This window comes from Pristiophorus japonicus, chromosome 8, assembly GCF_044704955.1.
Source record: "Pristiophorus japonicus isolate sPriJap1 chromosome 8, sPriJap1.hap1, whole genome shotgun sequence".
NCBI classification, from domain to species: domain Eukaryota; kingdom Metazoa; phylum Chordata; class Chondrichthyes; family Pristiophoridae; genus Pristiophorus; species Pristiophorus japonicus.
Genome location: NC_091984.1, coordinates 31,232,928 through 31,377,106, shown reverse-complemented (window position 1 = coordinate 31,377,106; position 144,179 = coordinate 31,232,928).

Genomic DNA, 144,179 nt, shown 5'->3' with positions numbered 1-144,179 from the left:
AGGTGACATAGCAAACATCTCACAGTTCGCCGCCCATTGCTGCATCCGGGAGGTCACACAAGCTCTGCATACGAGGAGAGGAGACTTCATTTTTTTCTTTTAAAGCAGGAGGAGCTTTGTGGCTTTGCCAGGAAAGTGGGCTTCCCTATGGTGCAGAGTGCCATCAATTGCACACACGTGGCTTTGCGAGCGCCGCATCTCAATGCTGAGATGTTCGTAACTGCAAAGGGTACCACTCACATAGTGTGCAGTTGGTGTGCGATCACACCCAGCACATCATGCTGATGAATGCCCGCTATCCTGGAAGAACTTTGGCAGAAAACATTAAAGAGAAAGTTATTATTCAAATGGAGAAAGATTGCAAAGTGCCACAGTACAGCGGGACCTGGGGGTACTTGTGCATGAAACACAAAAGGATAGTATGCAGGTACAGCAAGTGATCAGGAAGGCCAATGGTATCTTGGCTTTTATTGCAAAGGGGATGGAGTATAAAAGCAGGGAAGTCTTACTACAGCTATATAAGGTATTGGTGTGGGCACACCTGGAATACTGTGTGCAGTATTTTGGTTTCCATATTTATGAAAGGGTATACTTGCTTTGGAGGCAGTTCAGAGAAGGTTCACTCGGTTGATTCTGGAGATGAGGGGGTTGACTTATGAGGAAAGGTTGAGTAGGTTGGGCCTCTACTCATTGGAATTCAGAAGAATGAGAGGTGATCTTATCGAAACGTATAAGATTATGAGGGGGCTTGACAAGGTGAATGCAGAGAGGATGTTTCCACTGGTGGGGGAGACTCGAACTACAGGGCATGATCATAGAATAGGGGGCCGCCCATTTAAAACTTTTGGAAAGCAGTGACAGGATTGGTCTGAGACAGCATAGATTTATGAAAGGGAAATCATGCTTGACAAATCTTCTGGAATTTTTTGAGGATGTGGACAAGGGAGAACCAGTGGATGTGGTGTATTTGCACTTTCCAAAGGCTTTTGACAAGGTCCCATACAAGAGATTAGTATGCAAAATTAAGGCACATGGTATTGGGGGTAATGTATTGACGTGGAGAGAGAAATGGTTGGCAGACAGGAAGCAAAGAGCGGGAATAAACGGGTCCTTTTCAGAATGGCAGCCAGTGACTAGTGGGGTGCCGCAGGGTTCAGTACAGGGACCCCAGCTATTTACAATATACATTAATGATTTAGATGAAGGAATTGAATGTCATATCTCCAAGTTTGCAGATAACACTAAGCTAGGTGGCAGTGCGAACTGCGAGGAGGATGCTAAGAGGCTGCAGGGGGACTTGGACAGGTTAGGTAAATGGGCAAATGCATGGCAGATGCAGTATAATGTGGATAAATGTAAGGTTAACCACTTTGGTGGCAAAAACAGGAAGGCAGATTATTATCTGAATGGTGACAGATTAGTAAAAGGGGAGGTGCAACGAGACCTGGGTGTCATGGCACATCAGTCAATGAAAGCAGTCATGCAGGTACAGCAAATGACATGCTGGCCTTCAGAGCGTGGGTACTTGAGTATAGGAGCAGGAAGGTCTTGTTGCAGTTGTACAGGGCCTTGGTGAGACCACACCTTGAATATTGCGTGCAGTTTTGGTCTCCTAATCTGAGGAAGGACGTGCTTGCTATTGAGGGAGTGCAGTGAAGGTTCATCAGACTGATTCCCGGGATGGCAGGACTGACATATGAGGAAAGACTGGATCAGCTAGACTTATACTCACTGGAATTTAGAAGAATGAGAGGGGATCTCATAGAAACATATAAAATTCTGATAGGACTGGACAGGTTAGAATGTCCAGACAATACAGGCTAGAATGTTCCTGATGTTGGGAAAGTCCAGAACCAGGGGACACAGTCTAAGGATAAGGCGTAAGTCATATAGAACCGAGATGAGGAGAAAATTTTTCACCCAGAGAGTTTTGAACCTGTGGAATTCTCTGCCACAGAAATTTGTTGAGTCCAATTCGTTGGACATATTCAAAAGGGAGTTAGATGTGGCCCTTACGACTAAAGGAATCAGGGGGTATGGAGCGAAGGCTGGGGTGGGGTACTGAGGTTGAGTGATCAGCCATGATCATATTGAATGGCGGTGCAGGCTCGAAGGGCCGAATGGCTTGGTCCTGCATCTATTTTCTATGTTTCTAAGTTTCTATGTTTCAATGAGGAGAACTTTCTTCTCACAGAGGGTTGTAAAATCTGTGGAATTCGCTGATTCAGAGAGCTGTGGAAGCTAGGAAATTGAATAAATTTAAGACAGAAATAGACAGTTTCTTAAACAATAAGGGGAGAAGGGGTTATGGGGAGCGGGTGGTGAAGTGGAGCTGAATCCATGATCAGATCAGCCATGATCTTATTGAATAGCGGAGCAGGCTCGAGAGGCCAAATGGCCTACTCCTGTTCCTATTTCTTATGTTCTTATGTGATCACCACCGCCCTTATAATTCTACAAGGACAAGGAAGAAACTAATAGCCCATCATCCGCTCCAGAGGGAAGTACAAGTTGTGACAATCGTACAGGAGGGGGAACAATGTTCCTGTGTAAGAGGAGACCTCCAAGGTGCCCTCACGTAACAAAGGGGCCAAAGGGGGGTTAGTAATGAAATACACAAAATTAAACGTATACTTTGGAATACACCAGAAGATAATCATGATATTTCTAAATCTGACCGGTCTAACAATCCCCAGTTCCTGCGGCTCAAAAACAATAAGCATGTATAAAAATCTGACACTGCGGGCCTTAGATGGACCCGAGTCTAAAGACCCTGAGGTTTATCACATTAAAAGGGAAGGTTAGATGAAAAAGGGGGATATTAGAAATGATGGGCATGGGATACATGGCGGGCGTAGCAACGGTAAACACTATAGATCTCCCAATGGTAGGAGAGCAAGTTGACACACTCACCCTAACCCTAAGAGGGTTGCTGTAAAGGGGAAATGATAATGAGAAAATGCAGGCCCTATTGGGAGATGGGGCCGAATGAGAATTGTTACAAGTGGCCCACACACTAAGGGATCATGCCAAGACAATTAATTTAATAAACGCGAACCAAAAGTACAATAGCGAAAGCGGACGAAATGCAGCGAGTATGGAGCATGGATGATAATTACAGTAGAACATAACTTAGAACAGCTACAAAATGGGGAGGTCCCAGATTGGATAACCAATGATGTATTCAGGGAATGGACCTTGCGACAAAGGGAAACAGACGCCTGTGAAATCAGGCCAAACAGCCATGCATGGGTTCCTAAACCTAAATATGTAACTGGTCATCAGAATATAATTGGATTTGTACTGTCAATACCACAATATGATGTGACCAAGGGAAACCTCCTGTATAAAGTTGATAATATTGGAGAAATATGAAACCAAACATGGGTCAGATACCACAAACTGCATCGATACGTTATTACGAACGGAGATGATACCAAGATTAAAGATTGTTATAAGAATAACCAGATTGTTTGTGCCAGGAACATCCCAAATTTGATCAAGATGACTGTGGATAGAGTCGCACAGCTGCCCTGAGCATAACCCCACTGATGCTGGATTCCGAGACCAGAGAAGATGTTAATATTCAGGGACATATATATCCAGAATTAAAAGAAGAAACTGCCAATGGAACGGTGGTAGACACTATAAAGGCTGGTTACGAGGGCTTCGAAGAGCCTTAAGGAAACCCATTCCCAAACTAAGTGAGGAACAGATAGCGTTGGAGAAGAGTGTCCGTGAACAATGACAAAAATACATCATCCTGATGAAAAAGATTGTAAAGCTGCAAAAGGACACAAAGAAAGTGCTGGCCAATCAACCATGGTATATACGACTATGGAATTTTGGACTTAATGTTCATGTACACCCTTGGATAAGAATGATATCACATGTATTAGTGGTAGTGCAGATGTTCATTGTACTTATGTTATTGTTTGAATGGTGCTTTAGATGTAGGAGGAGAAGGATGAAAGTGCAGGTTAAAGCTGCTCGGAAATACAAAAGGAAGCCTTCGCTGAAAGTAAGCAATGGGGAGACGAACCAAACCAACAAGAATACCTGATATGAGCCGTGAGTATCCCAATCCTATTGCCTGATCAATGAAATCGGGGCGGGAGACACACGAGTCTAGTAAGGTAAAATAATTGGTCATGTTGGGTTAATAGAATAACCATATGACCAAAGAAAGGGATTGAAGGGTGAATTAAAGAGTTAAATATGTTTTATATGAGGAAGGCAAAAACACAATTTGCTTATGTGGCAAAATTATCAGGTGCAACCGCAAAACAATGGTGTAAGTTCCTGTTATTCAGAATGAAGGTCTTACGTCTAGGAAGTGAGTTCCTGTAATTGGCAGGATGTAAGTTGCATCTCTTCATACCCAAGGATGATACTGGAACAATTAACAAAGTTAAAATTAACATGCTGTAACAAAGCGAAAAATTGTCACGTGGTAGAAAGACTGACCAATGATAATGTAAATGATGATTTTGCAAAGAATTCTGTATAAAGGAGCAACTCCTAAAGTGTTCGTAGAGAATGGTTGGGTAGACACCCAGTTAAGGAACTGGTGTAAACCGTGTCTCCCTTGATCAAGCAATTAAAAATTATTTTCTCCACAACAGAAACATAGAAACATAGAAAATAGGTGCAGGAGTAGGCCATTCGGCCCTTCGAGCCTGCACCACCATTCAATAAGATCATGGCTGGTCATTCCCTCAGTACCTCTTTCCTGCTTTCTCTCCATAACCCCTTGATCCCTTTAGACGTAAAGGCCATATCTAACTCCCTCTTGAATATATCCAATGAACTGGCATCAACAACTCTCTGCGGTAGGGAATTCCACAGGTTAACAACTCTCTGAGTGAAGAAGTTTCTCCTCATCTCAGTCCTAAATGGCCTACCCCTTATCCTAAGACTGTGTCCCCTGGTTCTGGACTTGCCCAACATCGGGAACATACTTCCCACATCGAACTTGTCCAGCCCCGTCAGAATCTTATATGTTTTTATGAGATCCCCTCTCATCCTTCTAAACTCCAGTGTATAAAGGCCCAGTTGATCCAGTCTCTCCTCATAGGTCAGTCCAGCCATCCCGGGAATCAGTCTGGTGAACCTTTGCTGCACTCCCTCAATAGTAAGAACAGACCTGTGTTGAGTGTCTTTGTCATACTCCACATCAATGACAGCCATGCTGCCACGAGGAACCTCATCGAGCAGACCATCAGAGTGCTCAAGCAACGGTTCCGCTGCCTTGACCGCTCGGGAGGAGCCCTCCAGTACTCACCAGAACCGGTGTCCCATTTTGTGGTGGTCTGCTGCATCCTCCACAACTTGGCCATCATGAGGGCGCAGCCCTTGCCACCATGGATTTCGTGACCACCTCAGGGAGGCAGAAGAGTAAAAGGAAGATGAGGAGTTAGCCTGCACATCCACATTCTAAACGGGATGTCCGGGAGTGCATCATCAAACTCCAGTTCTCCTGAATGAAACTCCAGATCCCTGTTGCTCAATACTTCCCCACCTTATCATCCCTCTGACACGGAACAACACAGTGTCCTCTTGACCACAATGCTGAAATGTAAGCCACCACAAAAGTAACATTCCAAATCACATTTATAAATCATTCAATCCAATACTACATAAAGTCAACTAATCACCCCATGCATTCCCTTAGTGCCTGTCTTCTGTGTGCTTTTGCCTGTCCTAGTGCTCCTACGAAGTGCTACCCCAGCGGCTTGGCATGGATGGCAGTAGTCTGTGCTGGCTGACAGGCAGCAGCAAGGGCACTGTCCGAGTGATAGTGGTGGGAGCACAAATGTTGTCATCCTGAGAGAGGACAGCAGGTTTGAGCTCCAAGGAGCCACTGCCACTCCCCCGGGGTGGAACCTCAGCATTCCTAGTAATCTGTTGGAAGGCAGATTGCTGGACTGCCGCGACATCCTGCAATGCTGCCACGATGGCAGCAGTCTGAGCTTGCATGACAGCAGCGCTCTCAGCACAGGGCTGCATTAATGAGAATTAGCAGGCAGCATGAATGTCCGCACCTGTTTTCAGGCCTAATCAAATTATCAGCCCTATGGTAGAGTTATGGAACAGCAAAAGAATCTGGCAGGAGCTGTCTACAGACCTGCTGATAGTAGTGATGAATTCTTAAGGGTCTAGATAAGTAGATCATGATAAGCTATTTCACCTTGTCCAGAAATAAAGAACCAGAGGACATGACCCGCGTTTTAAGGGGAGTAAACTCGAAACAAATCTGCAAAACGCTGGCCTCAATATTTACAGGGAGGCGGGGAAGGAGCAGCGGAGCACAGTGTTTGCGGGGGGAGCCCAGAATTCCTGGGGACACGAAGGTCCTGCCGAGTTTAACGGCATGACCATATTATCATTTTAAATTCAGTTTCCTGCCCGGCAGCCAGCCACATTGAGAGACCTGGCGATAGGAGGCCAGAGCCAGGAACCATTGGGGACAGTTCCCGGTAATTGGGAAAGAACGGGGCTTGGTGGTGGGAGGGGGGGGTGCGTCAGAGGCCGGCAATCGGGAGGGAGGGAAAGCTTGGGGGTTGGAGGCCAAAGATAGGGGGTTGAAGGGTGGGATCGGATGATCATGGGGCAAGTGGTCAAAGGTCGGGAGTTAGGGTGGAGGGGTCAGCTGATTGCAGCAGTGAGAAGAGACCGCGATCAGCAGAAGGTTTGCTTGAGGGGCCAGGGAGCACTCCTGCTCCTCTTTACCCACAAATAGTGCTCTAAAAAGCACTTACCTATTGCAGCTGGCTGCTTCCATCTCCATTAAGCTGCTGGGTTTCGCACACCCTGGAGAACCCATCTGGCAACCTTTAAATTCAAATCATACTCCCAAATGCACTGAGGGAGCCTGATTTTAAAACTATAATGAAGTGTCCAGCCTCCCTAAGACAGGACCCACGTATGCCATGCAACCCACCAGCGTATGAATGGCGGCCTGTGTTTGTTGGGAGATGGGGGTCACGTTTCGCACTATCACCCCCGACCCTATATGTAAGTGAGACGGTGAATTAATTTATATAAAAATTAGATAGATTTCTTGCAGAAAACACCATTTTGGGAAATAGTACATGAGTAATTAGAGACATGATATGTGGTAAGTGTCGCATGCTCGGGGGGAACAGGTGATTATGGACCTAGGGTTCCCGAAAAGTTGCAGCACCTGGGTTTTCATCACGTGTTGTGTCTGTTGTGGACTGATTGCTAGAGATTGATTGCTATGATTAACCAACAACTTCATTATCATTGTATCAGGCAATTACCAGAATGGTAGAAGGCGAATCAGATGGACCTTGATCTTTATTCGTTCAACAATTCCTATGAATCTATGTAGCGGACCTTATAAAAATACAGAAACCTCCAGGATTTGGTGGTTTCCACCCCAGGGTACTAAAATAAACACGTGATCACTTTCTACAACATATAGAGAGACCTGGGGGTCCTTGTGCATGAAACACAAAAAGTTAGTATTCAGGTACAGCAAGTAATCAGGAAGGCAAATGGAATGTTGGCCTTTATTGCAAGGGGGATAGAGTATAAAAGCAGAGAAGTCCTGCTACAACTGTACAGGGTATTGGTGAGGCCACACCTAGAGTACTGCGCACAGTTTTGGTCTCCGTATTGAAGGAAGGATATACTTGCATTGGAGGCAGTTCAGAGAAGGTTCATTAGGTTGATTCCGGAGATGAGGAGGTTGACTTATGAGGATAGGTTGATTAGGTTGGGCCTATACACATTGGAGTTCAGAAGAATGAGAAATGTTATTAATTAAACTTATAAGATTATGAAGGGGCACGACAAGGTGGATGCAGAGAGGATATTTCCACTCGTAGGGGAAACTAAAGCTAGGGGACATAGTCTTAGAATAAGGGGTTGCCCATTTAAAACTGAGATGAGGAGAAATTTCTTCTCTCAGAGGGTTGTAAATCTATAGAATTCTCTGCCCCAGAGAGCTGTGGAGGCTGGGTCATTGAATATATTTAAGGTGGAAATAGACAGATTTTTGAGCGATAAGGGTGTAAAGGGTTATGGGGAGTGGGCAGGGAAGTGGAGCTCAATCCATGATCAGATTAACCATGATCTTATTGAATGGCGGAGTAGGCTCGAGGGGCCTTATGTCCTCATCCTGCTCCAATTTCTTAAGTTCTTATGTCTTACTAGAATTCTTTCCTCATTGCACAGATGCCAGAGCATAAACGGTGAGTCCTAGGCTGAACTCAGCATTCCTCTGCTTAAGCAACATAACTCTCTGCTACTTCATGAATTTGTATTCCTCTTGATGCTTTGCAGATCCACACTCCCCCACATCATGCATGATGCACACATCACTGGCCTAGCTCATGATCCCACCACTCCTATACTGTTAACTGTTGTACTACTCCAGAATTAATGAACTGGAACCTATTCTCACTGACACGTGGGATATTATAGGTTGAGGTCCACCAGGGGGGAAACTCGGTAGCACCCTGTTTGGGACGTTAACTTTTAAAATTTTGTAAAGTTTTACGCCAGGCGCATACGATTGCTAACTTCTGCTAAATTGGGCTTTACTGCCCCAGGAAGGAAAGAAGGTAAATAAGGCGCAAATGACCTCAGTGGGGCACTGCAAGGGCGCTTATGGTAGAGTGCTACCCAATTTCAGGTGACTTGTATTCAGCAATCATCCTTCAATCCTTCACACTGGCTCATTCCAGCTCTTAAAGGGGAGGTTTTATCAAGCTGCACCTGCTCATTTTCAGCAGTACTTCATTTGAAGGAGAGCTGAAACAACTTTCTGGGATGCCTGCTGGAAATCCTGCTGCAAGGGAGAGGGCAAGGCACTGTTCCCCACAGGTCTTCAGGGCCACGTGGAGAGAAGTGGCCGAGGAGGTGAACTCAGCATTCCTCTGCTAAAGCAACATAACTCTCTGCTACTTCATGAATTTGTATTCCTCCTGATGCTTTGCACATCCACACTCCCCTACATCGTGCCTGGTGCACACATCACTGGCCTAGCTCGTGATCCCACCACTCCTATACTGCTAACTGTTGTACTACTCCAGAATGAATGAACCGGAACCTATTCTCACTTACACATCGATAGAACCCTGACACAGTGCCACAAAAAGTCAGTCAGGTGGTCAAGGTGAGTACAAGCTTCCACACTCCTACGTACCAGCCTTTGAACCTCTGTCTGTGCACACTGCGCAAACCACCACTTCCCACCACTCACCCACCAAACGTGTGCAGCTACTCAGACCCACAAGCTGAGACCTCACATTTCCACCCCGGAGAAATTAATCCTACCATTTTAAAGATGCAGCACTGAACTTGTTAATCATTTTGGCTTGCTCCTAAATTCTTGAATCTAATAGAATGTCAAACAAATCTACTGCAGCCATTGTATACACTTACTGTCTGTCGTTCCTTGAACCACAACTAAATTATTTGCTGGGAGCCCAGCCAAGAGACATAGCTAAAATATAATGCATTTTTTTCCCCCCTAATCTTATGAATCCTCTACCTAATATCTGAAATTAAACAAAGTGAAATGTAATTGTGTAGCACTAATTTAACAGAATGCTAGCCAGCTGTCTGTTTTCAGCATTTTCATCCTATGATTGGTGTTTATCAAACCATTATGCTCCATGGAATAATAATGTGATTTAACATTATCCAGACAATGATGTAGTCTGACAAGAACTTAGTCCTGCAGTTAATAATACTTTAACAATTTCTGTTCACATTTAAATATTTAATCTAGATGTACACTACATCATCACTGCCACTCCATATAAAGACTCTTTCTAAAAATGATCATGGAAGGACTTTTGCAGACTGGATCTTGTTCCTAAAGCATGAACTCGTCATACTTAATATAGGATTAAAGATATTAAACATAATTAAATAATTGTTTAATCTTTCTTTGTAACTTTGTTATTTAGCTGTGTTATTTTTCTTTCAACCCAACAGCCCAAAATTGTTTTGAGTAGGGAGAAAGATAAGGACTATAATCTTTTGGGTGAGTTATCATTTCTATGAGATCAGAATTAATATATTTGTGGTTTAGTGTCGTGCAGTACAGTACTTGCTGTAATATAAACCTGCTTTACATTGGCAATCTCTTCTGTTTCCATGTTTCTTTTAATATTCAATTTATATAAGATGACCATATATATTATTAAAGGCATTGCACATGAGGCAACAGACCTTACTCTGGGGTGATGTATTGCCCGGGGTAAGGTAAAAAGCTTTCATAAAACACCCAAGGTAATAGCAGCAGCTTTGACAAGTGAAGTCTGTCATCTTTCTTCACAATGAGAACAGTGCAGTTTGCTTGTGATTATAGACCCTATTGAGTTCCAATTTTCACCAGACATGCTTCAGTCCCTATGGGCTTGCTGTGCCGTTGCATTTGTATCAGTCCCGCAGTGCAAGATCAATACAGCGATATAATGGCAAAGCACAGCTGCAATGCACTCTCCTTTCTATGTTCAATCTTGGATTTTATTGCAAAGTCCTGTCAGTGATTTCTTTTTAGCAGGATTTCTCGGACTTGGCGGCTCAAATATGCTTTCAGCTAAACCATGCTGTGTAATCCCCTCAGTTAATATCTGAACATAAATGTAATCTGGGTATGTTGGATAAGTCTGGACGACTGTTGCTGTGCCATACCCTGGGTCAGATTTGCATGCGCATTAAAAAAGTAAGCATTAAAGGAATAAATTGGGAATATGCAAATATATTTTTAAAAATCACATGTCCTTTTTTTTTCTCCTGACAATGGGCTCCTTGTTTGATGGAACCCTGAAACAGTCAGATTTGAAAGGAAACAGTGTTAGTGATTACTGTAATTTTCTTTCACGGTTCTTTGGCTGGTTTAAATTAAGCAGCTTTTCTGGAGGCTTTAGACAAGCAGAGAGTGCCAATAATTTCTACTTCACAGTCAATGCTGTATATATGGAACATATTGGCATTTGTTTCCATGGCTACAAAGCCACGAGGCAGAATTTTTCCAACTCAGTAGAAAGGACGCTTTTATTGTTAAATTTTCTTTGGGTCTGGTGTTTAATGAAAAGGACTCTGATTGTATTTAAAAATGACGTTTTCAAGAGATACTTACATATGTGAGTGATCAATGGCAGCAGCCTCACATGGCTGTTAGTATATTCAATATATAGGCTCTGCATTCATCCTGACGTGGTCCAGATGCTGATCATTCTGACTCAGTTGTAATACTGGGAATGAGTTGGCATGGAGACAATAAATTGCCGCAACATCTAAAATAGGTGCCAACAAATTATAGCCAGTCAGAAAATAAACTGAATTGTAACATTTCTTGTTTGCACTGCAGTATCACAAGCGAGGTATAGTCGTTAGCCCTTTTAAACTCTTTTATATTTCTGTTAGAGTATTATTGATATCATTTTCTACACAGTTTAATACAAAAATATTGGAGACACTTTAATAAATGATGAACTTTAAGAGCTACTGTCACACAGAGATATGGGCATGGTACATCCAGGAACCCATTTAGTTTAGTATTCCTTTAGAATTTTTCAAACAGCATCTGAGGAGTCTTGGGTCATAGATCAGTTTTGAAAAAAATCATGTGGTAGGTCAAAGGTTATAGAAGATGAATGAATTTAGTGATAAATGAAAGTGAAGACTGAGACTGATTTATATTTGATTAAAAAGGGTAATGGGCTGTAGCCCAGAATGAGAAACTGACACATCATCACCATCCATTTACTAAATGTACTTGAAAATCCTCAGACCTGTTTCCGTTCAGAAATAAAATGACCATTTTCTCTCCCCGTGTGCGAACTGCCAGACCATTAGGGATTTCTCTAACTCAGTTATTCATGCAGTAGTTCAGTTATGAATTGAGAACAAGTTAAAAAGAATAGAAAACGGAACCAAAAAATCTACTCTGTAAAGCCATTACCAACGTTCAATGATAAATAACTATTTGAAAGTATGACTTGCAATATGGGACCTAAATTCATTAGCTCCAGGAAAACGGGTGTGATCCGTGCAGTACGGTCAAGGTGTGCCAGAGCAGAGAGGCAATGAAGACCATCCTAAATTTGTCCTCCAGCCTCATCGCCATAAACGCAGCTCACCCAGGCCCTTCGAATTTCGTCCGGTGTTGAAGCCGGCTAAGGCGCACAGGCGAGTCCAGAGGGAGTGGGGGAAATTAGGAGGGGGAGCAATATTAATGAGGAGGCACAAGGAGCACTCTTGCTCCTTCTGGCTCGCATTAAGGTAAGTTGAAAAAATTACGCGCAGGCCTTTTCCGTAGCCTCTAGTGGTCGCTTTAAGGACCGCTGTAGAGCCTGAAAAAGTAGTCAGAGCTTGCAGCAATGCTCTCTCCGACTACTTTTAACCAATTATGGGAAATGGCCCAGAATCCCATAGTCTCTAAATATTGCCAACATTATGTGGTGTTATCTTATTGTCAGTTAACTGTTGAGGATGAGATAGTCATGGACATTTTGTAACCAATGTTAGTCTGAAGTTACATCCTACACTGAATTGGAAAATTGTTTCTACATTTTAAATAACAAGAGTTATTGTCATAGAATTTATGAAACCCAATAACCTTTGGCTTTAGTCCAGTTGTCAATTTTCCCATTTTGTCTCAAGTCATTAACTCTGGGACTTACATAAATGCAACCCTGCAAAGTGCTGACCTTTATGACCCAGAAATTACATTGTGTTGCAAGCAGTGTGATGCACTTAGCTGGAATTACAGATAACGTTTACACAGCAGTTTTAATCGGAACCTAAAATCACATTTAATATATCCTTTTTTTGGTATTATTAGCCTTGGTGCTTTATTTACAATTTAAAAAAAATTGAAATCTCACTCGAATGCCATCTAGAAAAAATAGAGGAAATAAACATGATACACTGATACAGATTTTATGAACTTGTTAAATCTGGAGGGAAATTATTACTTTTACCATCAGGTGGAAAACAGGTATTAGCAGATCAGCCACCTGTTTTACACACCACCCAATTCATTAAAGTCTGTTGTACACACCACCCAATTCATTAAAGTCATTTTACACATGGTGAAAATTCACCCCCTGATTCACCAATGATGTCTCGATATTACATCTGACCCATGTTATAGCTAATCAACGAGAGGCATCGATTTAATCCCACTTGTCCAACTGGAACAGGGAGGGCTGCGGTTAATCTGGTGAAAGTTGACTTACTGCCCGTTCCTGCCGGAAACTCGCCGATTACTTTTATTCTGCAGCTGACTGAGGTTGCAAACGCACCTGGAATGAGGTATGCAGATTGTCGTAAAAACCCATCTGGTTCACTAATGTCCTTTAGTCCCACCGGCCATCCTCTTAACTGCCCTCTGAAATAGCCGAGCAAGTAACAAAACCGCTACGAGAAACAATAAGAAGAATAAAACCACCGGCTACGGACTCGACAACGGTACACCCAGCCCAGTCGACCCTGCAAAGTCGTCCTCACCATCTTGTGCCAAAATTGGGAGAGCTGTCCCACAGACTAGTCAAACAACAGCCAGTCATACTCACAGAATCATCCCGTTCAGCCAATGTGTAAGATGTGCAGAAATAACCCCTCGCCCATCCAACAGTTTATAGAGTTCAAACCCATGGAACAGAACAACACAAAACAATAAATCTGTGAAAAACTTATTTTTACTCAAAAACAACAATAAATTACAAGCAAGTTCACACAAACCTATTGCGTATAATACCTCCTTGATTATACTTCAGCAAACACAGGATTATTCCCATACTTTAAAATCAAGCTATAATAAACAAACACTACATACGTACTAACAGCTATGAGTTGTTGGTTCGGTGATGACTAGACATATGACTTTAACTGGCAACTGACCAGATTGCCCTCTCCATTGTAGTCTCAAATGTCTTTTCACAGCACTGGTTATACCCCTAAACTTGGTAACTTGCCCACTGCGTGCGTGTTCCAAACTATATTAGTTGTTTTCTTCATTTCTTCTTATCAATCGTCAGTTAATTAAATGTATGGACTGGATTTTCGGCTTCGCTGATTTTGGGGCGGTAATGGCGGCGGGGCGGTAAAGTTTGCGCCTCAGTCATCAAAATTGGGCAGTTGGGCACTGAGTGTGGGGCGGAGCACGAAGGGAAGTGTTGTACACCTCACTTAGGGCGCTAGGCCAGCTGAGCAGAAATCCTGAGCTAAAGAGCTGGCCCGGGAGTGGGGAGAAAGAAAAACTTGAAAAAAAAACTGACCAAAATCATTCTCAATCCATATCCCACGTCACCACAACATAAATCGCAAAAAAAACCACTCACCTGAGATGGTCATTACTCACCTCACTGCAGCCAGTATAGGTTAGGGCCGCCCGTTCTTTCAGACGGTTCCAGCAGGGCGTGCTGTGGGTCGGGCGGGAGTCTAAAATTGAGCCAGTGATGCAAACGGGTGTTGTACATCGGCTCAACTCTTCCAGGTGGTACTGCTCTGCGGCCCTGAAAACCCCCGCAGGACGCTGAACGCCCGCCCAGTAGAGCTCACCGCTACCATTGCTGGCCCTCCGCGGCAAAAACAGAGGCAGACAGCGCCAAAAAATCCAGCCCATTGGACATTATTACATGAAAATTTCTTAAATTTCAATAGATATTTGCCCACGGAGCAGAAGAAATTCTATGATTTGACAAATTAACCCCTTGGGTTCTTAAGCAGAGCCACAATGGATTTTCTGTTTTCTTTTGTTTTAAGTAGGTGACCATTGGGAAGGCACAGCAATGCAACCAATTGTATCTGGTCCCGAGTAAACATCAAGAATGGGAGATGGGAAGTCAGGTAATGGTAGGAAACTACATGAGAGTGAATCCCTGTACAAAGCCAGTCCCATGGTGTACGTTGTAAGAACATAAGGAATAGGAGCAGGAATAGGCCATTTGGCCCCTCGAGCCTGCTCCGCCATTCAATAAAATCATGGCTGCAGATCAGGAAATCAGGTTACCTAAGAAAATCAAGTGTTTTCATATTAACCAGATGAAGCTTTTTCAGCCCACCAGCAGGTCAAGAAAACAACAAACTATGATCATGAGCATGTTGAGCTGGATTCATCCTTTTCAGTAGGATGATGAAGAAGGGGTGCCATATGGGACACCCCCATCCAATGAGGCGCTCCCACCTGAAATGGTGCCTCCTCATGTACAGTATGATTCAAGGGAAGGTGGACAGGACATGGGAGCTGTGGGAACCTCTCTAGCCCCAGATCCGGAACCACCTCCTGTCCACAGACAAGCCCTACAGACCCCTCCAACTCCACGACGTAGTAAAAGAAAGAAAAAGATATCTCTAAGATATCGTGAGTGGTAGGAGTAGGGACAACCGAGTGTATAGTGTGGGTGGGCATGGGATGCAAAGCCGGGAGTAGCACTTCAATTTTGTCCCTTGTCCCCCACAGCAAGAAGATGAATAGCATGAAGGAATTATTCTGGCCCATGATTGGGTTTCTGCTTCATCTAGAAGGTTCAACATCTGCCTATTCGGCATACTGGAATATTCTTAGTTATTCCCGTTATAACAGCTCGATCACAATAGTCCCAGCAATACCACCCCAAGGCGAGGCCCAAAATATTACCCTCCAGTACATCAATTGTGAAACCGTGTGCTCGGGTACAATATGGGTTACCACCTTTGAGATTCAAGAAGGTAGGGGGGCATGTGCATAAAATGCAAAAAATAGTACATCCTAATCAACTAAAGGTGTGGTTCATTCAGGCGAAAGTGGGTGACCACCCAAGGTATCACCAAGTAGGAGACCCTAGGGGAAATGTAGGTAACCCGACCCAATCCTGAGGCAATGGATATACCCAGTTGTGTCGGCACCGATGGTGGAAAACTTATGAGGAAATTTACGTATGTGTAAGCCCGAGGGTGATAATGTATGGGTTTAAGTCAGTTCTGGACAGTCCGGCTGCAGATCAGGAAATCAGGGAGGAGGTGACTAGCTGTACGATATTTGCTCAAAATAGGGCCAGGGAACTCTATCAATGGATAGTAACAATACCAATGTTGCCATCTATCATGTAAAAGGGTGTGGTGACGGGAGTGCAGTTATACATGCAGTGCATTAAAAGCTCATCCAAGAGTTCTTCCTCCTGTGAATAAAGCACAATTGTGGGAAAGACAACATGTCACCCAGGTTGTTTGCCCTAAGCACACCCCAGGGCCGACAAATGGGCTAGTGGTAATCCCGACTCGGATGATATTGTACATCACAAGGTGGTGCCTGTAATATTGAATCTGACTGAAGTGGGACAACCTGGTTTGAGACAGTGCGATTATATGGGAAAGGGCCAGTATAAATTTGGCGGAATCGGAATAGAACCATTATATTACATAGAATCCAAGCGGGGTAATAAGCTTAATGATACCCTTGAAAAGAATAATACCAAATCTATTAAAGAGAATCATAACAAGAGGCGGCGAGGCCTGATGAACGATGCCACAACTGTTTTTAATACCGGAACCTCCCTCGTTAACAGTCTTGATTTGGCTAACCTAGAACAGTCCATAAAGGTGGTCAGGAATTGTTTAATGAAAATTTTTGCATGAAATGAATAGTCTGGAACAAGAGGAACTGGAGGAGGGCCATATTATGACCATTCATCTGCAGGATGTGATTAAATATATGGGGCCCGAACTTGGTGGCCTTAAGGCCCGCTGCCACTGAGTTTTTTGGGCGGTCACCCCTCGATGCCACTTTCTACTCGGCCTCCCGCCGGCAAAAAGGGAGGACCGCTGGGGACCACCTGCTGATGGCCGCTAACGTGCAAGGAGTGTAAGTGGCCTCCCGCCCACCGAGCTGGCAAATTCGTCCAGGCAGGAGTCGGCGGCAGCAGGAGGAAGGACCGTTGTGTGGAGGCAGGTCTAACCCCAGCGGTAAGTATGAAGACTTCAAGAAAAGATTAGTGAACTTCTTTTATTATTTCTTTCAGCGATTTATGTGGATGGGGTCCCCTGAAGGTCTTCCAGTGTTTTTTGTTTGTATAAATTTTTATTTTTATGTGCTCCCCCCTCCCCGGGCCCGACTAAATCCTCGGCGGCACTTTAGCGAGGATCGCATTTGCCGCCGAGATTGAGAGCTCCCGCCTGCTGCCGCCCAGATTCATGGCGTTAATCCCTTTTTTGCCACCGGGCAATCTTTCAAAGAGTTTTTTCCGAAACTCCTGCCCAAAATACCATCGGCTATCTCAGCGGTCCTTTGGGCGGTACTTGGGCGGAACTTAGCTTCAATCAAGTTCAGGCCCTTAGAATCCCATGCTAAAAAGATAAATCAGATTATAGAGGAGAATGGGAAAAGCCTCTAATGAGGCCGTGCAAAACGATGAATGTGTAATGTATGGATCTTGGTTAGTGGAACAAGCCTGAGAAAACCTGCAGTGTATTTCTGAGGGGAAGCTCCCCTCTTGGGTGACTGATTGAGATCTGAGGGCAATTTCCACTTAACAACTTACCACAAATATATGCCAAGTCAGAGGGTTGGTACAGGTATACCCGGTGAAACACGAGTGCCATCTACAAATCAGAACAACATCACCCTGTTAGGGATGGTATTATGTTATCCCATCCTACCTAAAATGGTGACTCCAAATCCTCTGTTCCATGTGGAGAATGTAGGAATACGTCAGGGCGACTACTTAGTACAGCATAGTGAACCCCAGAAGTATGTGACCTGGATGGATGGGACTACATGGGTGTGCTCAAGCTTCGGACAGCTTCATTTTCCATTACGACGAGTAGAGCATGCAGCCCCTACATGCAAGTTTGATTGGGATGGGATAGCATGGAGCTGCACCATTAAGGTAATTGTAGGACAGCATTTCCCCATTTAATCGACATACAGAGGGAACGGTGAATACCATGCACCGCGAATACCAGTACGGTAACAACCTGATTTGCCCTATCATGACGGAAACTTTTTGCTTTACCCCAGTCCAACCTGTGAGGTTTGGGGTGCAGGTTTTATTAAGCATTTATTCACATAAGCAAGTAGATATCGCTGTAAAAGATGAGTTAAAAGAGCAATTACATCATTATGTGACTAGGTTTGTCAATAATATTCCACCTCTGCCAGAACACTTGGTAGAGTTGATGAGACGCATTAGTCGGTCGCCAAAATACTATTAGCTGTATATCTTGGCCCAGAAAAACCGTGAACTGCATGACTAAGTGTTTAATATCGGGGCCGATTTGTCCTGGTGGGACATCCGTATAAATATCAAGGTTCATCCCTGGATAAGAATTATCTCACACGTCTTGGTCATTGTTCAGTTGGTGATTGTGCTGTATCTATTGACAATAACCTGCCGTGTTAACAGGAGACGCGAGCAGTGTGAGTGTGTCGACTTGTTACAGAAGATGCCGAAGGAAGAAGACGACAATTACAAAGTTGAATTGCCTGTGAGCCAGGATTCAGGTGCATAGCCATTTGAGGGTCCACTGTAAGAATACACCATTTCTGCTGTAAATTTGCCATAAATTGCCCAAACTTAAAAGCATGACCAAATTTAATGACCCAACATGCTTCGGGAAGCCAAGAGACTGACTCCTGTGGGAGCTTGAGGCCAAGATCAGATCAGCCATGATCTTATTGAATGGCAGAGCAGGCTTGAGGGGCCAAATGGCCTACTCCGGCTCCTATTTCTTATGTTCTTATGTAACTTTGTGAAACTGTTGAAACTGTTTTTGCAGATAAAGGGAGTAACTGACCTTGGGCAGGAATGAACTATTGAAATATCACAAGGAAAAAAACAAGATCATCTGCAGACAATGATTTCTTTGAGGCTACGAAGTTAAACATTAATGGCTGGAAATTCAGTTTTGCCCAATTATGAGGCGTTATTCCTGGTGGGGCAGTAAGTATAGCGCCCTCTACAAGTTTGCACATCCTACCAGGAAATTTGGTTGAATTGCACCGAGGAAAAGGGGGCGCTAAATCAGGCGTTCCACACCTGTGCTCGGGCACTCCAACCGAATATCTCAGCGTTAAAATTGAGGGCAAAATGCACACGCTCTGAGGCCCTCGAAAGATCCCGGGCTCAGCTGAGTCTTTAAGGCGTGGCACTACAAGTATGCACATGCACTGTTCCAACTGTGCACTCTGAGCAGAACAGGAAATTGGAGGAGCAGGAAGGATGCTAGCGTGCACGCCACTTCTTAGCCACGGCCACTGAGACGTTGATAGAGGCTATAGACAGGAAGTGGCACGTGTTGCTGCTTCCTGGAGAAAGGAGGCCCATTCCATGAGTTTATCACAGGCTTTGGAGGGAGCTGGCCCAGGACATCTTAACCAAAGACACGGTGCTGCAAACTGCACCATACAGTTGGAAGATGTTCAATGACCTCAAGAGAGTCGCCATGGTGAGTACCCTTTATATTTCGCGAATTAGTAATGGGGAACATGAAGATGGCAGAAACTCTGAACAAATATTTTGTATCAGGTCTTTATGGTAGAGGACACTAACAATATTCCAACAGTGGATAGTCAAGGGGCTATGTGGGGGGAGGAACTTAACACAATCACTGTAAAGTCCTGTCCCCTCAGTACAGATTCACACGAGCCATGTAGTGAAGTCAAGGTCACTCTGGACCTGCACCTTTATTTCACAGCTCTGGAATGCCGCACTTGCCTGAGACCTGTCCTTATATACCTGTCTTTTGCAAGTGCACCCCTGATGGTAAGGTATGCTGGTGGTTACAGGTCATATCCTATTAAAGTCATGTATAGCATGTTAGGATACAGTTATATAAAATAATGTAAGATACATGACATCACCCTCCCCCACGGTCTTATTGTCTTTATAGGTTCAGTCTCTCAGGTGGTCTACGCTCTCGCGTGGAGCGTCTGAGATGTGGTTCAGTTGTTTGCCTTGGTGTCTGTTTTTCTTTGGGTGTGGTTGCTGGTATCTCACCTGGGCTGTCTGTTTCGATTGGTGTAATTGTTGTTGACTCGCCTGGGCTGTCTGTTGGGATTGCCCTTTCCTCAGGTTGTTCCCTCTGTCTGTCCACCAGGTGTGGTGCGAGTTCCACATTGTAGTCTGCCTCTGGTTCCACAGTGTTGTTGGTAAATCTGCTTTTGACTTGGTCTACATGCCTCCGGCAGATTTTGCCATTGTCCATTTGGACTACCAGTAGCCTGTTTCCTTCCTTGCCTGTTACTGTCCCTGCAAGCCATTTGGGACCCCTGCCATAGTTTAGTACAAACACTTTGTCCCCTATCTCATTCCATCTCCCCCTTGAATTTCTGTCATGGTACTCAGTCAGCTTACGGCGCTTTGCCTCAATGATTTCGTGCATGTCAGGGAGGATTAATGAGAGCCTTGTTTTTAAAGTCCTTTTCATCAACAGTTGCGCGGGGGGGATCCCAGTCAGTGAGTGCGGACGAGATCTGTATGCCAGCAGCAGTCGTGACAGGCGACCCTGCAGCGTGGGACCTTGGATTTTAAGCATGTCTTGTTTAATGATTTGCACTGCTCTCTCCACCTGGCCGTTGGAAGGTGGCTTGAACGGTGCCATCTTGATGTGATTTATGCCGTGGTCAATTATAAAGTCTTGGAATTCTGCGCTGGTGAAGCACAGACCATTGTCACTGACCAATATGTCAGGGATTCCGTGCGTTGCAAACATGGTTGCGAGGCTCTCCACAGTGGTGGAGGTTGTGCTCGAGTATAAAATGGTGCATTCGATCCACTTTGAAAATGCATCTACAACTACAAGGAACATTTTGCCCATGAATGGGCCCACATAGTCTACGTGCACCCGCGACCACGGTTTGGTAGGCCAGGGCCAGGGGCTCAGTGGAGCCTCCCTGGGGGCATTGCTGAGTTGGGCACAAATGTGCACTTTCGGACGCAGAGCTCCAGGTCCGCGTCAATACCAGGCCACCAGACGTGGGATCTGGCTATGGCCTTCATGAGAACGATCCCCAGGTGCTCGCGGTGGAGCTCCCGGACAAATGCCTCTCTGCCTCGCAGAGGCATGACTACTCGGCTGCCCCACATCAGGCAGTCTGCTTGTAGTGATAGCTCATGCATGCGCCCGTGAAAGGGTTTTAATTCCTCGGGGCAGGCATCGCGAGCCTCTGCCCAGTCACCGGTTAGGGCACATCTTTTTACCAAGGATAATGTAGGGTCGCTGGCCGTCCAGGCTCTGATTTGGCGAGCCGTCATGGGCGAACCTGTGGACTCAAAGGCATTGATTGCCATGATTATCTCACAGTCCTGTTCGTCAGACCCTTCCATGGTCGCCAGGGGTAGCCTGCTGAGTGCGTCGGCACAGTTGTCTGTGCCTGGTCTGTGCCTTATGGTATAGTCGTAGGACGCCAGCATGAGTGCCCACCGTTGAATTCGCGCCGAGGCGTTGGCGTTTGTTGCCTTGCTCTCGGATAGGAGGGACGTGAGGGGCTTGTGGTCAGTTTCTAATGCAAACCTGGCCCCGAAAAGGTATTGGTGCATCTTTTTGACACCGTACATGCACGCGAGTGCCTCCTTCTCTACCATTCCGTACCCGCGCTCCGCCCGCGAAAGTGACCTGAAGGCATAAGCTATGGGTTGTAATTTGCCCGCACTATTGACATGTTGCAAAACGCACCCGACCCCATACGCTGACGCATCGCATGTGAGAACTAGCTTTTTACCTGGGTCAAAGAAAGTCAAAACACTATTGGAACACAGAAGGTTGCGTGCCTTATTGAAGGCGCGTTCCTGGGCATCCCCCCAAAACCAATCGCACCCCTTTCTGAATAGCACGTGGAGAGGCTCCAGCAGTGTGCTTAAGTTCTGCATAAAGTTCCCAAAGTAATTGAGTAGCCTGAGAAAGACGCGCAGTTCTGAGACATTCCGGGGTGCCAGGAGAATTGCTTCTGTTTTGGACTCTGTTGGGCGGATTCTATCAGCGGCAATCCTTCTGCCCAAAAATTCAACCTCGGGTGCGAGAAACAGGCACTTGGATTTCTTGACTCGTAGGCCTACCCGATCCAACCGCTTTAGTACTTCCTCCAAATTACGGAGATGGGAGTCGGTGTCCCTGCCTGTGATAAGTATGTCGTCTTGAAATACAACCATCCCCGGGATGGACTTGAGCAGACTCTCCATGTTGCGCTGGAATATGGCAGCTGCCGACCTAATGCCGAATGGGCATCGATTGTACATGAAAAGGCCTTGATGTGTGTTGATGGTGGTGAGTAGCTTGGATTCCTCGGTCAATTCTTGCGTCATATACGCAGATGTGAGGTCTAGTTTTGAGAAAAGTTTACCTCCAGCCAATGTGGCAAATAAGTCCTCTGCTCTGGGCAGCGGGTGCTGGTCCTGTAGGGGGACTCTGTTTATGGTAGATTTGTAGTCCCCACAGATTCGTACGGATCCATCAGGCTTCATGACTGGGACGATGGGACTTGCCCAGTCGCTAAATTCCACAGGTGATATAATGCCTTCCCGCAGAAGCCTGTCTAGTTCATGTTCAATCTTTTCCCTCATCACATAGGATACAGCTCTGGCCTTGTGATGGACCGGTCTAGCATCCTGTGTGATGTAAATTTTGACTTTGGCCCCTTTGAAAGTGCCCACACCTGGCTGAAAGAGATGTTCAAATCGCTTTATAACTGTTGAGAAGGAGGTCTGTTCCTCTAATGACATGGCATGGACATCATCCCATTTCCAGTTTAGTTTTGCCAGCCAGCTTCTCCCCAGCAGTGCTGGGGGGTCTCCGGGGACAATCCACAGGGGAAGTCGGTTCACTGTCCCTTTGTGTGTGACAGAGAGCATGGCGCTGCCGAGGACTGGTATGATTTCTTTGGTATAGGTCCTTAGTGTGGTGTCGACCCTTGTGAGTTTTAGTCTGTCTCTTTTATGCGGCCACAGTTGTTCAAATTGTTGAGCGCCCATGAGAGATTGACTTGCTCCCGTATCCAGCTCCATGTTGACAGATATCCCATTGAGTAGGACCCTCATCATTACAGGAGGCGTCCTGTTGTAGGAGCAGCGGCCATTGATCGTGTTGACCCGCTGTACATCGGTGTCCCGGATACCGTCACCACCATCTTCTGGTCCGCTTTCCGACCCATCCGATTCGTATACCAGCCGAGCTGCCGTTTTTTTCCACATGCGGGCCAAATGCCCTGTATATTCACAATTTCTGCAAACAGCCTGCTGAAATCGACATCCCCTTGATGAGTGCCCACCGCCACACCTCCAGCACACACCTGTTCCATTGTTCAAAGAGTTTCCAAAGAATGAGCTGCGTCTGGCAGATCTCTCTTGAGCTTCTCTCAGTTTGTAGTTGATTGCTCGCATTGTGGGTTGATGAAGTGTGAATGGCCGTTCCTGTGGCTCTTGATGGCTCCTGCCTGCTGTCGAGAACCTGTTCTCCCGGTTTTATCTGTGTGTGGGGGTAGCAGCTTGTTTAGTGCTGTGAACTTTTTGTTCCAATATTTCATTAGTTGTCGTACCTGCATTGTAAATCAACCTCGTTTCTTCTTCCCTGACCAAGAATGTCTGTGCAACCAGTGCTGCTGCCTCTAAGGTCAGGTTCTTGGTCTCTATGAGCTTTCGGAGTATGCCTGCGTGGCCTATTCCTTCAATGAAAAAGTCTCTCAGCATTTCTCTCCTCAGTTCATCGGAGAACTCACATAAACTAGCCAACCTCCGAAGTTCTGCCACGAAGTCGGGTATGCTCTGGCCCACACAGCGTCTGTAGTTGTAGAACCTGTGTCTGGCCATGTGTAGGCTGCTCGCTGGCTTCAGGTGGTCTCTTATCAGTGTGCTCAATTCTTCAAACGACTTGCTTGCTGGTTTCTTGGGTGCCAACAGATCCTTCATTAAAGCATATGTTTTCGAGGTACAGCTGGTCAAGAGATGGGCTCTTCTCTTGTCTGCCTTATCGTCGCCTAACCAGTCTTTGGTTACAAAGCTTTGCTGGAGCCTTTCTATAAAGTCCTCCCAATTGTCTCCCGCATTGTACTTTTCATCTGATCCGTTGTTCACCATTCTGTAGATTCTGTAATCCCGTAACCCGTCGCCACTGTAAAGTCCTGTCCCCTCAGTACAGATTCACACGAGGCATGTAGTGAAGTCAAGGTCACTCTGGACCTGCACCTTTATTTCACAGCTCTGGAATGCTGCACTTGCCTGAGACCTGTCCTTATATACCTGTCTTTTGCAAGTGCACCCCTGGTGGTAAGGTATGCTGGTGGTTACAAGTCATATCTTATTACAGTCATGTATAGCATGTTAGGATACAGTTATATATAATAATGTAAGATACATGACAATCACAATCACTAAGGAGGTGGTACTCAGTAAGATAATGGGATTAAAGGCAGATAGATCTCCTGGACCTGATGGCTTGCATCCTAGGGTCTTAACAGAAGTAGCGGCAGGGATAGTGGATGCAGTGTTTGTGATGTGTATGGAGAAGGAGTCAGACTGAACACTGAGAGCTCAAAGTAAAGAGTGACCTTCGTCTTTTATTGCAGGTCTCCAGAGTGCCTCTCCAACCTGTGAAGCCTCCTTAAATACCTGTGCTCCCAAGGGATGATGGGATCTCTTGGGACTCCAAGGAATAACCCTCTGGTAGCTGTACAGAATAAATACAAGTCCACATATATAACAGTTTGTAATTTACCAAAATTCCCTGGATTCTGGGGAGGTCCCGGCAGATTGGAAAACTGCAAATGTAACGCCCCTATTTAAAAAATTGAGGCAGACAAAAAGCAGGAAACTATAGACCAGCTAGCCTAACATCTGTGGTTGGAAAAATGTTGGAGTCCATTATTAAAGAAGCAGTAGTAGGACATTTGGATAAGCAAAATTCAGTCAGGCAGATTCAGCATGGATTTATGAAGGAGAAGTCATGTTTGACAAATTTTCTGGAGTTCTTTGAGGATGTAAGGAACAGAGTGGATAAAGGAGAACCAGTGGATGTGGTGTATTTGGACTTCCAGAGGGCATTTGACAAGGTGCCACATAAAAGGTTACTGCACAAGATAAAATTGATGGGGTTGGGGGCAACATATTAGCATGGATAGAAAATTGGCTAACTAACAGACAACAGAGAGTCAGGATAAATGGTTTATTCTCTGGTTGGCAACCAGTAACAAGTGGGGTGTTGCAGGGATCAGTGCTGGTACCCCAACTATTTACAATCTACATTAACGACTTGGAAGAAGGGACTGAGTATAACGTAGCCAAGTTTGCTGACGATGCAAAGATGGGAGGAAAAGCAATGTGTGAGGAAGACACAAAAAATCTGCAAAAGGACATAGACAGGCTAAGTGAGTGGGCAAAAATTTGGCAGATGGAGTATAATGTTGGAAAGTGTGATATCATGCACTTTGACAGAAAAAAATCAAAGAGCAAGTTATTATTTAAATGGAGAAAGATTGCAAAGATTACAACGGGACCTGTAGGTATTTATGCATGAAACACAAAAGGATAGTATGCAGGTACAGCAAGTGATCAGGAAGGCCAATAGTATCTTGGCCTTTATTGCAAAGGGGATGGAGTATAAAATCAGGGGAGTCTTGCTACAGCTATATAAGGTATTGGTGAGCCCACACCTGGAATACTGCATGCAGTTTTGGTTTCCATATTTACGAAAGGATATACGTGTTTTGGAAGCAGTTCAGAGAAGGTTCACTGGGTTGATTCCGGGGATGAGGAGGGTTGACTTTTGAGGAAAGGTCTTTCAGAAGGCTTTTGACAAGGTCCCACACAAGAGATTGGTGTGAAAAATCAAAGCACATGGTACTGGGGGTAATGTACTGACGTGGATAGGGAACTGGTTGGCAGACAGGAAGCAGAGAGTCGGGATAAACAGGTCCTTTTCAGAATGGCAGGCAGTGACTAGTGGAGTGCCGCAGGGCTCAGTGCTGGGACCCCAGCTCTTTACAATGTACATTAACGATTTGGATGAAGGAATAGAGTGTAATATCTCCAAGTTTGCAGATGACACTAAACTGGGTGGCGGTGTGAGCTGTGAGGAGGATGCTAAGAGGCTGTAGGGTGACTTGGATAGGTTAGGTGAGTGGGCAAATGCATGGCAGATGCAGTATAATGTGGATAAATGTGAGGCTATCCATTTTGGGGGCAAAAACACAAAGGTAGAATATTATCTGAATGACGGCAGACTAGGAAAAGGGGAGGTGCAACGAGACCTGGGTGTCATGGTTCATCAGTCACTGAAAGTGGGCATGCAGGTACAGCAGGTGGTAAAGAAGGCAAATGGTATGTTGGCCTTCATAGCTAGGGGATTTGAATATAGAAGCAGGGAGGTCTTACTGCAGTTGTACAGGGCCTTAGTGAGGCCTCACCTGGAATATTGTGTTCAGCTTTGGTCTCCTAATCTGAGGAAGGACGTTCTTGATATTGAGGGAGTGCAGCGAAGGTTCACCACACTGATTCCCGGGATGGCTGGGCTGTCATATGAGGAGATACTGGATCAACTGGGCCTTTATTCACTGGAGTTTAGAAGGATGAGAGGGAATCTCATAGAAACATGTAAGATTCTGACGGGACGGGACAGGTTAGATGCGGGAAGAATGTTCCCGATGTTGGGAAAGTCCAGAACCAGTGGACATAGTCTTTGGATAAGGGGTCGGTCATTTAGGACTGAGATGAGGAGAAACTTCTTCACTCAGAGAGTTGTTAACCTGTGGAATTCCCTGCCGCAGAGAGTTGTTGATGCCAGTTCACTAGATATATTCAAGAGGGAGTTAGATATGGCTCTTACGGTTAAGGGGATCAAGGGGTATGGAGAGAAAGCAGGAAAGGGGTACTGAAGGAATGAGCAGACATGATCTTATTGAATGGCAGTGCAGGCTCGAAGGGCCGAATGGCCTACTCCTGCACCTATTTTTCTATGTTTCTATGTTTCTATGATTCCGGGGATGAGGGGATTGACTTATGAGGAAAGATTGAGTAGGTTGGGCCTCTACTCATTGGAATTCAGAAGCATGAGAGGTGATCTTATCGAAACGTATAAGATTATGAGGGGGCTTGACAGGGTGGATGCAGAGAGGATGTTTCCACTGATGAGGGAGACTAGAACTAGAGGGCATAATCTTAGAATAAGGGGACGCCCATTTAAAACAGAGATGAGGAGGAATTTCTTCTCTCAGAGGGTTGTAAATCTGTGGAATTCGCTGCCTCAGAGAGCTGTGGAAGCTGGGTCATTGAATAAATTTAAGACAGAAATAGACAGTTTCTTAAACGATAATGGGATAAGGGGTAATGGGGAGTGGGCAGGGAAGTGGAGCTGAGTCCATAATCAGATCAGCCATGATTTTATTGAATGGCGGAGCAGGCTCGAGGGGCTGTATGGCCTACTCCTGTTCCTATTTCTTATGTTCTATGTTCTTATGGCTCATAATCGTCGGGAGCAGCAGTGCACTGGAGCTTGTGAGCCTCATCTACAAGACCTCCTTCAGGTGAAGGAGTGAGTGTCTGCCCTCCTGGGCACACATGTTTGAGTTGTGGCGGGCGGCGAGGCAGAGCCCCCTGTGGATAATGACGGTATGTGAATGGTGTTTACGACTTATGTAAGTTCCTTGACCCTTGATATCAAGTGGCCTACCCCCCTTTACATATAAATGTACAATGCCACCTTCCTCTTATCTCCCTGCTACAGCCACCAACCACCCCACATCCTGCTGCTAACCACACGTCTGTTGCTTTGTGTTTACAGATGATGAGCCAGAAGCGCAGCTGTCTGCCCCTGATCCTTCTACATCGGCCGATGGGGGAGATGACGAGGGAGGGAAGGACAGTTTGGTCACTGAGCGGGACACTCCAGCAGTCCCACCGAGTGGGGACACCACATCGGTGGAGCAGCATGGATTCGTGGAGTTTGAAGAGTCTGAGGCTCCTGGCCCCAGCAGCCTACAGCAATGCACAGGGCGAGGGATAGTCTTGGAGGCCAGCTTCCCGGAGGGTGAGTTGGCCCAGGAGTTCTGCTGAGAGACAGGCAGATGTGGACCTGGAATTGGAGGCTATGTCCAGAGAGTCCATGCAAATGCACCGCGAGCTGATGGGTGCTTTGAAGAAGGTCCCGCAGAGCATGGATGCACTTGCTCTGAGTTTGGGGGGGACATTGCTCGTGCCTCTCAGGAGTTCAATGAGCCCATCCTTGCCCGCTTACAGAGGGAGATAGGATAGGCCCAGTGAGCGATAGTGGAGTCCTAGAAGGGATGCCGCTTGCCATGATTGACGTGGCAGCTGCTCACACATCACAGGCCCAAGCCAGGCAAGGACTCCAGGATGTGATGCTGTCAGTGATTGCTGGCATGAACTCGCAGACTGCTGCATTTCAGGCTCAGTGTGCTCTAAGTCAATCGCAAAGTGATGCCATGCACACACTGACTGATGCCATCCTCTCTGTTTCCCACAGTCCAATGGGGAACTGACAGAGCTGAAGCAGGCCAGCAATGTGTGCTCACACACCTTGTTCCAGATACTGATGCCCGGCTCTGGCTGAGTGGCATTGGGCTGCTGGAAATGGAAGGTGCTTTCCTTCTTCAAGATGACAGCATTCTGGCTCCCACCACTGCCATTCTGCCTTTGCACCTGCAACAGTCTACCCCTAAGCCATCCCAGACTGCTGCCACTGATGCTGAGACCGTGGAGTCCACAGTCAGACCTTCCAGACCCAGAGCTGATCCAGGGCATCCTGCTAGGCTGTCTGTACTGTCTGTCCCACACTCACAGCAGCCTTCAATCAGCCTTGCTGTAAGCACTGAGGGAACAATGAGGAGGAGCACTAGGCATGAGAGAGGGGTAAAGGTAAGGGGTGGCCAATGTCAGAGGGAGTCGGACTGAGGACATTGCCCACCTTGGATAGATGTCGTCATCGTGTAAATAACGGCTCTAAATATGTCGTTGCATTGTTTGATGCAATCTATTGTTATGAGTGTGTGCCTAATATGCCACCTGGATGCTGCTGTGGGATGATTAATGGAAGGAGCCTTTGTCTATACATTGTTGAAGTTCATGTATTTGATGGTTTTTCAATGGGACGTTGTGTTTTGTTTTGTTACTTGCTGGGGAGGGGGTTGGTTATGGTGTTTGAGGCACTACATTGGTGTCGTCAATAAAATTTTACTTTGAATGTTTTGCATTAGCGTCCTGTGTATGACGATGGACTTTAACGGAGATGTTCCATTATTGTGGCACATAGCGCGGTCAGTATTAGTTGCATTGCTCAGTTTCCTCCATTCAAGAGAATCGATGCATTATGAACCACTGACGTGTGGCTCTTGCACCGGCAGCACTGCCATGCTGCCTCCACCATGGATGGTGCTCCCCCTGGTGTGGCTCGCCATTCGGGGTCTCGCCAGGATCCTGTTCCTTGTTCTCCTCCTCCCGATGTGAGGCTGCAGCTCTGCCTGTAGGAAATGGCATATCTCTCTCAGCACTTCCTTTTGGAAGTGCATCCTTCTTACACACTGCTCCTCAGAGATGTGGAGGTATGAGCATTGCTGCCTGTAAACTCATGGGTGGTAAGGCCTCCTGTCCAGATGCCTGCGACCTCTCCTTATTCGTGGCCCTGCATGGCCAACAGCCCTGCTATCTTCACACCGCCTAACCAGAGTATGGAGTAGGCAACGCTGGCGAACTAGTAATGTACCCATTAAATTATTTAACTCAAGCTGTAAGGAACCTATAATGGCATATCATTTTTCCCATTTAAAGTCAGAGGTTCACACAGCATGCTATGTGGAAATGCTGCACTCAATGTACCTTATGCTCCTCCTCCCCCCATTTAAATAGGCTGCGGATAGTGCCAATAGAAGGTGGTACTGCCTGGTTTCTCGAGTGTGATTAGGGGCGGATGCTAAATGAGGCGAAAGTGCCTAATTTTGCAAACAAGCCACTAGCGGGATGTTGCACGACGATTGACGTTGTGATCTGAATGAAAGTACAGAGCGAGGTGGTAGCATTTTGTGCCGCCACAATGTCCGCACCAAATTTCCCGACGGGGCGCTGCAAGCTACGTGGCTGGACTGAAAGCAAATCAAGACGCATTACCATCCCTCCGGGTGCGAACAGAGGCCCTACACAACTGAATTTCTAGCCCTTTGTGTCTTTAAAATTTGCAAAGATCTCAATCAATTCAATTCAGCAGGTAAAAACATCAGACATCATCAGTAACACCACTACATATATTCTGTGGAACAACTCCCCACCCAACAATAGCATTCCCTTTTTCCCCCTGGTTACACATACTTGAAATTTGTTAGAATTAAAAAAAAAAATTATTGATGTGATTGCCTCATGTCTGGAACTAGAGGCTTTCACACAATTTACACTAACCAGAATTTCACTATGGCCACAGTAAAAGTCTGGTTTTAATAGTTTAGTTAACCTCAATAACTCCAATTTAATTCAGACAAATTGTATCAGTGAACTAAACACAATACTGATGAAACAAAATTGCACGTGCTTTCAGAAACCAAGTAAATTATGTCAACTTCCTCTTTTTTTCTACAGGCACCTTTTCAAATGACTAAAATTACTGCAAATATAACTGGAGAAAAATTAGTGTTCACATTTAAACAAAAATATCATTAACATGCTACACAAACGAAAAAGGGGCTGAGCTTCCCTCAGCTTGTAGCTTCAAAACATTCATTCAGGCCTTTTTTTTAAAGGCACACAACACTGAAAGTAGAAAAGGGATAAATTATTTTCCTCTTCTCCTTTCTTTATCTCAGAAACTCACAGTCCATGTCTTCAACCAAAACTGTTGCCTCCTGCACAGTTTTTTAACACTTTCTTCTGGTATATGGGATGTGTGTAACGACATAGAGAAAAGGGTGACGGAAAACGTTGAATATTCAGCCAATAGTCCCAGTCCTTCTCTCAGTTCACCCTTCGGAACTGTTGTAACTGCCTCTCTCAACATTTTCAACATTCTAACTTCCATTTCACATCCCTTTAGATCATGCTGATAACTCCCATATTTTAGCTTTTCACTGAACATTTCATCAGTTCTGAGACTGCCATTCCTACAGAAACTTTAAGTGCTTCTGAGCAAGCTTCTCCCACTGCTTTCATCTCTGACTGTTCACTAATTGCTCCTCATGCATCTTCAACTTAAAATATTTAAACAAACACATTCACACAACTTAGAAATATTGATCCCTGTAATGGGTTATGCACTCGAAGTTCAAAAATCCAAAACATGGCTCACGTATCTCTCAAATAATACCTGTGTTTACATACATAAGTCAAATAATAAACTTAAAGCAGCATCCGCTTGCCTAACATCCAAGACAAGAGTACAGCTTTTAACTATCTGCACAGAAAAGTGTGTGGGGCTAAAACAAACATACAGACACCTTTTTTTAAAGACAGACTTTCAGACAAAAAAAATGCTGTAACTTATTAAACATTCATAATCAGGAAAACTAGCACATTTTAGCACACACTGCTGTTCATACTTACCCAAACTGAAATTCCAGCATCCTTTAAGGTTCCTTTCACTCAGTAAATCTTATATTTTATTTTCCTTGGCAGCTTAAGTGTTGGTTTCAACTTTACGTTTCTTTTTCTTTCATTTTTTGATTAATCGTCTCAGCAGCTTGATTCTATTCTTTTCATCCCGCCCGGACCAGGAGGTCATGACACACACACTGCCTCTTGTAACCTGTCATTTATCCTCCAACTCCTTAATCCTTATTTTGCACTCTGTGTGATCCCCGCGAGCACGTCACTCCTCTAAAATCTGTTTCTGAGCGACCCTAAACACAGGTCCTCATTGGGCTTTTCTGCCTGTTCTGCTCAGGGCTTCTGATCTGCTTCCTTCATCGACCAAACATCACACTGATTATGATTATTAATGCACTTGCTCTCGAGGTATTATCCTTATTACACCATCTCTCCTTCTCCTCTTCAAACATTTCCTTGGCCTTCTCCTTCTCCTTTTCAAACTTTGCCTCTTCAAACTTTTCCTTGAGCTTCTCCTTTTCAAACTTTTCCTCTAACTTTTTCTTACCTTCCTTTACTTTCTTGAATTCCTTCTTACTCTTCTCTCTTTCTACCTGTCGTTCCTTCAGAAGTCAGTTTACCTTTGCTTCTCTGTCACTGGCTGTTCCTGCCTCTGTCTCCTTTTGTAACTTGTCCATTACACACTCATCATTCTTAACCTGCCTTTGATAGGCTAACAACCAAATGGCTTTCATCAACCACTGCCAACACATGGACCCTTGGGTCCAGTGGTCAGCCTCCACAGCAGGATCATCGTCATCCATAATGACGCGTATCCACCTCTCTCGAAGAGGCAACTTCACCTGCCACATTTTTGTGATTAACTTATCCATTGTTTTTGCCATTATCTGCTCTGAACAGGTCCCTGTTTCCTGGTGCCAGGTCTCTGTAAGATGTGCAGAAATAACCCCTCGTCCTGTCCAACCGTTTATAGAATTAAGACCCGTGGAACAGAACAACACTAAAAACAATGAATCTGTGAAAAACTTCTTATTACTTAAAATCATCAAGAAATTGCAAGCAAGTTCCCATAAAACTATTGCGTATAATACCTCCTTGATTATACTTCAGCAAACACAGGATTATTCCCTACTTTAAAATCAAGCTATGATAAGCAAACACCACATATATACTAACACCAATGAGTGGTCGGTTCGGTGATGACTAGACATATGACTTCAACTGGCAACTGACCAGGTTGCCCTCTCAACTGTAGCCACAAATGTCTTTGTGCAGCACTGTTTATACCCCTAAACTTGGTAACTTGCCCACTGTGTGCGTGTTCCAAACTATATTTGTTGCTTTCTTAATTTCTATTTATCAACAATCAGTTAATTAAATGTTTTATAGAAACATAGAAACATAGAAAATAGGTGCGGGAGCAGGCCATTCAGCCCTTCTAGCCTGCACTGCCATTCAATGAGTTCATGGCTGAACATGAAACTTCAGTACCCCCTTCCTGCTTTCTCGCCATACCCCTTGATCCCCCGAGTAGTAAGGACTTCATCTAACTCCCTTTTGAATATATTTAGTGAATTGGCCTCAACTACTTTCTGTGGTAGAGAATTCCACAGGTTCACCACTCTCTGGGTGAAGAAGTTTCTCCGCATCTCGGTCCTAAATGGCTTACCCCTTATCCTTAGACTGTGACCCCTGGTTCTGGACTTCCCCAACATTGGGAACATTCTTCCTGCATCTAACCTGTCTAAACCCGTCAGAATTTTAAACGTTTCTATGAGGTCCCCTCTCATTCTTCTGAACTCCAGTGAATACAAGCCCAGTTGATCCAGTCTTTCTTGATAGGTCAGTCCCACCATCCCGGGAATCAGTCTGGTGAATCTTCGCTGCACTCCCTCAATCGCAAGAATGTCCTTCCTCAAGTTAGGAGACCAAAACTGTACACAATGCTCCAGGTGTGGCCTCACCAAGGCCCTGTACAACTGTAGCAACACCTCCCTGCCCCTGTACTCAAATCCCCTCGCTATGAAGGCCAACATGCCATTTGCTTTCTTAACCGCCTGCTGTACCTGCATGCCAACCTTCAATGACTGATGTACCATGACACCCAGGTCTCGTTGCACCTTCCCTTTTCCTAATCTGTCACCAGTCAGATAATCGTCTGTCTCTCTGTTTTTACCACCAAAGTGGATAACCTCACATTTATCCACATTATACTTCATCTGCCATGCATTTGCCCACTCACCTAACCTATCCAAGTCACTCTGCAGCCTCATAGCATCCTCCTCGCAGCTCACACTGCCACCCAACTTAGTGTCATCCGCAAATTTGGAGATACTACATTTAATCCCCTCGTCTAAATCATTAATGTACAATGTAAACAGCTGGGGCCCCAGCACAGAACCTTGCGGTACCCCACTAGTCACTGCCTGCCATTCTGAAAAGTACCCATTTACTCCTACTCTTTGCTTCCTGTCTGACAACCAGTTATCAATCCACATCAGCACACTACCCCCAATCCCATGTGCTTTAACTTTGCACATTAATTTCTTGTGTGGGACCTTGTCGAAAGCCTTCTGAAAGTCCAAATATACCACATCAACTGGTTCTCCTTTGTCCACTTTACTGGAAACATCCTCAAAAATGTTTTACTTCAGTAGCTTCAAAGAAATTGTTGTCTGCAGATGGTCTTGTTTTTTCCTTGTGATAGCTCAACAGTTTGTACCTGCCCAGTCAGTTATTCCCCTTATCTGCAAAAACAGTTTTCTGCTTCAACAGTTTCACAAAGTTCCCATAGGAATCAGTCTCTTGACTTCCCGAAGCATGTTGGGTTATTAAAATTGGTCAAGCTTTTAAGTTTGGTCAAATTTACAGCAAAAATGGTATATTCTTACAATGTCTCCTCCATCACCATCCCTGGGTATGTCCTATCCCACCAGCAAGACAGACCCTACAAGGGTGGCGGCACAGTGGTGTACAGTTGGGAGGGAATGGCCCTAGGGGTCCTCAATATTGACTCCGGACCCCATGAAGTCTCATGGCTTCAGGTCAAGCATGGGCAAGGAAACCTCCTGCTGATTACCACCAACCGCCCTCCCTCAGCTGATGAATCAGTACTCCTCCATGTTGAACATCACTTGGGAGAAACACTGAGAGTAGCAAGGGCACAGAATGTACTCTGGGTGGTGGACTTCAATGTCGAACACCAAGAGTGGCTCGGTAGCACCACTACTGACCGAGCTGGCTGAGTCCTGAAGGACATAGCTGCCAGACTGGGCCTGAGGCAGGTGGTGAAAGAACCAACACGAGGGAAAAACCTACTTGACCTCGTCCTCACCAGACTACCTATCGCAGATAAATCTGTCCATGACAGCATTGGTAGCAGTGACCACGGTCATTGTGGAGATGAAGTCCCGTCTTCACACTGAGGACAACCTCCATCATGTTGTGTGGCACGACCACCGTGCTAAATGGATAGATTCAGAACAGATCTAGTAGCTCAAAACTGGGCATCCCATGAGGCATTGTGGGCCATCAGCAACAGCAGAATTGTATTCCACCACAATCTGTAACCTCATGGCCCCAATATCTCTCACTCTACCATTATCATCAAGCCAGCGGACCAATCCTGGTTCAATGAGGAGCTTAAAAGAGCATGCCAGGAGTAGCACCAGGCATACCTAAAAATGAGGTGCCAACCTGGGGAAGCTGCAACACAAGATTAATGCATGCTAAAAAGCAGGAGCAGCATGCTATAGACAAGGCTAAGCGATCCCACAATCAACGGATCATATCAAATCTCTGCAGTTCTGCCACATCCAGTCGTGAATGGTGGTGGACCATTAAACAACTAAAAGGAGGAGGAGGCTCCATGAATATGCCCATCCTCAATGATGGCAGAGATAACATATGAGTGCAAAAGAGAAGACTGAAGCATTTTCAACCATCTTCAGCCAGAGGTGCCGAGTGGATGATCCATCTCCATCTACAAGATGCACTGCAGCAACTCGCCAAGGCTTCTTCAGCAGCCCCTCCCAAACCCGTGACCTCTACTGCCTATAAGGACAAGGGCAGCAGGTGCATGTGAACACCACCACCTGCAATTTCCCCTCCAAGTCACACACCATCCTGACTTGGAAGTATATCGCCATTCCTTCATCGTCGCTTGGTCAAAATACTGGAAGTCGCTCCCTAACAGCACTGTGGGAGTACCTTCACCACACGGACTGCAGTGGTTCAAGAAGGCGGTTTACCACCACCTCCTCAAGGACAATTGGGGATGGACAATAAATACTGCCCTTGCCAGCGACAGCCACGTCCCATGAACAAATGTTTTAAAAACTTCGAAAGACATTGTCAGCGTACACAGAAAGGAACTCAGAACTCTATGTGGTGACAGAGGCCCAGCCGTTACCAACTCTCTCTTGTCACCCCACCCCAAGCCTTAGCATCTCCCACAACCTCTCCTGTCTATCTTCCAATTATCGGCACAGCGCCCTCTTCAATGAAGAGTCAAGATTTCCGGCAGTGTGCTCCTCCCGCAACTGCATTTCTCTGGTACTGGTTTTGTGCAAGCATTTCATTTCAGGGAGAGAATACAATATTGAAGAGATCTGATTGGCTTGGACAATTGTTTTCCCCCTGAATAGCCAAATCATGCCACGATGGGTAGACCTGCAGGTGCACTGTCCCGTTAAATCAACTATCGTTAAATTAACAGAATCCCCCGTGGTAGGCTATGTGAGCTTGCAAAGAGATTGTAAGTCAAGATGATGCTTCACTATTTTCAGAGGTTGTCCTTTGCATAAACAATTTCTCCGATACTCAGGTGATGACACAGAAAGAGTGTGAGAGGTAAGGGTCGGATGTGAAGAGAGGGGAGCGGGGAGGATGATGAATGAAATTTCTATCATTTGTACAGAATGTGCAATGAGAACTGTGCACTGCCTTAACTTGGTTACTTCACTGAACCACTTCCTGCACTCTGTGGCTGCTCCTGGTATGATGGAGGTTGCACTGACTGCGGCACAGCCTTGCCCACTGGTCTAGAACCACCCTCTTATCGGGGCTTGCTGCCCTAAGTTCCCTACAGACTTTCCCACTTCAGCCAGTAAAATTGACAGATATATCAGAGAACCTGGAAGTCCTGCTGAGGCTTCCCTCTATATTGAGGCTATTGTTCTCTCTGTCAGAATGAGGGACTTCAATTATGTGGATAGACTGAAGAAGCTGGGGTTGTTCTCCTTGGAGCAGGGAAGATTGAGAGGAGATTTGATTGGGGTGTTCAAAATCATGATGGATCTGGACAGAGTAGATAGAGAGAAACTGTTCCCATTGGCAGAAGGGTTGAGAACCAGAGGACACAGATTTCAGGTGATTGGCAAAAGAACCAAAGGCGATGTAAGAAACACTTTTTACGCAGCGAGTAGTTGGGTTCTGGAATGCACTGCCTGAGAGGGTGGTGGAGGCAGACTTAATCGCGGCTTTCAAAAGAGAGTTGGATAAGTATCTGAAGGAAACAATTTGCAGGGCTACGGAGAAAGGGTGGGGGAGTGGGACTCGCTGAAAGTCGGCATGGGCTCGATGGGCTGAATGGCCTTCATCCGTGCTGTAACCATTCTATGATTCTATGAAACCCAAAGTGAACCAATTGTATCAGCTCATGTTAATTTAATGAATTTGTCCCAATTAAAACATTTCTGGTTGAGTCACAGAAATAATTTATGAAATATCCCATGTTCCCCACCGCCCCCTCCGCCCCCCCCCCCCACCACGCCCTAAGCATCTCTGCTGTCACGTTGGCGATGGATGAATAACGGTTAGAGTTAACAATGAGAAAATGTAACACTTTTTCTGTACAGTACTGTTAGAGTTAAACATATCAAAATGGCTCTCAACCTTGTGAGAGCTGTTTGGTTTCCAGCAATGCCACATGTCCAAGCATCTAGGTTTATAAAAGTGAAAGAAGAACAAAGGTATTATTCTTGTAACCTAACAAGAAGGTCATCATCATCATAGGCAGTCCCTCGGAATCGAGGAAGACTTGCTTCCATTCTTAAAATGAGTCCTTAGGTGGCTGAACAGTTCAATACGAGAACCACAGTCCCTGTCACAGGTGGGAAAGGGTGGGTGGGACAGATTTGCCGCACGCTCTTCTGCTGCCTGCGCTTGATGTTCTCGGCGATGAGACTCGAGGTGCTCAGCGCCCTCCCGGATACACTTCCTTCACTGCAGAGCAGTGTCAATGAGTCAATTCAATTCCTGGTAGTTTGCAAGAGAAGAATAAGTGGTCTCGTGACGCTGATGTGTCCAATTTGTGATTGCACAATGGAGAAAGGATGCATCCTCATGATGGTTCAGCATTTGCTTGAACCTAGTTTGTTTGAAGTGTAAGTTTAAATGTGTCTATTTCACTTTTTTAGGTCCTGTTCCTCACCATCGGTGAAAGCAGTATAGGCCCTGAAATTACAGTCGGAGGCTTCCCGCGGGCGGATGCCTCCGACCACAAAAATATTTACGATTGTACTTGGTGATCCCAGAGGAACAAACACTTGCGCTACGAGGCCTCGATGCACAGCTGAGCGCAGAGGCCCACGTATTCCAAGAGTGTGTGTGCAGCCTGGGGTCATGTGGATCAGACCAACCAATGAAAATGGTGCATCCCCATTCACGGAGATCACCATTTCTATGAATGAGGATACCCCCAAATACACACAAACATTTTAATTAAATAAGAAAAACACTTCACATATATTCAAAATTAATTGAAATTGAATTTAATTAAATGTTTTAGAATTTTGTTTTAATATGTTTTAATGGGTAAAAATAAACTTACCTTAATGGACAGGGTTTTTAATATAAAAATGATTGATAACATTTTAATTTTCTATCTTTTAAAACTTTTACGCTGACAAATAGCCCAAATCTCGGCCCATGAAGGCCCTTCTCCTGGGGATGTGTACGATCTGTCAAAAGTAATTTTGACAGATTGCAAGTTAGAGGTTTAGGCGCATGCGGAGTGCATGCCTAAACCTGGAACTTGCCGAGTGTCTACAGGTGAGTGCGCTGTAAGTGGTTTCCCTTAGGTGTTTTAGACATATAGTTCTAGACCTGCGAGTGATTACTGTACTGAACTGTACTGAATGAGTCACGGACAAATGCCTCGGTCTCAACCATCAATGCTTTATTAAAGCTACCTCAACACAACAAAATTACAAGTAAATACAGTGACTGCACACAGGGAGGTTAAAGTAACAGTGACCTCAGTCTTTATTAAGACACTCCAGAGTGAGGAACAGGCCTTAGGGGCAGGCTTATATACAGTGCGCCCAAGGGATGCTGGGATCCCTTGGGACTTCAGGGTATGCGCTCCCTGGTGGCGGAATATGGGAGTGCATGCTTTACAGATACACAACATCACTCCCCCACAAAGTCAAAGTGAAAACTATTTACAAGGTGAGGCCGTCGAGAGCCTTTCTTTCCCTGGTGGACCGCCTCGGTACACATGTCTGTTCTGGTGTGTTGGCTGTGCCCTCGCTGGGCTGGCGTGTTGTTGGCCCTGCAGAGCTGCTGGGTGAGCCTGGCCTTGCTGGGCTGTTGGGCGTGATGGGTTCAATTTCCTGGTCTGGGGTGGTGTCGTTGATCCTTTGGGTGTGTGTTGTGGGCTCGAAAAAGGTGGTGTCTGCTGTGGGTTGTTCAGGGAAGTCTGTGAACCGCAGCCTCGTTTGGTCCAGGTGCTTTCTGCAAATTTGTCCATTGTCTAGTTTGACTACATACACCGTATTCCCTTCTTTAGCTATCACTGTGCCCGCAATCCACATGGGACCATGTCCATAGTTTAGCACATACACGGGGTCATTCAGATCAATTTCCCGTGACACAGTGGCACGACCATCGTTTACATTTTGTTGCTGCCGCCTGCTCTCTACCTGATCATGCAGGTTGGGGTGAACCAGCGAGAGTCTGGTTTTAAGTGTCCTTTTCATGAGTAGCTCAGCCGGGGGCACCCCTGTGAGCGAGTGGGGTCTCGTGCGGTAGCTGAGCAGTACTCAGGACAGGCGGGTTTGGAGTGAGCTTTCTGTGACTCGTTTAAGGCTCTGTTTGATTGTTTGTACTGCCCGCTCTGCCTGCCCATTGGAGGCTGGTTTAAACGGGGCCGAGGTGACATGTTTGATCACATTGCGTGTCATGAATTCTTTAAATTCGGCACTGGTGAAACATGGCCCGTTGTCACTGATCAGTATGTCAGGCAGGCCGTGGGTGGCAAACATGGCCCTCAGGCTTTCAATGGTGGTGGTGGCAGTGCTTCCCGACATTATTTCACATTCAATCCATTTTGAAAAAGCATCCACCATCACCAGGAACATTTTACCGAGAAATGGGCCCACATAGTCGACATGGATCCTTGACCATGGTCTGGAGGGCCAGGACCACAAACTTAGTGGTGCCTCTCTGGGCGCGTTGCTCAACTGAGCACACACGCAGCATTGCCGTACACAGGGCTCTAAGTCAGAGTCAATACCGGGCCACCACACGTGGGATCTGGCTATCGCTTTCATCATTACTATACCCGGGTGTGTGCTGTGGAGATCCGAGATGAACGTCTCCCTGCCCTTTTTGGGTAGCACTACGCAGTTACCCCACACCAGGCAGTCTGCCTGAATGGACAGCTTGTCCTTTCACCGCTGGAACGGCTTGATTAGCTCTTGCATCTCAACAGGGATGCTGGCCCAGCTCCCATGCAGTACATAGTTTTTTTTACTAGGGACAGCAGAGGATCTTGGCTGGTCCAAGTCCTAATCCGGCAGGCTGTGACAGGTGATTTATCATTTTCAAACGCTTCCATGACCATCAACAAGTCTGCGGGCTGTGCCAGCATCAACAAGTTTGCAGGCTGCGCCATTTCCACCCCCGTGGTGGGCAATGGTAGCCGACTGAGAGCACCCGCACAGTTCTCGGTGCCTGGCCTGTGGCGGATGGTATAGTTATACGCTGATAGCGCGAGTGCCCACCTTTATATGCAGGCTGAGGCATTAATATTTATCCCCTTGTTTTCAGCGAACATGGATATGAGGGGCTTGTGGTCGGTTTCCAGCTCAAATTTGAGGCCAAACAGGTACTGATGCATTTTCTTTACTCCGAACACACACACACGCTAATGCCTCTTTCTCAATCATGCTGTCGGCCCTCTCGGCCTTAGACAAGCTCCTGGAGGCATAGACGATAGTTTGCAACTTACCCGCAACGTTAGCTTGTCGTAATACACACCCGACTCTGTACAACGACGCATCACATGCTAGCACAAGTCTTTTATGCGGGTTATACAATACAAGCAGCTTGATGGAGCATAAAATGTTTCTGACTTTCTCACAAGCAATTACTTGTTTTTTTCCCCATACCCAGTTCTCACCTTTACGCAATCACACATGTAGGGGCTCTAAGAGGGTGCTTAACCCCGGTAGGAAGTTACCAAAATAGTTGAAGAGTCCCAGGAACGACCATAGCTCTGTGACGTTCTGTGGCCTGGGTGCATTCCTTATAGCCTATGTCTTGGCGTCTGTGGGCCGAATGCTGTCCGCCGCGATCTTTCTCCCCAAAAACTCCACTTCTGCGGCCATGAAGATGCATTTCGACCTCTTCAGCCGCAGCCCTACGCGATCCAGTCGCTGGAAGACCTCCTCCAGGTTTTGTAGGTGCTCGGCAGTGTCCCAACCCGTGACCAATATGTCGTCCTGAAAAACCACCGTGCATGGTACCAACTTGAGTAGGCTCTCCATGTTTCTCTGGAATATCGCTGCAGCCGACCGAATTCCAAACGGGCATCTGTTGTAGATGAACAGCCCCTTGTGCATGTTGATGCAGGTGAGGCCCTTCGAAGACTCCTCCAGCTCCTGCATCATGTAGGCCGAAGTAAGGTCAAGCTTGATGAACGTCTTGCATCCTGCCAGTGTCGCAAATAGGTCATCTGCCTTAGGTAGCGGGTATTGGTCCTGTAGCGAGAAACGATTAATAGTTACTTTATAATCGCCGTTAATCCTGACCGTGTCAGCATTTTTGAGTGCTGGAACAATCGGGCTGGCCCACTCACTGAATTCCACTGGGGAGATGATGCCCTCGCGTTGCAGCCTGTCCAGCTCGATTTCCACTCTCTCCCTCATCATGTGAGGTACCGCTCGCGCCTTGTGGTGAATGGGTCGTGCCTCTGGGACCAAGTGGATCCGCACCTTCGCCCTGCAACAGTTTCCAATGCCTGGCTCAAAAAGGGAAGGAAATTTGTTAAGAACCTGGGTACATGAGGCTTCATCGACATGTGATAGCGCTCGGATGTCATCCCAGTTCCAGCGGGTTTTGCCCAGCCAGCTCCTTCAAAGCAGTGTGGGACCATCGCCCGGGACAATCCAGAGTGGCAGTTCATGCATCGTGCCCTCATAGGTGACCTAGACCATGGTGCTGCCCAGGACAGTGATAAGCTCTTTGGTGTATTTTGTGTGGATGGGGCTCAGGGCTGGTCTGAGTGCCTTGTTGCACCACAGTCTCTCAAACATCTTTTTACTCATGATGGATTGGCTAGCGCCAGTGTCCAGTTCCATGGTTCTTGGTAAGCCATTCAATTTTACATTTAACATTATAGGTAGACATTTCGTCGAAAATGTGTGCACCCCATGTACTTCAGCATCTGCCTCCTCTCTCTGAGGCTCGAAATTGCTTTGATCCACCATGGACCAACTTCCTCTGCCACGTGGTGGTTAGCAGGTTTTGCAGAGCTTGCAGCTCGTCTGCAAGCTCGTTGGAGGTGCCTCATTGTTCCGCAGCTCTTGCAAATATACCCTTTGAAGCGGAATGAATAGGCTGAATGGAAGCCTCCACAACGCCAACAAGGTGTGAATTGCTTTGCATTCATCCTTTGTTGCCGACTCTGAGTCATCTGGGTCACCTGAGGCCTGCTGGCAGTTACAGACTTGTGGTTTCTGTCCTGTACATTTCGCAAACACAGTTCCAGTTATTTTATGAACATTGATGGCACTTGTGTGCTGAGAGATTTGTTTGGTGTTATCACTGGTGGACATAAACGCCTGTGCTATCGCAATGGCCTTACTGATGGTCGGTGTCTCGACATTCAAAGTTTTCGTAGGATGGTCTCGTGGCCAATGCCCAGTACAAAAAAGTCTCTGAGCATCTGCTCCAGGTAGCCATCAAACTCACATTGTGCTGCAAGTCGCCTTGGCTCGGCGACATAGCTCACCACTTCCTGACCTTCAGATCGCTGGCACGTGTAGAACCAATACCTCGCTATCAGCACGCTCTCCCTTGGGTTAAGATGCTCCCGAACCAGTGTACACAGCTCCTCATATGACTTATCTGTGGGTTTCACCGGAGCCAGAAGATTCTTCATGAGGCTGTAGGTCGGTGCCCCGCAGACCGTGAGGAGGACCGCTCTCCTTTTTGCAGCGCTTCCTTCTCCGTCCAGCTCGTTGGCTACAAAATACTGGTCTCGCCGTTCGACATAGGCTTCTCATTCCTCACCCTCAGAGCACTTCTCCAGAATGCCCACAGTTTGCTGCATCTTTGCGTTGGATTCGTATGCTCGTCGCCAGTTATTGCGTTCCTGACACAGATGAGACTGCACACAGGGAGGTTAAAGTAACAGTGACCTCAGTCTTTATTAAGACACTCCAGAGTGAGTAACAGGCCTTAGGGGCCGGCTTATATACAGTGCTCCCAAGGGATGCTGGGATCCCTTGGGACTTCAGGGGATGCAATCCCTGGTGGCGGAATATGGGAGTGCATGGTTTACAGATACACAACAGTGACGATGTAGTACAATCCAATACTCTGGCGTATCTAAACCGCCCCTATCGCGAAGTACCAAATGTCTAATCCCTCTGCTCGGATCCACAGTGTACCCCCGAATCTGTACTGACTGGCTGGGCATACCCCTATGGTCCTAGCAAAACGTCCCCACTAAAACCCTACTAAGGCTTTGTTTTGCGAGCGCACGACACCTCCTCACACAGTGGGCAGGGATGATGCTCACTGATTCGTTGGGTTACTCGCTGCTTGCCCTGGTGAAAACAATTCTCTTCTGTTTCCATCCTGTCTATGGTTTCTTCCCTCTGTCCCAGATGGAGTGCTCGGTCCTTGTAGAGGTGAAGCAAGCGAGACCAAAACAGGGAGAGCTATGGCCATGCGGCCATCTTTTATATCCAAAGGCCTTTTCTGGCCAAATAAAGTTTTCCTTGTTTCCAGGCTTCTGTCTGAGTGTTCCATGTGTATTCCAGTGATTGCTGGTTGATGGGGTTTCGCTTCCAACTGGTCTGAGACTTAATGGCTTTCTATTGTTCTGGTTTCCCGCCTCTCGGGGTTATCTAATTCCAGGTAATGGCTTGATCACTGACCAGTTCACATTGCTTAACAATGGACCCTCTGTCTTTGCCCATTACGTGTGATGAGTTGCCTGATCCTGGCCATTGTAAAGTCCCAGACCACACCCGCCTAGCAGATGTGGATTTCGAGTACAACATGGAAAAGTACCTGGGCCCCTCCCACAACAGGCTGCCTGCTTTTTCTGCAGTGAGAAATATTAAAACACAATGTCCAGGTATCCAACAATCCTTGGGGAGCTGATGCTTACAGTGCACATCTTACGCACCAGAAGAGGCCGCGATTTCAGGCCCTTTATATAGAATCATAGAATCGTTACAGCACAGTAGGAGACCACTTCAGCTGGTACCACTCACCTGTCCTTTTTCCCGTAGCCCTGCATTTTTTTTCCTTCAGGTACTTATCCAATGCCCTTTTGAAAGCCACGATTGAACTTGCCTCCACCACCCTCTCAGGCAGTGCATTGCAGATCCTAACCACTCGCTGCGTAAAACCTCATGTCACCTTTGGTCCTTCTGCCAATCGCCTTAAATCTGTGTCCTCTGGTTCTCGTGCTTCTGCAAATGGGAACAGTTTCTCTCTATCTACTCTGTTTAGACCTCTCATGATTTTGAGCACCTCTATCAAATCTCCTCTCAAACTTCTCTGCTCGAAGGAGAACAACCCCAGCTTCTCCTGTCTATCCACGTAACTGAAGTCCTTCATCCCTGGAAACATTCTTGTAAATCTTTTCTGCAACCTCTGCGAAGCCTTCATATCCTTTCTAAAGTGCAGTGCCCAGAATTGGACACAATATTCCAATTGTGGCTTGAACCAGTGTTTCATAAAGGTTCATCATAACTTGCTAAATATAGAATATTCCATAATAAGGAGCACACAAGAAAAAATGAAGATAATTCCTACCAACATAGATGGAACAAGTAGCAGGGTTATAGGGCCCGATTTTCAGCAAGGCCACCGCCCGCCCAATTGCCGCCCCAAGTGCTGCCGATGGCCGCTGAGGTACCGGACGGTACTTTGGACGGGATATTCATAGCCGAGGTTCCTCGAAGGTTGGCAGGCGGCAAATGAACGACGTACACCACCAATCTGGGCAGCAGCGGGCGGGAGGTCTCATTCTCGGCGGCAAAGGCGCTTGCCGCCCACATGCCGCCAAGGATGGAGTTGGGCCCTTGGAAGGTCGAAGACCTGAAAAAAAAATCACCAATAAAAAATAAAAAAACTATCCGAATACCTTCAGGGAACTCCATGCAGGTAAGTCACTGTTGAAAATGTTTTTTTTTAAATGTTCACTTACCTTTTCTTTAGGTCCTTCAGACTTACTGTCGGGGACAGACCTGCCTCCAGCCAGTGGTCCACACCCATTCTGGCACCGACTCTCACCGACTCCCGCCCTCAGGAATCTGGGAGCTCGGCGGGTGGGAGGTCAGTTGCACTACTCAGCCATCCGCTGATGTCAGCGGGCAGTTCCCGGTGGCTCTCTCCTCCTACTTGCTCCAGGCCACCTCCAAAGTGGCACTGGGCGAATCTTGATGAGGAATGTCAGCGGCAGTGGGTGGCAGTCGGTGGCAGCGGACGTTGAGATGATGAATTTCGGCCCCATAGAGTGGTTTAGTCCATTCAAAGGAGCATGCATAGGGACTGTAACTACTGAGCCTCCATTATCAGTACTGTAAAATTTGAATTTGTGTTAGGGTGTCCTCTAAATCCAAGCTACAGTTTCTCTGAAGAACCATCATGTATGGCAGAGGTAAAGAGGCAAAGGATTTGCCAGAGTGAAACAGCACTGCAAAGTGCTTTGTGATTAGATTCAAGGCATCATCAAACCAGCCATCTGCCCCAGGAACAAAATCTTTGATTCATATAATTGTGTAGTTCCTGGTCAGATGTCTTTCATACACTTTGAACACTATCTGTACTGTTGTATTTAATATGTGAAATAGCAACATCTAGTGGAAGAATGATTCCGCATTGTTTTCTATCATTTTCAGAGCAGTAAACCTGGGACAATCTATTCCGATTAGCTTTGATTTTGGCACACTACAGACTCTGAGACGCTATACTGCACAAAAATCACTCCAACAATTTTATATGCATTTGCTTTATTTTCTCTCTCTTGGCTTTTCTAATGTACAGGGTAAATCTTTGTCTCACTTGTTACTTCTCTTTATTACCATGACATCTGAAATATGTTGCTGTCACATCGCATGACATTCCAACTTCCACTACCCAGCACTTCATAAAATGGAGGTTGTTAACAGAAGAGAACACCGGGGGGTCTCGAAGGAAGCCTGCCACTTCCTAGAGATTAATTTAAAAAAAGAAAAAAAAAACAAGCAAGAACATCTGAGACATTCACAGATGGCTTATCTTGGCAAACACATTGGTGGATATTGGACATATGTACAAGGGTGGGATTTAACACCTAATTCTATGTTTATGAAAGTCAATTCCCCCTGCTCACACAATTAATTTTGAAACGTTTTTACAACTATTTATCAAGAAAATATATTATTTGGAGGGCAAATAATTTTTTATTTTGACATGGACATCGATTGCATGTTAAAATATATTAAACACTATGGTAGCGATGTGTACTGCAGTGGTGAGAAATGTTAACAGTTGTTCTGGTAAAATCCGATTAGTCATTTAGTCAGAAAACAAGTTAATTAAAACCAAGGATTTATTTTGTCCCTAATGATCAATTTGGAAGACTTGCGGGTTTAAAAAAAATTATGTAACACTTGTGCAATTGCACTCATGACTAAATTCTGGGTAAAGTCAACTGGAAGTAACAATGCGTAGTGTAGTTAGTCTAAGATATTGAACCTGGCAAGGGATTGCTGCTGGAGTTTTGAGGCTGTAATCTATGTAGTCCGAACTGGGGATGTTCTATAATAAAGGCACTCTCCATCAAAGTGTCCAAGCATTTTACCTGTGTACACAGCTTAGCTTCATACTATGAAGCCTCAGGAGCATCACATAAAAGTTTAACTCACCATTCCTATAAATTTACGTATTCCTCAAGTTGTGGATTTTATTGGTAGCTGAATCCCAAATTAACATACCTCTGAGGCAATAGAACCATTGACATTTACAGCACAGAGAGAAACCATTCAGCCCATTGTGCAGGCTCTATGCAAGATCAATCCCAAACTAATCCTATAGCCCTGCTCTCTCCCTACAGCTCTATATTTTCCTCTGCTTCAAAAGTTTATCTAATTTTTCTTTAAAAAGCTGCAATGGTATCTGCTTCAACCATTTCCTATGGCAAGACATTACATGCTCTATCAACTCTCTCTAAAATTTCTCATAACAGCTCTCCAGTCCTTATTTTCTTCCATTTTAACTTGATTACCTCTCATTGCTGACTCCCTGGAACATAAGAACATAAGAAATAGGAGCAGGCGTACGCCATTTGGCCCTTCGAGCCTGCTCCGCCATTCACTAAGATCATGGCTAATCTGATCTTGGCCTCAACTTCACTTCCCTGCCCCGCTCCCCATAATCCTTTGTTCCCTTATCGCTCAAAAATTTGTCTATCTCCACCTTAAATATACTCAATGACCCAGCCTCCACAGCTCTCTGGGGTAGAGAATTGCATGGATTTACAACCATCTGAGAAGAAATTCCTCCTCATCTCAGTTTTAAATGGGGGGGCCCCTTATTCTGAGGCTATCCCCCCTAATTTTAATTTCCCCTATGAATGGAAATATCCTCACTGCATCCACCTTGTCGAGCCCCCTCATTATCTTATATGTTTCGATAAGATAACTTCTCATTCTTCTGAACTCTAATGAATATAGGCCCAACCTACTCAACCTATCTTCATAAGTTAACCCCAAAAATTATAAGAACATAAGAATATAAGAAATAAGAGCAGGCGTACGCCATTTGGCCCCTTGAACCTGCTCCGCTATTCAGTAAGATCATGGCTAATCTGATCTTGGCCTCAACTCTACTTTCCTGCCTGCTCCCCATAACCCTTGACTCCCTTGTAGTTCAAAAATCTGTCTATCTCCACCTTAAATATATTCAATGACTCAGCCTCCACAGCTCTCTGGGGCAGAGAAATCCATAGATTTACAACCCTCTGAGAGAAGAAATTCCTCCTCATCTCCATTTTAAATGGGTGACCCCTTATTCTGAAACTATGCCCCCTAGTTCTAGATTCCCCCATAAGGGGAAACATCCTTTCTTCATCTACCCTGTCAAGCTCCCTCATAATCTTAGATGTTTCAATAAGATCACCCCTCATTCTTCTAAACTCCAATGAGTATAGGCCCAACCTGCTCAGCCTTTCTTCATAAGACAACTTCAGACTATTATCTGAATGGTGACAGATTAGGAAAAGGGGAGGTGCAACGAGACCTGGGTGTCATGGTACATCAGTCATTGAAGGTTGGCATGCAGGTACAGCAGGCGGTTAAGAAAGCAAATGGCATGTTGGCCTTCATAGCGAGGGGATTTGAGTACAGGGGCAGGGAGGTGTTGCTACAGTTGTAAGGGCCTTGGTGAGGCCACACCTGGAGTATTGTGTACAGTTTTGGTCTCCTAACCTGAGGAAGGACATTCTTGCTATTGAGGGAGTGCAGCGAAGGTTCACCAGACTGATTCCCGGGATGGCGGGACTGACATATCAAGAAAGACTGGATCAACTGGGCTTGTATTCACTGGAGTTCAGAAGAATGAGAGGGGACCTCATAGAAACGTTTAAAATTCTGACGGGTTTAGACAGGTTAGATGCAGGAAGAATGTTCCCAATGTTGGGCAAGTCCAGAACCAGGGGACACAGTCTAAGGATAAGGGGGAAGCCATTTAGGACCGAGATGAGGAGGAATTTCTTCACCCAGAGAGTGGTGAACCTGTGGAATTCTCTACCACAGAAAGTTGTTGAGGCCAATTCACTAAATATATTCAAAAAGGAGTTAGATGAAGTCCTTACTACTAGGGGAATCAAGGGGTATGGTGAGAAAGCAGGAATGGGGTACTGAAGTTGCATGTTCAGCCATGAACTCATTGAATGGCGGTGCAGGCTAGAAGGGCCGAATGGCCTACTCCTGCACCTATATTCTATGTTTCTATGTTTCTAACCCCTTCATCTCCGGAATCAACGTAAGGAACCTTCTCTGAACTGCCTCCAATGCAAGCATATCCCTCCTTAAATACAGAGACCAAAATTGTACGCAGTACTCCAGGTGCGGTCTCACCAATGCCCTGTGTAGTTGTAGCAGGACTTCCACACTTTTATACTCCATCCCCCTTGCAATACTTAGGGTTGAAATGTTATCAGCCTTCAGCCGCGTTTTTCGGTGGTATTTCTTCGTTTTGGGTGGAAAACCACCTGATGGGAATTTCATCAAAGTGTTCCACTGGCGGTTTTGAAATACTGCTGGGGAGTGAGCAACACTCGAAAAACCGCTTCCGCCCAAGTTTGGTCATAATGGTAATCCGTAGATGGGGAAAAAAAAATGCCGAGGAGAAACCAGTCAGAGCAGCCCTTGGAACGATGGTAGGTATGAAACCCTGCAAAAAAAGATAAGTTAAAGTTTAATTTTAAATTATTTTGTAGCGATTGACTGGAAAAGGATCAGGAATGTTTTGCGATTTTCTTTTTTTTGTTTTTTGGAAAAATATTTTTTGTGTTTTCCCCCCCTCCCTTGGCTCAACTCATAGCGGTAATTCGCCTCGGACTAAAGTTGACGAGGACCGTGTTTTCTGCCGCGAATCATCGTACAACGCTGATTTTTCCGGCCGAGCGGATTTTTTTCCATTTTTTCATGAATTTACCGCCGTTCTTATTAGCGTAATCATAGCAGTCTTTTGGGCGGCAAACCAGTGGTGTCGGTTTTTGATCAAATTCCAGAATATACAATATAGAAGCAGACCATTTGGCTTAACTAGTCTGTGCTGGTGTTTATACGCCATACGAGTCTCCTCCCATTTCATCTGCCTCATCTTAGCCTTTCAGCATATCTTTCTATTCCCTTTTTTCTCATGTACTCATCTAGTTTCCTTTTGAAAGCATCTAAGTTGTTTGTGCCACCACCTCCTGTGGTAGCAAGTTCCACATTCTAAACTCTCTCTGAGTAAAGACATTTCTCCTTATTACCCTATTGCATTTATTAGTAGTAGTCTTTCCCTATTCAGCCTATCAAAACTTTCATAATTTGGAAAAACCACTATTAAATCTCCTCTTAGGTTTCTTTGCTCCAGTGGAAATATTCGCAGTATCTCAAGTCTCTCCTCAAAACTAAATCTTCTTATCACTGGCATTATCTTGGTGAATCGACATTATATACATGACTTTAAAATCCTTTCCATAATGGAGTGAAAGAAAGAAAGACTAACATTTATATAGGGCCTTTCACAATCACCGGACGTCTCAGAGTGCTTTACAGCTAATTAAGTACTTTTGGAATGTAGTCACTGTTGTAATGTGGGAAAAGTGTGTTTGAATATTGGGATTGGTGAGGCCACACTTGGAATACTCCGTGCAGTTTTGGTTTCCATATTTACGAAAGGATATACTTGCTTTGGAGGCAGTTCAGAGAAGGTTCACTAGGTTGATTCCAGAGATGAGGGGGTTGACTTATGAGGAAAGGTTGAGTAGGTTGGGGCTCTACTCATTGGAATTAAGAAGAATGAGAGGTGATCTTATCGAAACGTGTAAGATCATGAGGCGGCTTGACAAAGTGGATGCAGAGAGAATGTTTCCACTGATGGGGGAGACTAAAACCAGGGGGCATAATCTTAGAATAAGGGGCCACCCATTTAAAACTGAGATGAGGAGAGATTTATTTTCTCAGAGGGTTGTGGATCTGTGGAATTCGCTGCCTCAGAGAGCTGTGGAAGCTGGGACATTGAATCAATTTAAGACAGAGTTAGACAGTTTCTTAACCGGTAAGGGAATAAGGGGTTATGGGGAGCGGGCAGGAAAGTGGACCTGAGTCCATGATCGGATCAGCCAAGATCGTATTAAATGGCGGAGCAGGCTCGAGGGGCCGTGTGGCCTACTCCTGCTCCTATTTCTTATGTTCTTATGTTAAGATCAGGCCCTAAAAACTGCCAGCAAGCTCATTCTCTACAGGACTGCAGTAATACAGCATCGAGGAGGAGGCGCGGGAGATCGAGGAGGCCTATAAAAGGCCCAACAGTCACAGTAGGGGAGCGGCAGCATCGCAGAGGAGGCCAGCTGGTGCAGCTGCAGCAGGGAGAGAAGGCCAAAAAGAACTAGAAAGAAATCGAAGGGTGACATCACAGCCAAGGGGATAAGAGATTGGCTGGTGATTGATGAGTAGTTTTTCTTCTTTTTCTTTTCCTTTATCAGTAGGTAACCTTTATCATTTTTGCCAAATTAAGTTAATTTAAGGGTTAAGTCATAGCAGGAGAGCTCAGACATGTGTCATGCTCCTCGTGTGCTATGTGAGAACTCAGGGACACTTGTCTGATGACTACATGTGCAGGAAGTGTATCCTGCTGCAGCTCCTGACAGACCGCATTGCGCACTGGAGCTGCGCATGGATTCACTCTGGAGCATCCACAATGCTGAGGACATCATGAATAGCACGTTTAGTGAGTTTGACACACCGCAGGCAAAGGTTCCAAAGGCAGAGAGGCAATGGGTGACCAGCAGGAAGAGCAGCGGACGGAAGGTAGTGCAGGGGTCCCCTGTGGTCATCGCTCTGCAAAACAGATACACCATTTTGTGTACTGTTGGGGGGATGACTCATCAGGGGAGGGCAGCAGCAGTCAAGTTTATGCCACCATGGGTGGCTCTGCTGCACAGGAGGGCAGGAAAAAGAGTGGGAGAGCTATAGTGGTAGGGGATTCTATTGTAAGGGGAATAGATAGGCATTTCTGCGGTCATAACCGAGACTCCAGGATGGTATGTTGCCTCCCTGGTGCAAAGGTCAAGGATGTCTCAGAGCGGCTGCAGGACATTCTAGAGGGGGAGGGTGAACAGCCAGTTGTCGTGGTGCATATAGGTACCAACGATATAGGTAAAAAACGGAATGAGGTCCTACAAGCTGAATTTAGGGAGCTAGGAGTTAAATTAAAAAGCAGGACCTTAAAGGTAGTAATCTCAGGATTGCTACCAGTGTCACGTGCTGGTCAGAGTAGGAATAGTAGGATAGCTAAGATGAATGTGTGGCTTGAGGAGTGGTGCAGCAGGGAGGGATTCAAATTCCTGGGACATTGGAACCGGTTCTGGGGGAGGTGGGACCAGTACAAACCGGACGGTCTGCACCTGAGCAGGACCGGAACCAATGTCCTTGGGGAAGTGTTTGCTAGTGCTGTTGGGGAGGGGTTAAACTAATATGGCAGGGGGATGGGAGCCTATGCAGGGAGACAGAGGGAAGTAAAATGGGGGCAGAAGCAAAAGATAGAAAGAAGAAAAGTAAAAGTGGAAGGCAAAAATCAAAAAGGGCCACATTACAGCAAAATTCTAAAGGGACAAAGTGTGTTAAAAAGATAAACCTGAAGGCTCTGTGCCTCAATGCGAGGAGTATTTGTAATAAGGTGGGCGAATTAACTGAGCAGGCAGCTATTAACAAATATTATATAAGTAGGATTACGGAGACATGGCTCCAGGTTGACCAAAGCTGGGAACTCAACATCCAGGGGTATTCAATATTCGGGCAGGATAGACAGAAAGGAAAAGGAGGTGGGGTAGCATTGCTGGTTAAAGAGGAAATTAACGCAATACTAAGGAAGGACATTAGCTTGGATGATGTGGAATCTGTATGGGTCGAGCTGCGGAATATCAAAGGGCAGAAAACGATAGCGGGAGTTGTGTACAGACCACCAAGCAGTAGTAGTGAGGTTGGGGACAGCATCAAACAAGAAATTAGGGATGCATGCAATAAAGGTACATCAGTTATCAAGGACGACTTTAATCTACATATTGATTGGGCGAACCAAACTGATTGAAATAAGGTGGAGGAAGATTTCCCGGAGTGTATTAGGGATGGTTTTCGCGACCAATATGTCGAGGAACCAACTAGAGCGCTGGCCATCCTAGACTGGGTGATGTCCAATGAGAAAGGACTAATGAGCAATCTTGTTGCGTGAGGCCGCTTGGGGAAGAGTGACCATAATATGGTAGAATTCTTTATTAAGATGGAGAGTGACACAGTTAATTCAGAGATTAGGGTCCTGAACTTAAGGAAAGGTAACTTCGATGGTATGAGACATGAATTGGCTAGAATAGACTGGCGAATGATACTTAATGGGTTGACGGTGGATAGGCAATGGCAGACATTTAAATATCACATGGATGAACTTCAACAATTGTATATCACTGTCTGGAGTAAAAATTAAACTGGGAAGGTGGCTCAACCGTGGCTAACAAGGGAAATTAGGGATAGTGTTAAATCCAAGGGAGAGGCATATAAATTGGCCAGAAAAAGCAGCAAACCTGAGGACTGGGAGAAATTTAGAATGCAGCAGAGGAGGACAACGTTTTTAATTCGGAGGGGGAAAATAGAGTATGAGAGGAAGCTTGCTGAGAACATAATAACTGATTGCAAAAGCTTCTATAGATATGTGAAGAGAAAGAGATTAGTGAAGACAAAAGTAGGTCCCTTGCAGTCAGAATCAGGTGAATTTATAATGGGGAACAGAGAAATGGCAGACCAATTGAAAAAATGCTTTGGTTCTGTCTTCACGAAGGAAGACACGAATAACCTTCCGGAAATACAAAGGGACAGAGGATCTAGCGAGAAGGAGGAACTGAAGGAAATCCTTATTAGTCAGGAAATTGTGTTAGGGAAAATGATGGGATTGAAGGCCGATAAATCCCCAGGGTCTGATAGTCTGCATCTCAGAGTACGTAAGGAAGTGGCCCTAGAAATAGTGGATGCATTGGTGGTCAGTTTCTAACAGTCTAGCAACTCTGGATCAGTTCCTATGGACTGGAGGGTAGCTAATGTAACATCACTTTTTAAAAAAGGAGGCGAGAGAAAACAGGGAATTATAGACCGGTTAGCCTGACATCGGTAGTGGGGAAAATGTTGGAATCAATTATTAAAGACGAAATAGCAGCGCATTTGGAAAGCAGTGACAGGATCGGTCCAAGTCAGCATGGATTTATGAAAGGGAAATCATGCTTGACAAATCTTCTAGAATTTTTTGAGGATGTAATTAGTAGAGTGGACAAGGGAGAACCAGTGTATGTGGTGTATTTGGACTTTCAGAAAGCTTTTAACAAGGTCCCACACAAGAGATTAGTATGCAAAATAAAAGCACATGGTATTTGGGGTAATATACTGACTGGTTGGCAGACAGGAAGCAGAGAGTCGGGATAAATGGGTCATTTTCAGAATGGCAGGCAGTGACTAGTGGGGTGCCGCAGGGCTCAGTGCTTGGACCCCAGCTATTGACAATATACATCAGTGATTTAGATAAAGGAATTGAGTGTAATATCTCCAAGTTTGCAGATGACACTAAGCTGGGTGGCAGTGTGAGCTGTGAGGAGGATGCTAAGAAAATAGAAACATCGAAACATAGAAAATAGGTGCAGGAGTAGGCCATTCGCCCCTTCGAGGCTGCACCACCATTCAATAAGATCATGGCTGATCATTCCCTCAGTACCCCTTTCCTGCTTTCTTTCCATACCTCTTTTAGCCATCAGGGTCATATCTAACTCCCTCTTGAATATATCCAATGAACTGACATCAACAACGCTCTGCTGTAGGGAATTTCACAGGTTAACGACTCTCCGAGTGAAGAAGTTTCTCCTCATCTCAGTCCTAAATGGCTGACCCCTTATCCTAAGACTGCGTCCCCTGGTTCTGGACCCGAGGAGGCTGCAGGGTGACTTAGACAGGTTAGGTGAGTGGGCAAATGCATGGCAGATGCAGTATAATGTGGATAAATGTGAGGTTAACCGCTTTGGTGGCAAAAGCGTGAAGGCGGAATATCATCTGAATGGCGGCAGATTAGGAAAAGGAACGGTGCAACGAGACCTGGGAGTCATGGTACATCAGTCATTGAAAGTCGGCATGCAGGTACAGCAGGCGGTAAAGAAGGCAAATGGCATGTTGGCCTTCATAGCTAGGGGATTTGAATATAGGAGCAGGGAGGTCTTACTTCAGTTGTACAGGGCCTTGGTGAGGCCTCACCTGGAATATTGTGTTCAGTTTTGGTCTCCTAATCTGAGGAAGGATGTTCTTGTTATTGACGGAGTGCAGCGAAGGTTAACCAGACTGATTCCTGGGCTGGCAGGACTGACATATGATGAGAGACTGGATCGACTGGGCCTGTATTCACTGGAGTTTAGAAGAATGAGAGGGGATCTCATAGAAACATATAAAATTCTGACCGGACTGGGCAGGTTGGATGCAGGAAGAATGTTCCCGATGTTGGGGAAGTCCAGAACCAGGGGTCACAGTCTAAGGATGGGGTTAAGCCATTAGGACTGAGATGAGGAGAAATTTCTTCACTCAGAGAGTTGTGAACCTGTGGAATTCTCTGCCACAGAGAGTTGTTGATGCCAGCTCGTTAGATATATTCAAGAGGGAGTTAGCTATGGCCCTTATGGCTAAAGGGATCAAGGGGTATGGAGAGAAAGCAGGAAAGGGGTACTGAGGTGAATGATCAGCCATGATCTTATTGAATGGTGGTGCAGGCTCGAAGGGCCAAATGGCCTAATCCAGCACCTATTTTCTATGTTTCTATGTTTCTAATACCCGCCCTCCTATATGGCTCAGAGACATGGACCATGTACAGTAGACACCTCAAGTCGCTGGAGAAATACCACCAATGATGCCTCCGCAAGAACGTACAAATCCCCTGGGAGGACAGATGTGCCAACATTAGCGTCCTTGAACAGGCCAACATCCCCAGGATTGAAGCACTGACCATGATGTAACCGCTGGGCAGGCCACATCGTTCGCATGCCAGTCACGAGACTGCCAAAGCAAGCTCTCTACTCGGAATTCCTTCATGGCAAACGAGCCAAAGGTGGGCAGAGGAATGTTACAGGACACCCTTAAAGCCTCCCTGAAAAAGTGCAACATCCCCACTGACACCTGGGAGTCCCTGGCCAAAGATCGCCCTAAGTGGAGGAAGTGCATCCGGGAGGGCGCTGAGCACCTCGAGTCTTGTCGCTAAGAGCATGCAGAAATCAAGTGCAGGCAGCGGAAAGAGCGTGCGGCAAACCCGTCCCACCCACCCTTTCCCTCAACGAATATCTCCCACCTGTGTCAGGGACTGTGACTCTTGTATTGGACTGTTCAGCCACCTAAGGACTCATTTTAAGAATGGAAGCAAGTCTTCCTCGATTCCGAGGGCCTCCCTAATGATGGGAAACACTGCAGCCAATTTGCGTACAGCAACTCTCACAAACTGCAATATGATAAAGACCCGATAATCTGTTTTGTTATGTTGATTGAGGGATAAATATTGGCCAAGACACCAGGAATACCTCCCCCACTCTTCTTCTAAATAGTGCTATGGAATCTTTTCGGTCCACTTGAGAGGGCAGACGGGGCCTTGGTTTAGCGTCTCATCCAAAAGAAGGCTTCTCCAACAGTGCAGCACTCCCTCAGCATTGCACTGGAGTGTCTGCCTGGATTTATGTGCCCCCTAGAGTGGGACTTAAACCCACAACCTTCTGACCCAGAGGCAAGTGTACTACCCACTGAGCCACAGCTGACACTATGCCCAACCCTGGACAAAGTACTCTAACTGAGGTATAGCCATTGTTTTGTACACATCTATCATAATTTTCTTGCTCTTGTATTCAATGCCCATGCTTTTTATTGTTTCATCTACCAACACTTTTAAGGAATAATATATTTACAACGTTAGGTCTTTTTTTCCCTCCAAACCTTTCAGAGTCTTTCTACTGAGTTTGTACGACACTTCTTGTCCCTTTTGCTTTCCTTTCTGCTTATTCTTCTATCCCCCCCATGGCTGCGCTGCATTAGTTTAAACCCTCTACCACAGTACTAGTTACTCTCCCTAATGAGGACACTGGTTCCAAATACCAGAAAGAAGGCTCTTTCCACACCTTCAAGCACACGAAATTCAAACAGAATAAATAAGTAACACACATAAGCACACTTAATGGGTCAGATTGCTAGGACTCACATGTTGAATATGGCCCATGCTGTAGTTTGTGCACTCCTGCTGTAGACAGTTTTATGTTAAAACAGTGTCAGCTGTGGCTCAGTGGGTCGCACTCTTGTCTCTGGGTCAGAAAGATTGTGGGCTCAAGTCCCACTTCAGCGACTTGAGCACAAAAATCTAGGCTGACACCCCAGTGCAGTGCTGCGGGAGCGCTGCACTGTCAGTGATGCCGTCTTTCGGATGAATCGTTAAACCAATGCCCTGTCTGCATTCTCAGGTGGACGTGGAAGATCCCATGGCACTAGTTTGAAGAAGAGTGGGGGAGTTATCCCTGGTGGCGTTGCCAATATTTATCCCTCAATCAACATCACTAAAACCGACAATTTGGTCATTTTCACATTGCTGTTTGTGGGAGCTTGCTGTGTGCAAATTAGCTGTCGCGTTTCAGTGACGACACTCCAAAAAGTACTTTGTTGGCTGTAAAACACTTTGGGACTTCCGGTGCTCGTGAAAGGCGTTATATAAATGCAAGTCTTTCTTTCTTTCTTTCATCGAAAGCAGACACACGGTACTCATTCCGTCGGCAGTAGTCTAATAGAAATGACCTGACCTCCAGATGGCATAACTGACATGCATTTTGTAGTTGGGTTTCCAGCTAAAACTAAAATGCACGGCCGGAGTCCCTCTCTTTTAGTGACAAGAATCATAGATGTTTGGCACTGATTTGCAGTGGTGATAGGAAGGAAAGTAAACTGGTTAGAGCAGCTAACGGAGGTAACGAGTGTCTGTTTGACTTCCGCTCAACCCTCACCACTCTTGTAATGTAAAAGTGCCATTTGTTTTGCAAGCATTGATACAGATTTAGATTCCTTGCAGCACCTCCTAAATTGAGGCCACTACTTGTATATATTTTTAATTCAAGAATAATCTGGACACTCATCAACCTCATAGTTGCATCCATAAGAAGAACATTTTGTTGATGACTATTTTGACGATGTATTTTTTTGTGTGTCATTCATTCTCCCCACCCATGATTGCCTTAAATCTAAAAAAAAATCTTCCAGTCCCTAATCAACCTCCTGGATGGTGAGGATCCAGGTTATTTTATCTGGAGACTAGTTTGTACAAAAAAATACTAAAATTCTTGGGTCATGCTGAACATTAATTTAATATTGCACTACACAGGGCAACAAAAAATAATGAAATACAATTTTAAACTACATAATCCCCCACAAACACATAAACACATTTATTTTATATTTTTTTAATTACAACAATAGGCCCCTGAAAGAAACAGCTTTGTTGAAAGATACAAGAGAAATATTCAGAGCGCTGGTACTTTTATTGTTCAATTAATACCAAGCAGAAAAAGAAACATTGGAGGGGAAGAGTATTTCAGAAGGATTGCTGCTAATCTGTATTTCCCAATGTGGACTGAATGCCGCAGTAAATGATTACCACTTGTCAACAAAGAGCAACGAAATCAGTTACTCGGGGGAGGATTCCATTAATCCAGTCTATCCATTTCAAGAACAGTCTATTCCTTCTAATTCAGTTGTTAAAGTCATTTCATTTGTATTATCTCTTTTTAACACCAAACTCCCACTTTGCTATGTTCGTCACCGTGCTTAATTCAAACATTGCTTTGCACACAAAACGACTACAAATTATCAGGTGTGCACCGTCCTTGAATCCGTTTACACCATAGTCACATTCCAGTCAGGTTTTCTTGCAGTCCAGAGTCCTAACAAGAACAACTTGAATTTCTACAGTGCCTTTAACATAGAAAATCAGTCCCAAGGCACTGCACATAGACGTAATCACTCTAGACAAAGAAAGAGCGATTAGAAGTGATAACCAAAAGCTTGGTCAAAGAGGTGGGTTTTTAAGAATCATAAAGGATTACAGCACAGAAGGAGACCATTCAGCCTGTCGAGCCTGTGCCGGCTCTCTGCAAGAGCAGTTCAGCTAGTCCCACTCCTCCGCCCTTTCCCCGTAGCCCTGCAATTTTTTTTCCTTCAGACACTTTTCCAATTCCCTTTTGAACACCACGATTGAATCTGCATCCATCACCCTTTCAAGCTGTGAATTTCAGATCCTAACCACTCGCTGCATAAAAAAGTTATCCTCATGTCGTCTTTGGTTCTTCTGTCAATCACCTTAAATCTGTATCCTCTGGTTCTCAATCCTTCTGTCTAGACCTCTCATCATTTTGAACACCTCTATCAAATCTCCTCTCAATATTCTCTGCTCTAAGGAGAACATAAGAACATAAGAACATAAGAAATAGGAACAGGAGTAGGCCACACGGCCCCTTGAGCCTGCTCCGCCATTCAATAAGATCATGGCTGATTTGATCATAGACTCAGCTCTACTTCCCCGCCCGCTCCCCATAACCCCTTATTCCCTTATCATTTAAAATACCCCAGCTTCTCCAGTCTATCCACATAGCTGAAGTCCCTCATCCCTGGAACCATTCTTGTAAATCTTTTCTGCACCCTTTCTAAGGCCTTCACATCCTCCCTAAAGTGCGTTACCCATCACAAATAGAGGCATGGAGTACAAAAGCTAGGAAGTTATGATGAACCTTTATAAAACAATTGTTCGGCCTCTAGAAAATTCTAGAGTGTGGGGCCGAGGTCGTTGAATGGCCACCTGTCAATGGTGGGGTGAAGGCAAGGGCCAGACAAGAGGCCAGATTCAGAAGAACGAAAAGTTCAGAAGAAGGGAGGGGAGATTGTAGGGCATAAGGAGATTATAGAGTTAGGGAGAGGCAAGGGATTTATACTCAAGGATGATCATTTTAAATTTGATGCATTGGAAGACCAGAAATCAGCGCGACTTGTCACGGGATAGTATAATGGTGGCAGATTTGGATAAGCTGAAATTATGGAGGGTACAGTAAGAAATTGCCTTTATATGGTGCCTTTCACATCCTTAGAACGTCACAACATTCTTCACAATTAATTATTTTTGAAGCATTACTGTTATGTTGGAAAATATGGCAGCCAATTTGCATACTGCAAAAGACCACAAATAGCAATGAATTTGTTTTTTTTGGTGGTGTTGTTTGGGGGATACATTCTGGCCCAGCAGGTCACTGGGGAACTCCTGAACTCTTCTCAAGTAGCTCGACTGAGATCTTTTACATCTACCAAACAGACAGATGAGGTCTCAGTTTAACATCTTATTTAAAAGAGGGTACCTGTGACGATGCAGCACTCCCTCAGTCTTGCGCTGAATGGTGAGCCTAGTTTATATGCTCAAGTCCCTGGAGTGGAGCTAGAACCCATGAAGATTCTCGGCTGAATTATAACCCCTAAATAAGGGTGGGGGTCTGGTTGGGTGAGCTGTTAAAATTTTAACTCTAACCCATCTCCAATCCACTCACTTCCGGGTTTAGGATGAGGAATGGCAGTCAACCTGCTCCCAGGAGGTGGGATGGCCAATTCAAAATTTGAATGAGGCTAGCAGCCTCTGGTTTAAGCTGCTTTGCAGGTTTAATCCTGGCCAGCCGGGTTTCCCAGGCCTCGGGAAACCCAGCAGCTGAAGAGAGACGGGGACAGATACAGGGCGAAGGTAAGTGTTTCCCCCAACCTCCAAGCTTCCATCCCACCATCCGACCCAACTCCCTCCCCATATTCATCCCCCACCGCCACCCCGGGTCAGGGATCAGACCCTCTCCCCACACCCTCCCAGGTTCGGGGATCGGAACCCCAACCCAGCCCCCACGCTCCCAATAGCAACAGCAGGCCTCCTCCGGAGAGCTCCCCGTATGACTGGAAGCCAAGCCTGTCAATCAGGCTGACTTCCGGGCATGGAACCTATCAAAGCCAAACTACCTGAACTTCTGGGTTTCCCGACAGAACCTTCGCGCACCTGCCTACGCAGCCCGTCCTTGTCAAGATTCAGCCCTCAGACTCGGAGGTGAAAATACCAAGCCGACAAAAGAGAATAGGGCCCTTAGGTAGTTATCACTGTCAGGCATGAAAACCCTTCTGATTCTTGAGCTGTTCAGAGACCACACACAATGTTTTTCTTTGAAGAGAATGAAAACATTTCAGTCACAGAGAAGCTGTTTTACTTATAGATGCACACATAGTATGAACACACACGTGGCTAATATTCGGGATCTTTATCAGTACAATTTATATATTTTAATGTATAGTTAATAAATATAAGTGTTCACTTCTCACATTTAGATAATGAGTGGCCTACTAGAAACATTCTACAGAACTCATCTTTAAATAAGGATTCACAATTAGTATTCTGTGTATTTTCCAGCTTGTTAGGTTTTTAGGCAATAAGTCTATTTATATCAACTATAAAGGAGGTGGCCTTGGAAATAGCGGATGCATTGACAGTCATTTTCCAACATTCCATTGACTCTGGATCAGTTCCTATCGAGTGGAGGGTAGCCAATGTAACCCCACTTTTTAAAAAAGGAGGGAGAGAGAAAACAGGGAATTATAGACCGGTCAGCCTGACCTCAGTAGTGGGTAAACTGATGGAATCAATTATTAAGGATGTCATAGCAGTGCATTTGGAAAATGGTGACATGATAGGTCCAAGTCAGCATGGATTTGTGAAAGGGAAATCATGCTTGACAAATCTTCTGGAATTTTTTGAGGATGTTTCCAGTAAAGTGGACAAGGGAGAACCAGTTGATGTGGTATATTTGGACTTTCAGAAGGCTTTCGACAAGGTCCCACACAAGAGATTAATGTGCAAAGTTAGAGCACATGGGATTGGGGGTAGTGTGCTGACGTGGATTGAGAACTGGTTGTCAGACAGGAAGCAAAGAGTAGGAGTAAATGGGTACTTTTCAGAATGGCAGGCAGTGACTAGTGGGGTACCGCAAGGTTCTGTGCTGGGGCCCCAGCTGTTTACATTGTACATTAATGATTTAGACGAGGGGATTAAATGTGGTATCTCCAAATTTGCGGATGACACTAATTTGGGTGGCAGTGTGAGCTGCGATGAGGATGCTATGAGGCTGCAGAGTGACTTGGATAGGTTAGGTGAGTGGGCAAATGCATGGCAGATGAAGTATAATGTGGATAAATGTGAGGTAATCCACTTTGGTGGTAAAAACAGAGAGACAGACTATTATCTGAATGGTGACAGATTAAGAAAAGGGGAGGTGCAACGAGACCTGGGTGTCATGGTACATCAGTCATTGAAGGTTGGCATGCAGGTACAGTAGGCGGTTAAGAAAACAAATGGCATGTTGGCCTTCATAGCGAGGGGATTTGAGTACAGGGGCAGGGAGGTGTTGCTACAGTTGTACAGGGCCTTGGTGAGGCCACACCTGGAGTATTGTGTACAGTTTTGGTCTCCTAACTTGAGGAAGGACATTCTTGCTATTGAGGGAGTGCAGCGAAGATTCACCAGACTGATTCCCGGGATGGTGGGACTGACCTATCAAGAAAGACTGGATCAACTGGGCTTGTATTCACTGGAGTTCAGAAGAATGAGAGGGGACCTCATAGAAACGTTTAAAATTCTGATGGGTTTAGACAGGTTAGATGCAGGAAGAATGTTCCCAATGTTGGGGAAGTCCAGAACCAGGGGTCACAGTCTAAGGATAAGGGGTAAGCCATTTAGGACCGAGATGAGGAGAAACTTCTTCACCCAGAGAGTGGTGAACCTGTGGAATTCTCTACCACAGAAAGTAGTTGAGGCCAATTCACTAAATATATTTAAAAGGGAGTTAGATGAAGTCCTTATTACTCGGGGGATCAAGGGGTATGGCGAGAAAGCAGGAAGGGGGTACTGAAGTTGCATGTTCAGCCATGAACTCATTGAATGGCGGTGCAGGCTAGAAGGGCTGAATGGCCTACTCCTGCACCTATTTTCTATGTTTCTATGTAACTAATAGGACAATAAAACCAGTCAATTCAGTTGTCTTTCGTCATTCAAGTTCCAATTTCCATGCTTTCATCCAAAGGCACACGATCTTGATTTACGAATAGCCTGGTCAAATGATCCGGAGACATGAGTTTAAATCCCACCAAGGCAGCTGAATTCAGTTAATTAAATAAATCTGGAATAAAAAGCTAGTATCAATACTGGTGACCATGAAACTACCGGATTGACATAAAAAAAACCATCTGGTTCACTTATGTCATTTAGGGATGGAAATAATCCGTCCTTCCCTGGTCTGGCCTATATGTGACTCCAAACTCACAGCAATGTGTGGGTGACTCTTAACTGTCCTACAAAATGGCCCAGCAAGCCACTCAGTTGTAACAAACTGCTGCAAAGATGTATCGCCACACGGACAACAGCGGTTCAAGAAGGCGGCTCACCACCACCTTCTCGAGGGCAATTAGGGATGGGCAATAAATGCTGGCCTTGCCAGTGACGCCACATCCCACGAATGAATAAATAATTTTTAAAAAAATTCTTCCCACCAGATTTTCAGATGTACAGGATCTCCATAAACAAGACAAAAGAGCAGAAACATGACCTTCGATCTAAACTGTCCTGGCCACTTAACTTTCTGTAATACACGTGTGACATTCTAGTCGACAGGAAAATGGATTGTATGGGGATGTTGGAAAAGGTTAAAATTACTCATGAAAAATAAGTACATGTACAGTAAATTAAATTACTTTTATATTTAATCATGTGAAAACAGCTGAGAATCAAATTTGTAACTGCAAAGTGTGATGTTATAGATTTGTTTATTTAATCAATGATGATTTATAAAATAACGTGATTTTTTTTTCTAAAAGTATTCAGTACCAAACGCTCACAATGAAGAGATTGGATTTTAGATTAGTACAGCTATTATTTAGAAAGAAAGGCTCAGCCATCAGGAAATAATTATGCACAAAGTATGAACAAAGACCCCTTAATTACAGAGAAAATACGAGGTTGCCCTAATTATAGCAGTGATTTTATTTGCTAGCCTTGTAGTGGAAGGTTTTAAAGGTATGAATGGATTCACTTCAGGGTGTCGAGTAAAAAAATAATGCGGTCATTAAGCCAGAAAATCTGTTTCCGAATGGTTAATATTATACATTGTATACAGGACTAACAATAACAAAATATCTGTTTAATCAAGACATGGGTGAAAAAAATGTTGAAATATTAAGATTTATCAGCCTAAGTTTCAAAAATATTCCTGAGCATGAAATATCTGCAATTCTACAGTAATCCTGTGTCAGGGTATGGCCACTTTCTACAATTCTACAGTAATACTGTGTCAGGATATGGCCACTTTTGATGTCTGTAAATGTAAAGTAGACCGCATTAAAGCAAACCTTTCTGAATGTGGGATATACACAAAGGCTTGGACTTATTGGTGTAGAAATTTATTTTGCCCCATTTTCAGGCCAGAAGTAGATAGCACACAGGGAGTGTACACCAGAGACCCGATGCTCTTGATGACATCATCCAAAAACAAAGTGTCACTTTTCACATGTACGCTGACGACACCCAGGACGACCTCACCACCACTTCTCTTGACCCCTCCACTGACTCTCAGTTGTCAGACTGCTTGTCCGACATCCAGTACTGGAGAAACAGAAATTTTCTCCAATTCAATATTGGGAAGATCGAAGCCAGTGTCTTCGGTCCCCACCACAAACTCCGTTCCCTAGCCACTGACTTCATCCGCTCGCGGGAGTTGTGTACAGACCACCAAACAGTAGTAGTGAGGTTGGGGATAGCATCAAACAAGAAATTAGGGATGCATGCAATAAAGGTACAGCAGTTATCATGGGCGACTTTAATCTACATATTGATTGGGCTAACCAAACTGGTAGCAATACGGTGGAAGATGATTTCCTGGTGTGTATTAGGGATGGTTTTCTAGACCAATATGTCGAGGAACCAACTAGAGGGCTGGCCATCCTAGACTGGGTGATGTGTAATGAGAAAGATCTAATTAGCAATCTTGTTGTGTGAGGCCCCTTGGGGAAAAGTGACCATAATATGGTAGAATTCTTTATTAAGCTGGAGAGTGACACAGTTAATTCAGAGACTAGGGTCCTGAACTTAAGGAAAGGTAACTTCGATGGTATGAGACGTGAATTGGCTAGAATAGACTGGTGAGTGATACTTAAAGGGTTGACGGTGGATCGGCAATGGCAAACATTTAAAGATCTCATGGATGAACTTCAACAATTGTATATCCCTGTCTGGATTAAAAATAAAACAGGGAATGTGACTCAACCGTGGCTAACAAGAGAAATTAAGGATAGTGTTAAATCCAAGGAAGAGACATATAAATTGGCTAGAAAAAGTACCAAACCTGAGGACTGGGAGAAATTTAGAATCCAGCAGAGGAGGACAAAGGGTTTAATTAGGAGGGGGAAATAGAGTATGAGAGGAAGCTTGCTGGGAACATAAAAACTGACTGCAAAAGCTTCTATAGATATGTGAAGAGAAAAAGATTAGTGAAGACAAACATACGTCCCTTGCAGTCAGAATCAGGTGAATTTATAATGGGGAACAAAGAAATTACTGACCAATTGATCAAATACTTTAGTTCTGTCTTCACGAAGGAAGACACAAATAACCTTCCGGAAATACTAGGGGACCGAGGGTCTAGTGAGAAGGAGGAACTGAAGGAAATCCTTATTTTTCAGGAAATTGTGTTCGGGAAATTGATGTGATTGAAGGCTGATAAATCCCCAGGGCCTGATAGTCTGCACCCCAGAGTACTTAAGGAAGTGGCCCTAGAAATAGTGGATCATTGGTGATCATTTACCAACAGTCTATCGACTCTGGATCAGTTGCTATGGCATGGAGGGTAGCTAATGTAACACCACTTTTTAAGAAAGGAGGGAGAGAGAAAATGGGGACTTATAGACTGGTTAGCCTGACATGAGTAGTGGGGAAAATGTTGGAATCAATTATTAAAGATGAAATAGCAGTGCATTTGGGAAGCAGTGACAGGATTGCTCCAAGTCAGCATGGATTTATGAAAGGGAAATCATGCTTGACAAATCTTCTAGAATTTGTTGAGGATATAACTAATAGAATGGACAAGGGAGAACCAGTGGATGTGGTGTATTTGGACTTTCAAAAGGCTTTTGACAAGGTCCCACACAAGAGATTGATGCGCAAAATTAAAGCACATGGTACTGGGGATAATGTATTGACATGGATAGAGAACTGGTTGGCAGACAGGAAGCAGAGAGTAGGGATAAACGGGTCCTTTTCAGAATGGCAGACAATGACTAGTGGGGTGCCGCAGGGCTCAGTGCTGGGACCCCAGCTATTTACAATATACATCAATTATTTAGATGAAGGAATTAAGTGTAATATTTCCAAGTTTGCAGATAACACTAAGCTGGGTGGCGGTGTGAGCTGTGATGCTAAGAGGCTGCAGGGTAGCTTGGACAGGTTAGGTGAGTGGGCAAATGCATGGCAGATGCAATAATAATGTGGATAAATGTAAGGTTATCCACTTTGGTGGCAAAAACAGGAAGGCAGAATATTATTTGAATGGCAGCAGATTAGGGAAAAGGGAGGTGCAACGAGACCTGGGTGTCATGGTACATCAGTCATTGAAAGTTGGCATGCGGGTACAGCAGGCGGTGAAGAAGGCAAATGGTATGTTGGTCTTCGTAGCGAGAGGATTTGAGTACAGGAGCAAGGAGGTCTTACTACAGTTGTACAGGGCCTTGGTGAGGCCTCACCTGGAATATTGTGTTCAGTTTTGGTCTCCTAATCTGAGGAAGGACGTTCTTGCTATTGAGGGAGTGCAGCGAAGGTTCACCAGACTGATTCCCGGGATGGCAGGACTGACATATGAGGATAGACTGGATCAACTAGGCCTGTATTCACTGGAGTTTAGAAGGTTGAGATGGGATCTCATAGAAACATATAAAATTCTGACCGGACTGGACAGGTTAGATACAGGAAGAATGTTCCTGATGTTGGGGTAGTCCAGAACCAAGGGACACGGTCTAAGGATAAGGGATATGCCATTTAGGACTGAGATGAGGAGAAACTTCTTCACTCAGAGAGTTGTTAACCTGTGGAATGCTCTACCGCAGAGAGTTGTTGATGCCAGTTCGTTAGATATATTCAAGAGGAAGTTAGATATGGCTGTTACAGCTAAAGGGATCAAGGGGTATGGAGAGAAAGCAGGAAAGGGGTACTGAGGTGAATGATCAGCCATGATCTTATTGAATGGTGGTGCAGGCTCGAAGGGCCGAATGGCCTACTCCTGCACCTATTTTCTATGTTTCTATCCCTCTTCCTAGCATCTGTCTGAGGCTGATCCAGACTGTCTGCAACCTTGGTGTTATATTTGTCCCTGAAATGAGCTTCCGACCACATAATAGTGGCATAACTAAGACCACCTATTTCCACCTCTGTAACGTTACCCATCTTCACCCCTGCCTCAGCTCATCTGCTGCTGAAACCCTCATCCATGCCTTTATTACCTCTAGACTTGATTATTCCAATGCACTCCTGGCCAGTCTCCTACATTCTACCCTACGTAAACTCGAGGTGATCCAAAAACTCAGCTGCCCAACTCACACCAAATCCCACTCAGCCATGTGCTTGCTGACCTACATTGGCTCTCTAATTCTGGCCTCTTGAGCATATCTGATTTTAATTGTTCAACCATTGGTGGCCGTGCCTTCAGCTACCTCGGCCATAAGCTCTGAAATTCCCTCCCTAAATCTCTATCTCACTTTCCTCCTTTAAGACACTGCTTAAAACCTACCTCTTTGACCAAGCTTTTGGATGTCTACTCTAATTCCTCCTTATGTGGCTTGGCCTCATATTTTGTTTTAGAATACTCCTGTGAAGCGCCTTGGGACGTTTTACTATGTTAAACACACTATATAAATACAAGTTTTTGTTGTTGTTGTTGCGAAAGTGTTCATTTTATGTCTGTACCACGGATGTGGTGTCAACAAGTTTCTAAGCTACTGGTTTATGAACACTTTAGCTCTGATACAAATACCCTGTATATGGAGTGAATAAACAAATATACAATGCAATGTTCTATTTCTTCCTGGCAGGTTTTGTGCTAAAGAGAAGCTGGGAACCTGCAAATACTATACATCATGGCAGTGGTATTTTCTAACTGGCAACCAACCAGATATAAAGATTAATTGTCCAATACATTCGTATAAGCAATCAAGTCACAAAATGTCAGTGTTTTCGAACTCTTGTAATATTTTAGATTTCCTGGTACAACTTCTTCAGCTGATAGTGTAGCACAGAAATATATACACTCCCAGTGCACAACAATAATGAATTATATTTTATTATATAGCTGCTGTGAGATGTATGAAAACCTTTTATAATCAAGTTACAAGCTGTGCAGCCTAATCCCCTCAGCCCATTTGTTTTTAATATTTGCATTTTTTTGCCATTTTTCAGTTCACACTTGAACTATTATGAGCATACAAATTTTTAGTTTCATCATACCCTTCAGTGCGATTCCTCAGGAGCAGGAGAGTGCAGACTACAGTTACAATGCAATAATCCTTAAACATGTCATTTAAGTGGTACAAATAGCAGTTGTGATGTGATTTCCTTATGCAGATTGATGAATGGGTTTATCTTCCAGGTTGTGAATGCTGCAGCACTACTAACAATATTCCAATTAATATACTTTATTTTTCCCCCTTTCTCCCAAATTTCTTTTGTTCCTTGATTCATGCTGCCATTAACAGAGCCAGAGACATAGAGTCATTACAGCACAGAAGGAAGCCATTCAGCCCATCGAGTCCATGCTGGCTCTCTGTTGAGCAATCCAGTCAGTCCCATTCCCCTGCTCTATCCCTGTAACCCAGCAAATTTATTTCCCTCAAGTGCCAATCCAATTTCCTTTTGCAATCATTGATTTCTCCACTTCTACCATCTTCGGCGGCAGTGAGTTCCAGGTCATTACCATTCGCTGCGTAAAAATGTTCTTCCTCACATCCCTCCTGTATCTCTTGCCCAAATCCTTAAATCTGTGTACCATCAGTTAATGGGAACAGCCTTCCTTTGTCGACCTTATCTAAACCTTTTGTAATCTTGTACACCTCTATCAAATTTCCCCTCAACCTCCTTTGCTCCAAGGAGAACAACCCCAACTTCGCCAGCCTAACCTTGTAGCTAAAATCCCTCATCCCTCGGACCATTCTGGCAAATCTCCTCTGCACCCTCTCAAGGACCTTCACATCCTTTTGGGTATGATGTTAATGCAAAACACGTAATGTTGGTACTGTCTGCTTGATGTTCATTATAGCTGGGACCAGGTGTGTGTTCAGGTTATATTGTAGTTATAAACATAGTTACTGGTAGATTAGTGACATAACATCACTATTTAGAAAAGCTGTTCACATAAACAGCTCACTGTGACTACACATGAGAAATAAACTGCGGAAAAATGAGACAAAATACTGGAAAAATATTATAACGAAACACAAGAAGGATTTTCCTTTAGCAATACAACAACATTTAATGGTAAATTGACCCCAACTATGCTATTTTGCACTTGGGCTGGATTTTCAACTTCCAGGTTTTTTCGGCGAAAACAGTAGTGATATGTGAAACTTATTATTTTCGCTGTGCTACCGTTTTTAGGCCGAACTTTCGGGTTTGGTAAGGGGGGCATTGCACGAGGATTCACGCCGCAAAAACGCGAGTTTCACCAAATTTAATCCGGGGCTGGGAGCACTGCGGGAGAAGCCTTGGGAGGGGGAAAGAAAAATTGCAAAAAACATTCCAAAAACATTCACAAAACCCTTAGCTAGCAAATCACTGAAAAAGAATTACAAAATAAAAACTTTAACTTAACCTTTTTTGCAGGTTTTCATGCTTACCGCTGCTGGCAAGGTTTGACCTGTCGCTATTCTGGGCGCAGCATAAGGTTTCGGAGAGTGCTGAAAGTACGACACAAACGCAATCTGCGTCATTGCACGTCGGCGGTACTTGAACCTGCCACCGCAATCTGGTATCCGAGGATCCCGTCTGGGATTTGCGACTGGATTTTTGCCCGTAGGGTCAAATCGCGGCGAAAACCCGGTTGCAAACCTGCCAAAAATCCGGCCCATATAATGTATAGTCTCTATCCTTCCAACAGTCAATGTACAAACTGAGGAACAATGACCATCCAATTACAGCCACTGTAATAATAAAATCTTCAAAAAACTTAAACAAGGCAAAATCAAATTTAGAATTTGTCGGACAGTTAACTTTTATGACCTGTCCTGGAGTATTCATTTAAATGTAAGCAGCTGTGTCAACAGACGAGCCGTCAGTAGATGAACCTATAAACCTACGCTTTGAAAATAATGTAAGTACCCCATTTAAATGAACTAATTTCAGCTAATTTCTAATTGGAGCCTTTCCTTGCATTTATATCTTCCACTAACTGGAGCACAGCACGGAATAGTGTGATTGTGCAAATAGGTCAGGCTGTATCTGTGGAGAGAGAACACAATTAATGTCTCAGGTCAATGACCCTTCAACTGATGAAAGGTCATCGACCTGAAACATTAACTCTGTTTCTCTCTCCACAGCTGATTGTTTTTAGTTTTTATTTCAGATTTCTAGCATCTGCAATGTTTTGCTTTGGTTCATGTGAGTATGGTCACTGTACTCACCTGTTGTAAACGCATATAAATAGCCTCACCACTGGACCAGTGCAGGGAGCTTGACCATGCATCTAATGCTTTGTTATATTAAGAGCAGTGTCATAATTGAGGCAAATAAAAAGTATGACCTTTCTTAAGCTCTCAGGGTTATTCTGGCCACTAGTCAGGCATATTTCACATTTTGGATAAAACCTTACCTGGTCAAGAAAACATATCTAAATAACTCTTGCAGCCTAGTAGCGTGAGAGCACTTTCACAATGCACATCATGAATCTGTGATGTAACGTATATTGGTTTTGGAGGTGCTAATGTCAGGCTACGTGGCTCAGCTAGTCTTACTGGAACTGCAGTGGAATAGAAGTGAGGTTCAGCTGTTGCATATTAGGATTTCAGCACCAAATTATTAAAACAACAGATTCATGAGTTCAGATTCAAGTAGAATGTCTGACCTCTTGAAAACATAGAAACATAGAAAATAGGTGCAGGAGTAGGCCATTCGGCCTTTCGAACCTGCACCACCATTCAATATGATCATGGCTGATCATGCAACTTCAGTACCCCATTCCTGCTTTCTCTCCATACCTCTTGATCCCCTTAGCCGTAAGGGCCATATCTAACTCCTTTTTGAATATATCTAACGACCTGGCCGCAACAACTTTCTGTGGTAGAGAATTCCACATGCTCACAACTCTCTGAGTGAAGAAGTTTCATTCAGCAGACTTTTTCATCTGACCTTCAGAGAGACGTCAAAACACAATTTATTTGAAGCCCATTGTTTAATACATAGTGAATAATTCTAAAGTATAATATTTCAATATTAAAATGGATCAGTACTTCTGGTACCTCTCCCAAATAACAACACAAGAACATAAGAAACAAGAGCAGGAGTAGGCCATTCGGCCCCTCGAGCCTGCTCCGCCCTTCCATAAGATCATGGCTGGCCTTCTACATCAACTCCACTTTCCCGCCCTGTCCCCATATCCCTTGATTCCCTTAGTGCCCAAAAATCTATCAAGTCTCAGTCTTGAATATACTTAACAACTAAACATCCACAGCCCTCTGGGGTAGAGAATTCCAAAGATTCACAACCCTCTGAGTGAAAATATTTCTCCTCATCTCAGTCTTAAATGGGCGACCCCTTATCCCGAGACTGTGACCCCTGGTTCTAGATCTCCAGCCCAGGGAAATAGCCTCTCCACATCTACTCTGTCAAGCCCTGTAAGAATTGTATGTTTCATTAAGATCACCTCTCTTCACAGGACAGCTCTTTCATCCCAAAAATCAATCTAGTGAACTTTAATTTTCTTTTATTCATTCCTGGTATGTGGGCGTGGCTGGCAAGGTCAGTATTTATTGCCCATCCTTAATTGCCCTTGAGCAGGTGGTAATGAGCTGCCTTCTTGAACCGTTGCAGTCCGTGTGGTGAAGGTACTCCCACAGTGCTGTTATTGGAAAGCAGCTAATGTAACGCCTCTGTCTAAAAAAGGGGGCAGACAAAAGGCAGGTAACTATAGGCTGGTTAGTTTAACATCTGTAGTGGGGAAAATGCTTGAAACTATCATTAAGGAAGAAATAGCAGGACATCTAGATAGGAATAGTGCAATCAAGCAGACGCAACATGGATTCATGAAGGGGAAATCAGGTTTAACTAATTTACTGGAATTCTTTGAGGATATAACGAGCATGGTGGATAGAGGTGTACCGATGGATGTGGTGTATTTAGATTTCCAAAAGGCATTCGATAAGGTGCCACATAAGGTTACTGCAGAAGATAAAGGTACGCGGAGTCAGAGGAAATGTATTAGCATGGATCGAGAATTGGCTGGCTAACAAAAAGCAGAGAGTCGGGATAAATGGGTCCTTTTCGGGTTGGAAATCGGTGGTTAGTGGTGTGCCACAGGGATCGGTGCTGGGACCACAACTGTTTACAATATACATAGATGACCTGGAAGAGGGGACGGAGTGTAGTGTAACAAAATTTGCAGATGACACAAAGATTAGTGGGAAAGCGGGTTGTGTAGAGGACACAGAGAGGCTGCAAAGAGATTTAGATAGGTTAAGCGAATGGGCTAAGGTTTGGCAGATGGAATACAATGTCGGAAAATGTGAGGTCATCCATCTTGGAAAAGAAAACAGTAAAAGGGAATATTATTTGAATGGGGAGAAATTACAACATGCTGCAGTGCAGAGGGACCTGGGGGTCCTTGTGCATGAAACTCTTTTGAGTTCACCTGTGAAAACATAAAAACAATAAACGGTGCCACCCGACCTGGGTGACACTCCAGACATTTTCAAGGCCCTTTCCCCCCCCCCCTTTTTTTTTTTTTTTTTTTTTGGCACTAAAATCACAATTTTCCCCAGTGCCCCCTATAAAAGGGAAGGGGGACACTAAAAGCACCGGCAATTAAAACAAATTAAACTTTAAAACGTAAAATCAAATTAAAATTTGGTTGCCGGGCGTGATGATGCACTCCAGTCCCTCCGGTGCCCACCTCTCGCGGAAGGCCGCGAGCGTACCGGTGGACACCGCGTGCTCCATCTCCAAGGACACCCTGGACCGGATGTAAGAGCGGAAGAGAGGCAGGCAGTCAGGTTGAACGACCCCCTCGACCGCCCGCTGCCTGGACCGGCTGATGGCACCCTTGGCCGTGCCCAGGAGCAGTCCTACGAGGAGGCCTTCGGACCTACCCGCTCCCCTCCGCACAGGGTGCCCAAAGATCAGGAGAGTGGGACTGAAGTGCAGCCAGAATTTCAGGAGCAGCCCCTTCAAATAGTGGAACAGGGGCTGCAACCTCGTGCATTCAATAAAAACATGGAACACGGACTCCTCCAGACCGCAGAAATTGCAGGCGGCCTGGGAGTCCGTGAACCGGCTTAAAAATTTATTGCACGGCACTGCTCCGTGCACCACCCTCCAGGCCAAGTCCCCGATGAATAGTGGGAGGACCCCTGCGTAGAGTGCCCTCCATCGGGGACCCCCGCCTCCTCCGGACGGCAAGATGGTACGCCATGGCGTGTCCGGACGGCCGGCGAGGATGGCAAAGTTGAGGGTGTGCAGGAGCAGCCCGTACAGGAAACCCCTCCGCGCGGAACTGAAAGGCACGGAGGGGATTTCCCCGAGGCGGCTCAAGTTGTGAGGCGCCGGCCCCCGAGGGAGGTTCCGGGGTTTGGCGCCGATGAGGAATTCCGTCCGGACGGGGGTCAGTTCGGACGGGATCTCCCCACGTGCTTGAGCCTCCTCGATACACCTAACGGAGTCAGGGCCCAGAGCTGTTTTTAGCGACTCGATGGCATCGGCCGCGCGGCGGACGTTGGCAGAATTTAGGCGCCGCGCCAGCGTGACTGGCGCCATCCAGCCCGCTCCTCCGCCATCGAGCAGGTCCCTGACCCTGGTCACCTCACCAGCCACAGCCCTCTCTTCCGACCGCCACATAAAACCTCGGCCGTGGAGGTACGGATTCCCGAGCAGCGGCTCCTGCAGGACGGCCGCCACTCCAGCCGGCGGAGAGCTGCGCTTGGTGGAGACTTTGTTCCAGACCCTGATGAGTTCCCTGTAAAAGACAGGCAGCTCCCGGAGGGCGGTCCTGGCACCCCCCAAGTTCACAAACAGGAGCTGCGTGTCATAATTGAGGTCGAGCTGCTGGCGGAAGAAATACCTCGCCAGAGCACACCACCTAGGAGGGGGCTCGACGTAAAGGTATCTCTGCAGGGTCTGAAGACGGAAAGTCGCGAGCTGGGCGCTGACGCACACCAACGACTGACCGCCCTCCTCAAGCGGGAGACTCAAGACCGCGGCAGAGACCCAGTGCTTCCTGTTGTTCCAGAAGAAGTCCACCAGCTTCTTCTGTATCTTGGCGACAAACGCAGGGGGAGGGGTCAAAGTGACCAGCCGGTACCACAGCATTGCGGCCACCAGCTGGTTTATGACTAGCGCTCGACCCCTGTAGGACAGCACTCGGAGCAGTCCTGTCCAGCGCCCTAGGCGAGCGGCGACCTTGGCCTCCAGCTCCTGCCAGTTCGCCGGCCAGGCTCCCTCGTCGGGGCTAAGGTAGACTCCCAGATAGAGGAGATGGGTTGTGCTCCAGGCAAAAGGCCTGAGCTCCTCCGGCAGGGAGTCCACCCGCCACTGACCCACCAGGAGTCCGGAACATTTCTCCCAGTTGATCCTGGCGGAGGACGCGGCCGAGTAAATCTCCTGGCACTCACGCATCCTCCGCAGGTCAGCGGGATCCTCTATCGCGAGGAGCACGTCATCGGCGTAAGCCGAGAGGACGACCTCCACGCCCGGCCCTTGCAGAGCCAGTCCCGTCAACCTCGTCCGCAAGAGGCGCAGGAAAGGCTCCACGCAAACGGCGTATAACTGGCCGGACATGGGGCATCCCTGGCGCACCCCTCTCCTAAAGCGAAGGGGCGCCGTCAAGGACCCGTTAACCTTAATCAGACACTCCGCGGCGGCGTACAAAAGTCGGATCCGGGCGACGAAATGCGTCCCGAACCCGAAAGCGCGCAGAGTTCCGAGCAGATAGTCGTGATCCACCCTGTCGAACGCCTTCTCTTGGTCGAGGGATAGGAAGGCGACCGACAGACCAGCCTCCTGGGAACAATGGATGAGGTCCCGGACCAGATGGATGTTATCGTGGATTGTCCGGCCCGGGACCGTGTATGACTGGTCGGGGTGGATCATGTGGTCCAGCACGGCACCAAGGCGAGCAGACATCGCCCTGGCGAAGATTTTGTAGTCCGTGCTGAGGAGGGAGACCGGGCGCCAGTTCTTAAGGAGGCGGAGATCGCCCTTCTTAGGCAGCAGGACGATGACTGCCCTGCGCCAAGAGAGGGGCATCTCCCCGGTCGCCAGACTTTCCCCCAGGACCCGCGCGTAGTCGCTCCCCAGGACGTCCCAGAACGCCCTGTGGAACTCCACGGTCAGCCCGTCCAGCCCCGGGGATTTTCCCCTCGAGAGCCGGGCGAGGGCACCGGTCAGCTCCGCCAGGCTTAGCGGAGCTTCCAGATTTTCGGCGCCCTCCGGGCCGACCCCCGGCAGGTCCTCCCACAAAACTCTACGCGCTTCCTCGCTGGACGGATCCGGAGAGAACAGAGCCCCGTAATATTCATGGACCCTGTTGTTGACGCCCTCCGGATCCGAGACGAGAGAGCCGTCGTCGGCCAGCAGCGTCAAGAGCTGCTTACGGACACTCTGCCTTTTTTCCAGCGAGTAGAAGAAGGGGGAGCCGCAGTCCAGATCCCGCAGGAACCGGATCCGCGACCTCACGTACGCGCCTCGGGACCCGACGAGCTGCAGGTCCTTCAGCGCGGCCTTCTTCGCTTCGTACACCGTCCGCAGGGCCGGGTCCTGGACGACTTGACCGAGACGGGCTTCCAGGTCGAGCACCTCTTTTTCTAGGCGCCCGACTCTGGCCGCCCGCCTCTTGGTCGACCCCCTCGCGTACTCTTGACAGAAGACGCGGACGTGAGCCTTGCCCACGTCCCACCATAGCCTCAAGGAGGGGAAGCCCCCCTGCTTCCTTCTCCAGTCGGACCAGAATCGACGGAACGAGTCCTGGAACCGCACGTCCTCCAGCAGCCGGTTGTTAAAGTGCCAGTACGCGGACCCCGTCCTCGCGCGGAGCGAAGCGAGCTCCGCCCACACCAGGTGGTGGTCCGAACACGGCACCGGCCGCATGGAGGCCGCCGGGACGCAGGAAACGTACGCCCGAGACACGTAAAGGCGGTCGACTCTAGACCATCCAACTCCAGGCCTCACCCAAGTAAAGGCGCTGGAGTCGGGGTGGAGATTTCGCCAGACGTCCACCAAGTCGAAGGACCCGACCAGGTCCCTCAACTTCTCCATCGCCGTCATGCACTGCGGGGCACCGGAGCGGTCCCTCGCCTCGAGGGTGCAGTTAAAATCCCCCCCGAGGACAATGCAGTCGCCGACGTCGACGGAGCCAAGAAGAGCGGACACCTCTTCAAAGAAGCGCGTCTGCTGCGGGCCGGGATGAGGGGCGTACACGTTCACGAGATGGAGCGGCACGTCCCCCAGGCGAACCGTTACGTGCAGCAAGCGGCCTGGCACGGGCTCCTCGACCCCCAAGATCTCCGGCTGAAAATGCGGGCCCAGCAAGATGGCCACCCCACTAGAAATGGCGGTGAGGTGGCTCATGCGGACCTCTCCTTGCCATTCCAGGAGCCACGTGGCTTCGTCTCCCGGAACGGTGTGGGTTTCTTGCAGGAAGCACACCGCATATTTCCCCTCCCGCAGGAGCGAAAAATTGTCAAATCTACGGCGTGCCCCTCTGCCGCCGTTGATGTTGAGGCTGGCTATGGTTATCTTCATGGCAAAAGCATAGTGCAACCTCTACCTTAACCTATTGTGGGGGAGGGAGCGGAGTCTTTTGTTGAACTCCGCTCCCTCCGCAGCCCAGCGAGGAGTCCCTCGAGCTCGCGCAGCTCAAGGTGCTGCTCCTTTGTCAAGGGCCCGCCCGCGGCCAAGGTTTTAACGGCGGCGCGGACAGACCCCTTGATCAGCTCTGGCTCGGACCATTTTTCCAGGGCCAGTCGGGCTTGGTCGCGGCGACCCCGGCTCTGGGCCAAAAAGTCCCGGAATTCCTTTGCAGGAATGAGGAGGGCCTCAGCGGCGGCCGCGAGCAGATCCACCGCCTCACTGGCGGTGGTCTCTAGGTCTTCACCCGCGTCCCCCACCGAGTCCCCGTCCTCCTCCGGGAGGTGGCCGCCAGCAGCCGGCCCATCGACCGCACAAGGTACGGCAAATGAACCGGCCGCTCCAACCGGCCCTGGCACTGCCCCGATCCCACCCCCAGGATCGTCGGCAGAGGAGTCCCCACTGGGCTCTTTTAAAAATGGTGCTGGGTCGGGAAATGACAGCGGAAGGGGTTCCCCCTCCGCCCCAGGAACCGGAGAACAAGGAGAGACCCGGCCATAGGAGATCCCCAGGCTCCCCAAGTGCTCCAGCTCCAAAGTAAGAGGCGAGGGTGGGTGTTCCTCCCCATCCCCGCTGCCACCCCCCGGCCCAGCATCTACAGTGTCATAATTATTTGTTTGTATTTCTGCCGGGTCGAGCGTCTCCCGGGGGAAGTTGGGTATTGGCTGGGCGGGCTCAGGTTCGGCCTTTTTGGCCTCGCCCGCCTCAGTCCCCGGGACGCCCGGCCCGGCGGCTACGCATTCCTCCGCGGTCCCCACGCCCCCCACGACAGGCAGATCTTCCATGCCATCCCCAGGAGGCAGCGGCTGGGCAGCCTCGACTGCCTCACCCTCCCCGGGGACAGACTCTTCGCGCCTGCAGCGCAACTTGGGAGCGCTGGTGGGGGACGCGGGACACGCGGCGGGCACCGACTCCTCCGCGGAGGGATGTTGTTCCCCCTCCGCCTCATCGGAGCCGCGCCTCCTTTTGTTCCTGGGGGCGCGCGGAGGCAGGGAGACCCCCATGTCTGCCGAGGCCTCCCGCTCCGCCCCCCCCTTTTCCTTTCCTTTCCCGCGCCCGGGCCCCTCTGTGGTGTTAATCAAGGGCTCGGGCACGGGCTCGGGGCACCACGCGCTCGCTGGTGACTGGGTTGGGCTGAGCGCGGTGGTCAAATTATCTGGCGCACCGAGGGGACCCGCCTCTAGATGTTTTGCCTTCTTCCGCGCCTTCTTTCCGGTCGGACGCTCTCCCTCCCCCCCGCCGGAGGCCCTGAAAACAAAGGTCTCCGACGATGCCCGCGCACCCATGGCTCCCGGCACGCGGACGCAGCTAGGGGGAGGGGTGGCGGCGGCGCCAGCCTTGGCCGCCTTCGGTGGTTTGGCGGCCTTGGAGGCGGGGCAGTTCTTGCGAACGTGCCCCACCTCCTTGCAGGCATGGCACCGCACGCCGTCCGACGTCCAGAAGACGCGGTAGGCAGTCCCCTCGTGCACCACATTAAAAGATCCCTCCGTCGTCTCCTCCCGCGCCAGCCAGACAAAGAGCTGGCGGCGGAAGGAGAACACGTGGCGCAGGCTGTTCTCCCTGAGGCCGAGCGGTATGGGGTTGATCCCTGACCTTACCTCCCCCAGTTGTTGTAGGTGAGGGAGGAGGAGCTCAGCGGAAACAAAGGGCGGGACGTTTGAAATGATGACCCTCTGCGCGGTGGCCTCGAGAGGGTCCACCGGCAGGAACGTCCCGCCCACCGTGAGCCCCTTTTCAAGGGCCAGGGACACCGCCCGCTCCGACCCCAGGAAGAACACGGCCTTCCCAGACATCTTGGAGGCTGCGACAATGGCCGAGGGGCCGACTACCCCAGCCATCGCCCGCACGCACTCCTCAATGCTCATTGTGGGGTGAGTGTAGCTCTTGACCCCGTGTTTCCTGGTTATAAGTCTGAACGGTGGCAGGGCAGCGGGTGGCGCAGGAGGTGCCGTGGATGTGGACACCGCCTGCGCATACGTCCTTGCTGGCCCTGCCACCGGCGTGGATGGGGTCGCCATCACGGGGTCCCTTTAAGGGCCACACCCACCCCAAAGTCACAGGCCTTAATGGTCTTTAATGGCCTCGTATGTTAACTGAGCAGAGGAGCCCTTAACGAGGCACCTCTCCCCTCATTGACAATTGGGGAGAGGCCTTGCTCCCTCTGCTCAGTTGTCTTAATTGGGTTTTTTTTTTAAAAATTCGGAAGAAAAGGGCTCTCAGAGAGAGAGGGGAGAAACAGAGAGTAACGGAGAAAGAGAGAGGGGGGTGGGAAGCGAGGGCAGGTCTCCCCTCGCAGCTGTGGGTGGGTGCACTCCCCAGATGGCAAAACACAAAAGTCTTTGGGGTGGTCTTCAGGTGGGGGGAGAAGATGTCTTCACCTGGGGTAGCTGGAGCCACCAGGCACTCCTAACGATCTTTAATTGGGTGATTGAGAAAAACAACAATCTTCAGCCTGGTAGCTCCAGCTATCCCAGGCTAGGCAAATGTGGGGGGTGGGGGGGGTTCCAATTGTGGGGGGGGGCCTAGTTGTAAGCACGGCCCCCACGCACACTACCACACACACACACACCCCCCGCGATGTTCCGGCCCTCAGTGGTCTTCTTTCCTCCCCCCACCGATACAACAAAGTCTGTTTGGGGAAATGCACCCACACCCACCTGTAGAATGGTAGAGTCTCCCTCCTTCCACACTGGATGTTGTTGGTTTTTCCCCCTCTCTCCAACTCCTTGCAGAATGGTAAAAAGATGTTGTAAAGTTTTCTGTTCTCCTCCTCTCCCTCTGGGTTAAAGTTGTGGTGAAGCCCCTTCCTTCCTTCTCTTCCTGGGCTGGTCTCAGGGCTCTCCAGGCAGGAGCTCAAGTTGCTAGCTGCTTCCCTCACTGCTCACAGTTCCTACTGTGCAGGACACGCCTCCACTGCTGCACAATTGGTCCTTGTGCATGAAACTCTTTTGAGTTTACCTGCGAAAACATAAAACATTAAAGAGTGCCACCCGACCTGGGTGACACTCCAGACATTTACAAGGCCCTTTTTTTTTTTCCCCTTTTTTGTTTTTTTTTTGTGTTTTTTCTTTTTTTTTTTGTTTTTTTTTTTGGGCACTAAAATCACAATTTTTCCCCAGTGCCCCCTATAAAAGGGAAGGGGACACTAAAAGCACCGGCAATTAAAACAAATTAACTTTAAAACGTAAAATCAAATTAAAATTTGGTTGCCGGGCGTGATGATGCACTCCAGTCCCTCCGGTGCCCACCTCTCGCGGAAGGCCGCGAGCGTACCGGTGGACACCGCGTGCTCCATCTCCAAGGACACCCTGGACCGGATGTAAGAGCGGAAGAGAGGCAGGCAGTCAGGTTGAATGACCCCCTCGACCGCCCGCTGCCTGGACCGGCTGATGGCACCCTTGGCCGTGCCCAGGAGCAGTCCTACGAGGAGGCCCTCGGACCTACCCGCTCCCCTCCGCACAGGGTGCCCAAAGATCAGGAGAGTGGGACTGAAGTGCAGCCAGAATTTCAGGAGCAGCCCCTTCAAATAATGGAACAGGGGCTGCAACCTTGTGCACTCCATAAAAACATGGAACACGGACTCCTCCAGACCGCAGAAATTGCAGGCGGCCTGGGAGTCCGTGAACCGGCTTAAAAATTTGTTGCACGGCACTGCTCCGTGCACCACCCTCCAGGCCAAGTCCCCGATGAATAGTGGGAGGACCCCTGCGTAGAGTGCCCTCCATCGGGGACCCCCGCCTCCTCCGGACGGCAAGATGGTACGCCATGGCGTGTCCGGACGGCCGGCGAGGATGGCAAAGTTGAGGGTGTGCAGGAGCAGCCCGTACAGGAAACCCCTCCGCGCGGAACTGAAAGGCACGGAGGGGATTTCCCCGAGGCGGCTCAAGTTGTGAGGCGCCGGCCCCCGAGGGAGGTTCCGGGGTTTGGCGCCGATGAGGAATTCCGTCCGGACGGGGGTCAGTTCGGACGGGATCTCCCCACGTGCTTGAGCCTCCTCGATGCACCTAACGGAGTCAGGGCCCAGAGCTGTTTTTAGCGACTCGATGGCATCGGCCGCGTGGCGGACGTTGGCAGAGTTTAGGCGCCGCGCCAGCGTGTCTGGCGCCATCCAGCCCGCTCCTCCGCCATCGAGCAGGTCCCTGACCCTGGTCACCTCACCAGCCACAGCCCTCTCTTCCGACCGCCACATGAAGCCTCGGCCGTGGAGGTACGGATTCCCGAGCAGCGGCTCCTGCAGGACGGCCGCCACTCCAGCCGGCGGAGAGCTGCGCTTGGTGGAGACTTTGTTCCAGACCCTGATGAGTTCCCTGTAAAAGACAGGCAGCTCCCGGAGGGCGGTCCTGGCACCCCCCAAGTTCACAAACAGGAGCTGCGTGTCATAATTGAGGTCGAGCTGCTGGCGGAAGAAATACCTCGCCAGAGCGCACCACCTAGGAGGGGGCTCGACGTAAAGGTATCTCTGCAGGGTCTGAAGACGGAAAGTCGCGAGCTGGGCGCTGACGCACACCAACGACTGACCGCCCTCCTCAAGCGGGAGACTCAAGACCGCGGCAGAGACCCAGTGCTTCCTGTTGTTCCAGAAGAAGTCCACCAGCTTCTTCTGTATCTTGGCGACAAACGCAGGGGGAGGGGTCAAAGTGACCAGCCGGTACCACAGCATTGCGGCCACCAGCTGGTTTATGACTAGCGCTCGACCCCTGTAGGACAGCACTCGGAGCAGTCCTGTCCAGCGCCCTAGGCGAGCGGCGACCTTGGCCTCCAGCTCCTGCCAGTTCGCCGGCCAGGCTCCCTCGTCGGGGCTAAGGTAGACTCCCAGATAGAGGAGATGGGTCGTGCTCCAGGCAAAAGGCCTGAGCTCCTCCGGCAGGGAGTCCACCCGCCACTGACCCACCAGGAGTCCGGAACATTTCTCCCAGTTGATCCTGGCGGAGGACGCGGCCGAGTAAATCTCCTGGCACTCACGCATCCTCCGCAGGTCAGCGGGATCCTCTATCGCGAGGAGCACGTCATCGGCGTAAGCCGAGAGGACGACCTCCACGCCCGGCCCTTGCAGAGCCAGTCCCGTCAACCTCGTCCGCAAGAGGCGCAGGAAAGGCTCCACGCAAACGGCGTGTAACTGGCCGGACATGGGGCATCCCTGGCGCACCCCTCTCCTAAAGCGAAGGGGCGCCGTCAAGGACCCGTTAACCTTAATCAGACACTCCGCGGCGGCGTACAAAAGTCGGATCCGGGCGACGAAATGCGTCCCGAACCCGAAAGCGCGCAGAGTTCCGAGCAGATAGTCGTGATCCACCCTGTCGAACGCCTTCTCTTGGTCGAGGGATAGGAAGGCGACCGACAGACCAGCCTCCTGGGAACAATGGATGAGGTCCCGGACCAGATGGATGTTATCGTGGATTGTCCGGCCCGGGACCGTGTATGACTGGTCGGGGTGGATCATGTGGTCCAGCACGGCACCAAGGCGAGCAGACATCGCCCTGGCGAAGATTTTGTAGTCCGTGCTGAGGAGGGAGACCGGGCGCCAGTTCTTAAGGAGGCGGAGATCGCCCTTCTTAGGCAGCAGGACGATGACTGCCCTGCGCCAAGAGAGGGGCATCTCCCCGGTCGCCAGACTTTCCCCCAGGACCCGCGCGTAGTCGCCCCCCAGGACGTCCCAGAACGCCCTGTGGAACTCCACGGTCAGCCCGTCCAGCCCCGGGGATTTTCCCCTCGAGAGCCGGGCGAGGGCACCGGTCAGCTCCGCCAGGCTTAGCGGAGCTTCCAGATTTTCGGCGCCCTCCGGGCCGACCTTCGGCAGGTCCTCCCACAAAACTCTACGCGCTTCCTCGCTGGACGGATCCGGAGAGAACAGAGCCCCGTAATATTCACGGACCCTGTTGTTGACGCCCTCCGGATCCGAGACGAGAGAGCCGTCGTCGGCCAGCAGCGTCAAGAGCTGCTTACGGACACTCTGCCTTTTTTCCAGCGAGTAGAAGAAGGGGGAGCCGCGGTCCAGATCCCGCAGGAACCGGATCCGCGACCTCACGAACGCGCCTCGGGACCCGACGAGCTGCAGGTCCTTCAGCGCGGCCTTCTTCGCTTCGTACACCGTCCGCAGGGCCGGGTCCTGGACGACTTGACCGAGACGGGCTTCCAGGTCGAGCACCTCTTTTTCTAGGCGCCCGACTCTGGCCGCCCGCCTCTTGGTCGACCCCCTCGCGTACTCTTGACAGAAGACGCGGACGTGAGCCTTGCCCACGTCCCACCATAGCCTCAAGGAGGGGAAGCCCCCCTGCTTCCTTCTCCAGTCGGACCAGAATCGACGGAACGAGTCCTGGAACCGCACGTCCTCCAGCAGCCGGTTGTTAAAGTGCCAGTACGCGGACCCCGTCCTCGCGCGGAGCGAAGCGAGCTCCGCCCACACCAGGTGGTGGTCCGAACACGGCACCGGCCGCATGGAGGCCGCCGGGACGCAGGAAACGTACGCCCGAGACACGTAAAGGCGGTCGACTCTAGACCATCCAACTCCAGGCCTCACCCAAGTAAAGGCGCTGGAGTCGGGGTGGAGATTTCGCCAGACGTCCACCAAGTCGAAGGACCCGACCAGGTCCCTCAACTTCTCCATCGCCGTCATGCACTGCGGGGCACCGGAGCGGTCCCTCGCCTCGAGGGTGCAGTTAAAATCCCCCCCGAGGACAATGCAGTCGCCGACGTCGACGGAGCCAAGAAGAGCGGACACCTCTTCAAAGAAGCGCGTCTGCTGCGGGCCGGGATGAGGGGCGTACACGTTCACGAGATGGAGCGGCACGTCCCCCAGGCGAACCGTTACGTGCAGCAAGCGGCCTGGCACGGGCTCCTCGACCCCCAAGATCTCCGGCTGAAAATGCGGGCCCAGCAAGATGGCCACCCCACTAGAAATGGCGGTGAGGTGGCTCATGCGGACCTCTCCTTGCCATTCCAGGAGCCACGTGGCTTCGTCTCCCGGAACGGTGTGGGTCTCTTGCAGGAAGCACACCGCATATTTCCCCTCCCGCAGGAGCGAAAAATTGTCAAATCTACGGCGTGCCCCTCTGCCGCCGTTGATGTTGAGGCTGGCTATGGTTATCTTCATGGCAAAAGCATAGTGCAACCTCTACCTTAACCTATTGTGGGGGAGGGAGCGGAGTCTTTTGTTGAACTCCGCTCCCTCCGCAGCCCAGCGAGGAGTCCCTCGAGCTCGCGCAGCTCAAGGTGCTGCTCCTTTGTCAAGGGCCCGCCCGCGGCCAAGGTTTTAACGGCGGCGCGGACGGACCCCTTGATCAGCTCCGGCTCGGACCATTTTTCCAGGGCCAGTCGGGCTTGGTCGCGGCGACCCCGGCTCTGGGCCAAAAAGTCCCGGAGTTCCTTTGCAGGAATGAGGAGGGCCTCAGCGGCGGCCGCGAGCAGATCCACCGCCTCACTGGCGGTGGTCTCTAGGTCTTCACCCGCGTCCCCCACCGAGTCCCCGTCCTCCTCCGGGAGGTGGCCGCCAGCAGCCGGCCCATCGACCGCACAAGGTACGGCAAATGAACCGGCCGCTCCAACCGGCCCTGGCACTGCCCCGATCCCACCCCCAGGATCGTCGGCAGAGGAGTCCCCACTGGGCTCTTTTAAAAATGGTGCTGGGTCGGGAAATGACAGCGGAAGGGGTTCCCCCTCCGCCCCAGGAACCGGAGAACAAGGAGAGACCCGGCCATAGGAAATCCCCAGGCCCTCCAAGTGCTCCAGCTCCAAAGTAAGGGGCGAGGGTGGGTGTTCCTCCCCCTCCCCGCTGCCACCCCCCGGCCCAGCATCTACAGTGTCATAATTATTTGTTTGTATTTCTGCCGGGTCGAGCGACTCCCGGGGGAAGTTGGATAATAGCTGGGCGGGCTCAGGTTCGGCCTTTTCGGCCCCGCCCGCCTCGGTCCCCGGGACGCTCGACCCGGCGGCTACGCATTCTTCCACTGGCCCCACGCCCCCCACGACAGGCAGATCTTCCACGCCCTCCCCAGGAGGCAGCGGCTGGGCAGCCTCGACTGCCTCACCCTCCCCGGGGAAAGACTCCTCGCGCCTGCAGCGCAATTTGGGGGCGCTGGTGGGGGACGCGGGACACGCGGCGGGCACCGCCTCCTCCGCGGAGGGATGTTGTTCCCCCTCCGCCTCATTGGGGCGGTGCCTCTTTTTGTTCCTGGGGGCGCGCGGAGTCAGGGAGACCTCCATGTCTGCCGAGGCCTCCCGCTCCGCCCCCCCCTTTTCCTTTTCTTGCCCGCGCCTGGGCCCCTCTGTGGTGTTATTCAAGGGCCCAGGCACGGGCTCGGGGCACCCCGCGCTCGCCGGTGACTGGGTTGGGCTGAGCGCGGTGGTCAGACTTTCCGGCGCACCGAGGGGACCCGCCTCTAGATGTTTCTCCTTCTTCCGCGCCTTCTTTCCGCTCGGACGCTCTCCCTCCCCCCCGCCGGAGGCCCTGAAAACAAAGGCCTCCGACGATGCCCGCGCACCCATGGCTCCCGGCACGCGGACGCAACTAGGGGGAGGGGTGGCGGCGGCGCCAGCTATGGCCGCCTTCGGTGGTTTGGCGGCCTTGGAGGCGGGGCAGTTCTTGCGAACGTGCCCCACCTCCCTGCAGGCATGGCACCGCACGCCGTCCGACGTCCAGAAGACGCGGTAGGCAGTCCCCTCGTGCACCACATTAAAGTGCCCTTCTGTCACGTCCTCCCGCGCCAGCCGGACAAAGAGCTGGCGGCGGAAGGAGAACACGTGGCGCAGGCTGTTCTCCCTGAGGCCGAGCGGTATGGGGTTGATCCCCGACCTTACCTCCCCCAGTTGGTGTAGGTGAGGGAGGAGGAGCTCAGCGGGAACAAAGGGCGGGACGTTTGAAATGATGACCCTCTGCGCGGTGGCCTCGAGAGGGTCCACCGGCAGGAACGTCCCGCCCACCGTGAGCCCCTTTTCAAGGGCCAGGGACACCGCCCGCTCCGACCCCAGGAAGAACACGGCCTTCCCAGACATCTTGGAGGCTGCGACAATGGCCGAGGGGCCGACTACCCCAGCCATCGCCCGCACGCACTCCTCGATGGTCATTGTGGGGTGAGTGTAGCTCTTGACCCCGTGTTTTTTAGTAATGAGTCTGAAAGGTGGCAGGGCAGCGGGTGGCGCAGGAGGGGCCGTGGAAGCGGTTGCCACCTGCGCATACGTCCTTGCTGGCCCTGCCACCGGCGTGGATGGGGTCGCCATCACGGGGTCCCTTTAAGGGCTACACCCACCCCAAAGTCACAGGCCTTAATGGTCTTTAATGGCCTCGTATATTAACTGAGCAGAGGAGCCCTTAACGAGGCACCTCTCCCCTCGTTGACAATTGGGGAGAGGCCTTGCTCCCTCTGCTCAGTTGTCTTAATTGGGTTTTTTTTTTAAAATTCGGAAGAAAAGGGCTCTCAGAGAGAGAGGGGAGAAACAGAGTAGCAGAGAAAGAGAGAGGGGGGTGGGAAGGGGGGGGGGCTGCGAGGGCAGGTCTCCCCTCGCAGCTGTGGGTGGGTGCACTCCCCAGATGGCAAAACACAAAAGTCTTTGGGGTGGTCTTCAGGTGGGGGGAGAAGATGTCTTCACCTGGGGTAGCTAGAGCCACCAGGCACACAATCCTAAACGATGTTAATTGGGTGATTAATGAAAATCTTCAGCCTGGTAGCTCCAGCTATCCCAGGCTAGGCAAATGTGGGGGGGGTGGGGGGGGTTCCAATTGTGGGGGGGGCCTAGTTGTAAGCACGGCCCCCACGCACACTACCACACACACACACACCCCCCGCGATGTTCCGGCCCTCAATGGTCTTTCCTCCCCCCACCGATACAACAAAGTCTGTTTGGGGAAATGCACCCACACCCACCTGTAGAAATGTAGAGTCTCCCTCCTTCCACACTGGATATTGTTGGTTTTTCCCCCTCTCTCCAACTCCTTGCAGAATGGTAAAAAGATGTTTAAAGTTTTCTGCTTTTTCCTCCTCTCCCTCTGGATAGAAGTTGGTGGTGAAGCCCCTTCCTTCCTTCTGTTCCTGGGCTGGTCTCAGGGCTCTCCAGGCAGGAGCTCAAGTTGCTAGCTGCTTCTCTCACTGCTCACAGCTCCAACTGAGCAGGACACGCCTCCACTGCTCTACCATTGGCTCCTTGTGCATGAAACTCTTTTGAGTTTATCTGTGAAAACATAAAACATTAAACGGTGCCACCCGACCTGGGTGACACTCCAGACATTTACAAGGCCCATTTTTTTTTTTCCCCCTTTTTTGTGTTTTTTTTTTGTGTTTTTTCTTTTTTTGTTTTGTTTTTTTTTTGGGCACTAAAATCACAATTTTTCCCCAGTGCCCCCTATAAAAGGGAAGGGGACACTAAAAGCACCGGCAATTAAAACAAATTAACTTTAAAACGTAAAATCAAATTAAAATTTGGTTGCCGGGCGTGATGATGCACTCCAGTCCCTCCGGTGCCCACCTCTCGCGGAAGGCCGCGAGCGTACCGGTGGACACCGCGTGCTCCATCTCCAAGGACACCCTGGACCGGATGTAAGAGCGGAAGAGAGGCAGGCAGTCAGGTTGAACGACCCCCTCGACCGCCCGCTGCCTGGACCGGCTGATGGCACCCTTGGCCGTGCCCAGGAGCAGTCCTACGAGGAGGCCTTCGGACCTACCCGCTCCCCTCCGCACAGGGTGCCCAAAGATCAGGAGAGTGGGACTGAAGTGCAGCCAGAATTTCAGGAGCAGCCCCTTCAAATAATAAAACAGGGGCTGCAACCTCGTGCATTCCATAAAAACATGGAACACGGACTCCTCCAGACCGCAGAAATTGCAGGCGGCCTGGGAGTCCGTGAACCGGCTTAAAAATTTGTTGCACGGCACTGCTCCGTGCACCACCCTCCAGGCCAAGTCCCCGATGAATAGTGGGAGGACCCCTGCGTAGAGTGCCCTCCATCGGGGACCCCCGCCTCCTCCGGACGGCAAGATGGTACGCCATGGCGTGTCCGGACGGCCGGCGAGGATGGCAAAGTTGAGGGTGTGCAGGAGCAGCCCGTACAGGAAACCCCTCCGTGCGGAACTGAAAGGCACGGAGGGGATTTCCCCGAGGCGGCTCAAGTTGTGAGGCGCCGGCCCCCGAGGGAGGTTCCGGGGTTTGGCGCCGATGAGGAATTCCGTCCGGACGGGGGTCAGTTCGGACGGGATCTCCCCACGTGCCCGAGCCTCCTCGATACACCCAACGGAGTCAGGGCCCAGAGCTGTTTTTAGCGACTCGATGGCATCGGCCGCGCGGCGGACGTTGGCAGAATTTAGGCGCCGCGCCAGCGTGACTGGCGCCATCCAGCCCGCTCCTCCGCCATCGAGCAGGTCCCTGACCCTGGTCACCTCACCAGCCACAGCCCTCTCTTCCGACCGCCACATGAAGCCTCGGCCGTGGAGGTACGGATTCCCGAGCAGCGGTTCCTGCAGGACGGCCGCCACTCCAGCCGGCGGAGAGCTGCGCTTGGTGGAGACTTTGTTCCAGACCCTGATGAGTTCCCTGTAAAAGACAGGCAGCTCCCGGAGGGCGGTCCTGGCACCCCCCAAGTTCACAAACAGGAGCTGCGTGTCATAATTGAGGTCGAGCTGCTGGCGGAAGAAATACCTCGCCAGAGCACACCACCTAGGAGGGGGCTCGACGTAAAGGTATCTCTGCAGGGTCTGAAGACGGAAAGTCGCGAGCTGGGCGCTGACGCACACCAACGACTGACCGCCCTCCTCAAGCGGGAGACTCAAGACCGCGGCAGAGACCCAGTGCTTCCTGTTGTTCCAGAAGAAGTCCACCAGCTTCTTCTGTATCTTGGCGACAAACGCAGGGGGAGGGGTCAAAGTGACCAGCCGGTACCACAGCATTGCGGCCACCAGCTGGTTTATGACTAGCGCTCGACCCCTGTAGGACAGCACTCGGAGCAGTCCTGTCCAGCGCCCTAGGCGAGCGGCGACCTTGGCCTCCAGCTCCTGCCAGTTCGCCGGCCAGGCTCCCTCGTCGGGGCTAAGGTAGACTCCCAGATAGAGGAGATGGGTCGTGCTCCAGGCAAAAGGCCTGAGCTCCTCCGGCAGGGAGTCCACCCGCCACTGACCCACCAGGAGTCCGGAACATTTCTCCCAGTTGATCCTGGCGGAGGACGCGGCCGAGTAAATCTCCTGGCACTCACGCATCCTCCGCAGGTCAGCGGGATCCTCTATCGCGAGGAGCACGTCATCGGCGTAAGCCGAGAGGACGACCTCCACGCCCGGCCCTTGCAGAGCCAGTCCCGTCAACCTCGTCCGCAAGAGGCGCAGGAAAGGCTCCACGCAAACGGCGTGTAACTGGCCGGACATGGGGCATCCCTGGCGCACCCCTCTCCTAAAGCGAAGGGGCGCCGTCAAGGACCCGTTAACCTTAATCAGACACTCCGCGGCGGCGTACAAAAGTCGGATCCGGGCGACGAAATGCGTCCCGAACCCGAAAGCGCGCAGAGTTCCGAGCAGATAGTCGTGATCCACCCTGTCGAACGCCTTCTCTTGGTCGAGGGATAGGAAGGCGACCGACAGACCAGCCTCCTGGGAACAATGGATGAGGTCCCGGACCAGATGGATGTTATCGTGGATTGTCCGGCCCGGGACCGTGTATGACTGGTCGGGGTGGATCATGTGGTCCAGCACGGCACCAAGGCGAGCAGACATCGCCCTGGCGAAGATTTTGTAGTCCGTGCTGAGGAGGGAGACCGGGCGCCAGTTCTTAAGGAGGCGGAGATCGCCCTTCTTAGGCAGCAGGACGATGACTGCCCTGCGCCAAGAGAGGGGCATCTCCCCGGTCGCCAGACTTTCCCCCAGGACCCGCGCGTAGTCGCCCCCCAGGACGTCCCAGAACGCCCTGTGGAACTCCACGGTCAGCCCGTCCAGCCCCGGGGATTTTCCCCTCGAGAGCCGGGCGAGGGCACCGGTCAGCTCCGCCAGGCTTAGCGGAGCTTCCAGATTTTCGGCGCCCTCCGGGCCGACCTTCGGCAGGTCCTCCCACAAAACTCTACGCGCTTCCTCGCTGGACGGATCCGGAGAGAACAGAGCCCCGTAATATTCACGGACCCTGTTGTTGACGCCCTCCGGATCCGAGACGAGAGAGCCGTCGTCGGCCAGCAGCGTCAAGAGCTGCTTACGGACACTCTGCCTTTTTTCCAGCGAGTAGAAGAAGGGGGAGCCGCGGTCCAGATCCCGCAGGAACCGGATCCGCGACCTCACGAACGCGCCTCGGGACCCGACGAGCTGCAGGTCCTTCAGCGCGGCCTTCTTCGCTTCGTACACCGTCCGCAGGGCCGGGTCCTGGACGACTTGACCGAGACGGGCTTCCAGGTCGAGCACCTCTTTTTCTAGGCGCCCGACTCTGGCCGCCCGCCTCTTGGTCGACCCCCTCGCGTACTCTTGACAGAAGACGCGGACGTGAGCCTTGCCCACGTCCCACCATAGCCTCAAGGAGGGGAAGCCCCCCTGCTTCCTTCTCCAGTCGGACCAGAATCGACGGAACGAGTCCTGGAACCGCACGTCCTCCAGCAGCCGGTTGTTAAAGTGCCAGTACGCGGACCCCGTCCTCGCGCGGAGCGAAGCGAGCTCCGCCCACACCAGGTGGTGGTCCGAACACGGCACCGGCCGCATGGAGGCCGCCGGGACGCAGGAAACGTACGCCCGAGACACGTAAAGGCGGTCGACTCTAGACCATCCAACTCCAGGCCTCACCCAAGTAAAGGCGCTGGAGTCGGGGTGGAGATTTCGCCAGACGTCCACCAAGTCGAAGGACCCGACCAGGTCCCTCAACTTCTCCATCGCCGTCATGCACTGCGGGGCACCGGAGCGGTCCCTCGCCTCGAGGGTGCAGTTAAAATCCCCCCCGAGGACAATGCAGTCGCCGACGTCGACGGAGCCAAGAAGAGCGGACACCTCTTCAAAGAAGCGCGTCTGCTGCGGGCCGGGATGAGGGGCGTACACGTTCACGAGATGGAGCGGCACGTCCCCCAGGCGAACCGTTACGTGCAGCAAGCGGCCTGGCACGGGCTCCTCGACCCCCAAGATCTCCGGCTGAAAATGCGGGCCCAGCAAGATGGCCACCCCACTAGAAATGGCGGTGAGGTGGCTCATGCGGACCTCTCCTTGCCATTCCAGGAGCCACGTGGCTTCGTCTCCCGGAACGGTGTGGGTCTCTTGCAGGAAGCACACCGCATATTTCCCCTCCCGCAGGAGCGAAAAATTGTCAAATCTACGGCGTGCCCCTCTGCCGCCGTTGATGTTGAGGCTGGCTATGGTTATCTTCATGGCAAAAGCATAGTGCAACCTCTACCTTAACCTATTGTGGGGGAGGGAGCGGAGTCTTTTGTTGAACTCCGCTCCCTCCGCAGCCCAGCGAGGAGTCCCTCGAGCTCGCGCAGCTCAAGGTGCTGCTCCTTTGTCAAGGGCCCGCCCGCGGCCAAGGTTTTAACGGCGGCGCGGACGGACCCCTTGATCAGCTCCGGCTCGGACCATTTTTCCAGGGCCAGTCGGGCTTGGTCGCGGCGACCCCGGCTCTGGGCCAAAAAGTCCCGGAGTTCCTTTGCAGGAATGAGGAGGGCCTCAGCGGCGGCCGCGAGCAGATCCACCGCCTCACTGGCGGTGGTCTCTAGGTCTTCACCCGCGTCCCCCACCGAGTCCCCGTCCTCCTCCGGGAGGTGGCCGCCAGCAGCCGGCCCATCGACCGCACAAGGTACGGCAAATGAACCGGCCGCTCCAACCGGCCCTGGCACTGCCCCGATCCCACCCCCAGGATCGTCGGCAGAGGAGTCCCCACTGGGCTCTTTTAAAAATGGTGCTGGGTCGGGAAATGACAGCGGAAGGGGTTCCCCCTCCGCCCCAGGAACCGGAGAACAAGGAGAGACCCGGCCATAGGAAATCCCCAGGCCCTCCAAGTGCTCCAGCTCCAAAGTAAGGGGCGAGGGTGGGTGTTCCTCCCCCTCCCCGCTGCCACCCCCCGGCCCAGCATCTACAGTGTCATAATTATTTGTTTGTATTTCTGTCGGGTCGAGCGACTCCCGGGGGAAGTTGGATAATAGCTGGGCGGGCTCAGGTTCGGCCTTTTCGGCCCCGCCCGCCTCGGTCCCCGGGACGCTCGACCCGGCGGCTACGCATTCTTCCACTGGCCCCACGCCCCCCACGACAGGCAGATCTTCCACGCCCTCCCCAGGAGGCAGCGGCTGGGCAGCCTCGACTGCCTCACCCTCCCCGGGGAAAGACTCCTCGCGCCTGCAGCGCAATTTGGGGGCGCTGGTGGGGGACGCGGGACACGCGGCGGGCACCGCCTCCTCCGCGGAGGGATGTTGTTCCCCCTCCGCCTCATTGGGGCGGTGCCTCTTTTTGTTCCTGGGGGCGCGCGGAGTCAGGGAGACCTCCATGTCTGCCGAGGCCTCCCGCTCCGCCCCCCCCTTTTCCTTTTCTTGCCCGCGCCTGGGCCCCTCTGTGGTGTTATTCAAGGGCCCAGGCACGGGCTCGGGGCACCCCGCGCTCGCCGGTGACTGGGTTGGGCTGAGCGCGGTGGTCAGACTTTCCGGCGCACCGAGGGGACCCGCCTCTAGATGTTTCTCCTTCTTCCGCGCCTTCTTTCCGCTCGGACGCTCTCCCTCCCCCCCGCCGGAGGCCCTGAAAACAAAGGCCTCCGACGATGCCCGCGCACCCATGGCTCCCGGCACGCGGACGCAACTAGGGGGAGGGGTGGCGGCGGCGCCAGCTATGGCCGCCTTCGGTGGTTTGGCGGCCTTGGAGGCGGGGCAGTTCTTGCGAACGTGCCCCACCTCCCTGCAGGCATGGCACCGCACGCCGTCCGACGTCCAGAAGACGCGGTAGGCAGTCCCCTCGTGCACCACATTAAAGTGCCCTTCTGTCACGTCCTCCCGCGCCAGCCGGACAAAGAGCTGGCGGCGGAAGGAGAACACGTGGCGCAGGCTGTTCTCCCTGAGGCCGAGCGGTATGGGGTTGATCCCCGACCTTACCTCCCCCAGTTGGTGTAGGTGAGGGAGGAGGAGCTCAGCGGGAACAAAGGGCGGGACGTTTGAAATGATGACCCTCTGCGCGGTGGCCTCGAGAGGGTCCACCGGCAGGAACGTCCCGCCCACCGTGAGCCCCTTTTCAAGGGCCAGGGACACCGCCCGCTCCGACCCCAGGAAGAACACGGCCTTCCCAGACATCTTGGAGGCTGCGACAATGGCCGAGGGGCCGACTACCCCAGCCATCGCCCGCACGCACTCCTCGATGGTCATTGTGGGGTGAGTGTAGCTCTTGACCCCGTGTTTTTTAGTAATGAGTCTGAAAGGTGGCAGGGCAGCGGGTGGCGCAGGAGGGGCCGTGGAAGCGGTTGCCACCTGCGCATACGTCCTTGCTGGCCCTGCCACCGGCGTGGATGGGGTCGCCATCACGGGGTCCCTTTAAGGGCTACACCCACCCCAAAGTCACAGGCCTTAATGGTCTTTAATGGCCTCGTATATTAACTGAGCAGAGGAGCCCTTAACGAGGCACCTCTCCCCTCGTTGACAATTGGGGAGAGGCCTTGCTCCCTCTGCTCAGTTGTCTTAATTGGGTTTTTTTTTTAAAATTCGGAAGAAAAGGGCTCTCAGAGAGAGAGGGGAGAAACAGAGTAGCAGAGAAAGAGAGAGGGGGGTGGGAAGGGGGGGGGGCTGCGAGGGCAGGTCTCCCCTCGCAGCTGTGGGTGGGTGCACTCCCCAGATGGCAAAACACAAAAGTCTTTGGGGTGGTCTTCAGGTGGGGGGAGAAGATGTCTTCACCTGGGGTAGCTAGAGCCACCAGGCACACAATCCTAAACGATGTTAATTGGGTGATTAATGAAAATCTTCAGCCTGGTAGCTCCAGCTATCCCAGGCTAGGCAAATGTGGGGGGGGTGGGGGGGGTTCCAATTGTGGGGGGGGCCTAGTTGTAAGCACGGCCCCCACGCACACTACCACACACACACACACCCCCCGCGATGTTCCGGCCCTCAATGGTCTTTCCTCCCCCCACCGATACAACAAAGTCTGTTTGGGGAAATGCACCCACACCCACCTGTAGAAATGTAGAGTCTCCCTCCTTCCACACTGGATATTGTTGGTTTTTCCCCCTCTCTCCAACTCCTTGCAGAATGGTAAAAAGATGTTTAAAGTTTTCTGCTTTTTCCTCCTCTCCCTCTGGATAGAAGTTGGTGGTGAAGCCCCTTCCTTCCTTCTGTTCCTGGGCTGGTCTCAGGGCTCTCCAGGCAGGAGCTCAAGTTGCTAGCTGCTTCTCTCACTGCTCACAGCTCCAACTGAGCAGGACACGCCTCCACTGCTCTACCATTGGCTCCTTGTGCATGAAACTCTTTTGAGTTTATCTGTGAAAACATAAAACATTAAACGGTGCCACCCGACCTGGGTGACACTCCAGACATTTACAAGGCCCATTTTTTTTTTTCCCCCTTTTTTGTGTTTTTTTTTTGTGTTTTTTCTTTTTTTGTTTTGTTTTTTTTTTGGGCACTAAAATCACAATTTTTCCCCAGTGCCCCCTATAAAAGGGAAGGGGACACTAAAAGCACCGGCAATTAAAACAAATTAACTTTAAAACGTAAAATCAAATTAAAATTTGGTTGCCGGGCGTGATGATGCACTCCAGTCCCTCCGGTGCCCACCTCTCGCGGAAGGCCGCGAGCGTACCGGTGGACACCGCGTGCTCCATCTCCAAGGACACCCTGGACCGGATGTAAGAGCGGAAGAGAGGCAGGCAGTCAGGTTGAACGACCCCCTCGACCGCCCGCTGCCTGGACCGGCTGATGGCACCCTTGGCCGTGCCCAGGAGCAGTCCTACGAGGAGGCCTTCGGACCTACCCGCTCCCCTCCGCACAGGGTGCCCAAAGATCAGGAGAGTGGGACTGAAGTGCAGCCAGAATTTCAGGAGCAGCCCCTTCAAATAATAAAACAGGGGCTGCAACCTCGTGCATTCCATAAAAACATGGAACACGGACTCCTCCAGACCGCAGAAATTGCAGGCGGCCTGGGAGTCCGTGAACCGGCTTAAAAATTTGTTGCACGGCACTGCTCCGTGCACCACCCTCCAGGCCAAGTCCCCGATGAATAGTGGGAGGACCCCTGCGTAGAGTGCCCTCCATCGGGGACCCCCGCCTCCTCCGGACGGCAAGATGGTACGCCATGGCGTGTCCGGACGGCCGGCGAGGATGGCAAAGTTGAGGGTGTGCAGGAGCAGCCCGTACAGGAAACCCCTCCGTGCGGAACTGAAAGGCACGGAGGGGATTTCCCCGAGGCGGCTCAAGTTGTGAGGCGCCGGCCCCCGAGGGAGGTTCCGGGGTTTGGCGCCGATGAGGAATTCCGTCCGGACGGGGGTCAGTTCGGACGGGATCTCCCCACGTGCCCGAGCCTCCTCGATACACCCAACGGAGTCAGGGCCCAGAGCTGTTTTTAGCGACTCGATGGCATCGGCCGCGCGGCGGACGTTGGCAGAATTTAGGCGCCGCGCCAGCGTGACTGGCGCCATCCAGCCCGCTCCTCCGCCATCGAGCAGGTCCCTGACCCTGGTCACCTCACCAGCCACAGCCCTCTCTTCCGACCGCCACATGAAGCCTCGGCCGTGGAGGTACGGATTCCCGAGCAGCGGTTCCTGCAGGACGGCCGCCACTCCAGCCGGCGGAGAGCTGCGCTTGGTGGAGACTTTGTTCCAGACCCTGATGAGTTCCCTGTAAAAGACAGGCAGCTCCCGGAGGGCGGTCCTGGCACCCCCCAAGTTCACAAACAGGAGCTGCGTGTCATAATTGAGGTCGAGCTGCTGGCGGAAGAAATACCTCGCCAGAGCACACCACCTAGGAGGGGGCTCGACGTAAAGGTATCTCTGCAGGGTCTGAAGACGGAAAGTCGCGAGCTGTGCGCTGACGCACACCAACGACTGACCGCCCTCCTCAAGCGGGAGACTCAAGACCGCGGCAGAGACCCAGTGCTTCCTGTTGTTCCAGAAGAAGTCCACCAGCTTCTTCTGTATCTTGGCGACAAACGCAGGGGGAGGGGTCAAAGTGACCAGCCGGTACCACAGCATTGCGGCCACCAGCTGGTTTATGACTAGCGCTCGACCCCTGTAGGACAGCACTCGGAGCAGTCCTGTCCAGCGCCCTAGGCGAGCGGCGACCTTGGCCTCCAGCTCCTGCCAGTTCGCCGGCCAGGCTCCCTCGTCGGGGCTAAGGTAGACTCCCAGATAGAGGAGATGGGTCGTGCTCCAGGCAAAAGGCCTGAGCTCCTCCGGCAGGGAGTCCACCCGCCACTGACCCACCAGGAGTCCGGAACATTTCTCCCAGTTGATCCTGGCGGAGGACGCGGCCGAGTAAATCTCCTGGCACTCACGCATCCTCCGCAGGTCAGCGGGATCCTCTACCGCGAGGAGCACGTCATCGGCGTAAGCCGAGAGGACGACCTCCACGCCCGGCCCTTGCAGAGCCAGTCCCGTCAACCTCGTCCGCAAGAGGCGCAGGAAAGGCTCCACGCAAACGGCGTATAACTGGCCGGACATGGGGCATCCCTGGCGCACCCCTCTCCTAAAGCGAAGGGGCGCCGTCAAGGACCCGTTAACCTTAATCAGACACTCCGCGGCGGCGTACAAAAGTCGGATCCGGGCGACGAAATGCGTCCCGAACCCGAAAGCGCGCAGAGTTCCGAGCAGATAGTCGTGATCCACCCTGTCGAACGCCTTCTCTTGGTCGAGGGATAGGAAGGCGACCGACAGACCAGCCTCCTGGGAATGATGGATGAGGTCCCGGACCAGATGGATGTTATCGTGGATTGTCCGGCCCGGGACCGTGTATGACTGGTCGGGGTGGATCATGTGGTCCAGCACGGCACCAAGGCGAGCAGACATCGCCCTGGCGAAAATTTTGTAGTCCGTGCTGAGGAGGGAGACCGGGCGCCAGTTCTTAAGGAGGCGGAGATCGCCCTTCTTAGGCAGCAGGACGATGACTGCCCTGCGCCAAGAGAGGGGCATCTCCCCGGTCGCCAGACTTTCCCCCAGGACCCGCGCGTAGTCGCTCCCCAGGACGTCCCAGAACGCCCTGTGGAACTCCACGGTCAGCCCGTCCAGCCCCGGGGATTTTCCCCTCGAGAGCCGGGCGAGGGCACCGGTCAGCTCCGCCAGGCTTAGCGGAGCTTCCAGATTTTCGGCGCCCTCCGGGCCGACCTTCGGCAGGTCCTCCCACAAAACTCTACGCGCTTCCTCGCTGGACGGATCCGGAGAGAACAGAGCCCCGTAATATTCACGGACCCTGTTGTTGACGCCCTCCGGATCCGAGACGAGAGAGCCGTCGTCGGCCAGCAGCGTCAAGAGCTGCTTACGGACACTCTGCCTTTTTTCCAGCGAGTAGAAGAAGGGGGAGCCGCGGTCCAGATCCCGCAGGAACCGGATCCGCGACCTCACGAACGCGCCTCGGGACCCGACGAGCTGCAGGTCCTTCAGCGCGGCCTTCTTCGCTTCGTACACCGTCCGCAGGGCCGGGTCCTGGACGACTTGACCGAGACGGGCTTCCAGGTCGAGCACCTCTTTTTCTAGGCGCCCGACTCTGGCCGCCCGCCTCTTGGTCGACCCCCTCGCGTACTCTTGACAGAAGACGCGGACGTGAGCCTTGCCCACGTCCCACCATAGCCTCAAGGAGGGGAAGCCCCCCTGCTTCCTTCTCCAGTCGGACCAGAATCGACGGAACGAGTCCTGGAACCGCACATCCTCCAGCAGCCGGTTGTTAAAGTGCCAGTACGCGGACCCCGTCCTCGCGCGGAGCGAAGCGAGCTCCGCCCACACCAGGTGGTGGTCCGAACACGGCACCGGCCGCATGGAGGCCGCCGGGACGCAGGAAACGTACGCCCGAGACACGTAAAGGCGGTCGACTCTAGACCATCCAACTCCAGGCCTCACCCAAGTAAAGGCGCTGGAGTCGGGGTGGAGATTTCGCCAGACGTCCACCAAGTCGAAGGACCCGACCAGGTCCCTCAACTTCTCCATCGCCGTCATGCACTGCGGGGCACCGGAGCGGTCCCTCGCCTCGAGGGTGCAGTTAAAATCCCCCCCGAGGACAATGCAGTCGCCGACGTCGACGGAGCCAAGAAGAGCGGACACCTCTTCAAAGAAGCGCGTTTGCCGCGGGCCGGGATGAGGGGCGTACACGCTCACGAGATGGAGCGGCACGTCCCCCAGGCGAACCGTTACGTGCAGCAAGCGGCCTGGCACGGGCTCCTCGACCCCCAAGATCTCCGGCTGAAAATGCGGGCCCAGCAAGATGGCCACCCCACTAGAAATGGCGGTGAGGTGGCTCATGCGGACCTCTCCTTGCCATTCCAGGAGCCACGTGGCTTCGTCTCCCGGAACGGTGTGGGTTTCTTGCAGGAAGCACACCGCATATTTCCCCTCCCGCAGGAGCGAAAAATTGTCAAATCTACGGCGTGCCCCTCTGCCGCCGTTGATGTTGAGGCTGGCTATGGTTATCTTCATGGCAAAAGCATAGTGCAACCTCTACCTTAACCTATTGTGGGGGAGGGAGCGGAGTCTTTTGTTGAACTCCGCTCCCTCCGCAGCCCAGCGAGGAGTCCCTCGAGCTCGCGCAGCTCAAGGTGCTGCTCCTTTGTCAAGGGCCCGCCCGCGGCCAAGGTTTTAACGGCGGCGCGGACGGACCCCTTGATCAGCTCCGGCTCGGACCATTTTTCCAGGGCCAGTCGGGCTTGGTCGCGGCGACCCCGGCTCTGGGCCAAAAAGTCCCGGAGTTCCTTTGCAGGAACGAGGAGGGCCTCAGCGGCGGCCGCGAGCAGATCCACCGCCTCCCTGGCGGTGGTCTCTAGGTCTTCACCCGCGTCCCCCACCGAGTCCCCGTCCTCCTCCGGGAGGTGGCCGCCAGCAGCCGGCCCATCGACCGCACAAGGTACGGCAAATGAACCGGCCGCTCCAACCGGCCCTGGCACTGCCCCGATCCCACCCCCAGGATCGTCGGCAGAGGAGTCCCCACTGGGCTCTTTTAAAAATGGTGCTGGGTCGGGAAATGACAGCGGAAGGGGTTCCCCCTCCGCCCCAGGAACCGGAGAACAAGGAGAGACCCGGCCATAGGAAATCCCCAGGCCCTCCAAGTGCTCCAGCTCCAAAGTAAGGGGCGAGGGTGGGTGTTCCTCCCCCTCCCCGCTGCCACCCCCCGGCCCAGCATCTACAGTTTCATTAAAATCAATATATTTTGTTTCTGCCGGGTCGAGCAACTCCCGGGGGAAGTTGGGTAATAGCTGGGCGGGCTCAGGTTCGGCCTTTTCGGCCTCGCCCGTCTCAGTCCCCGGGACGCCCGGCCCGGCGGCTACGCATTCCTCCGCGGTCCCCACGCCCCCCACGACAGGCAAATCTTCCACTCCATCCCCGGGAGGCAGAGGCTGGGCAGCCTCAACTGTCTCACCCTCCCCGGGGAAAGACTCCTCGCGCCTGCAGCGCAATTTGGGGGCGCTGGTGGGGGACGCGGGACACGCGGCGGGCACCGACTCCTCCGCGGAGGGATATTGTTCCCCCTCCGCGTCATTGGGGCGGTGCCTCTTTTTGTTCCTGGGGGCGCGCGGAGTCAGGGAGACCTCCATGTCTGCCGAGGCCTCCCGCTCCGCCCCCCCCTTTTCCTTTTCTTGCCCGCGCCCGGGCCCCTCTGTGGTGTTGTTCAAGGGCTCGGGCACGGGCTCGGGGCACCCCGCGCTCGCCGGTGACGGGGTTGGGCTGAGCGCGGTGGTCAAATTATCCGGCGCACCGAGGGGACCCGCCTCTTGATGTTTTGTCTTCTTCCGCGCCTTCTTTCCGGTCGGACGCTCTCCCTCCCCCCCGCCGGAGGCCCTGAAAACAAAGGCCTCCGACGATGCCCGCGCACCCATGGCTCCCGGCACGCGGACGCAACTAGGGGGAGGGGTGGCGGCAGCGCCAGCCTTGGCCGCCTTCGGTGGTTTGGCGGCCTTGGAGGCGGGGCAGTTCTTGCGAACATGCCCCACCTCCCTGCAGGCATGGCACCGCACGCCGTCCGACGTCCAGAAGACGCGGTAGGCAGTCCCCTCGTGCACCACATTAAAGTGCCCTTCTGTCATGTCCTCCCGCGCCAGCCGGACAAAGAGCTGGCGGCGGAAGGAGAACACGTGGCGCAGGCTGTTCTCCCTGAGGCCGAGCGGTATGGGGTTGATCCCTGACCTTACCTCCCCCAGTTGTTGTAGGTGAGGGAGGAGGAGCCCAGCGGGAACAAAGGGCGGGACGTTCGACACGATGACCCTCTGCGCGGTGGCTTCGAGAGGATCCACCGGCAGGAACGTCCCGCCCACCGTGAGCCCCTTTTCGAGGGCCAGGGACACCGCCCGCTCCGACCCCAGGAAGAAAACAGCCTTCCCAGACATCTTGGAGGCTGCGACAATGGCCGAGGGGCCGACTACCCCAGCCATCGCCCGCACGCACTCCTCGATGCTCATTGTGGGGTGAGTGTAGCTCTTGACCCCGTGTTTTTTTGTTATAAGTGTAAATGGTGGCAGGGCAGCGGGTGGCGCAGGAGGTGCTGTGGAAGCGGTTGCCACCTGCGCATACGTCCTTGCTGGCCCTGCCACCGGCGTGGATGGGGTCGCCATCACGGGGTCCCTTTAAGGGCTACACCCACCCCAAAGTCACAGGCCTTAATGGTCTTTAATGGCCTCGTGTATTTAACTGAGCAGAGGAGCCCTTAACGAGGCACCTCTCCCCTCGTTGACAATTGGGGAGAGGCCTTGCTCCCTCTGCTCAGTTGTCTTAATTGTTTTTTTTTAAATTTGGAAGGAAAGGGTTCTCAGAGAGAGAGGGGAGAAACAGAGTAGCAGAGAAAGAGAGAGGGGGGTGGGAAGGGGGGGGGGGCTGCGAGGGCAGGTCTCCCCTCGCAGCTGTGGGTGGGTGCACTCCCCAGATGGCAAAACACAAAAGTCTTTGGGGTGGTCTTCAGGTGCGGGGAGAAGACGTCTTCACCTGGGGTAGCTAGAGCCACCAGGCACTCCTAACGATCTTTAATTGGGTGATTAATAACAATCTTCAGCCTGGTAGCTCCAGCTATCCCAGGCTAGGCAAATGTGGGGGGTGGGGGGGGTTCCAATTGTGGGGGGGGGCCTAGTTGTAAGCACGGCCCCCACGCACACTACCACACACACACACACCCCCCGCGATGTTCCGGCCCTCAGTGGTCTTCTTTCCTCCCCCCACCGATACAACAAAGTCTGTTTGGGGAAATGCACCCACACCCACCTGTTGAATGTTGGGTCTCCCTCCTTCCACACTGGATGTTGTTGTGGTTTTTCCCCCTCTCTCCAACTCCTTGCAGAATGGTGAAAAAGATGTTCAAAGTTTTCTGCTTTCTCCTCCTCTCCCTCTGGATAGAAGTTGTAGTGAAGCCCCTTCCTTCCTTCTCCTCCTGGGCTGGTCTCAGGGCTCTCCAGGCAGGAGCACAAGTTGCCAGCTGCTCCACTCACTGCTCACAGCTCCAACTGAGCAGGACACGCCTCCACTGCTCTACCATTGGCTCCTTGTGCATGAAACTCTTTTAGAGTCTACCTGCGAAAACATAAACATTAAACTGTGCCACCCGACCTGGGTGACACTCCAGACATTTACAAGGCCCATTTTTTTTTTCCCCCCTTTTTTGTGTTTTTTTTTTTGTTTTTTCTTTTTTTTTTGTTTTTTTTTTGGGCACTAAAATCACAATTTTTCCCCAGTGCCCCCTATAAAAGGGAAGGGGACACTAAAAGCACCGGCAATTAAAACAAATTAACTTTAAAACGTAAAATCAAATTAAAATTTGGTTGCCGGGCGTGATGATGCACTCCAGTCCCTCCGGTGCCCACCTCTCGCGGAAGGCCGCGAGCGTACCGGTGGACACCGCGTGCTCCATCTCCAAGGACACCCTGGACCGGATGTAAGAGCGGAAGAGAGGCAGGCAGTCAGGTTGAAAGACCCCCTCGACCGCCCGCTGCCTGGACCGGCTGATGGCACCCTTGGCCGTGCCCAGGAGCAGTCCTACGAGGAGGCCTTCGGACCTACCCGCTCCCCTCCGCACAGGGTGCCCAAAGATCAGGAGAGTGGGACTGAAGTGCAGCCAGAATTTCAGGAGCAGCCCCTTCAAATAATGGAACAGGGGCTGCAACCTTGTGCACTCAATAAAAACATGGAACACGGACTCCTCCAGACCGCAGAAATTGCAGGCGGCCTGGGAGTCCGTGAACCGGCTTAAAAATTTGTTGCACGGCACTGCTCCGTGCACCACCCTCCAGGCCAAGTCCCCGATGAATAGTGGGAGGACCCCTGCGTAGAGTGCCCTCCATCGGGGACCCCCGCCTCCTCCGGACGGCAAGATGGTGCGCCATGGCGTGTCCGGACGGCCGGCGAGGATGGCAAAGTTGAGGGTGTGCAGGAGCAGCCCGTACAGGAAACCCCTCCGCGCGGAACTGAAAGGCACGGAGGGGATTTCCCCGAGGCGGCTCAAGTTGTGAGGCGCCGGCCCCCGAGGGAGGTTCCGGGGTTTGGCGCCGATGAGGAATTCCGTCCGGACGGGGGTCAGTTCGGACGGGATCTCCCCACGTGCTTGAGCCTCCTCGATACACCTAACGGAGTCAGGGCCCAGAGCTGTTTTTAGCGACTCGATGGCATCGGCCGCGCGGCGGACGTTGGCAGAATTTAGGCGCCGCGCCAGCGTGACTGGCGCCATCCAGCCCGCTCCTCCGCCATCGAGCAGGTCCCTGACCCTGGTCACCTCACCAGCCACAGCCCTCTCTTCCGACCGCCACATGAAGCCTCGGCCGTGGAGGTAGGGATTCCCGAGCAGCGGCTCCTGCAGGACGGCCGCCACTCCAGCCGGCGGAGAGCTGCGCTTGGTGGAGACTTTGTTCCAGACCCTGATGAGTTCCCTGTAAAAGACAGGCAGCTCCCGGAGGGCGGTCCTGGCACCCCCCAAGTTCACAAACAGGAGCTGCGTGTCATAATTGAGGTCGAGCTGCTGGCGGAAGAAATACCTCGCCAGAGCACACCACCTGGGAGGGGGCTCGACGTAAAGGTATCTCTGCAGGGTCTGAAGACGGAAAGTCGCGAGCTGGGCGCTGACGCACACCAACGACTGACCGCCCTCCTCAAGCGGGAGACTCAAGACCGCGACAGAGACCCAGTGCTTCCTGTTGTTCCAGAAGAAGTCCACCAGCTTCTTCTGTATCTTGGCGACAAACGCAGGGGGAGGGGTCAAAGTGACCAGCCGGTACCACAGCATTGCGGCCACCAGCTGGTTTATGACTAGCGCTCGACCCCTGTAGGACAGCACTCGGAGCAGTCCTGTCCAGCGCCCTAGGCGAGCGGCGACCTTGGCCTCCAGCTCCTGCCAGTTCGCCGGCCAGGCTTCCTCGTCGGGGCTAAGGTAGACTCCCAGATAGAGGAGATGGGTCGTGCTCCAGGCAAAAGGCCTGAGCTCCTCCGGCAGGGAGTCCACCCGCCACTGACCCACCAGGAGTCCGGAACATTTCTCCCAGTTGATCCTGGCGGAGGACGCGGCCGAGTAAATCTCCTGGCACTCACGCATCCTCCGCAGGTCAGCGGGATCCTCTACCGCGAGGAGCACGTCATCGGCGTAAGCCGAGAGGACGACCTCCACGCCCGGCCCTTGCAGAGCCAGTCCCGTCAACCTCGTCCGCAAGAGGCGCAGGAAAGGCTCCACGCAAACGGCGTATAACTGGCCGGACATGGGGCATCCCTGGCGCACCCCTCTCCTAAAGCGAAGGGGCGCCGTCAAGGACCCGTTAACCTTAATCAGACACTCCGCGGCGGCGTACAAAAGTCGGATCCGGGCGACGAAATGCGTCCCGAACCCGAAAGCGCGCAGAGTTCCGAGCAGATAGTCGTGATCCACCCTGTCGAACGCCTTCTCTTGGTCGAGGGATAGGAAGGCGACCGACAGACCAGCCTCCTGGGAGCAATGGATGAGGTCCCGGACCAGATGGATGTTGTCGTGGATCGTCCGGCCCGGGACCGTGTATGACTGGTCGGGGTGAATCATGTGGTCCAGCACGGCACCAAGGCGAGCAGACATCGCCCTGGCGAAGATTTTGTAGTCCGTGCTGAGGAGGGAGACCGGGCGCCAGTTCTTAAGGAGGCGGAGATCGCCCTTCTTAGGCAGCAGGACGATGACTGCCCTGCGCCAAGAGAGGGGCATCTCCCCGGTCGCCAGACTTTCCCCCAGGACCCGCGCGTAGTCGCTCCCCAGGACGTCCCAGAACGCCCTGTGGAACTCCACGGTCAGCCCGTCCAGCCCCGGGGATTTTCCCCTCGAGAGCCGGGCGAGGGCACCGGTCAGCTCCGCCAGGCTTAGCGGAGCTTCCAGATTTTCGGCGCCCTCCGGGCTGACCTTCGGCAGGTCCTCCCACAAAACTCTACGCGCTTCCTCGCTGGACGGATCCGGAGAGAACAGAGCCCCGTAATATTCACGGACCCTGTTGTTGACGCCCTCCGGATCCGAGACGAGAGAGCCGTCGTCGGCCAGCAGCGTCAAGAGCTGCTTACGGACACTCTGCCTTTTTTCCAGCGAGTAGAAGAAGGGGGAGCCGCGGTCCAGATCCCGCAGGAACCGGATCCGCGACCTCACGAACGCGCCTCGGGACCCGACGAGCTGCAGGTCCTTCAGCGCGGCCTTCTTCGCTTCGTACACCGTCCGCAGGGCCGGGTCCTGGACGACTTGACCGAGACGGGCTTCCAGGTCGAGCACCTCTTTTTCTAGGCGCCCGACTCTGGCCGCCCGCCTCTTGGTCGACCCCCTCGCGTACTCTTGACAGAAGACGCGGACGTGAGCCTTGCCCACGTCCCACCATAGCCTCAAGGAGGGGAAGCCCCCCTGCTTCCTTCTCCAGTCGGACCAGAATCGACGGAACGAGTCCTGGAACCGCACGTCCTCCAGCAGCCGGTTGTTAAAGTGCCAGTACGCGGACCCCGTCCTCGCGCGGAGCGAAGCGAGCTCCGCCCACACCAGGTGGTGGTCCGAACACGGCACCGGCCGCATGGAGGCCGCCGGGACGCAGGAAACGTACGCCCGAGACACGTAAAGGCGGTCGACTCTAGACCATCCAACTCCAGGCCTCACCCAAGTAAAGGCGCTGGAGTCGGGGTGGAGATTTCGCCAGACGTCCACCAAGTCGAAGGACCCGACCAGGTCCCTCAACTTCTCCATCGCCGTCATGCACTGCGGGGCACCGGAGCGGTCCCTCGCCTCGAGGGTGCAGTTAAAATCCCCCCCGAGGACAATGCAGTCGCCGACGTCGACGGAGCCAAGAAGAGCGGACACCTCTTCAAAGAAGCGCGTCTGCTGCGGGCCGGGATGAGGGGCGTACACGTTCACGAGATGGAGCGGCACGTCCCCCAGGCGAACCGTTACGTGCAGCAAGCGGCCTGGCACGGGCTCCTCGACCCCCAAGATCTCCGGCTGAAAATGCGGGCCCAGCAAGATGGCCACCCCACTAGAAATGGCGGTGAGGTGGCTCATGCGGACCTCTCCTTGCCATTCCAGGAGCCACGTGGCTTCGTCTCCCGGAACGGTGTGGGTTTCTTGCAGGAAGCACACCGCATATTTCCCCTCCCGCAGGAGCGAAAAATTGTCAAATCTACGGCGTGCCCCTCTGCCGCCGTTGATGTTGAGGCTGGCTATGGTTATCTTCATGACAAAAGCATAGTGCAACCTCTACCTTAACCTATTGTGGGGGAGGGAGCGGAGTCTTTTGTTGAACTCCGCTCCCTCCGCAGCCCAGCGAGGAGTCCCTCGAGCTCGCGCAGCTCAAGGTGCTGCTCCTTTGTCAAGGGCCCGCCCGCGGCCAAGGTTTTAACGGCGGCGCGGACGGACCCCTTGATCAGCTCCGGCTCGGACCATTTTTCCAGGGCCAGTCGGGCTTGGTCGCGGCGACCCCGGCTCTGGGCCAAAAAGTCCCGGAGTTCCTTTGCAGGAACGAGGAGGGCCTCAGCGGCGGCCGCGAGCAGATCCACCGCCTCCCTGGCGGTGGTCTCTAGGTCTTCACCCGCGTCCCCCACCGAGTCCCCGTCCTCCTCCGGGAGGTGGCCGCCAGCAGCCGGCCCATCGACCGCACAAGGTACGGCAAATGAACCGGCCGCTCCAACCGGCCCTGGCACTGCCCCGATCCCACCCCCAGGATCGTCGGCAGAGGAGTCCCCACTGGGCTCTTTTAAAAATGGTGCTGGGTCGGGAAATGACAGCGGAAGGGGTTCCCCCTCCGCCCCAGGAACCGGAGAACAAGGAGAGACCCGGCCATAGGAAATCCCCAGGCCCTCCAAGTGCTCCAGCTCCAAAGTAAGGGGCGAGGGTGGGTGTTCCTCCCCCTCCCCGCTGCCACCCCCCGGCCCAGCATCTACAGTTTCATTAAAATCAATATATTTTGTTTCTGCCGGGTCGAGCAACTCCCGGGGGAAGTTGGGTAATAGCTGGGCGGGCTCAGGTTCGGCCTTTTCGGCCTCGCCCGTCTCAGTCCCCGGGACGCCCGGCCCGGCGGCTACGCATTCCTCCGCGGTCCCCACGCCCCCCACGACAGGCAAATCTTCCACTCCATCCCCGGGAGGCAGAGGCTGGGCAGCCTCAACTGTCTCACCCTCCCCGGGGAAAGACTCCTCGCGCCTGCAGCGCAATTTGGGGGCGCTGGTGGGGGACGCGGGACACGCGGCGGGCACCGACTCCTCCGCGGAGGGATATTGTTCCCCCTCCGCGTCATTGGGGCGGTGCCTCTTTTTGTTCCTGGGGGCGCGCGGAGTCAGGGAGACCTCCATGTCTGCCGAGGCCTCCCGCTCCGCCCCCCCCTTTTCCTTTTCTTGCCCGCGCCCGGGCCCCTCTGTGGTGTTGTTCAAGGGCTCGGGCACGGGCTCGGGGCACCCCGCGCTCGCCGGTGACGGGGTTGGGCTGAGCGCGGTGGTCAAATTATCCGGCGCACCGAGGGGACCCGCCTCTTGATGTTTTGTCTTCTTCCGCGCCTTCTTTCCGGTCGGACGCTCTCCCTCCCCCCCGCCGGAGGCCCTGAAAACAAAGGCCTCCGACGATGCCCGCGCACCCATGGCTCCCGGCACGCGGACGCAACTAGGGGGAGGGGTGGCGGCAGCGCCAGCCTTGGCCGCCTTCGGTGGTTTGGCGGCCTTGGAGGCGGGGCAGTTCTTGCGAACATGCCCCACCTCCCTGCAGGCATGGCACCGCACGCCGTCCGACGTCCAGAAGACGCGGTAGGCAGTCCCCTCGTGCACCACATTAAAGTGCCCTTCTGTCATGTCCTCCCGCGCCAGCCGGACAAAGAGCTGGCGGCGGAAGGAGAACACGTGGCGCAGGCTGTTCTCCCTGAGGCCGAGCGGTATGGGGTTGATCCCTGACCTTACCTCCCCCAGTTGTTGTAGGTGAGGGAGGAGGAGCCCAGCGGGAACAAAGGGCGGGACGTTCGACACGATGACCCTCTGCGCGGTGGCTTCGAGAGGATCCACCGGCAGGAACGTCCCGCCCACCGTGAGCCCCTTTTCGAGGGCCAGGGACACCGCCCGCTCCGACCCCAGGAAGAAAACAGCCTTCCCAGACATCTTGGAGGCTGCGACAATGGCCGAGGGGCCGACTACCCCAGCCATCGCCCGCACGCACTCCTCGATGCTCATTGTGGGGTGAGTGTAGCTCTTGACCCCGTGTTTTTTTGTTATAAGTGTAAATGGTGGCAGGGCAGCGGGTGGCGCAGGAGGTGCTGTGGAAGCGGTTGCCACCTGCGCATACGTCCTTGCTGGCCCTGCCACCGGCGTGGATGGGGTCGCCATCACGGGGTCCCTTTAAGGGCTACACCCACCCCAAAGTCACAGGCCTTAATGGTCTTTAATGGCCTCGTGTATTTAACTGAGCAGAGGAGCCCTTAACGAGGCACCTCTCCCCTCGTTGACAATTGGGGAGAGGCCTTGCTCCCTCTGCTCAGTTGTCTTAATTGTTTTTTTTTTTAAATTTGGAAGGAAAGGGTTCTCAGAGAGAGAGGGGAGAAACAGAGTAGCAGAGAAAGAGAGAGGGGGGTGGGAAGGGGGGGGGGGCTGCGAGGGCAGGTCTCCCCTCGCAGCTGTGGGTGGGTGCACTCCCCAGATGGCAAAACACAAAAGTCTTTGGGGTGGTCTTCAGGTGCGGGGAGAAGACGTCTTCACCTGGGGTAGCTAGAGCCACCAGGCACTCCTAACGATCTTTAATTGGGTGATTAATAACAATCTTCAGCCTGGTAGCTCCAGCTATCCCAGGCTAGGCAAATGTGGGGGGTGGGGGGGGTTCCAATTGTGGGGGGGGGCCTAGTTGTAAGCACGGCCCCCACGCACACTACCACACACACACACACCCCCCGCGATGTTCCGGCCCTCAGTGGTCTTCTTTCCTCCCCCCACCGATACAACAAAGTCTGTTTGGGGAAATGCACCCACACCCACCTGTTGAATGTTGGGTCTCCCTCCTTCCACACTGGATGTTGTTGTGGTTTTTCCCCCTCTCTCCAACTCCTTGCAGAATGGTGAAAAAGATGTTCAAAGTTTTCTGCTTTCTCCTCCTCTCCCTCTGGATAGAAGTTGTAGTGAAGCCCCTTCCTTCCTTCTCCTCCTGGGCTGGTCTCAGGGCTCTCCAGGCAGGAGCACAAGTTGCCAGCTGCTCCACTCACTGCTCACAGCTCCAACTGAGCAGGACACGCCTCCACTGCTCTACCATTGGCTCCTTGTGCATGAAACTCTTTTAGAGTCTACCTGTGAAAACATAAAACAATAACGGTGCCACCCAACCTGGGTGACACTCCAGACATTTACAAGGCCCTTTTTTTCCCCCCCTTTTTTTGTTTTTTTTTTGTGTTTTTCTTTTTTTGGTTTTTTTTTTGGGCACTAAAATCACAATTTTTCCCCAGTGCCCCCTATAAAAGGGAAGGGGACACTAAAAGCACCGGCAATTAAAACAAATTAACTTTAAAACGTAAAATCAAATTAAAATTTGGTTGCCGGGCGTGATGATGCACTCCAGTCCCTCCGGTGCCCACCTCTCGCGGAAGGCCGCGAGCGTACCGGTGGACACCGCGTGCTCCATCTCCAAGGACACCCTGGACCGGATGTAAGAGCGGAAGAGAGGCAGGCAGTCAGGTTGAACGACCCCCTCGACCGCCCGCTGCCTGGACCGGCTGATGGCACCCTTGGCCGTGCCCAGGAGCAGTCCTACGAGGAGGCCTTCGGACCTACCCGCTCCCCTCCGCACAGGGTGCCCAAAGATCAGGAGGGTGGGACTGAAGTGCAGCCAGAATTTCAGGAGCAGCCCCTTCAAATAATGGAACAGGGGCTGCAACCTCGTGCACTCAATAAAAACATGGAACACGGACTCCTCCAGACCGCAGAAATTGCAGGCGGCCTGGGAGTCCGTGAACCGGCTTAAAAATTTGTTGCACGGCACTGCTCCGTGCACCACCCTCCAGGCCAAGTCCCCGATGAATAGTGGGAGGACCCCTGCGTAGAGTGCCCTCCATCGGGGACCCCCGCCTCCTCCGGACGGCAAGATGGTACGCCATGGCGTGTCCGGACGGCCGGCGAGGATGGCAAAGTTGAGGGTGTGCAGGAGCAGCCCGTACAGGAAAACCCCTCCGCGCGGAACTGAAAGGCACGGAGGGGATTTCCCCGAGGCGGCTCAAGTTGTGAGGCGCCGGCCCCCGAGGGAGGTTCCGGGGTTTGGCGCCGATGAGGAATTCCGTCCGGACGGGGGTCAGTTCGGACGGGATCTCCCCACGTGCTTGAGCCTCCTCGATACACCTAACGGAGTCAGGGCCCAGAGCTGTTTTTAGCGACTCGATGGCATCGGCCGCGCGGCGGACGTTGGCAGAATTTAGGCGCCGCGCCAGCGTGACTGGCGCCATCCAGCCTGCTCCTCCGCCATCGAGCAGGTCCCTGACCCTGGTCACCTCACCAGCCACAGCCCTCTCTTCCGACCGCCACATGAAGCCTCGGCCGTGGAGGTACGGATTCCCGAGCAGCGGTTCCTGCAGGACGGCCGCCACTCCAGCCGGCGGAGAGCTGCGCTTGGTGGAGACTTTGTTCCAGACCCTGATGAGTTCCCTGTAAAAGACAGGCAGCTCCCGGAGGGCGGTCCTGGCACCCCCCAAGTTCACAAACAGGAGCTGCGTGTCATAATTGAGGTCGAGCTGCTGGCGGAAGAAATACCTCGCCAGAGCACACCACCTAGGAGGGGGCTCGACGTAAAGGTATCTCTGCAGGGTCTGAAGACGGAAAGTCGCGAGCTGGGCGCTGACGCACACCAACGACTGACCGCCCTCCTCAAGCGGGAGACTCAAGACCGCGACAGAGACCCAGTGCTTCCTGTTGTTCCAGAAGAAGTCCACCAGCTTCTTCTGTATCTTGGCGACAAACGCAGGGGGAGGGGTCAAAGTGACCAGCCGGTACCACAGCATTGCGGCCACCAGCTGGTTTATGACTAGCGCTCGACCCCTGTAGGACAGCACTCGGAGCAGTCCTGTCCAGCGCCCTAGGCGAGCGGCGACCTTGGCCTCCAGCTCCTGCCAGTTCGCCGGCCAGGCTTCCTCGTCGGGGCTAAGGTAGACTCCCAGATAGAGGAGATGGGTCGTGCTCCAGGCAAAAGGCCTGAGCTCCTCCGGCAGGGAGTCCACCCGCCACTGACCCACCAGGAGTCCGGAACATTTCTCCCAGTTGATCCTGGCGGAGGACGCGGCCGAGTAAATCTCCTGGCACTCACGCATCCTCCGCAGGTCAGCGGGATCCTCTACCGCGAGGAGCACGTCATCGGCGTAAGCCGAGAGGACGACCTCCACGCCCGGCCCTTGCAGAGCCAGTCCCGTCAACCTCGTCCGCAAGAGGCGCAGGAAAGGCTCCACGCAAACGGCGTATAACTGGCCGGACATGGGGCATCCCTGGCGCACCCCTCTCCTAAAGCGAAGGGGCGCCGTCAAGGACCCGTTAACCTTAATCAGACACTCCGCGGCGGCGTACAAAAGTCGGATCCGGGCGACGAAATGCGTCCCGAACCCGAAAGCGCGCAGAGTTCCGAGCAGATAGTCGTGATCCACCCTGTCGAACGCCTTCTCTTGGTCGAGGGATAGGAAGGCGACCGACAGACCAGCCTCCTGGGAACAATGGATGAGGTCCCGGACCAGATGGATGTTGTCGTGGATTGTCCGGCCCGGGACCGTGTATGACTGGTCGGGGTGGATCATGTGGTCCAGCATGGCACCAAGGCGAGCAGACATCGCCCTGGCGAAGATTTTGTAGTCCGTGCTGAGGAGGGAGACCGGGCGCCAGTTCTTAAGGAGGCGGAGATCGCCCTTCTTAGGCAGCAGGACGATGACTGCCCTGCGCCAAGAGAGGGGCATCTCCCCGGTCGCCAGACTTTCCCCCAGGACCCGCGCGTAGTCGCTCCCCAGGACGTCCCAGAACGCCCTGTGGAACTCCACGGTCAGCCCGTCCAGCCCCGGGGATTTTCCCCTCGAGAGCCGGGCGAGGGCACCGGTCAGCTCCGCCAGGCTTAGCGGAGCTTCCAGATTTTCGGCGCCCTCCGGGCCGACCTTCGGCAGGTCCTCCCACAAAACTCTACGCGCTTCCTCGCTGGACGGATCCGGAGAGAACAGAGCCCCGTAATATTCACGGACCCTGTTGTTGACGCCCTCCGGATCCGAGACGAGAGAGCCGTCGTCGGCCAGCAGCGTCAAGAGCTGCTTACGGACACTCTGCCTTTTTTCCAGCGAGTAGAAGAAGGGGGAGCCGCGGTCCAGATCCCGCAGGAACCGGATCCGCGACCTCACGAACGCGCCTCGGGACCCGACGAGCTGCAGGTCCTTCAGCGCGGCCTTCTTCGCTTCGTACACCGTCCGCAGGGCCGGGTCCTGGACGACTTGACCGAGACGGGCTTCCAGGTCGAGCACCTCTTTTTCTAGGCGCCCGACTCTGGCCGCCCGCCTCTTGGTCGACCCCCTCGCGTACTCTTGACAGAAGACGCGGACGTGAGCCTTGCCCACGTCCCACCATAGCCTCAAGGAGGGGAAGCCCCCCTGCTTCCTTCTCCAGTCGGACCAGAATCGACGGAACGAGTCCTGGAACCGCACGTCCTCCAGCAGCCGGTTGTTAAAGTGCCAGTACGCGGACCCCGTCCTCGCGCGGAGCGAAGCGAGCTCCGCCCACACCAGGTGGTGGTCCGAACACGGCACCGGCCGCATGGAGGCCGCCGGGACGCAGGAAACGTACGCCCGAGACACGTAGAGGCGGTCGACTCTAGACCATCCAACTCCAGGCCTCACCCAAGTAAAGGCGCTGGAGTCGGGGTGGAGATTTCGCCAGACGTCCACCAAGTCGAAGGACCCGACCAGGTCCCTCAACTTCTCCATCGCCGTCATGCACTGCGGGGCACCGGAGCGGTCCCTCGCCTCGAGGGTGCAGTTAAAATCCCCCCCGAGGACAATGCAGTCGCCGACGTCGACGGAGCCAAGAAGAGCGGACACCTCTTCAAAGAAGCGCGTTTGCTGCGGGCCGGGATGAGGGGCGTACACGTTCACGAGATGGAGCGGCACGTCCCCCAGGCGAACCGTTACGTGCAGCAAGCGGCCTGGCACGGGCTCCTCGACCCCCAAGATCTCCGGCTGAAAATGCGGGCCCAGCAGGATGGCCACCCCACTAGAAATGGCGGTGAGGTGGCTCATGCGGACCTCTCCTTGCCATTCCAGGAGCCACGTGGCTTCGTCTCCCGGAACGGTGTGGGTTTCTTGCAGGAAGCACACCGCATATTTCCCCTCCCGCAGGAGCGAAAAATTGTCAAATCTACGGCGTGCCCCTCTGCCGCCGTTGATGTTGAGGCTGGCTATGGTTATCTTCATGGCAAAAGCATAGTGCAACCTCTACCTTAACCTATTGTGGGGGAGGGAGCGGAGTCTTTTGTTGAACTCCGCTCCCTCCGCAGCCCAGCGAGGAGTCCCTCGAGCTCGCGCAGCTCAAGGTGCTGCTCCTTTGTCAAGGGCCCGCCCGCGGCCAAGGTTTTAACGGCGGCGCGGACGGACCCCTTGATCAGCTCCGGCTCGGACCATTTATCCAGGGCCAGTCGGGCTTGGTCGCGGCGACCCCGGCTCTGGGCCAAAAAGTCCCGGAGTTCCTTTGCAGGAACGAGGAGGGCCTCAGCGGCGGCCGCGAGCAGATCCACCGCCTCACTGGCGGTGGTCTCTAGGTCTTCACCCGCGTCCCCCACCGAGTCCCCGTCCTCCTCCGGGAGGTGGCCGCCAGCAGCCGACCCATCGACCGCACAAGGTACGGCAAATGAACCGGCCGCTCCAACCGGCCCTGGCACTGCCCCGATCCCACCCCCAGGATCGTCGGCAGAGGAGTCCCCACTGGGCTCTTTTAAAAATGGTGCTGGGTCGGGAAATGACAGCGGAAGGGGTTCCCCCTCCGCCCCAGGAACCGGAGAACAAGGAGAGACCCGGCCATAGGAAATCCCCAGGCCCTCCAAGTGCTCCAGCTCCAAAGTAAGGGGCGAGGGTGGGTGTTCCTCCCCCTCCCCGCTGCCACCCCCCGGCCCAGCATCTACAGTATCATTAAAATCAATTGTTTCATTCTCTGCCGGGTCGAGCAAATCCCGGGGGAAGTTGGGTAATAGCTGGGCGGGCTCAGGTTCGGCCTTTTCGGCCTCGCCCGCCTCAGTCCCCGGGACGCCCGGCCCGGCGGCTACGCATTCCTCCGCGGTCCCCACGCCCCCCACGACAGGCAGATCTTCCACTCCATCCCCGGGAGGCAGAGGCTGGGCAGCCTCAACTGTCTCACCCTCCCCGGGGAAAGACTCCTCGCGCCTGCAGCGCAATTTGGGGGCGCTGGTGGGGGACGCGGGACACGCGGCGGGCACCGACTCCTCCGCGGAGGGATGTTGTTCCCCCTCCGCCTCATTGGGGCGGTGCCTCTTTTTGTTCCTGGGGGCGCGCGGAGTCAGGGAGACCTCCATGTCTGCCGAGGCCTCCCGCTCCGCCCCCCCCTTTTCCTTTTCTTGCCCGCGCCTGGGCCCCTCTGTGGTGGTATTCAAGGGCCCGGGCACGGGCTCGGGGCACCCCGCGCTCGCCGGTGACTGGGTTGGGCTGAGCGCGGTGGTCAGACTTTCCGGCGCACCGAGGGGACCCGCCTCTAGATGTTTCTCCTTCTTCCGCGCCTTCTTTCCGCTCGGACGCTCTCCCTCCCCCCCGCCGGAGGCCCTGAAAACAAAGGCCTCCGACGATGCCCGCGCACCCATGGCTCCCGGCACGCGGACGCAACTAGGGGGAGGGGTGGCGGCAGCGCCAGCCTTGGCCGCCTTCGGTGGTTTGGCGGCCTTGGAGGCGGGGCAGTTCTTACGAACATGCCCCACCTCCCTGCAGGCATGGCACCGCACGCCGTCCGACGTCCAGAAGACGCGGTAGGCAGTCCCCTCGTGCACCACATTAAAGTGCCCTTCTGTCACGTCCTCCCGCGCCAGCCGGACAAAGAGCTGGCGGCGGAAGGAGAACACGTGGCGCAGGCTGTTCTCCCTGAGGCCGAGCGGTATGGGGTTGATCCCTGACCTTACCTCCCCCAGTTGTTGTAGGTGAGGGAGGAGGAGCTCAGCGGGAACAAAGGGCGGGACGTTCGACACGATGACCCTCTGCGCGGTGGCCTCGAGAGGATCCACCGGCAGGAACGTCCCGCCCACCGTGAGCCCCTTTTCGAGGGCCAGGGACACCGCCCGCTCCGACCCCAGGAAGAAAACAGCCTTCCCAGACATCTTGGAGGCTGCGACAATGGCCGAGGGGCCGACTACCCCAGCCATCGCCCGCACGCACTCCTCAATGCTCATTGTGGGGTGAGTGTAGCTCTTGACCCCGTGTTTTCTAGTAATTAATCTAAATGGTGGCAGGGCAGCGGGTGGCGCAGGAGGTGCTGTGGAAGCGGTTGCCACCTGCGCATACGTCCTTGCTGGCCCTGCCACCGGCGTGGATGGGGTCGCCATCACGGGGTCCCTTTAAGGGCTACACCCACCCCAAAGTCACAGGCCTTAATGATCTTTAATGGCCTCTTATGTTCACTGAGCAGAGGAGCCCTTAACGAGGCACCTCTCCCCTCGTTGACAATTGGGGAGAGGCCTTGCTCCCTCTGCTCAGTTGTCTTAATTGGTTTTTTTTTTAAAATTTGGAAGGAAAGGGTTCTCAGAGAGAGAGGGGAGAAACAGAGTAGCAGAGAAAAGAGAGAGGGGGGTGGGAAGGGGGGGGGGCTGCGAGGGCAGGTCTCTCCTCGCAGCTGTGGGTGGGTGCACTCCCCAGATGGCAAAACACAAAAGTCTTTGAGGTGGTCTTCAGGTGGGGGGAGAAGATGTCTTCACCTGGGGTAGCTGGAGCCACCAGGCACTCCTAACGATCTTTAATTGGGTGATTGATGACAATCTTCAGCCTGGTAGCTCCAGCTATCCCAGGCTAGGCAAATGTGGGGGGTGGGGGGGGTTCCAATTGTGGGGGGGGCCCAGTTGTAAGCACGGCCCCCACGCACACTACCACACACACACACACACACCCCCCGCGATGTTCCGGCCCTCAGTGGTCTTCTTTCCTCCCCCCACCGAAACAACAAAGTCTTTTTGGGGAAATGCACCCACACCCACCTGTAGAAATGTAGAGTCTCCCTCCTTCCACACTGGATGTTGTTGGTTTTTCCCCCTCTCTCCAACTCTTTGCAGAAATGATAAAGATATTGCAAAGTTCTCTGCTTTCTCCTCCTCTCCCTCTGGATAGAAGTTGGTGTTGAAGCCCCTTCCTTCCTTCTCTTCCTGGGCTGGTCTCAGGGCTCTTCAGGCAGGAGCTCAAGTTGCTAGCTGCTCTCAGCACTGCTCACAGCTCCAACTGAGCAGGACACGCCTCCACTGCTCTACCATTGGCTCCTTGTGCATGAATGACAGAAGGATAGTTTGCAGGTGAAGCAGGCAAACAGGAAGGCGAATGGAATGTTGGCCTTCATTGCGAGAGGGATGGAGTACAAAAGCAGGGAGGTCCTGCTGCAACTATACAGGGTATTGGTGAGGACGCACCTGGAGTACTGCATGCAGTTTTGGTCACCTTACTTAAGGAAGGATATACTAGCTTTGGAGGGGGTACAGAGACGATTCACTAGGCTGATTCCGGAGATGAGGGGGTTACCTTATGATGATAGATTGAGTAGACTGGGTCTTTACTCGTTGGAGTTCAGAAGGATGAGGGGTGATCTTATAGAAACATTTAAAATAATGAAAGGGATAGACAAGATAGAGGCAGAGAGGTTGTTTCCACTGGTCGGGGAGACTAGAACTAGGGGGCACAGCCTCAAAATACGGGGGAGCCTATTTAAAACCGAGTTGAGAAGGAATTTCTTCTCCCAGAGGGTTGCGAATCTGTGGAATTCTCTGCCCAAGGAAGCAGTTGAGGCTAGCTCATTGAATGTATTCAAATCACAGATAGATAGATTTTTAACCAATAAGGGAATTAAGGGTTATGGGGAGCGGGCGGGTAAGTGGAGCTGAGTCCACGGCCAGATCAGCCATGATCTTGTTGAATGGCGGAGCAGGCTCGAGGGGCTAGATGGCCTACTCCTGTTCCTAATTCTTATGTTCTTATGTTCTTATGGAGGGATGAAGGAACAGCAATATACTTGCAAGTCAGGATGGTGTGTGATTTTGAGGGGAACATGCAAGTGAAGGTGTTCCCATACGCTTGATGCCCTTGTCCTTCTAGGTGGTAGAAGTCACAGATTTGGGAGGTGCTGTCGAAGAAACCTTGGTGAGTTGCTGCAGTGTATCTTGTAGATGCTATATGCTGCAGGCACGGTGTGCTGGTGGAGAGGGAGTGAATGTTGAAGGTGGTGGATGGGCTGCCAATCAAGCGGGTTGCTTTGTCCTGGATAGTGTTGAGCTTCTTGAGTGTTATTGGAGCTGCACTCATCCAGACAAGTCGAGAGCATTCCATCACACTCCTGACTTGTGGCTTGTAGATAGTGGTAAGTCAGGAGGTGAGACACTCACTTCAGAATACCCAGTCTCTGACCTGCTCTTGTAGCCACAGTACTTTTGTGTCTGGTCCAGTTAAGTTTCTGGTCAATGGTGACCACCAGGATGTTAATGGTGGGGGATTTGGTGATGATAATGTCGCTGAATGTCAAGGGGCGGTGGTTAAATTCTCACTTGTTGGAGATTGTCATTACCTGGCACTTGTGTGATGCGAATGTTACTTGTCACTTATTAGCCCAAGCCTGAATGTCATCCAGGTCTTGCGGCATGCGAGCATGGACTGCTTCAATTTCTGAGGATTTACGAATGGAACTGAATACTGTGCAGTCATCAGCGAACATCCCCACTTCTGGCTTCATAATGGAGGGAGGTCATTGATGAAGCAGCTGAAGATGGTTGGACCTAGGACACAGCCCTGAGGAACGCCTGTAGCGATGTCCTGGGGCTGAGATGATTGACCTCCAACAACCACAACCATCTTCCGCCAGTTTACATTCTTTTTTCCTCCATCACCCCAAGTTGCCAGAAGAGGTCTCCCCTCATCCAGTTCACATAGACACTCTGCTTCCTTGATGTGCTCCTATACTGCGGGTCTTGACTGTAGCTCCGACCCAACTTATCTTGGATCATGAAATTAGTAATGAGATAAATATATTTAAAATAAAAAGAGGGGATATATTAAATAAACTAATCAAACTCAAAGAAGATAAAACCCCTGGTCCGGATGGATTTTATCCACGAATTTTAAAAGAATCTAAATGAAATAGAGGACTGGCAGATCGCTAACATATTATGTATATGTAAGAAGGGGGATAGAACATGTCTAGGGAATTATAGACCAGTCAGCTTAACATCGGTGGTAGGAAAAATAATGGAATTCTTACTAAAGGAGAAAATAGAAGAACATCTAGAAACCAAAAATATAATAATGAATAGTCAGCATGGATTTCAAAAGAGAAAGTCTTGTTTGACCAACCTCATTGAATTTTTTGAAGAGGTAACAGAGAGAGTAGACAATGGTAATGCAGTAGATGTAATTTATCTAGATTTTCAAAAGGCCTTTGATAAGGTACCCCATAATAGACTGATGAACAAGGTCAGAGAATGCAGAGTCAGAGGACACGTAACAGAATGGATAGCTAGCTGGCTTCAAGACAGAAAGCAGAGAATCGGGGTAAAAGGTAGACGGCAGAAGGTGGGTAGTGGTGTTCCACAAGGATCAGTGCTGGGACCACTGTTGTTCACAATTTACACTAACGATTTAGACTTTGGAATCAAAAACACAATCGGCCTTCTCGGGCGGGCGTTCTTACAGCCTGAAAAAAGTGGTGAGTAAACAGCAAAACTTGGGTGTAATCGCCCCGAGAGCAAGTTAAGTTTCTCTGTTTATTTCTTCATATTTTCATTGCTCTAACAGTGGGGAAGTTTGTGTGCGGGTCGGAGAAGTTTTGAGGTATTTTTTCTTTCTTCCCTTTTCTTCCCGTTTTCCAGCTAGCATGGCAGCAGCCTCCCAATCCGAAATTCAGTCAGCCTCCTGAGCTCCCGCCAGAGGATGAGTGCGCAACGCCACTTTTTAGTGCCGCTCTCTCAGCTTTGGCCGTAAAAAGCAAATTTTGCAGTTTGAGGCCGCACCTATCGCTCAGCGGTAAAATCAGCACTTAGGCGGTGACACCGCCTAAAAAACGGCCATAACGAATTTCGACCCCAAATTTCCTTAGCAGTGTAGAATCAGTGTGTTGATCACCGGCCCTGACTCAGTGTCTCCACATTCGGCACTGAGGGACGACCACCTTTGGTCTTTCGGTGCTGATATCATGCTGCAGTCCCAATCGAGCACTTCATGTCGACTGGACCAGGACCCATCGATTATTTTTGTTGGCCAGCCAGGAAAGCACTTGGATTTTGCAGGAAGGCGAGCAGCACAACCTCCTTAGCTAGAGTCAGATGTTGCTATGAGATGAGGTCCCAGTCTTAAGAGCCAGAATGTCACACTGCAATATTCTGGCTGAAATTAACCGCTGGCTTCCTGCCCACCTCAAGAGGCCTCAAACGTGCTACACGCGTTTACTTTTTAGTCTGGATTCGACACCTCAGGTGATTAAAAAGTGTATGGATTTGTGTTCTCAGTGTGTGCCTGGCTATGTCACTGCCTGGGAGGCAAGTTCACATGTGGGAGGTGTAGTGTGTAAAGGTTGACCACTGATATTTTGAGCGAACCTGTTCAATTGACGTACAGCTGCAGTATCTCTTGTGCTCCTGACATTGGAATGGAAGTCTGTTCAAAGTTTTTTTTTCTACTGCAGTTGTGGTCTGTCACAAAGGAGACAGCCCAGTCATATCTTTGCACTGTTGTTGTGATACATTCTAGCATGGATCAGTGCAGCCTCACCCATAGCATTATCTTGGTCTGTAGCTCAGCGAAGTTGCAAGCTTTCTGGAGAATCCCCACTCTTCCATCAGATTCTTTTCAGCCACCTTTGTGACTTGCATTCCCCAGAGTGGCCCAGATGTAATCAGCTGTAACTGAAGGGTAACGTGGCTGTCTTGTGGAGAAGAGACGAGTGTGCAGCCTCACAGTCTCAGAATTATTAAGTTGGTCTTCTCGGCTCTGAAGATAAGGCACTATTTGTCCAACTACTGTTCAGCACTGTCTGTATCTGCTTGGGAGTAGGATGCTTGTCCATTGTTATCAGTGAATTTGATTCTTTCTTGTGGACAGACTAGATGTTTACTGATTTTCAGTCCGATGGGGAAAACTGGTTGAAACGTATGAGTCAGAGGATCGGCGAGTTCTTCAGATCAGGTTTTGACATCCTGCTCACATATGCGATCAGACTAGTAGCTTTTCTGGGATCAAGATTTTGAAGCAGATGTCTGATCAAACTTTTGCTGATTTGCAAATTACCACTTAGCAAGGAATCTAATTGCAGGAGCCTCCTAGTTCAGATAAAATGATAGGAATAGCACATTGCATTGCCACCATTCCTGCACTATGGCTCCGTGAACTTACACCGCATCCAGGAAAGACAGCAAGCTAATTAACACAGACTCCTGAGAGATCTTCCAGTCAAGGGTTACTGTCTGGGAGCAATCTGAATCGCAGGTTATCAGGATGCATTGATTATACAACAACAAAGCAGTGCTGGACCTCTGTGACGAATTAAAAGCATTAATGTGAGTGCAGCACTGTCCATTCTCATACACTCACAATTCGTATCAAGGTCACTGCAGCCTTGGGGATGGTTATGTTTCTGGAACTTTCCAAACCCCGGAGGCAGTCACAGCAGGGATTAATCAGACATCAAAGTCTGTGTTCAAAATATCTGGAGCTTTTGTTGTAAAGCTGATATAAATAACTTGGTTTTCGAAGAAGAACTCAGTAGTAACATTAACTGAGGCATGCGATTCTCCCCCAAAAGTTCAAATGCTCTGATGGCATTCATTGTAGATGTTTTTGGCTCCCAGATGACCTACACAATTAAGAGATCTTCAGGAATTGGAAGCGTATCAATTCCAGGAACACAAGCATTCTTGATGTCACCCACACAATCAGCTCATTTCTAAGATTACTCTCGTGGCTCATACATGCTGACTCACTCAGCCTGGGCACAAGCAGGAGACTACAGAGAGAGAGGTATTGGTTGTTGGGCAAGCTCCATTTCAGCTACTTTCATGCTGTTGACTGGTGCAGCTAATGTATTAAGGGGGTGAAATTCCATCGGCCCCGTTTGGGGGTGATCGCATCCGGGAGGCGGGACATTTTGCACCAGACGTGGAAGTCCCAGCCCGCTCGAAAAATTTGGGTTACTGCCCCCGAAAGCAAGTTAACTGTAAAATGACGTGCTTCACTTCCTTTCTGGGGTGGTAGTGTGGCGGACAGGTCAGGAGCTGTCGCGCACGAGGGGCTCTTCCCTTCATTAAAGGAAAGAGCCCAAGCTGCAAACTGTGCAGTGAAAAAATGGGGCTGCCTGGACTACTGGGGGGCGGAGGTGCTGTGCCAACAGCCCGGCACACAAGCAGAGTGCCGGGCTGACCAAAAGCGGCACGGACCCCGCGATCGAAGCACCAACGGGGTCCAGAAGAAAGTGGGCAGGTTTTTTTTTTAAATAGCCTCCCCTTTAATTATTGACCCACAAGCGGCCTGCAGCCTGGTTTACCTCCCCTGAAGCTTTCGATGGCTAAGCTCAGCGCAGCTTCAGGGGGCGGGCCCCAATTTTTGTTCTGGGACGATAAAGGGGAGCTGCGCATAGCAATGATGTTGTCATTGTTAGCGGAGTGAAGCAGGGTGCTACGGGTTATCGCCACCACTAAACTCCCGCGGAATTTAACGGGAATCATTAGCGATGCCACGCAAGGGTGAAAAGTTGTTTGAGCCCGTTAACGGGCCCCTGGGGTCGCTAACGAGAGGCGCAAACGACCCGCATTTCTAGGCCTTAACATCTGCTCAAAAGGGATAGGAAAATTATTACTTCTCTACATTGGCCACCATGTGGAGCAAATGTTTTGTTCAAAATTCTGTTCTGCGCATCTATTCAGCAAGATGGCCTTTACCAAGCTGTTGGTCCTTAATCTTTGCAGGGCTGCAAGTTAAAGTAAACTAGATTTCCAAAATGTATTTTGTAATGCATGCTACGAACCGTTCTAACAAATTCCTGTGTGCGTATTGATGAACTAATTATACCCCTGCTCTCAGGAACCTCACTATGGGCCCAATCCTGGCCATGGCTTGCATCAATTTTTTTGGAGTAAGTTGTTTTTTCTGGTGTAAGTTAAAAAATGCCATTTTCCCTCCAAACTTTGCTCCATTTGGTACGATTTTTTTTAGGTCCGTTTTTTTTTCAAAAGGGGGCGTTCCCAGGCGTAAAAATTTATGCAACTTTGGCCAGCTAAAACTTACTCCAAATCCACTTAGGTCAGCGTATGTGGCCAGCTCTGAAAAACCTGCGGGCAGTGAAGAAAAAGCAGTGCACATTCGGCAGACATTAGGGCAGGGATAGGGGAGGGAAGCAAACTGGAGAGGACCTCAACAACCAAGCACCAAACAGTGCAAGGAAAACTCAAACAATTAAAATATTAATAAAGATGAAGTAAATCCTACCGGAGAAATGCGAGCTGCTGGCCGTGATGTCACGGGTGGGGGGGGGGGGGGAGGGGGGGGCGGGGGGAGGTAGCCAGAGAGACACTCTTTCTCCCCCCCCATCCCCAAACACTCTTTCTCCACCCCAAAAGCTCTCCTCCTCCCCCCCCCCAATACACTCATTCTCTCCCCACCCCCCCATACACTCTTTCTCTCCCCCCCCAAAACTCTCCTCCGCCCCCCTCCCCCCAATCAAAAGTCTCAAGCACAGCCACACAAGCACAGCCACTAAATAAAAAATAAAAGCGAAGTCCTACCTGCCCAGGAACTCAGTGGGCCGGCCAGCCGGAGCGGGAGGCCCCTCGGCCAGGGATAGGGCGCGGCGAGATCGGGCGTCCCTTCGGCCTGGGATAGGGGCTGCGAGCATTGGGTCCTGCTCACAGCCCACAGGGCGCGCTGGGAGGGCAGGAGCATGCGCGCAGATGCCGGCAGTGCTTTCTGCGCTGGCCTGTTGCCCCACCCCCCCCTTCAGCCTCCACGCCACACCACGACTCCGAAGAGCGGCCAGGATAGGGCCCCTTTTTTCTGGCGCCCTTTCCAGTGCGGAAAGTCGGCGCGCTTCAGGTCAGTACGTCAAAAAAAGGGGTTGGGCAATGTTGGGCCCCATAAGAGTAGTTCCAGGTATGACAGCACAATTTCTTTAGCAATTATTTTTTGCTTGCTTATTTTCCTACAAAATTAGTGACTTTTGGAGACAAATGAAAATTTGTGGTTCTATTGTATTAAATGGTTGATCGTCTAATGGCATTTTACAGTATTGCTTTGGTAGAGGAAGTAATTTATCTTTGAAAAATATATACGGATAATTGATGAAGGAAATTTAAAAATTGGGATAGCTTAGAAAGTTTTCACAAATTAAGTGTCTTTCTGGAATACAAAAGTAAGTGAACTTTTAGAAATGTTTATCCTGGGCTGTTGGATGCATCATGATTTGTTTTTTAAAGTCTTGGGTGTGAAGTGAAGTTAATGGGCAGAATCCATGAAAATAAAAACATCGGCCAATAAATTCAGCTGTGCGGCGTCTGTTTTAGGCGATCCAATTTCGAGGCTATCTTATGCAATTCATGGCATATCGGGGTTTAAAAGAATGAGAGGTGATCTTATTGAAACATAGAAGATACTGAGGGGGCTCGATGCAGGGAGGATGTTTCCACTCATGGGGGAATCTAAAACTAGGGGGCATAGTTTCAGAATAAGGGGACAGCCATTTAGAACTGAGATGAGGAGAAATTTCTTCTCTCAGAGGGTCACAAAACTGTGGAATTATCTGCCTCAGAGGCTGGGTCATTGAATGTATTTAAGGTGGAGATAGACAGATTTTTGGACGATAAGGGAGTAAAGGGTTATGAGGAGAAGGCAGGGAAGTGGAGCTCAGTCCAAGATCAGATCAGCCATGATCTTATTGAACTCGAGAGGCCACATGGCCTACTCCTGCTCCTATTTCTTATGTTTTTGTGGCAGTGTTGGAGAGCTGGCGAATACACGTTTCACCAGACAGCTCAATGAAAAGAGATGGGGACATCTGCAGAAGGCAACATTAAACAATGGTCTGGCAAAGAACTGGCCTCCTTCGAGCCTCCTGTTAGTGTCTTGGGGGAGCAATAACAGGGCGCTATCGGCTCTGCGACTGAGTGCGGCAATGGTACCGACGCCTGCGAACTTTCCGTGGAGGTTTGCGGCGGCGATAACCCCGAGCACCACGATCTCCTGTGCCCCGGAGATGGTGACATCAGCCAGCTGCGCAGCATCCTGGTAGTGCCCCGGATGCGAACTTCAAGTTCCGGCCCCTGCAGCTTCGCCGGACGTCGACACCGGCAGCTGCAGGAGGCGATGTAAGAGAGGCCAGCCACTTGGGGAGTGGTATTTAAACGTGATGCCGCTTGGGTACGTAAAACAATCGTTTTGACCCCTAGGTAATTTTTTTACCATTTTGCTTTTGCGATTGATCAGCCCTGCATTCTATTTGAGTGCATGGGGGCTGATCGGCACAGATCGCGGCTGCTGTCGGCGAGGAGGGACATCAATTTAATGCAGAGCCTGCAGCGATGGCCCTTCTCTTTAAGGGAGGGAAGGAACCTCATATCCCGGCAGCGCTGCCCTCGACATTGTGCAGCGCTGCACCGCTACTGCCTTTCTTGCCAGCTTTAACACTCCAAGGGAAGTGGTAGCGCTTGATCTAGCATTCCACTTCCTTCCTGAAGCGCTGAACCGGAAGTTCGCGTCGTTTTCACTTGCGTAGTGCCCAACGATACTTTTGCGCTCCCACAAAAGTTATCGCCCCAAACAGAGCGCTATGCAATTTCTAGCCCTAATAGACCAGTATGCATCGAACCCATAATAGGTGAGACTGGATGAACTTCATTTGGACTCGTGCATTTACAGTTTCCAACCTGCTTTGATGGAGGGCAGATGACTGGATGAAGAGGATCTAATATAGTTGCTGCGCGTTGCATGTTCAATATTATATTAAATGTGTCACAATTCCAAAGCTGGATTACATTCCTGGAGCATCATACTATAAGTGTGCCTCCATGTGCCTCTGATGACTCTCCTCCCTAATTACAGTAAATGAGCATTCAAATTATCCCAAACAAGCTAACTTTGTTATTCTTATTCTCCATCGCTTACCATTCCCTCTGCCTTTTAATTGCCACTTCTTTTCATTTTCATTTTTCTGAGTATCTCAGCATCCTTTTCAACACTTCTCATGCCTGTTCAATTTCCTCTGACTTATTTATCCCTTTTTGCCTGTTTACATAGCTTTCCTTTTTCTCTTTGTCATTTTCCCTACTTCTCACCCTTCTTAAACAACTCAGCAGTGTTAGTTGTGACCTTGGAAAACACATCAAAGCCCCCATTCCACAGAATCTCATTGAACCACATCAACAATATATAATGAATGATGCATGCAATCCCACTTCAGTAAAAAAAATTACATTTTTAAGTTGTGAAAAAAACAGTGAAGGTTATTCATATATAGGCACAGCTCAACACAGATCTATGGTAAAAACATAATGAATACACACTGGGAAGCAATAAACATTTGTAAGTTATGCATCACTCAATAGTTTATTTTCCATAATCCACAATATTGCAACACTTTATATGAATTTACCATGCCTGATGAGAAAATATAATTGGAAAGTTTAGTTAATTGATTCAAAATGAGCCACAATTACTTGTTATGGCGCATTCATGCTCCACAGGTTTAGTATTGACACGAAGCTGAAACCACTTTGTACCAACACTAAAACTGGAGTGTAAATGGAGTGTGAAGGCATGAACTATCTCCAAAATGAAGTGGAGTGAGACTCCCTTCTTATTTCAGTGTTAGTGTTGACACTAGATTCAGGCTGTAGTTGGACTGTAACTGCAGCATCCATGCAATGTGAACTTGCTTCAGACCAAAAGCCACGGGTGTAATATGAGTGCACTTACAAGATCTGCTTTATAGCATTCATCTCATCATTTAGCCTTCAGTCAAAATTGCTGGAATTTGTGGAATTGTGGCAACAACGCAAAGTTTGCAGCAAAGTGCGTCAGATCACATAACCTTACAAAATAGAGCCAGTGCAAGATTCTCGATGAGTTGGTCAATGCAAATAGCAAGGAATTTGACCAACATTTGTTAAAATAAATTCCCTATTCTCCGAGTGACCTGTTGTTAGTTGGCATTTCAATTTTTTTGAAATCATTCTTGACTAGTGATTTTTGGAGTTTATTCTTTTTAGTAAGGTACTTAGGTAGTGCATCACAAATCAAAACCAACCACAATACTGCAATGACATGAATGGTACACCATTCAACATGCACATCATTTAAATGCATCTGATATTGTACAAGACTGACAATTGCATTGGAGTGTTGTTCAAGTTTCAAGACTTTTTTAATAAAATCAATAGCATAAAAATAGAGACCCACTAATGGTTTAAAAGTGAGCTCAATGCTTCCAAGTTTATGCTTCACATTCGAGCTGAATGTGTTGTGACCGAGGAAAACAACATGAATATTGTTATGTAGGTAAATAAAATGATGCAGCACAGTGTGAATTCAATTTTAAGATATTGCAAATGCAAAGCCTATTTTTACTCAAATGTAATTTGAATCTGTATTTTGGCTCAGTTCCAAAATAGCAGACATGGTTCGGAGACACTCAGTTATACTCTGCAATCCAAGTTTTTGGGGTTTGTTATTTTTTATTGGAGAAGCATTTTATGATGGTGAAAATATAATAAAAGCCAAATAAATTGATTACTGCACCATGATAAATGTAGTCCATTGATTGAAGTACATACTTGTAAAGTGTATCTTTTTTAAGATACAAAGGGCAACGTCTTAATTATTTGGAAGAATGTGCTGAAGTGTTCAATAATAATTCCTTTCTTTTTACGTCTATGGTTTTGAAAGGCAACCTTCCAAGTCACATATTGTTCTTTCAGTGCCTTTGTGGTTGCTTTGTTGAAAGCCTGCATCCAATACATGCAGGCTTTCTTTTCAAAATTGCTACCATGGTTCTTAAATATGTGTTTAAAATATCACCTTCCCTCGATAACTGCATTATGCTCTGAGAAGAATGTACTACCTTGTTTCAATTTGTACACAAATGTGAATAATGTCAACTAAAGATGAGAATGGTGATATGGCATATCGGCCCAACAGATCCATGCTGGATTAAACTACGTTCAACTACATGATAGATGATATGCTGTTATAATGTTGTAAATTCTTTTCCATTGGTTATTGAAAGAATGTCGATGCTAAAACTGAATGCAGTACTCCAGATGGGTTCTGACCAAATGTCGTTCTTCACTTTTAACTTGCCCTTTTTGATTACTTGTGTGTGGATATCTGAACGGAATATATGGAATTAAAGACAGTAAAGTAAACTGGATATATGAAAATGTATAAGCCATGGAAGAATAGCTGGGAGAATGTCAGATTGCAAATAGTGCAACATCAGCACAGTTAACAGTCTTTCCCAAGGTTTCAAGTTACTAATCCTGCCAATAACATAAATTGTAACATGAAATGAATATATGGATAAATCTGCAGAATTGCAAGGTCTCAGTTGGTAGTCACACCACTAAATTGAAACATTCAGAGGCAATGCTTGAGCTTTCGTAAAAACATCTCATATAGATTGACTAATGAGTGGCTGAGTTAGAATGTCAATCTAATTGTATTTTGTTATCTATTTTCAAAAATGTACAACTGTTGTCGCTTTACGATGTAACTTCACTTATCTGTAGGGAGTGTGTACGCTCTATCGAGAGAGTATATCTTCTGTCTGATAAGGCTTGCCGGCCGGTAAAATAAAGACTGCTTTGTTTAAAGCACAAGAGGTATTCGACTCAGTAATTTTACTGAGCCAGATTGAGGAAAAGAATCTACATTTACATTTGGTGTCAGAAGTGGGATCTCAACGGACGACTGCCGAAAACTTGCGAATTAAGAGCCAGACTAGCCTTGGACGAGACAGGGGGAAAGTGGCCACTGGAGTGAGTATGATTTCAATACTGTTCCAGTTTCCCCCGGTTTCAAAAGTCTGAGAAAAGTTTAGCCACTCGCTGGTTCTCGGGTAGTGTCTTAACGAGATCCATAACAATCTGGCGAATACCTTCTAAATTTAGAAATAAGTGTTCAATTCAGGTATGACGTCGACCTTGTATATCACTTGGCCCGTCTAGGCACTGATTGAATTTAAACTGCGCAGTGACGCGAAAGGATAGGGAAATTTGGAGACTAAAAGAAATTAAATAAGGCTCATAAGAAATCAAATTTAGAAAATTAGGCTCACAGGGAATTAAGTAAGGCTTATGGGAAATTAAATAGAGGATAGGTGTTCAATTCAGGTGTGACGTCGACCTCGTATATCACTTGGCCCGTCTAGGCACTGATTGAATTTAAATCACGCAGCAACTCGGAAGGTAGGACGAGATAAGTAGCGTGGAACGCGAACGCGTAGCAACGTGCAGCGGTGCGAGCGTGCGGCCGAGTGAACGTGGGCCGACGCCGACGCACAGCAGCGTAGAGCGCGAACGCGTAGCGACGTGCAGCGGTGCGAGCGTGCGGCCGAGTGAACGTGGGCCGACGCAGATGCACAGCAGCGTGGAGCGCGAATGCGTGGGACGTGCGGCGGTGCGAGCGCGTGGCCAAGTGAAAGTGGGCCGACGCGAACCGCGAAGTAATATCAAAGTCAGTGCTGATTTTAGTAAGTCTGTTTATTGTAAGTCTGTTGGTTTCAAGTATTTCAAATTGTGCGGCGACGCGAGCCGCGGGGCGACGCGGCTTTGTGTTAGTTTTAGTAAAGTCTGTTTGTTTTAAGTTTGTTCAAATCACACGACGACGTGAACGCGTAACGACACGGTAATACGAGGGACAGTGTGAAAATGGGTAATCAGTTGGATAAAACAACGGATGCAGATAGTTCACTACAAAAGTTATGTGAGGAATTCCCTGAAAGAGCTGAAGACTTTAGAAAATTATCAGGAGCCTTGAACAAATTATTAGGAGATGACCAGTGGCCTCTAGGTGGCACTAGAAGTGTAGAGGTAGCAAAAAAAAGCACAGGGATTAATTTGGAGAAGGGGATGAGGAAAAGGGGACAAAAATTTAATTGCAACATGGCGACATTATTGTCAAAAATTAAAAGATGCATCACTTCTGTCAAGTTGGCAAATAAATGCTATTAAATTAGGATTCTCATTGACAGAGGGAACACATGTTAAAACTGTAGACGTCTTAAAAAAAGAATGTGCGCACGAGAAACTTACTAAGAGATCCTCTGGGACCTCTGAGAAAGGTATTGACCGACTACGTAGTAAAATGGCTGGCTTTGTGTTAACCGAGGCTGATGATGAAATTGATGAGTGGTCACTGACTCAGCGCCCAACGGCGCCTCCCGCACCCCCTGGCCCCTTGCTCCAGTCCTCTTCCCAACACCCTCCACCTTACACTCCGGCGAGAGGAGTTAAGAACAATCCCATACCACCAAAGCAACAAACCCAAACTGACTCCTCATCCTCTGATAGTGATTCGGATCCCCAGTTCACAAGCAATATAGCCGAAAGGACCAGATCTCACACTCGAAAGGGCAGAACTATATCTCGATATCACAGACAGTCCCTTAAATCTTCTAGTCAATCTATCAGTCCAAGTTGTGAAAGACATAGCAAACACCCCCGCCGATCGAGACACAGAACTGTCAAGCAGTCAGACAGCTCCGAAACATCCTCTGACCTAGAAATTTCCAAGATCACAAAGTCCCGACACCAATTCCCTGTCAGACCAATGCCAAACCCTGATGCACAACAAGCTGCAGACCACCCCACTATAGATGTCTATGTGCCCTGGAAACCGAACGAAATTATGGCCCTTATGGCTAACATACCAGAACGGAAAAAAGAACTTATAGATTACCTTCGAACAACTATTTCAGTTTATAATGCAGAATCAAGGGACCTGTGGGCCTTGGTAAAGCAAACCTTGAGCCCAACTGAACACACCCAATTTTTAACTCACCTAGGACGTGCTACTCATGATACATTGTTGGTTGCACACCCTAACGATATCCAGGATCGCCTAAATGCTATCTTCAATGCTCTCACCACGACCCTTCAGAAGCCCATCAGTATGGCCACAGTATTAGAAACTAAATCCAAACGTGAAGAATTTATGGATTTATGGAAAGATTTATTGAAATATACGGGAGTCAATCAGGAGATAATGCCTTCAGGGCAGGAGAGGATTCTCCTCAATTCTGCGCTATCCAACTTCAGTGCCTGCCTTACTCGATTGCTCACGGACAAATAATATGAATTGGGCAGATAACAGTAAAGCCCAGATGGAAAGGGCGGTTAGATATTATTGGCAGGAAAAGAAAGGAGAGGGGGGAGGTGCGCCCCCAACCCGGGTCAAGACTGAATACGTGACTAGAAAGGAAGAGCTGCCTCGGGTAAAAGAACCAAAACCCGACCCCAGGGGATACCAGATGGAACCGCAGTATTGCGTGCCGGGTTGGGTGGATAAACAGGGATACGGTTACATCAAACACCCAAATGGCCCAGGCCCTGCTAATTACGGACCGCCCTACTGTCCCCGGCCTGGTATGGGAAGAGGTCGGGGCTGGGAAAGACGAGATGGATGTTTTAATTGTGGGCAGGAAGGACATTGGAATAAAAATTGCCCCTACCGTCAGCATGAAACAGGAAGAGGAGGAAGAGGAGGGGGGCAAGGGGGGAGAGGAGGATCTTACACTAACTTCTCCCAGAACAACCCCTTTGGTCAATTGTCCCCCGATTGACTACGCAGCTTGATTGTGCAGGGATCCTCCCCGGAAGACGAACCAATGATATTGTTAAAAATTCTGAATGAGTGGAGACCCTTTTTGATAGATACGGGAGCCTTCATGTCTTCTGTACAATCAAAGCGTAAACTCCCTGCCTTTACTGAAACGCAGGAACTTTCAGGATTCCTGGGACAAATCTCGACATTCCCGTTGTCAGAACCAGTTAAAGTGGGTTACCAGGAAGAATCGGTAGAACATCAATTTGTCATCACTACCAATCTGGACTGTAACTTGATGGCTAGAGACCTCCTCTGCAAATTCCAGTTGCATTTGGAATGTGGAGATGATGGGATTATTGTAAAACAGGAAACCCTTAAGCGGCAGCATTATACCACTAGAACCCCTCAGTGGTGGTCTCTGGACCTGCCGCAGGCACCCTATCACGTAACCCTAGCATATGATCCCAGCGGAAAGAATCAGGACCTGCAGAACTTTTATCATGATCACGAAGGGGAAGTGAAGGGAATTTTATTAAGGGCTAGAGTGACTGGACCGGAAGGAGAGGCAGATTTTGTGGAAGTGGATAAGAATCTGTGGAAACAGCCCCTAACAATGGCACCGCGTATTGCTCGTGAAGTATTAGCCCCTCACCATGCTAGAGATTTGGGAGTTATAGTACGCAAGGCTATAGATGAGGCTGACCCTACCAGCCGGGATGTGCAAATCGTAAAACATGGCTGAACAGTCCAATTTCATGGGGACCCCGAGAAGGTCTTAACGACTCTACAGCATCATACTGGCTCGGACATACCTGACTATGTGGATCCTCATGTGTGGGCAGAGGACCCCTCCCATGTGGGTTATACTCCCATTGATCCGATTGAGATCCCAGTGAAGGGCAATGTGGACTGGCCCTCTATCCGACAGTACCCATTAAATCACAGTCAATACCGAGTATCCACCGACTGATTAAGGGGCTAATGGAACAGGGGATTTTGGTCCGATGCCAGTCCCCGTGTAATACTCCTATACTGGCAGTGCCTAAGCCAGGCAGACCAAACGAATACCATTTGGTCCAAGACCTTCGAGCTATCAATGCTATCGTCCAGCCCCTGCATGCTCTGGTTCCCAACCCAGCACAGATACTGTCTTTAATCCCAGCAGACGCCAAGATCTTCACAATAATAGACCTCCAACACGCCTTCTTCGCTTTACCGCTAGCCCAGGCGAGTCAGTACCTATTTGCCTTCACTTACCAGGGGCAGCAATATACCTGGATTAGACTTCCCCAAGGGTTCATCCACTCCCCAACCTTATTCTCAAGGTGCCTGCAGAAACAGTTACAATCTCTCACGCTGACTAAGGGATCTACTTTAATTCAGTATGTGGACGATTTACTGGTATCCAGCGTAGATGAACCAAGTAATAGAGAGGATGCTAATCAGTTATTGAATTACTTGTCCTCCCTGGGATACATAGTATCCCCATCAAAGGTCAAAATTGGCCAGTCTCAAGTTAAATTTCTTGGGATCATTTTATCAGGCACCCACCGAACCTTGGAGGCTAGTCGAATCAAACCCATCTGCCAGTTTTCAGTCCCTAGCACGGCTAGACAAATGCGGCCGTGGTTGGGGATGATAAATTACTGTAGATCCTGGATTCCTAATGCTGTCCTGATGACCAAGCAACTCACACCGTACACTACCAAGGAAGGCAGCTTTAAAATAGAAACCACAGACATCCAAGCCTTTAAGGAACTAAAAACAGCCCTGCTGCAAGCTCCGGCTTTGGGACGGCCCCTCTACGACCATCCCTTTCAACTGTATTGTACGGTCATGAAAGATTGTGCTACCGCTGTCTTAACTCAGAAACACGGGGATAAACATAGACCTGTTGCTTACTACTCTTCTAAAATAGATCCCGTTGCCTTGGGACACCCCGTATGTACTCAAATATTAACTGCTATCTACAATAGCCTACAATCTGCTGCCAACCTTACCCTTCAGCAGGATATTGTTGTATATAGAAACATAGAAACATAGAAACATAGAAACATAGAAAATAGGTGCAGGAGTAGGCCATTCGGCCCTTCTAGCCTGCACCGCCATTCAATGAGTTCATGGCTGAACATGCAACTTCAGTACCCCATTCCTGCTTTCTCACCATACCCCTTGATTCCCCTAGTAGTAAGGACTTCATCTAACTCCTTTTTGAATATATTTAGTGAATTGGCCTCAACAACTTTCTGTGGTAGAGAATTCCACAGGTTCACCACTCTCTGGGTGAAGAAATTCCTCCTCATCTCGGTCCTAAATGGCTTCCCCCTTATCCTTAGACTGTGACCCCTGGTTCTGGACTTCCCCAACATTGGGAACATTCTTCCTGCATCTAACCTGTCTAACCCCGTCAGAATTTTAAACGTTTCTATGAGGTCCCCTCTCATTCTTCTGAACTCCAGTGAATACAAGCCCAGTTGATCCAGTCTTTCTTGATAGGTCAGTCCCGCCATCCCGGGAATCAGTCTGGTGAACCTTCGCTGCACTCCCTCAATAGCAAGAATGTCCTTCCTCAGGTTAGGAGACCAAAACTGTACACAATACTCCAGGTGTGGCCTCACCAAGGCCCTGTACAATTGTAGCAACACCCCCCTGCCCCTGTACTCAAATCCCCTCGCTATGAAGGCCAACATGCCATTTGCTTTCTTAACCGCCTGCTGTACCTGCATGCCAACCTTCAATGACTGATGTACCATGACACCCAGGTCTCTTTGCACCTCCCCTTTTCCTAATCTGTCACCATTCAGATAATAGTCTGTCTCTCTGTTTTTACCACCAAAGTGGATAACCTCACATTTATCCACATTATACTTCATCTGCCATGCATTTGCCCACTCACCTAACCTATCCAAGTCGCTCTGCAGCCTCATAGCATCCTCCTCGCAGCTCACACTGCCACCCAACTTAGTGTCATCCGCAAATTTGGAGATACTACATTTAATCCCCTCGTCTAAATCATTAATGTACAGTGTAAACAGCTGGGGCCCCAGCACAGAACCTTGCGGTACCCCACTAGTCACTGCCTGCCATTCTGAAAAGTCCCCATTTACTCCTACTCTTTGCTTCCTGTCTGACAACCAGTTCTCAATTATTGTCAGCACACTACCCCCAATCCCATGTGCTTTATCTTTGCACATTAATCTCTTGTGTGGAACCTTGTCGAAAGCCTTCTGAAAGTCCAAATATACCACATCAACTGGTTCTCCCTTGTCCACTCTACTGGAAACATCCTCAAAAAATTCCAGAAGATTTGTCAAGCATGATTTCCCTTTCACAAATCCATGCTGACTTGGACCTATCATATTACCTCTTTCCAAATGCACTGCTATGACATCCTTAATAATTGATTCCATCATTTTACCCACTACCGATGTCAGGCTGACCGGTCTATAATTCCCTGTTTTCTCTTTCCCTCCTTTTTTAAAAAGTGGGGTTACATTGGCTACCCTCCACTCCATAGGAACTGATCCAGAGTCAATGGAATGTTGGAAAATGACTGTCAATGCATCCACTATTTCCAAGGCCACCTCCTTAAGTATTCTGGGATGCAGTCCATCAGGCCCTGAGGATTTATCGGCCTTCAATCCCATCAATTTCCCCAAAACAATTTCCCGACTAATAAGGATTTCCCTCAGTTCCTCCTCCTTACTAGACCCTCCGAACTCTTTTATATCCGGAAGGTTGTTTGTGTCCTCCTCAGTGAATACCGAACCAAAGTACTTGTACCTCTCACTCCGTAGCTGCCCTCTTGGGTCAACTGCAGACTCAACATCGTACCATGGCTATGCAAAGTAGATATGAGATCTACCTACTAAATAATCCAAGGCTGACCTTTCGGTACTGTACTGCCATCAATCCGGCTTGTTTTCTTACCGAGCCACCCCAAGATGAGGAAGAACCCAGTCATGATTGTTTATCCTTAATTCAGGAGGCCACATCGGTCAGGGAGGATTTAGTTGATGTACCAATGGAAGATCCAGACTGTATCATGTATGTAGACGGAAGTTCTTCCATTGACCCAGAAGGCAGACGAAATTCTGGATACGCTATAGTAAACCAGGAGAATCAGATCGTGGAATCTGCTGCCTTTGAGACCGCCTATTATGCCCAACAAGCTGAACTATTTGCCCTTACCAGAGCCTGTATCTTGGCTAAAGACCTCAAGGTTAATATCTATACCGACTCTGGGTATGCCTTTGGAGTAGCCCATGATTTCGGACAATTATGGAAAAATAGGGGATTCCTAACCTCACAGGGGAATGAGATATCTTATAAACAGCTAGTATCTGATTTGTTGCAAGCCCTCATGTTCCCCAAACGCATTGCCATTGTCAAATGTACCGCCCACACTACCGGAAATTCTCTGGTTGATATAGGGAATCGTTGTGCTGACCAAGAGGCCAAACAGGCCTCTCGTGACCAACAGATGGTAGTGCCCAAAATGATGAGTCAGACTAAAAATCCTGCGAAGGATAAGTTAGCCTCGGAAAAACCAATGCCAACCATCCAAGATGTTATTAAAGCACAGGAGGACGCTCCTGAAAAAGATAAATTGTTGTGGAAAGATTATGGATGTACCTATGACAATGTCTCTAAACTCTGGACCACTCCCGCGGAACAGACTTGCATGTCTGACGAGTTGGCCTCATGGGTTATAGAATGTCTGCATTTTGCTACTCATTGTGGAGCAAGGACCACGAGTGATATACTTTTGGCTACTTGGTGGCACCCAAGACTACAGGCGTTGGCCCAGAAAACTAATAGTCATTGCCTTGTTTGCCAACAGCATAATCCAGGGAAGGGAGTCCCCTGTGATTGGGGTAAGACGCCCCTACCAGAAGGTCCCTTTGAGACCTTGCAGTTGGACTACATTGAGTTGCAAAGGGTTCAGTGTTACAAATATGTGCTAGTAATAGTGGATGTATTCAGCAAATGGATTCGAAAGGGATTGGAGCCGCGATGGGAGGGCATCACAGCTGAAATGGTAGCAATAAGGACCGTAGCATTACAAAACCGAATGGCCCTCGATTACCTGTTAGCTGAGAAAGGGGGAACGTGTGCCCTGATAGGATCTGAATGTTGCACTTACATTCTTGATAGTTCAGAAAACATAACCAATCTTGCCGATCACATAAGGAGGGAGGTGAAGAAGTTATCCACACCAGCAAAAGAACTTAGCAGGTTTGATTGGCTTTTAGGTGGGTCTTGGAGATCCTATCTAATACATGGGGCAATTGTTCTCATCGTAATAATAATTACCTGTTGTTTGATTGTTGGTTGCCTTAACCTCTGCTGTAAAGTAATGATGGCAAGGTTAGCAAACCCTCTTGTGGTCAAGGGTTCCCGGGTTATGATCCAACAAACTAAAGAACTACTCAACAATAATATGATTCTGGAAATGGAGTGTGAACGGATGAATGCAATACTCTCAGAATGACCCTAAATGTTATCATAGAATGATAAAAGGAGGGAATGTGGATATCTGAACGGAATATATGGAATTAAAGACAGTAAAGTAAACTGGATATATGAAAATGTATAAGCCATGGAAGAATAGCTGGGAGAATGTCAGATTGCAAATAGTGCAACATCAGCACAGTTAACAGTCTTTCCCAAGGTTTCAAGTTACTAATCCTGCCAATAACATAAATTGTAACATGGAATGAATATATGGATAAATCTGCAGAATTGCAAGGTCTCAGTTGGTAGTCACACCACTAAATTGAAACATTCAGAGGCAATGCTTGAGCTTTCGTAAAAACATCTCATATAGATTGACGAATGAGTGGCTGAGTTAGAATGTCAATCTAATTGTATTTTGTTATCTATTTTCAAAAATGTATAACTGTTGTCGCTTTACGATGTAACTTCACTTATCCGTAGGGAGTGTGTACGCTCTATCGAGAGAGTATATCTTCTGTCTGATAAGTCTTGCCGGCCGGTAAAATAAAGACTGCTTTGTTTAAAGCACAATAGGTATTCGACTCAGTAATTTTACTGAACCAGATTGAGGAAAAGAATCTACATTTACATGCTAAAACTGAATGCAGTACTCCAGATGGGTTCTGACCAAATGTCGTTCTTCACTTTTAACTTGCCCTTTTTGATTACTTGTGCACTGGCTTTTTGTGATTTGTACACATGGACACCTTTGCTCCTCCACTCTCCAAGTCTCTTGCCATTAGGAAAATATTCAGAATTGTGTTTCTTGGATCCAAAAGGGATGACCTCACACTTCACCACACTTCACCCTCTGCCATAGTTGTGCCCACTCACTTAGTCTGTCTATGTCCCTTTGTAACTTTTTGCTCCCATCTACACAACTTACTGTACCTCCTATGGAGATTAGGCTGCAGGAAGATATCAATGGACAAGTCAGGTGGGCAAGTAAGTGACAAATGGAATTCAATTCGGAGAAGTGTGAGGTAATGCATTTGGGGAGGGCTAAGAAGTTAAGGGTACACACAATAAATGGTAGGATACTTAGAAGTGCAGAGGAACAGAAGGACCTTGGAGTGCATGAACACAGATCCCATTACAGGTAGATAAAATTGTTAAGAAGGCATATGGGATACATTCCTTTACTAGCCGAGGCATAGAATATAAGAGCAGGGAGGTTATGCTTGAACTGCATAAAACACTAGTTAGGCCACAGCTAGAGTACTGCATAAAGTTTTGGTCACCAGATTGCAGGAAAGGTGTGATTGCACGAGAGAGGGAACTGAAGAGGCTCACGAGGATGTTGCCAGGATTGGAGAAATTTAGCTATTAGGAAAGATTGGATAGGCTGGGGTTGTTTTCTTTGGAACAGAGGAGGCTGAGGCAAGAGTTAATTGAGGTGTATAAAATTATGAGGAGCCTATATAGAGTGGATAGGAAGGACCTATTTCCCTTAACAGAGAGGTCATAGATTTAAAGCAATTGGTAGAAGGATTAGAAGGGAGTTGAGGATAACTTTTTTCACCCAGGGGGTGCTGAGAGTCTGGAATTCATTGCCTGAAAAGGTAGAAACCCTCGTTGCATTTAAAAAGTACTTGGATATGCACTTGAAGTAACATAACCTACAGGGCTACGAACCAAGGCTGGAATATGGAATTAGGCTGGATAGCTCTTTTTCAGATGGCACAGACACCAAATGGCCTCCTTCTTTGCCATAAATTTCTACAATTCCTAACTTAGTGTCATCTACAAACTTGGATGTACAACTATCTATCTATATATATATATATGTAGAGCGAGAGAGAGAGAGAGTGAAAAGCTGAGGCCCCAGTACAGATCCCTGAGAACACCTCTTAACAGATCTGACCAGTCAGAGAACATTCCATTTACCCCTACTCTCTGTTCCTATGTTGCATTTGTAGGTAAGCAATCACAGTGGTGATGGCTGAACAGGACTTGATGTGGGTTAGGATATACACAGCAGAGTTAACAGTCTGGGAAGAGAAGTCACTGCAGGAGATTCTCTAGCTATGACTGGACAGGTAAGAGTGGAACAAGGCAAGGACAGTTGCTCAGCTGGAACTCACATATTTCTCTAGTTTCTCTTCCATTTCCCCCTGAGTTCATCTTGACTCACCTATTGCTCTTTCAATGCTGTACCCACTTCTTCTTCTTAGGAAGTCCCTCGGAATTGAGGATGACTTGCTTCCACACTAATATGAGTTCTCATATGACTGATGAGTCCAAGGCGAGACCTATAGACTCTGTCACAGGTGGGGCAGATGGCGGTTGGAAGGATGGGTGGGTGGGGTGCTTGGGTTGTCGTGCGCCCCTTCCGCTGTTTGTGCTTGGCTTCTGCGTGCTCCCGGCGAAAAGACTTGAGGTGTTCAGCGCTTTCCCGGATGCTTCTCCTCCACTTTGAGCGGTCTTGTGCCAAGGATTCCCAGGTGTTGATAGGGATGTCGCATTGTTTCAAGGAGGCTATTGAGGGTCTCCTTGAAGTGTGCCCACTAAACTGCTGATCACCCAACTTGGAGAAGCGTTGGAGATGGGTGGTGTGGTTAATCATATCAAAGGCTACAGAAAGGTTGAGAAAGATGTGAAGGGATAGTTTACCAGTCACATAGGAGGGCATTTGTGACTTTGATTATGGCCGTTTCCATGGCAGGGGTGGAGACCTGATTGGAAATGTTCAAACATGGCGTTTTGAGAAAATGGGCACAGATTTGGGAGGTGACCACATATTCAAGGACTTTGGAGAAGAAAGGGAGGTTGGAGATGGGGGCAGTAGTTTGCAAGGACAAATCAGTCAAGGGTGGGTTTTTTGAGGAAGGTCGTGATGATGACAGATTTGAAAGGAAGGGGGACAGTACCAGAGGAGAGGAAACCGCTTACAATAGCATTTTAGCGAGGAAAGGAAGTTGGGTAATCAGCAGTTTAATGGGTACAGGGTCGAGAGAGTAAGAGGTGGTTCTCATGTACAAGAGCTCCAATACTAGAGAAAAATGTGAGTTCAAAGCTAGAGCAGGGGGCACACGTAGGGGAAGGTGGATAAGGGAAAGGGGAGTATCATCTCTATCACAGACAAGGTCATCTTTGATCATTTCTACTGATCCTTCAACACTCACATCTCCCTTCCTCCTTCCCACCCCAATTCTAGTCTTTGGACACCCATTCACCACAATACTTCTGCAGCTGTCAACCTATTCAATCACACCCTCACCTTTGCCTATGATGCCCTGGTCCACCTGAAAAGATAGTAAAAATTACACATCAGATAGCATCACGTTGTGAGAGTTGTTGAATAATGCCTCAAAGACCAGAGCAGAGCTGGTGGTATTCCATATCCATTTTAAGCCCTTGCTATCTCACTTTTCAATTGGTAATTTGCTTGTAAGTAAAAACATATGTTGAATTTATCCTTCTGTTTAGAGGTAAAAGTGAGATTTTGATTCACATATATAAAGGGCAGTTTTCTGAAACTATTCCCTACACTATATAAAGTAAACAAGCATAGCAAAGGATGTCTCTAAATTCATTCACTGAAAACTGTAGCTTCGCAGAATGCCAGCAAAGACATAGTTTATCAAGCGTTCGATATGTTAGAACTTGGTGTATAACATGTTAAAAGCAAATATTAGTCTGAGGCAATGAAGATCAAAAATCTCAAGGATTGTTAATTAACCCTCAAGTCACTCTTAATTAGAAGCCAAGATGTTAAGGATTTTAACATCAGGGGCTAACTCACGAGGTTACAGTCAGTCCAGCACCCTTCAGGAAAATAGAAATAAAAAGCACAGAAAAATAAAAGAGAAAAAAATAAAATCATTCATTCATTCATGAATCTTTGTTCACTTCAACTTTTATTTTAAGGAGATCACTGAACCAAACCTAGGAATAATCATTATTTTAAAAAATTAGATAGAAAACAAAGTCAAAAACTGCCAGAAAGTTAAAATAACTTTGACTCAATGAGCCAATAAGTAAAATTTACTTTACCAAACCATCCCTAGTTGAATCAAAAGAATTCTGCACATACTGGGTGCAATGTATGCACCTGTGAGAATGCTCACAGGTTTGTATTGTGAGTGGCTTAGCCAATCAGTGATGTTTACAAGACTCTATGGGCTAGAATTTCTAAAAAAAATCCGCCATCGCCGGATTGCCGCCCAAAATATCACTAAGATTTTCAAATTGTTGCTGGCAAAAATTCCATTAAAAAAAATTAAAAAATCCGCCCAGCAGAAAAAAAATGGACCTTCAACACGATTCTCAGCGGAAAATGGAATCTTGGGCCGATTGGGCGGTTCTTAAAAAAAATGGGCGCTAATTACTAAAATTTACACCAAGGCTGCGGGTTGGGCCTAGGAGGAGAAAAACACAAAAAATATTTTTTCATAAAACGTAAAATAAAAAAATCAGAAAAACATTCTCAGGACCCTTTTCACTTAAATCACTTCAAGAGAATTTTAAAATAATTAGTAAAAACCCATTTACTTACCTTTTTTTGCAGGGCTACTTACCTACCGCCCAACACCGCCCAGCTCCACTGCTTCTCGTGGGCGTTTTAAAAAGATACTTACCTACGGGTCACTGCTGAGTCACAAATCATGCCAGGGCGATTTATGGACGATGCACGCCGGCGGTCTGCTCCCCAGCCCTACTTCGAAACCACCGGCGGAACTCAGCTGTGGAACTTTTCACCGACCTGATTCTCGCCCAAAACGATCAATCCCGCTGAGAAACCAGGCGACGAAGCAATGGAAATTCTAGGCCAATAAAACCCCAGTCAGCTGAGTCTAGGCCATCCATTATGAGGTATGCAGTTGTGAGCCTAGTGGATGAACTGGTAATGTATAGAGTGATTATTAAACCTTTGTTAATAAATCAACTAATTCTTAATAGAAAAGCAAAATATTGCAGATGCTGGAACCTGAAATAAAAACAGAAAATGCTGGAAATCTCAGCGGGTCAGGCAGCATCTGTGGAGAGAAAAACAGAGTTAATGTTCCAGGTCGACGACCCTTCGTCAGAACTGGCGAATGTTTAAAAAGAACATTCTTAAAAAGCACTGAAAGGGGAAGAGGAAGCAAGAACATAAGGGAAGGTCTATGATAGGGTGGAAGGCAGGAGAGATTAGAGAGACAAAAGGGATGATGGGCTGAATTGAAATGGTAATGGCCGAAGTTAGAAAAAGTTTAGTACAGAGTGGGTGTGAATGGCAGAATAATGACCAGCTGCCATTGGAGACAAAGAAAAAATTCTTAATAGCAATGTGTTGCTATGAATTCTTAAGCAAAGAACTCATGAAGCAAATACATTACACTAGGGACCTTATTGATGCGCTTATAAGAACATAAGAAATAGGAGCAGGAATAGGCTATTTGGCCCCTCGAGCCTGCTCCATCATTTAATAAGATCATGGCTGATCTGATCATGGACTCAGCGCCACCTCCCTGCCCACTCCCCATAACCCTGTATTCCCTTATCGCTCAAAAATATGTCTAACGCCACCTTAAATATATTCAATGACCCAGCCAGCCTCCACAGCTCTCCGGGGCAGAGAATTCCACAGATTTAGAACCCTCTGAGGGAAGAAATTCCTCATCTCAGTTTCAAATGGACGGCCCCTTATTCTGAGACGATGTCCCCTAGTTTTAGTTTCCCCTATGAGTGGAAATATCCTCTCTGCATCCACCTTGTCGAGCCCTCTCATTATCTTATATGTTTTGATAAGATCACCTCTCATTCTTCTGAATGTCAATGAGTATAGGCGCAACCTATTCAACCTATCTTCATAAGTCAACCCCTTCATCTCCAGAATCAACCTAGTGAATCTTCTCTGAACAGCCTCCAAAGCTAGTATGTCCTTCCTTTAACATGGAGACCAAAAGTGTACGCAGTACTCTAGATGTGGCCTCACCAATACCCTGTACAGTTGTAGCAAGACTTCTCTGATTTTATAGTCTATCCCCCTTGCAATAAAGGCCAACATTCCATTTGCCTTCTTAATTACTTGCTGTACCTGCATACTCACGGTTTGTGTTTCATACACAAGGACCCCGAGATGTCTCTATACAGCAGCCATTTGCAATTTTTCACCATTTAAATTACAATTTGCTTTTCTATTTTTTCTGCCAAAGTGGATAACCTCACACTTTCCCACATTATACTCCATCTATCAAATTTTTGCCCGTTCACTTAGCCTGTCTATATCCCTTTGCAGATTTTTTGTGTCCTCCTCACAATTTGCTTTCCCACCCATCTTTGTATCATCAGCAAACTTAGCTACATTGCACTCAGTCCCTTCATCCAAGTCATTAATATAGATTGTAAATAGTTGAGGCCCCAGCACCGATCCCTGCGGCACCCCATTAGTTACTGTTTGCCAACCGGGAAATGACCCATTTATCCCGACTCTGTTTTCTGTTAGTTAGCCAATCCTCTATCCATGCTAATATATTACCCGAACCCCGTGAACTTTTATTTTGTGCAGTAAACTTTTATGTGGCACCTTATCTAATGCCTTCTGGAAATCCAAATACATCACATCCACTGGTTCTCCCTTATCCAACCTGCTTGTTACATCCTCAAAGAACTCCAGCAAATATGTCAAACATGATTTCCCTTTCATAAAACCATGCTGAGTTTGCTTGATTGAATTATGTTTTTCCAAATGTCCTGCTACTGCTTCCTTAATAATGGATTCCAGCATTTTCCCAATGCTTAGGGCAAAACTACTCAGTCCATGGGAAGCTGGATTAGCCTCAGCACATGGCTGCTACCTGGAGTTCACGGCAGGAAATGCTTTATTAAAAACTCCTGTATTATTGAATGTGGAAATTCATATCTTCTTCTTGTTAACATGAAGTGGCCGATAAAATATTTGTTTCAAAAGAAGAAAATCACAGTTGTTATGAGCCTGTTGTCTGAACTTTACACTCTCATTCGAGCTCAACAGGACGAATGGCCTTCTTCTGTGCTGTAACCATTCTTTGATTCTCTGACTCCTCCTAGGGTCAAAATACGCCATCCTCCACATGCTCCTTCCTCCCTGCATCCCTTTTGAAATCCAAACGCCTTTGCATTTTCTCCTCCTGTAACTTATTGCTTCCCAAGTCAATAATGCTGTGGAACTCTTGTACTCCCCACAGTCTTTCTTTTCTCTACATATCCCAGGCTTCTGAGTCATCCAATCATTACTGTACTTCTTAATTGATCTCACCTTTCATCTGACAGTTTCTGTGTTGCTGGTATCCTGCACCACGGGTCTTGCGCTTCATTTGGGCTTCTCCATTTAGCGAGCAAATATCTTCACATAACGTGTTTTACCAGTAATAAAATATTTCTTCAGCAAAGTTCAGCAAAATGAAAACAAATTGTTCATTATTACTAAATGATTTCCCAGGAGCTACATTTAGTATCATAATCTCTAATGTCTATTAGACTATTTTTGTTTCTTTCCTGTGATGCAAGTGTAATTGAGTATTTAGAAATCTAGCATTCTTCAAAATTACTGAATAACCCTCACTGGCATTGCAGTTATTCGCACATTAGTTGATAACAGGTGCACATGTGAAATACAATTCCCCAATTTAACAGCATACATTTTATCAACAGTGGAAATAATGACCATTAGTGCTAATGAGCATGGTTATATTGAAAGAAATAAAGCAAAGCTTGAAAAACTGTCGAACCCATTTACAAGGCAATGCACAATATCCAATTATATCAAACAGCTGGCTAATTCCAAGGGTCTAGATCCAAGACATATCATACAAACTGAGTATGAACTTATGTTTTCTTTTAAATAATAATAGATCTAGGAAAATCTATTATTTTCCTTGAAAGAAAGCTAATTACAAAATTAGTTTTGTGTTTTAAACTTCTCGCTGAAGTATGTTCAAAGAGACTGTTTTGCTCTATTACAAATGTTTTGACTCACTTGGTAACACTCTGGCCTCTGAGTTAGAGGTGTTATGAGTTCAAGCCCAACTCCAGGACTTGCATACATAATTTAAGCTGACCCTTCATTGTAGTACCTAGGGAGTGCAGCATTGTCAGAGGTGTGATTTCTTTAGGAGATACTGAACCGTCTGCCTGTTCAGGTGAAAATAAAAGATCTATATTCTATGTAATTCTACGTTAAATAAATCTCTAGGCTAAATGGCTAGACTTTCCCTAAAGGCCCTCACCGCCCAATTGCCGCCCAGAAACACCGCTAACGTTCTGCAACTAATGCTGGCGA